This window comes from Oreochromis niloticus, linkage group LG14 (assembly GCF_001858045.2).
Source record: "Oreochromis niloticus isolate F11D_XX linkage group LG14, O_niloticus_UMD_NMBU, whole genome shotgun sequence".
NCBI lineage: Eukaryota > Metazoa > Chordata > Actinopteri > Cichliformes > Cichlidae > Oreochromis > Oreochromis niloticus.
In genome coordinates, this window is record NC_031979.2 from 25,044,625 (window position 1) to 25,155,858 (window position 111,234).

The 111,234-nt window shown below is 40.5% G+C and overlaps 7 protein-coding genes and 2 long non-coding RNA genes across 10 annotated transcripts; 1 reads left to right on the forward strand and 8 right to left on the reverse strand.

Moving 5' to 3' along the window:
* Positions 1-4,612: 4,612 nt before the first annotated feature.
* LOC102079509 (extracellular calcium-sensing receptor-like) lies at positions 4,613-11,775 on the reverse strand (the record flags this gene model as incomplete). The annotated part of the gene is made up of 10 exons (XM_025898276.1): positions 4,613-6,673; positions 8,474-8,554; positions 8,634-9,106; positions 9,295-9,418; positions 9,544-9,640; positions 9,812-9,942; positions 10,045-10,659; positions 10,741-10,941; positions 11,029-11,181; positions 11,272-11,775. Coding segments are annotated over 10 exons (2,736 nt in total), but the record flags the coding sequence as incomplete, so codon positions are not given.
* Positions 11,776-15,073: 3,298 nt separating this feature from the next.
* Positions 15,074-23,504, reverse strand: LOC100691424 (extracellular calcium-sensing receptor). The gene is made up of 8 exons (XM_019367123.2): positions 20,226-23,504; positions 19,498-19,792; positions 19,117-19,406; positions 18,608-18,903; positions 18,135-18,340; positions 17,779-18,000; positions 17,566-17,689; positions 15,074-16,608 (listed from the first exon to the last, which is right to left on the reverse strand). Exons 1-8 carry the CDS (start codon positions 20,516-20,518, stop codon positions 15,704-15,706), a joined length of 2,631 nt encoding a protein of 876 aa, XP_019222668.1. The 5' UTR covers positions 20,519-23,504; the 3' UTR covers positions 15,074-15,703.
* Positions 23,505-30,599: 7,095 nt separating this feature from the next.
* On the reverse strand, positions 30,600-34,258 carry LOC100691692 (extracellular calcium-sensing receptor-like). Its single transcript, XM_019367160.1, has 8 exons — positions 34,215-34,258; positions 33,533-33,827; positions 33,152-33,441; positions 32,678-32,973; positions 32,205-32,410; positions 31,842-32,063; positions 31,629-31,752; positions 30,600-31,504 (listed from the first exon to the last, which is right to left on the reverse strand). Exons 1-8 carry the CDS (start codon positions 34,241-34,243, stop codon positions 30,600-30,602), a joined length of 2,367 nt encoding a protein of 788 aa, XP_019222705.1. The 5' UTR covers positions 34,244-34,258.
* A 6,132-nt stretch (positions 34,259-40,390) lies between these two features.
* On the reverse strand, positions 40,391-44,491 carry LOC102079809 (extracellular calcium-sensing receptor-like). The gene is made up of 8 exons (XM_019367250.2): positions 44,074-44,491; positions 43,510-43,804; positions 43,086-43,375; positions 42,566-42,861; positions 42,194-42,399; positions 41,838-42,059; positions 41,616-41,739; positions 40,391-41,490 (listed from the first exon to the last, which is right to left on the reverse strand). Exons 1-8 carry the CDS (start codon positions 44,370-44,372, stop codon positions 40,586-40,588), a joined length of 2,637 nt encoding a protein of 878 aa, XP_019222795.2. The 5' UTR covers positions 44,373-44,491; the 3' UTR covers positions 40,391-40,585.
* Positions 44,492-50,101: 5,610 nt separating this feature from the next.
* LOC100691962 (extracellular calcium-sensing receptor-like) lies at positions 50,102-54,346 on the reverse strand. The gene is made up of 8 exons (XM_019367161.2): positions 53,855-54,346; positions 53,128-53,422; positions 52,736-53,025; positions 52,279-52,574; positions 51,746-51,954; positions 51,380-51,601; positions 51,165-51,288; positions 50,102-51,054 (listed from the first exon to the last, which is right to left on the reverse strand). Exons 1-8 carry the CDS (start codon positions 54,151-54,153, stop codon positions 50,150-50,152), a joined length of 2,640 nt encoding a protein of 879 aa, XP_019222706.2. The 5' UTR covers positions 54,154-54,346; the 3' UTR covers positions 50,102-50,149.
* An 11,593-nt stretch (positions 54,347-65,939) lies between these two features.
* On the reverse strand, positions 65,940-70,874 carry LOC100692230 (extracellular calcium-sensing receptor). 2 transcript variants are annotated; one of them, XM_025898274.1, is made up of 9 exons: positions 70,536-70,874; positions 69,849-70,454; positions 69,599-69,729; positions 69,322-69,418; positions 69,053-69,176; positions 68,821-68,873; positions 68,401-68,511; positions 68,240-68,320; positions 65,940-66,504 (listed from the first exon to the last, which is right to left on the reverse strand). In XM_025898274.1, the coding sequence occupies exons 1-9, from the start codon at positions 70,758-70,760 to the stop codon at positions 66,148-66,150; spliced, it is 1,785 nt and encodes a 594-aa protein (XP_025754059.1). In that variant the 5' UTR covers positions 70,761-70,874; the 3' UTR covers positions 65,940-66,147. The 2 variants fall into 2 exon arrangements, with proteins under 2 accessions (XP_025754059.1, XP_025754058.1); XM_025898273.1 differs by having other exon boundaries at positions 68,401-68,873.
* Positions 70,875-75,809: 4,935 nt separating this feature from the next.
* Positions 75,810-86,020, forward strand: LOC112842155 (uncharacterized). Its single transcript, XR_003213840.1, has 3 exons — positions 75,810-76,473; positions 83,517-83,605; positions 84,701-86,020. It is a non-coding gene; the product is annotated as an uncharacterized LOC112842155 (long non-coding RNA).
* LOC109194664 (uncharacterized) lies at positions 76,392-77,204 on the reverse strand. The gene is made up of 3 exons (XR_002056465.2): positions 77,167-77,204; positions 76,558-76,695; positions 76,392-76,480 (listed from the first exon to the last, which is right to left on the reverse strand). It is a non-coding gene; the product is annotated as an uncharacterized LOC109194664 (long non-coding RNA).
* A 13,464-nt stretch (positions 86,021-99,484) lies between the features above and the next one.
* LOC109194662 (extracellular calcium-sensing receptor-like) lies at positions 99,485-108,164 on the reverse strand. Its single transcript, XM_019345425.2, has 8 exons — positions 107,882-108,164; positions 107,379-107,673; positions 106,980-107,269; positions 106,566-106,861; positions 101,057-101,262; positions 100,694-100,915; positions 100,493-100,616; positions 99,485-100,401 (listed from the first exon to the last, which is right to left on the reverse strand). Exons 1-8 carry the CDS (start codon positions 108,085-108,087, stop codon positions 99,497-99,499), a joined length of 2,544 nt encoding a protein of 847 aa, XP_019200970.2. The 5' UTR covers positions 108,088-108,164; the 3' UTR covers positions 99,485-99,496.
* Between the last annotated feature and the right edge of the window lie 3,070 nt (positions 108,165-111,234).

Consider the following 111,234-nt stretch of genomic DNA (forward strand, 5'->3'; position numbering starts at 1 on the left):
TGTGTGGGGGAAAAAGTGTATAAAGTGCATGGCGAGGGGCTAGTTATTCTGACAACCCCTGCTGCAATAAATGAGGGACCACTGTATATCCTTTCTCTATGATTATTGTATTCAACCTGTTAACATTTAATATTGTCTTGATAGAACCAGCTGATTCTGCAGCAGAGCATCCCCTGTTGCTTCTCCTTGCTCCCCAGTCCATGAGCTCCCGCTGCTGCACCCACAGGTATGCAATTGTAGCATCAGATGTACAGCAAGCACTGATAGCTTTTTACTTGGTGGGATTCCCTTGTGATCACCTTTACTAAATATCTACAACCAATCTGATTACATCCTGTTTTTTTTTTTTTGTTTGTTTTTTCAATATTGAAATTAAAATCTAGTAGCAGCCTTCTCATTTCTTTGTGTTTTGTGCTGTTTTACAGGCCCAGAGAGGAGGACAGCTCCGAGGCAGATGAGGGATGGGTCCCAGGACGGTCCATCGGTGGTGGAGCTGGCCATCCTGGTGTCCCTGAAGAGGCCACACCAGTCTCCAATGGAGCATTTCCTCCTCAGCCTTGTTCCTGCTCTGGAGAGCAGCTGGGTCCTTTTTATTCCTGTCTCTCTGTAAATACTTATATTTTATATATTTATGTTTAATGTTTTTCTGTTTGAGAATTTTAATATTATTTCAAATAAATTTTTATAATGACTAATGTCTCAGTTCTACTACACAGCAAATGTTGGCACACGACTTGACACATGTAGAATTTATTTCATATCGTTAGCTTCATAGCATAAGTGCCTAAGTGCCTAACACAAAAACATGACTTAGGCAATTATGCTATGAAGCTAACGATATTATACTAATGACAGAATATACTAATACAGTGGGATGCAAAAGTTTGGGCAACCTTGTTAATAGCCATTATTTTCCTGTATAAATCGTTGGTTGTTACAATAAAAAATGTCAGTTAAATATATCATACAGGAGACACACACAGTGATATTTGTGTTAAATGTGATAAATCAAGCAGGTGCATAAATTTGGGCACCACAAAAAAAGAAATGGAATAAATATTTAGTGTATATCAATGTGTGTGTCTCCTATGTGATATATGGGGTGCCTTTGTCTGGACGTGCTTCCCATCCAGAGCTCCACAGCAGAGAGGGAAGTTCCAGCGCTCCTGGAATCCCTCTGTGATGGACCGCCAGCCTCCAGGTGAAGGCACAGCCATGAAGTCGCCCACTAGACAGTCCCAGATGGCCGTCGCTACCTGGGGGGTGATCTGACACACCGTGGACACACCGACTCTGAAACTGAACGCGATGGTCCTGAAGGAGTCCCCGGTGGCAAGGAACCTGGACAAAATTGTTCAAAATTAGTATTATGTGTACTGCAGTTACAAAATACATTATTCAAATTCCAAAATACTTTTGTGATGTCAGATTTAAATTACAAAACTTAAATCTTACATAAAACATTTTGTAATTTTAAGGATAATTACATAACATATATTAGATATAATATAAAACAGTCAGTTGTGTTTTGTTTTAACTTTACCATATCATAATTTGATTGGTAGCAACTTTTACCACTACAGTGTGCCAATCACTCATAATTCCTAGACACGTCAATCAGGTAGGAATGAAGTAAGACATTAATAGAAATAAAGAGTTGTATGTTGACATGTAGCCCTTTCCTTGCTTAAATCATTGTTAATATTTTTGAAAAATTAACCTGTGATAAGACAGCTTATCAAGATAGAATATGCTAGATAGAACCATATAACTAAAGATGAACCAAACTGTTCACAATTTTATCTAGCTCTCAGTTTAAAGAAAGGCTGGTGACCCCTGTTATAGAGTCTGACAGCTGCGGGGATTATATACAAATATTCAACTATACCAGAATTAAACCAGGTCTAAAGAAAAAAGGAGTATCACTACAAAGATTAACCCACAGTGGTCCTCATACCACAGTTTGATATCAGCAAACACTGAGAGCATACATTGATAGACACCACAGCCATGCTATCATTGCTAACACTGATAACAGCATAAATCGAATTAAATCGGGACTTGATGAGAACTGTCGAGTATCACTAGAAATATTATAAACAGTCATCTCCATACCACAATTTGCTATCAGTAAACACCGACAGCATTCACTGATAGCATACCACAGCCATGTTAGCAGTGTATAAACGATAGTTTAGCATATATTAGCACAGGTATCAATAAAGGACTACCGTATTAAACACTTTTACTAACCTCAGGCAGATGGACAGGCACTCTGCAGGTGGGATTGAGCACCTGTAGTTGGTGTCTAGGCGGGCGATTCTGGGACCGACGCGGGACAGCAGGTCCTCAAACTGGGCGAGTGAAAGACGGTGATATCGCTGAAATCGGCCGTCATCCAGGCGCTGCTCCTCGAGCATTGGTGAAACTCACCAAACTGCTCACGCCTCTGGAGGACCTGATGGACCCAGGTACGGCGAGGACGTCCTTAACGCCGCTGCTCTGCTCTCCACAGTAAATAGAGGAGGGAGACTCTCTCTTCAAACGCTAGCTCGACAGCTGCCATCTAGCAAAGATACCGTCTGGCACAACTTTCTCCCACATTTCCGGTTCACGCGCGTCAAAATTGCATATTTTGACGCGCGATGGATTTTTCTTGGACACGTGTTGAGGTGCGAATGTGCACGCGTCAAATTAGGGGCGTTTGAGCTCGCGTCTATCGCGTTTGGTGTGAACGCACCGTAAGACAGCATAAGGAGGTGTTCCAGTTTTCTTGTTCCTCTTCTCCTCATTGAAAGTACCTAGAATATCCATGTCCCTAAATTAATCAATTAAGGGATCAATTACATATGTATAAAATACCTTCCATAACGGGTGGACCATCTGATCCAAACTTTGCATAAACGTGGTTACACATAAAGCAGTTGTTAACATCTATAAGTTAAAAAAAAAATCTCATATTTTCATATATATAATGTTCATTTCATCATCATCATCCGCAAATGTGATTTTATATTCTCTGTTTGTTTTATTCACATCTCAGCTACAATGTACATTGCTCATCTGTAACTTAATTTGCATCTGGTAAGTTACCCACTTTGTTAGAGTCAACCATAAATATGGAATGAAGACTTTGAAAAAGCACTGCAGCACTGGCAAAAACTGCCGGTAGGCTGAGGTTTTGCTAGTTAATATAATGGTAGCAGTCATGGTAGCAGTCATAGTAAAGTTAAATAAAAATTTAGAAACTACATATTCACACAACAATAAACAATGCTGCCCACACATGTACTTTTATTCTATTTTCTTGGCAGCAGTGGAGTGAATCCGCAGAATCTCCGGCCATTAAAACAGGTTGGCTTAAAACAGGTTGACAGGGTGGCTGTCACCGGTCTGGTGGACCCTGCTGGGATTGCCCTGGTTAACGCTAGGTCGTTAGCAAATAAAACGTTCATACTGAAGGAATTCTTCACTTCTCATAATCTGTATTTCCTCTGTGTGACAGAAACCTGACTGGGTGACGTTGAGTTATGCTCTTTCTCAGAACTGTTACCGCCAGACTGTTCATATTTTAACTCACAGAGGACTACGGGCCAAGGTGGAAGAGTGGCCGCAGTTTATAAAAATACTTTTCTCACTCGTCAGCTGTCACCAGAGATGGGCAGTAACGTGTTACTTGTAATGTGTTACTGTAATCCGATTACTTTTTTCAAGTAACAAGTAAAGTAAGGGATTACTATTGCAAAAACGGTAATTAGATTACCATTACTTTCCTGTAAGCACGCTGCATTACTGCGTTACTAAAACCGTGATTTTTTTTTTTTTGCGAGAATGTCTCATGACAATGACGTGAGTGCAACGTTCGTGACAACAGCTGTGTGCAGATCAATAATGGATAATATATCTAGTGCGGGAGTATGAGAGCATGAGCGTGCAGTGTTTAAAGCGTGGAAGTACTGACCATATTTTGAGTTTGATTCCATAAAAAGTGACAAAAACATTAGTGTCCGTTGTGCGTGGGAAGAAAACTTCTTTTTGCAGCGAAAAAAACCCCCTAAACTTCCGAGTGCGCTACGGCGTAATGGGAAATTCACAGAGAAACTCGTGGATTCTTCAACTGACCGCTGCGGCACACCTGCACCAGGGCACACCTCCGCCTACCCCACTCCTGCTGTACAGGTGAAAATAGAGCAACAGGACCGCTAGTCTTTGATTTTATTTATTTTCTGCTGTGTTTTACTTGCATCTATTTGAAAGAGTGAGTGTAAGCACAAAAAAAAATATTTTATTTTATGTGATGGAATGTGCAGAAAATAGGTTTAAATGTTAAACAAATTTCTTCCAGTCAGAGAATGTTGCATATAATTTAATTTTTGCTTGATGCGTAAAGTTAAAAGATTAAAACTAATAAAACAAGTTTTAAAAAGAGACTTTTCCATTTGACTACATTTTGTATGATGGATTATGCAGAAAAAGTAGAATTGGGCTGAAAGATCTATTGCTTTATCACCTATTCAGGTTGTAAATCGTGTTTTTAAAAAGTAACTAAGTAATTAATTACTTTTGAAAATAAGTAATCAGTAAAGTAACGGGATTACTATTTTGGGGAAGTAATCAGTAATTAGTTACTGATTACTTTTTTCAAGTAACTTGACCAACATTGGCTGTCACCTGTCACTTTCTCCAGTTCTCAACTGAATATGTTTGAGCTTGGTAGCAGTCATCCTGTTCTTTGTGCAGTGATTTCCCGTCCACCTAAATATAACAGGAGTTCTTGGCTAAAATAATGCTGAAAATAAGTATGACAAGTTTTAATCCTTGGTCTTATGAATATTCATGTGTGTTGTCCTACTAAGCCATTGTCAAAGGACTTTTTAAACCTACATGATGCTTTTAATGTTTTGCAGTCTGTCGTTGGTCCCACACATAAACATGGACACACTCTGGATCTGGTTTTGTCATATGGTTTGCCTGGCTATAACCTTGTAACCTTGAATGTAAATGCAATAATCAGATTGATGTTCATCCCACACCTGAATTTTTATCAGGATAGTGTCCAAAATCATTATTGCCATCCCTCTGTTCTTGCCATTCTCACTTAGCTTAACTTGCTGTAGCTTGGCTTTCACTAGCGCGTGGTCGACAACGATCCAGCAACGAACAGCAGTCACCTCCCGGCTTAAATACTGATCATCTTGATGAGACCCAGGTGTCTCATTTCCTGAAGGCGTGGGCCGAGGGCGTGAACCCACAGTGAGTTTCGCCCCGGCGAGAGAGAAGGGGAGAGAGAGAGTGGAAGAGAGAGAGAAACAGATAGAAAGTGCCGATCAGCGTGCAGCTGACACTTTTTAAAACAAATCTTTATCTTGCATTCCAAATAAACTGACATGAGTGCAACTGTGATAGGGAGAAAAATCTCACTCTCAGGACAAGTTCTTAAATCCTTTCAGTGCTTCCTCTGTGCAGAAATACAGTAGCTGCCATCGTATTAAGTGTAAAAAAACCAGCATGCTTTATTTCACATTAAATATTGGCAAGATTAGGAGTAAATTGCATATGTCAAACGTTAGTAAATATTCCCCTCCCTATATTTTAGGTCTCGAGAAAGAAACTCCCAGAAATGTGTTTGTGAGATGGTCAGTTGCAAAAATCTCAGAGTTCCAACCACTTTTCAATGTGCTCTCTTTTTCAGTAGCCAGAGTAGCTTTTTTTTTTTTTACACCAAAACTCAGTTTGTATTGGTGCAAAACATCAGTGAATCTGTCTCTTAGTTTCCAACTTTACAATTCCCGAGGCCCTCAGAACCAGATCTGGTCTGGTCCATTGCTGACTCTATGGCTATTTCATTGCGGTGATGTTTTCTATACAGTCCGGTGTTCATATATATAATTGATATAGTTTTAGTCTTCCTGTCTCTGTTTTTAATTATTTCTCTTTTCATCATTTCCTGTTTGATTGTGATATTTGGTTTCATGTATCTTGGTTGTTGCTGTCTTTGTCTTCTCTTCTCTTTATATGATAGTACTCAGCTCTAATTGTATATTTATATTTGCCTTATCCTTGACCCATCACTGATATTCAATAACAGCAGTGTACTGTCATTTTATGATAACCTATTTCATGTTATTTTTCATCATTTCTAGACATGTCCTTTTTAATACTTGTACTGTAAATATTTCTTTTAAAAAAGGCCTAAAAGGAAAATACTATTCAGAATCACAAAAAAGACATCTCTCATATGGTATTTTATTTAGCTTCAAATTCAAATGTGAGTACTTTATTAATTACTCTGAAAAACACTGAAAATACAAAATGCTCATCTTGGATATTTCCCAGTCATGCCTTTCTTAATATTCCTCTCAGGGTGCAGTAAAATAATGTAACATTTGGGGACAAATATACACAGTAACAATCCAAAACTGGATGCTAAGATAGCAAATATTTCCACTGCCACAGAAAATTTCCCAGGAGAGCTGACATAAGCTGGAATGAAAGAAATCCACACAGCCCAGAAAATCAGCATGCTGAAGGAGATGAACTTTGCTTCATTGAATGTGTCCGGTAGCTTTCGTCCAAAGAATGCCAGGAGAAGACAGACAAAGGCCAGTAGGCCAATGTAACCAAGGAGCAGGTAGAATCCAGGAGGCCATGGCTCTTTACACTCCACAACAATCTAATAATGTTTAAAAGTATGAATACAGGGAGATTTTGTATGAATATTTTTCATTCCTCTCTTTACACATATATCCCTACATATAGATATATACAGTGGCTTGCAAAAATATTGGGCCCCCTTGAACTTTTCCACATTTTGTCACATTACAGGCACAAACATGAATCAATTTTATTGGAATTCCACGTGAAAGACCAATATAAAGTGGTGCACACGTGAGAAGTGGAATGAAAATCATACATGATTCCAAACATTTTTTACAAATAAATAACTGCAAAGTCGGGTGTGCATAATTATTCAGCCCCCTTTGGTCTGAGTGCAGTCAGTTGCCCATAGACATTGCCTGATGAGTGCTAATGACTAAATAGAGTGCACCTGTGTGTAATCTAATGTCAGTACAAATAAAGCTGCTCTGTGACGGCCTCAGAGGTTGTCTAAGAGAATATTGGGAGCAACAACACCATGAAGTCTAAAGAACACAACAGACAGGTCAGGGATAAAGTTATTGAGAAATTTAAAGCAGGCTTAGGCTACAAAAAGATTTCCCAAGCCTTGAACATCCCACGGAGCACTGTTCAAGCGATCATTCAGAAATGGATGGAGTATGGCACAACTGTAAACCTACCAAGACAAGGCCGTCCACCTAAACTCACAGGCCGAACAAGGAGAGCGCTGATCAGAAATGCAGCAAAGAGGCCCATGGTGACTCTGGACGAGCTGCAGAGATCTACAGCTCAGGTGGGGGAATCTGTCCATAGGACAACTATTAGTCTTGCATTGCACAAAGTTGGCCTTTATGGAAGAGTGGCAAGAAGAAAGCCATTGTTAACAGAAAACCATAAGAAGTCCCGTTTTCAGTTTGCCACAAGCCATGTGGGGGACACAGCAAACATGTGGAAGAAGGTGCTCTGGTCAGATGAGACCAAAATGGAACTTTTTGGCCAAAATGCAAAACGCTATGTGTGGCGGAAAACTAACACTGCACATCACTCTGAACACACCATCCCCACTGTCAAATATGGTGGTGGCAGCATCATGCTCTGGGGGTGCTTCTATTCAGCAGGGACAGGGAAGCTGGTCAGAGTTGATGGGAAGATGGATGGAGCCAAATACAGGGCAATCTTGGAAGAAAACCTCTTGGAGTCTGCAAAAGACTTGAGACTGGGGCGGAGGTTCACCTTCCAGCAGGACAACGACCCTAAACATAAAGCCAGGGCAACAATGGAATGGTTTAAAACAAAACATCTCCATGTGTTAGAATGGCCCAGTCAAAGTCCAGATCTAAATCCAATCGAGAATCTGTGGCAAGATCTGAAAACTGCTGTTCACAAACGCTGTCCATCTAATCTGACTGAGCTGGAGCTGTTTTGCAAAGAAGAATGGGCAAGAATTTCAGTCTGTAGATGTGCAAAGCTGGTAGAGACATACCCTAAAAGACTGGCAGCTGTAATTGCAGCAAAAGGTGGTTCTACAAAGTATTGACTCAGGGGACTGAATAATTACGCACACCCCACTTTTCAGTTATTTATTTGTAAAAAATGTTTGGAATCATGTATGAGTTTCGTTCCACTTCTCACGTGTACACCACTTTGTATTGGTCTTTCACGTGGAATTCCAATAAAATTGGTTCATGTTTGTGCCTGTAATGTGACAAAATGTGGAAAAGTTCAAGGGGGCCAAATACTTTTGCAAGCCACTGTAGATAAAGATATGGACATTTTCATCTTTCTTTGATGGTTTATGGCAACTAAATCAAGAAAATAAATTACAGAAGTCATATTTTCAGTATTTAATACTCACCTTTCCAGTTAAAGCTTGGTAGTTTGGGTTCCTGAATGGAAAGGGAGGTGCTCCCAACACCCAGCCAGAACAGAGACAAATCTGAGGGGAGGATAGGATGATAGAAGAATACCAGAAACACACAAACTGATCTTTAAATGACAGTGACTGTTCCTCCTACCTGAGGAGCTGTCGCACAGATGATCAGAATCCTCTGCTGAGATGTTCCAAACAACTTTCGACCCCTGGAACCAGGTACATTAGTCCGGAAAGCCAGGAGGACCACAATAGTCTTAACAAGGAGGCAGGACAAACACAGGACAAAGCTGATCCCAAATGCTGCCTGGCGGAGCCTGCATGTCCACCAAGACGGCTGACCAATAAACACCAGACAACACAGGAAACAGAGCTTGAGTGACAGGAGAAGCAAGAAACTTATTTCTGAATTGTTGGCCTTGACGATGGGTGTATAGCGGAAACTGTGAAACACAATAGTGATGATGGTGGTCAATAAGAATCCCAGCAGGGTGAGTGCAACCAGGATGATTCCCATGGTGTCATAGAAAGAGAGGAATTCTTCTTCCCCTGCAACACATTTCACTTTTTCTTTGTCTGACCAGAAGTACTCAGGACATTTTGTGCACTCAGTGGAACCTTTGGGAACACAAAACGTAAATATATGTGTGTAAAAATTATGGAAGTTTTCCTTGCATATCAACATGTTTTGATGGTTCTCCAAGTGTCCATCTTTAAATTCAATGACCTTCTTCATTGCACTACATAATAATTTATTTATTTATCTTCTTTAAAAAACAAAAAAAACCCAAACATATATTGGCTACCAGTCTGGTTGCTGATCTCTCCATCTGCACAGGGCAAACAATCAAAGCAGCATTTGGGCTCTCCTTGGCGTGTGGCCTGCCTGCTGCCAGGGGGACATGGAGCACTACACTGAGATATAGGAACCTGAACAAGGAACAGAGAAAAGTAAAATAATATCCATCAACATGTTGTTTCTGCTTTTTAAGATACTGTATCAAGTTAATTTGAACAGTTTCATAACAAATACGTGCAGGATAACTATGATCTACCTGTAACTGTCCTTTTGTCCATACAATGGTGTTCTTTCTTATTTGCAACTGCTCTCTCTGTGGTGCTGAAGCATCATATGTTCCAACTTTGAAAAATCTAGCATAAAGTAGCATAAAATATTTCAAAAGGCCAAAGAATTTATGTATTGTAGCGTTTTAGCAAAAATTGCAGGTATCCTCAAATAAGTAAAATAAATGTAACTATAGTTTATTGTTCATGATTACTTTAACATGCAGTTCATTTACACTTTAAAATATTATATTCCACCTGATTTTATCCTTGCTGTCCTTCTGCCAGTTAATAATGTCATAAAGGGGGACTGGCTCTCCATTGGAGTCAAAGTATACTTTCTCATCAAACTGGTTGGTGAAATTGACCATATTCAGATATTGAAGAAACTACATGAAAAGAGAATTAGAAAAACAAAAGAATGGCAAAAAAAACCCTACACATGAATCCCATGAATGTTGATTTAAAGGTTTTATAATAATTACAATTACCTGACCATTTGAAAATGAGCTGTGTTTCTCACACAATCCCCCGCTAGGTCCTGCTGAATCGCAGTTCAAAAAAGTGTGCAGAGCATGGGCAATGGCATACACAGCTTTATACACATTGTAGGATATTCGAACCTGAGATACATCAGTATAACTGCTGTCAGTGGTTCTCAAATCCTCTGACCCTGTGCATACAGGCTTTTCAAAAGCATGTTCACCATCTTTATAAGCTGACATGTTAATTAAACTTTTTTGTCCCACATTAAATCCGACCATATAAAGAGAATTGTTTTGGAAACCTGGGTTGTAACGAAAACTATCATTATCATTAAAATCATCTAAAGCACTTGCTTCATAGTCTTTGGCTCTTTGGCTTTCAAACTCTAGCTTACAACCAAAATGTTCTTCCCAGAACATATTGAAAAATTCCATTCCTGGTTTGGGAGAGGGTCGGACATTCAAAAGAAACTCTTTCAAGCCTGGGATGCTGACTCCAGGGAAAGTGAAGCCCAGTGTTCCCTGTAGAATGTGGTGAAACTGGGGTGAGGCCAGTCGGCTAGAGGTCACCCAGGCTTCACTGGCTATCCACTGTATCCCAATCACATTCCTTTGAGCTAGCTGGAAAAGCATAGATAAAAGAATGCAGCAATTTTCATGAAAACAATTATGAGCATAATGACACTATAACCAACTACTTACTTCTAAGAACAGATTTAGGAGCTGCCCTTCTGTAGCAAACACCACCACAACCCGAGCAGTTGAACTCTCCAGCTTATCTGCCATTTCTTGTATTTCAGCCATTGTGGGTGATGCTGGGATAGAGAGATGAAATGCCACACATCCACCTTGCCTTCCAAACTGATTAGAAAATGCCTGAATGCCATAAAGGCTGTAGTCATCCTGAAATGTATATACAGAAATCATTTATAAACCATGATGCTGTCTAAAGCTCTCTTATTGTAGCATTTAAAAAAGGTTTTATCTCACCTTAGTTCCTATTGTGCCCACCCAGAACCAGCCGAAGTATGTGACAAGTTTTACGAGACCTCTAACTTGAAAGAGATCACTTGGCACAGTTCTTAAGAATGATGGGTACAAATGCTTGTCAGTAAGACAGGTACAGGTGGCAAAATAACTCACCTAGAGAGGAATTGATTTCTTTCTATATTATTGAGATAAAACACAAACAAAATACACAACACTATTAAATAAAGTTGTACAGTTTATTACCAGTGGTATGTTGAAAGGGCCAAGTGTGTGAGCGACAGCTCTTGTAGGGGAAGAGGATGCAAGACCAATCACAGCAGGCACCGGAGAATAATACAGACATGTGGAAGACTCTTTCGTCTTTCTTTCTTCTGTTGTATTTTCATTTAGGTAATATCCAGTGTTTTTAAGACTATTTGAGATTTCATTTCTATTTTTCAATGAGGTCATTATTTCTTTTGTAGTTAGTCTTATAGTCTTTAACCCTTCCCTGTTGATACCATTGTATTCAGTATCTGCTGTTTTTTCAACCTTACTGTCGACAGTTTTAGAGTGTCTGAGTAACGAAAAAAGAGCCTGCAGGCCGGTGGGGATATGGTCACAGCAGTCCATGATATGGTAGCCTAGTTTAACACCTGGTAACAGACTTGAATTATGGTTAATTTCCTCCACTGCAAACACCATAGTCATCATCCAGCGAAAGGCTCTTTGATAAAAGCTGTAGATAAGAAAAACTCCATAACGTATTTATTCATTTAATAAAACAATATCATTTAAACAGTCTTGAAGAAACATGGCAATATGGTCAAAGCTTATGCCTTTTTGACTTTTCAGTGTTCTAAGGAAGAAGAAGAAAAAGCACTATACTACACTCACCTGCTGCATGATGCAATTTGAGGTTTACTGTTGTAGCTGTGCTGTGGCTCAGTGACAACATAATGCAGAGGGAAAAACCCTCCAATCACAACATCCCCATCAGAGTGCAGGGCTGGGAGCTCACTGCCTCCCAGTGTTACACACTGAGATAAACTAAAATCAACACTTCTCGTTCCCCTTATCTTTAAACCATGCATTGGCTCTTTCATCGCAGCTTCTTCTTTTTCTACAACACCTCCCGCCACACTTAGTGACTTAGTAGTGTTAACATCAAAGAACACAATACAAATCGTATTAAAGAAGACATTAAAGAACACCCAAAGAAAATAACCAACAAGAGTTGAATGCATTATCCACAGTAAACTCATAAAAACTTTGTGCTTAAACCAGTGGTCCTCTAGCATCGTCTATGACACCACAGTGAAGTGTTTTAATATATCTGGTGCTTGTGTCATTTTATTGTTTCTTATGAGTCATCATTAGATCACCCAATCACAGCAAAGTGCAACAGGAGAGAGGATAACACTGCTTGAACAAATCATTAATTTCTTAAGTTGAACCACTGCTTTAAATTCAAGTTTGTTAAGCTGTTTTCCTAGAGTCACACACTTTTCATTACAAAACACAGAATTAATAATATTTTTTTCATTTCCTCTGATATATTATTCTCCTATTTCTGGGGCTAAAAGCCACACAAAACAATGTTGTTGTTTTATAAGCATTAATATTAAAATGTAGTGCTCTGCTGTATGGATAATCATTTCATATTTTCCCTATGGTACGTATTTGTCCTACAGTATACCCTCACTAGTTCATGCACTGGGTGTGTTTAATTTCTTTTCGCAGCACAGGCCTCTGCTCACAAAATGTTAAATCCTTCATTATTATATATTTGTCAGAAAACTCATGTGTCATGTCATAGAAAAATATCAATTATTAATGCCTAAATACTACCCATGCATAGAGTTTTTTTTTCTTTCTTTCTAGCATTTAAAGCTTTGGTACAGCACTGACCAGTACTGTGTAGGCTCGACAGGAACCAACAGTCTTAAAGTAAGCCTGGCACAGACTGCTGCATGTTTTGTATAGGAGAAATTTGGCTCAAAGGTTTGAAAACACCTTGCATCTAAATCACATAAGGTTGGCCTGTGGGTGAGTTGAGGAGGTGTTGACTCAAACACTAAAACATTCAGTGATGGCCAAATGTGGAAATATGGAAAACTGATGTGGACCATTTCACTGTCTACATAATTTATACATGCCATGCAATAGCTTTCAGTTGTTGTATAGTTTGTATAATATCTTAAATGACGGTATTTGTTAATGTTTCTTTCAGTAGTGAAATTGTCAGATTCCATTCACAAGTGTCATTGTTTGGGCAACAAATTGAGAGAATATAAGATGACCTAAGGGTAACGGTCATTGAGAGAACCCAAAAGCAGCAAACAGATTCCAGAGAATGAATCAGATAGATTGAATGCTTTATTACTAACAATAAGAATCGGGCTTGGTGTCCAGGGGGGTTTGGGAAAAGGGAAAACTCTGTTGTTAAGCAGAGACTAACTAACAGTTAGTAATTATTTCCTGAACATTCGTGAAAAGAAAAAACAACATTGGTCCCAGCCATGTTTGCAGCATTGTTAGTAAGAAAGAGCTGAGGCCTGTGCTACAGAATTTTGTCTTATTCGGGTAACTTCAGGGTGAACCTTGGTGGAAGGTGGTTTACTTATTACCAGGGTACATGACCATGGTAACTCATGCTGCAAATGTGATCCAGATTAGAGATCAACTCTACTTACTGACAAACCAGTTCTCTGAAAAATAGTATCACAAACCTTGAAAGATCCCTCAGACCTCTCTCTAATGACAGTCTGAGAGATTTTCCAGTAGTGTTTAATGTCTTTGCATTTAGAAGCAGCTTTATTATTTGCTTTTTCTTCTATTGGCTGGGAACAATTTACAACAATGTTATTGTTATCTTAATCCATATATATATAGTCTTAATTCTTAATATATGAGCCTAAAACAGAGCATCTCTTTGCAGTTGATGATTTTAAATTCAATTTGCATGTAAACACATTTTGAAATCAGTTTTTGTATTTAGTTTTTAATTAATCTCAGAATGTTAAAGGCAGCAGCTGTAATAATAAAACTGTCTTTTCAATATTCATTTTTTAAATAGAAGCTTTTTTCCAGTCTTACGGGTCAACGAACATTCATTTAGCGCTGTTAATACTAAATTGGAAAACAGTGAATTCACACTTTGGACTTATTTGGAGCAGCTGTGTTGCTTTCATTCTGTATTTTGTGTATCCTTTTCATATTTTTCTAATATTAGAATTTTTTCAGTATTGCTCCATTACTACACCCTTTCATGTGAAGTGGTCATGAAGATCATGGCCATCCAGTACTGATTTAAAACAAACTTTATCTGAAACATTAGCAAGGAAAAGTGAAAACTGCAAAATTGTTACCTATCAATGGGCAGCAACAGCCCATATTCAATTAGAACTTCGTTATAAGGTGATGTAAACCAGTCATCTATCGGGCTGTAAATTCTGTTTCACTCTTACATTTACCTTTTGGTGTCAGCTGAAAGACTGAAAGAAGAGGATAGATAGGGAGAGAAATAGAGAGAGAGGATGAAGACAGCAAAAGGAGAGAGAGCAAGAAGAAACGGGTAAGAGTGGCCATGTAGTCAAAGTAAACCAAGCCAAGGTCGCTTCTGTTTTACCCACATTCTCTGATGATATCACATTCCAAATAGAAAATATTCATTGATGTGAATGGTAGCATTTAACAGGAATCTTATATCTAAACATGGCTGTATAGGATGTCTGCCACTACATTCAAGCAACAGATCAGACAGATGTCTACTATTTGATTTTTTTTTTTCTGCACAATACTTACTTTGGAAAATTCTGGTCAACATTATTGTACCTCTGCCTCTGGTTTGATATATATATATATATATATATATATATATATATATATATGTATATATATATATATATATATATATATATATATATATATATATGTATATATATATATATATATATATATGTATATATATATAAGAAATAGATATAAGAAATAGATAAATATAATACAAAATTTTAATATTAGATAAAGATATTTAGGAAAAAGAAAATGCAGTTTTTCAATAATGATTTTATTTATTAATGGAAAAAAGTTATGTTTTAATATCATCTGGGGCTCCTTTATGCATCAGGACCAGGACAGTTTCCTGTAATTGTTACTGTAGTTAATGGAACTGTGAATTCTGCTCTCTACCAGAAAATTGGTAGAATGTCTGGCCACGAGTTTATGACCTAAAGCTCAAGCTCACTTAGGTTATACCAAAGAACAATGATCATGAACACAACACCAAGTCTACCCCTGAGTGACTCAAAAAACCAAACAAAAGCAAAACATATCTAAAAATTTTAAGTGGCCTAGTCTTGATTCAAATTGGAATAAGATGCTTGACATGACATTAAACAGGTTTATGATTTTCATTAAATGAAATTAATCATTTACAAACTAAATTTTACATGTATTTGGATTATCTTTATCTTATATCAAAATGTATTTAATGATCTGAAACATTTAAGTGTGACAAATATAAAAAAAACTATGAATTGGAAAAGGGAGAAATATTTTTTCACCACCCTGTATATGTATAGGCATAGATTCAAAAACTGAGAAATAAATGAGTAAGTAATAAGGTAAAGTTATAAATAATTCATTGTGTCTAATATTTGATCTTCCTGTTATAATATTAAAAATTACAAACCTAAGTTGGATTTTTGTTCATTAAATATTTCTTGGTGTTTTTCTCAGGGTTAAACAAAATTATAAAACATTTTGGAGCAAATATACACATTATTAGCCCAAAGCTGGAGGACAGAATGGCAAAAATCTCAACAGCCACAGTGAATTTCCCAGGAGAGCTGACATATGCTGGGATAAAGGTGATCCACACGGTACAGAATATCAGCATGCTGAAGGTGATAAATTTAGCTTCATTGAATTTATCAGGTAATTTGCGGGCTAAGACAGCTAAAACAAAGCAAAAAGCAGCAAGTAGGCCTATGTAACCGAGCACAGCCCAGAAGCCTACAGCAGAGCCTAATGCACATTCCAGTATGATTTTCTCCTTGTATGTGGTTAGATTTTTAATTGGGAAGGGAGGGCTCACTACCAACCAAATAGTACATATTAAAACTTGAATAAAGGTGAAAGACATAACAGTCATTCTTTGTTGTGGAGGACCAAACCATTTCATCACATTACTACCTGGAAGTGTTGCTTTAAAAGCCATTAAAACCACTATAGTTTTCCCAAGTACACAGGAGATACAGAGCACAAAGGTGATGCCAAATGCAGTGTGACGCAGCATGCAAGACCACTCAGATGGTGCTCCAATGAAAGTTAATGAACATAAGAAACACAGAGTCAGTGAGATAAGCAGCAGGAAGCTTAGCTCAGAGTTGTTGGCTCTGACAATTGGAGATGTCCTGTGATGAAAAAATATAGCTACAGTCATAATGGCCAGACAAGCACCCAGAACAGAGAGTGTAGCCAAGATGATTCCAAGGATGTCTTCAAACGAAAGAAACTCTACAGGCTTAGGGATGCAAGTGTCTTTCTTTGCATTAGGCCAGAATTCCTTGTGGCAGGGCAAACAATGAGCCGAATCTGATTGAAATAAATACATAAATTAAAAACAAGAATTATAAGAATTGTAATATTTCAATCATTCATATTATTGTAGATATCCACCCTATCACATGTAAATAAAAAGAAGAGAGACAGAAAGAAGGCTTCTAAAGGTAATTTGTTAATTTTTTTGTTATGCACGTCCATCCATCCATCTTCTTCTACTATATCTGGGGCCGGGTCGCGGGGGCAGCAGCCTAAGCAGAGAAACCCAGACCTCCCTCTCCCCAGCCACCTCCTCTAGCTTATCCGGGGGAACAAAAAGGCGTTCCCAGGCCAGACGAGAGATATAATCTCACCAGCGTGTCCTGGGTCTGTCCCGGGGCCTCCTCCCGGTGGGACATGCCTGGAACACCTCACCCAGGAGGCACCCAGGAGGTATCCTTGTCAGATGCCCGAACCACCTCAACTGTCTCTTTTCAATGTGGAGGAGCAGCGGCTCTACTCTGAGCCCCTCCCCGATGGCTGAACTTCTCACCCTATCTCTAAGGGTGGGTCCAGCCACCCTTTGGAGGAAGCTCATTTATGCCGCTTGAATCCGCGATTTCGTTCTTTCGGTCACTACCCACAGCTCGTGGCCATAGGTGAGGGTAGGGACGTCGATCGACTAGTAAATTAAGAGTTTCGTTTTTTACTCTCAGCACGCTTTACGCTTCACTACGACGGACCGGTGCAGCGTCCGCATCACTGCGGCCGCAGCACCAATCCGTCTGTCGATCTCCGGCTCCCTTCTCCCGAACACTCGTGAACAAGACCCCAAGATACTTGAACTCCTCCACTTGGGGCAGGAACTCATCCCCAACCCGGAGTGGGCACTTCACCCTTTTCCGACTGAGAACCATGGCCTCAGATTTGCAGGTGCTGATCCTCATTCCCGCTGCTACTGTTATGCACACTAAAATAATTTTGAATATATGTAAAATCATTTTATTTTACCTGTTGTATTACTAGTCTCTCCTTCAGGACACAGTATACAGTCATAGCAGCAGATGGGTTTTCCTTTCTGCAGCACTTTACGAGTTCCTGGAGGACAACTGGCACTGCACACTGACACTGGCACCTGTGAGAGATAAAGCCAAAACAAAAGACATAAATACAAATCCTTAATCCTCCAAGGTGCAGTGTGGATCTTGTCCTTTGACTCATTACTTGGGTGCCATCCTCCATCCAGGTTATGCTCTGGTTAATCTGGAACTCTTGGCCCACTGGCAGTGATGCATCATAAAGCCCTACTGTTACCAACTCTGTTTTTCCAGTTTCACTCTTCTGCCAGTTAACCAACTCATAAATAGCCACAGGATCCCCATTAGCATTAAATGACACATCATAACCATTTCGGGAAAAATTTACCTTCTTCAGCTCAGCTAAAATCTGTATGTTAGAAAGGAATGGAAAGCAGGGAAAAGATATGCCAAAATATTAGGCCTTATACTAATATTTGATTTCATGAAGAATACATTAGTGGTAACAAAAGAAACTATATTAGCATATACATTTGAGCTGACCTGTTTGGACTCTAACTTGGTTAGTTTGTCACACTTAGCTATGCCATTGGTTCTCTGACACACTGTATTATGGATGGCATGTGCTATTGCATACACAGCCTTGTACACCATGTTAGTAATTCTGAGCTGAGATGTGTCAGTATACGGGATTTGAAGATTCTGTATGTCTTCAGTTCCATCACATATCTTCTTGTCTACAACAGGACCTAAACAATAGAGGACACAGGGAATGTTTCATCACTGCAAGATTTTAAATTTCATTAACACATTTTCATTTGTCATGTATTTACCAAATCATATTAGTATAAAATTCCTTAATAGACAACGAGTCACATTTTTAAAATGGGACAAAATCACTACATTAACTGAGTGCCTAAACCTCACCCCAGAGATCAGAACATAAAGTTTCAATATTATTTAACCTTATACTTGAGCAAAACAACAGTTGCTAAAGATCAGAAGGATTTTCTCACTTTTTTTCATTTTGCAGTTGAACGATTCCTCCCAGAACTCAGTAAGCATAGGGGATGTAGCTACTTGAGAGGGAGACAAATTAAGCAGGAAATCTCTGAAAGCGGGGATTACAGACTTCTGAATCCCAAATCCAATGGCCCCAGCACAGAAATTAAACCTTCTAAATTCTGAATCAGTTATCCATGACTCACTGCCTATCCACTGGCGAGGTGGGGAAGGCTCACGTGAAAGCTCCTCCAACAGAATTTTCATGTCACCAGAAGCAACAAATGCCACAATAACCACTGCTGTAGACCTTAAGAAAGAATGCAATACATTAAGAAATTTCTTGTAACTTTGTTACACATCCAGTATTAATCTAATTGTTTAATTTCTAATTTATTTCTAATTTTCTTAATCTAACAGACAGCAGTAAATAAAACACAAAACAATAAGCAGAATTAATTCGATGGATGGATGGATTTCTTTAAGCAAATCTCAATCTAAGCAAAATCTGTCATATACAGACCTGCGGATAACATCTGCTACTTCTTGGATCCTGCTATGTGGGTGAGTCCGATAGAAAGATACAGAATATTCCACACAGATCCCCTCTTTTTGTGCTGATTCTAGAAAAGATGCCATGCCACTATTTCCATAATCTGAATCTGAACGAACAGCACCTATCCAAGTCCAGCCAAAGTGCTTTACCAGCTTGGCTAGCGCTTCAGCTTGGAAACGATCACTGGGGATTGTTCTGAAAAAATTCGGGTACTGCTGCTTGTCAGACAAACATGCGCAAGTGGCATAATGGCTCACCTAAAGTAAAAGAGGAAACAAAACTCTTTTTAGGACGGCACAATCAAAACTTATTTGCATGCTTATTAGAAATACAAAGATTGCCATTTACTTGAGGAATATTAAAAGACCCAAGGATGCGTGACATGCTGATGGATGGTGTAGACCCAGACTCACCAACAATAGTCATCACCATACCAGATTGTGAGCAGTTGCCACCTGTGTAAAACACAGGGTCCAAGCTATTTAACAACTGAAATGCCACATGCACTGCCACGGGCACTGATGAACATGAGTCATAGATCTGATACCCGAGCCTTATCCCGGGCAGAAGCTCTGTGCTGTTGTTAATCTCTTCGATGGCAAAGACCATGGCTCGTGAGAAGCGCAGCTCACGGGTATTAATGCTGCAAAAAGAACATCAACTCAATATTCGATTTTAAACTACATAGATTTCAGATATTTTAAGCTTCAACAGAAAAAAAAAGACAGTAAGGAAAATTTTTAGTTGGGCCACAAACAACTAATAACCCTTATATCTGAGGATAAAATATAAGGGTTAAATTCAGCACACAAGATTAATAACTGATATCAAAGCAAAATGACATATTATTAATATATAATAACAGTGATAATAATATAGGCATTTATCTCATGTTAAACATTCATAAGAAAGTTTACACAGTATAATTTCACTTTTGAAGAAAATAAAGTATCAGTATCACTAATATGAAAAAATTACTGATTTTTTTACAAATCATTGGACAACATACAGGTCAGACTCTTACTATTCCAGCTCAATCAAACACGTTTTGTAAACCAATCCTTTTACTAACTGACCTCCCACTGCATCTCACTGGCTCAGGCATGGTAGTGTAGTCATGGTTTACTGTTTGCATGTAGTAGTGGATTGAGAAAACACCACCAATAATATAGTCCCCATCCATTGAGAATGCAGGGATACGAGTGCTACCCTGCAGTTTACATTTCACAGAAGAAGCCACAGATCTATCCTGAGCCTCTGTAGGCATTTGATCCAGACCTTCTAGAGATAGATCTAGGGCAAGAGCTGATTTCAGCTCAACCAAATACAGATACAATTTCAGACAAATAAACACAGCTGACAGCTCCATCCCTGCCTGATGTCAGGCATCTGTTATGGGTGTGTTTTCACTGATTTATATAGTTGTTCAAAGGCAGTGCTACGTCTTTATCATGACATGCTCTTATGCAGCAGTCTTTGAGAAAGTCATTATGTTCTATAATCTGTATTTTACATCTTGAAATGTGTTCAAAAATAATTTACAAGCAATACATTTTATTTTTTCTGATAGGCTAATAATAATCGGTAATAATGCTCAATAATTTGAGCAATGCCTATGAGGTTAAACAAAATAGTAAAAGCATAGTATTTTGCATAATACAGTATACTGGAAATGAAAGGCTGTTTTCAAATTTTTATATTTAAGCCAAGCCTGTAGACCTCTGTGAGTTCCTAAAGGGTATTCCTTGTCAGACCATCACTTACTCACCACCAAACTTGTCATGTTAAATGACATTACAGGCAGCAAAACATTCCCCATAGCACATGTGCTCATGGTGAACCGACCTCATCTGTGAAAACCACAGGCCACCAATGGTGGACATACCAATTCTGGTACTATATGAGAAATGCCCAACAGACTCCACGATGCTGGGCAGTGACCACACAGGCCAGTAAAGAACGTTGGGCCTTCAAGTAGTGATGTGGGATACCACTGATTTCCTTTCCGATTCGATACCAAGTAAAATTCAGGGTGGTATCGACGATACTGATCTGCTACCGATACTTTGTACAAAAACTTACAAAACACCTTGCCTGCCTGCAGCACTAAAGGACTCCGTGAGAGACATCGGTCTCGCCCTAGCAGCACCTGTCCCTTTCCACTCCTCCTCTTCAGTTCGCCTCAACATACGCTTGTCATATTCTGTGATATGATTTACTCTGAGGTGTTTGACCAGGTTAGTGGTGTTGCCACAACACCTCACTTTCTTGTCACATGTATCGCAAACCACGTCTCAGCTGTTTGTGGATGTAAAATACATCTGCACATGACTCCATTTACGCTCAGCCATTGTTGTGAGTGCACACGCCAAGGGGCTGCCATATATTTATACAGCCGTATTTTGCACGTGACTATCAAAGGTGGAAGAGGAAGTAGTCCCTTCCAATGTAGACAATCCAAATGATATAGTTTCTTTCCACTCTGTTTCTGTTAATGATAAACTACAAATTTACCCTAAATTACTAAAATATCGATATTTTAATGTGAGAATCGATTCTAGAACATAAATGACTGGTATTGGAGAACTCAATATTTCAGTATCAATTCACACATCACTACCCTCAAGCCACCCTCATAAAGTCCAATTGTTTTGGTCAGAGACATTCACACCAATGACCTGGAGGTCATTTGGTAGGGCTCTGGCAGTGGTCCTCCTTGCACAAAGGAGCAAATATCCAGAGCCAAATGGAAATACAAAAATGTCTTCAATGTTTCTTTTGTTCTCAAGGCAAATTAGATTGCAGTGTTCACCAAAAACTCTTTGCAATTTTGTGTGAAATCACAAATTTTGTCTCGAGTGCGCCAACCCTGAATGTTGGTCTTGGTAAGAAGACCTTGTTGCTTTTGCTGCTCTGCATGATTAATTTAATGGTGATTTGAACTGTGGTCCTTAAACACAGCAATCTCCAATCTCTAATATGAGCGTCTATCAGTGCTAGCACTCACACGTCTCATAAAGGTGTCAGTGACGCTGATATAGGACCCAAATGCTGGACTCTCTGAATGAAGACAGTGCGTTTATTTATAGCAAAAATGACAACAAGGTGCAGAATATTTTCGGTGCATGCTCCAAGTGAGTGTGAGAGTGTCCTCCGATTGCCGTGTATTGTCCCCTTCCCATGACAGTGGTCCGTGTTCCGCTCTTCTGTTCAATGTTCACGGTGCACCCACTCCGTTCCTCTGTTTCTGTAATCCAACAGGAAACCAGAGACGGATTAGCAGGATTAACACCCATGACAACCAACACTTTCAATAATTAGCTTCTGAGCAAAACTAAAGATTCTCTCACAACGAAGCTCCTGAGATGAGGCTAATCAGCTGCAGTTATGTGTTTGCGCTCCAGGTGCGGCGAGACCCCATGGCGGGTACACTATTATTCGGTCCCAGACTCACAGAGAAACCAGAACACCCAACAGACACACACACACAAACCGGGAAAATGGGGAACACGAGAACACAAAGCATAAACACTGCGGTCAATCTGCGAGGACCGCCAGCCCAAGACAGACCAGCAAATATACAAAAGTCCATGAAGCACATGAGCCCTGGGTCCCCAGACCCAAGCCCATGAAAAAAGGTCTGTTTCAATGCATTTACAATGAACCTGCATTCCCTTGTGTGCGATATTAAGTACCTGCTCCTTAAAAAAATATCATTAAATTTTTCTAATTCATTTAAATTATATGGGAAACGTGTTTGGAAGGTTTTGATTCCTGGGTCGATTTGACCGCAAACATAAAAGATACTAGAGGGTGTGTTCCAACTACAGGGGGATCACACTCCGGAGCCTTCCTGGGAAAGTCTATGCCAGGGTGCTGGAAAGGAGAGTTCATCCGCTAGTCGAACCTCAGATATAGGAGGCACAATGCGGTTTCCGTCCTGGTCGCGGAACACTGGACCAGCTCTTTATCCTCTCAAGGATACTTGAGGGCAAATGGGAGTTTGCCCAACCAGTCTACATGTGTTTTGTGGACTTGGAGAAGGCATTCGACCGTGACCCTCAGGGTGTCCTGTGGCAGGTGCTACGGGAGTATGGGGTGTCTGGCCCATTGCTACGGGCCATTCGATCCCTACACATTGCCATTCGCATTGCCGGCAATAAGTCGGACTCGTTCGCGGTAGGTGATGGGCTCTGCCAGGGCTGCCCTTTGTCACCGATTCTGTTCATAATTTTTATGGACAGGATTTCTAGGGGCAGCCAAGTGGCGGAGGGCTTTCACTTAGGTGGCCTCAGAATCCCATCTCTGCTCTTCGCGGATGATGTGGATCTGTTGGCTTCATCGGGTGATGGCCTCCAGCTCGCACTGGAATGGTTTGCAGCCGAGTGTGAAGCAGCGGGAATGAGGATCAGCACCTCCAAACCTGAGGCCATGGTTCTCAGCTGGAAAAGGGTGAAGTGCCCACTCAGGGTCAGGGATGAGTTCCTGCCCCAAGTGGAGGAGTTCAAGTATCTCGGGGTCTTGTTCGCGAGTGTTCGGAGAAGGGAGCCGGAGATCGACAGATGGATTGTTGCTGCAGCCACAGTGATGCGGACGCTGCACCAGTCCGTCGTGGTGAAGAGAGAGCTGAGCGTAAAAGCGAAGCTCTCAATTTACCGCTCGATCTACGTCCCTACCCTCACCTATGGCCACGAGCTGTGGGTAGTGACCGAAAGAACAAGATTGTGGATACAAGCGGCGTAAATGAGCTTCCTCCAAAGGGTGGCTGGCCTCTCCCTTAGAGATAGGGTGAGAAGTTCAGCCATCGGGGAGGGGCTCAGAGTAGAGCCGCTGCTCCTCCACATCGAAAGGAGCCAGCTGAGGTGGTTCGGGCATCTGACAAGGATGCCTCCTGGGCGCCTCCTGGGTGAGGTGTTCCAGGCATTTCCCACCAGGAGGAGGCCCCGGGACAGACCCAGGACACGCTGGTAAGATTGTATCTCTCGTCTGGCCTGGGAACGCCTTTTTGTTCCCCCGGATAAGCTAGAGGAGGTGGCTGGGGAGAGGGAGGTCTGGGCTTTCCTGCTTAGGCTGCTGCCCCCGCGACCCAGGCCCGGAAAAAGCGGAAGAAGATGGATGGATGGATGGATGGATGGATGGATGGGTCAATTTGACCGCAAACATAAAAGATATGTGTTTATTGTGATATAATAGGTTAAGAAGAGAGTGGAGTAGTTTTTGTTGTTGTTGTTGTTGTTGTTGCTAACGGCTTCAAAAAACTGAATCTACTGCAGTGAATTTATTGGGACATTTACAATATCTGCATCAACTGCAAGCTTTAAAAGCAGTCAACTGACCTTTTTATTTAGATTTCTTTTTTCTTCTAATGAAGAATTCACTGTATGGAGGTTTACCAACTTGTCTACAGTTGTTTGATTTTGAAATGGGAGCAGGTGCAATTCAGGACTCATTGAAAAGCCAGAAACACCAGCCATAATGTAGCTCTGTATTCTAGTGATGGGAATTATGATAAAGCATTCAGAAAGTTTATTCATGCAGTGAATCCTATATGTGCAATTCCAAGCAGGAAAACACTCTCCCAAAACATCATCCCAGGCTTTTTATGACAAAAAATGTGCGTCTTCTTTTTGTTTTGCATATTTTAATTTAGATTTTATTGTGTTGTGGTTTGCAGTGTTTTGTGTTGTTTCACTTTAAATTAGTTTAAAGGAAAAATCTGAAAATTTCAATAGTTAAATAGTTAAAAGTTGAAATGTAAATAGTTGGTTTTTGTATTTTATAATTTATTTATTACATTTCATGTGGAATGAATAAATAAAAGTATATTTATGGTAGCCCCTAGAGACAAAGCACGTACAAACTCCGAAGCACGTAAAACTCAGAAGGACGTACAAACTCCAAAACACGTACAAATTCCGAAGCACGTGAAACCTCCAAAACACGTACAAACGGAACACGAGCAGCATGGAATGGCTGCCACTAAAAACACACACCCACTAGGAGACTCCCACAACTATTACAATAGTAGGGCAACCCCATATCTTTTATAACCATAGGGGAGTTTACAATGGGTGTTTGTAAACTGTGTGTCACAGAAATAACAGGCTGCAGGGGAAGCCGGTTCTTCGAAGTGGTCTGACACCGAGGGCAGAAGGGCTGCTCTGAGATCCTCCCCTTGATAACATGTGAAAAACCGGTTGGATGTTTCTCTGTGCCCTCTGTTCTGTGTTTAGTCTTCTCTGCCCATATGTTCCCCCTGTGTTGTTGCCTTCTGTGTCTCCCTCTGTGTGACTGTCTATATAGTGATGTGAGTTATTGTGCTTTGCTCCCACTCCTTGTGTTCCGTGTTTTCCTCTTCCCTTCGTGTATTTCTTCATGTTCTCTCCCTCTCTCTCCAGGCTGTTTCTCTGTACTTCCTGTGTTACGTTTAAGAATAAGAATAAGAATAAGAACAACTTTATTTATCCCGAGGGAAATTCTTTTGTCATGTACATGCTCAAACAGCAGGAGAGATCGAGGAACAGATGAAATAGATATAAGATATACAATATATACAATAAGAATAGTGTACAGTAATATACAGTAGGATAGTGCAAGACATAATATCGGATAACTCTAACAAAGTAATATACATAACTATATCCTGGTGAATAAATAACTTAACTATCAGTGCAGGCGGTTCTAGAAAGTGACAAGTATTGTGCAATAGAATAAAGGGAGTAGCAGCATATGATGGGGGGATGAAAACAAATATTCAATAAGTACTCTTGGGTAATATTGCACGGTCTGGGAGGGAACAGAATAACATAGGTAATAGTCTCAGGAAAATCACCTACAGAGTGAGGAAGAGTTAAACAGTCTTATTGCCACCGGTACAAAGGATTTCCTGTGGCGGTCAGTTCTCCATTTCGGGGCAATGAGTCTTTTGTTGCGTTTGCTCCGATGGTCCATCATGGGGGCGTGCATGGGGTGGGAGGGGTTGTCCATGATAGAAAGAAGCTTTTTTAGTATTCTCCTCTCAGACACCTCCTCCAGGTTCTCAAGTCTGACACCCAGGACAGAACCAGCCTTTCTAATCAGTTTGTTCAGCCTGTTGGCATCAGCTGTCTTCACCCCACTTCCCCAGCACACAGCTGCAAAGAACACGACGCTCTCCAACACCGAGTGATAGAACATGGTCAGCATTTTCCTACCAACATTGAAGGACCTGAGCCGCCTCAGTAGGAAAAGCCGACTCTGCCCTTTTTTGAAGATAGCATTGGTGTTCTTGGTCCAGTCCAGTTTACAGTCCAAGTGTACCCCCAGGTACAATGATCTCCACATCAGCCCCACTGATGGTGACAGGGGTAGGAGGAGGAGCCTGCTTCCTAAAGTCCATAATCAGTTCCTTTGTCTTTGTGATGTTAAGTTGTAGGTGGTTTAGCTCACACCACTCGACAAAGCTGTCCACCACACTCCTGTACTCCTCCTCCTGTCCATCCCTGATACAGCCCACAATGGCAGAGTCATCAGAGAATTTCTGCAGATGGCATGACTGAGACTTGTACCTGAAGTCAGATGTGTAGAGAGTGAAGAGGAAGGGTGATAGGACCGTCCCCTGCGGCGCCCCTGTGCTGCTCAGGATGTTATCTGAGCGGCAGCTCTTCAGTCGGACATGCTGTGGTCGACTTGTTAAATAGTCCGTAATCCAACCTACCAGTGGGGCGTCCACCTGCATTTCCGTGAGCTTATTCCCCAGCAGTGATGGTCTGATCGTGTTAAAAGCACTGGAGAAGTCAAAGAACATGACCCTCACAGTGCTCCCAACAATGTCCAGATGAGAATAAGCCTGGTCCAGCAGGTAGATGAGGGCATCCTCCACGCCGATACGAGGTTGATAAGCAAACTGCAGGGGGTCCAGCCAGGGCTACACCAGCAGACGCAGATGTTTCAGGATGAGTCTCTCCAGCATCTTCATGACATGTGAGGTCAGAGCCATTGGCCTGTAGTCACTGGGGGTCGACGGGTTGATCTTTTTAGGGACAGGAACCAGGCAGGATTGCTTCCAGAGTGATGGGACTCTCCAGGCTCATGTTGAAGATCCGTTGTAGAACTCCAGACAGCTGGGAAGCACAGCACCTGAGGGCCCTGGGACTGACACCATCAGGGCCAGCAGCTTTGCCGGAGTGGAGTCTGCCCAATTCTTTTTTGATGTCATCTGCTGAGAGGGACAGAGTGAGACAGTCTGAGGGGGCAGGAGAGGGGGGAGGCGAAAGGAGAAGATGGGAAGAGCTGGGTGTGGAGACAGGAGATGCAGGGCAGTCGATTCAATTCAATTCAATTTTATTTATATAGCGCCAAATCACAACAAAAGTCGCCTCAAGGCGCTTTATATTGTACAGTAGATAGCACAATAATAAATACAGAGAAAAACCCAACAATCATATGACCCCCTATGAGCAAGCACTTTGGCGACAGTGGGAAGGAAAAACTCCCTTTTAACAGGAAGAAACCTCCGGCAGAACCAGGCTCAGGGAGGGGCGGCCATCTGCTGCGACCGGTTGGGGTGAAAGAAGGAAAACAGGATGAAAGACATGCAGTCGAACCTATTGAAGTGTAGATTAGGTTGTTAGCACTTTCGACGTCCCCATCCATCCCAACACCTCTCTTTTGTCTCAGGCCAGTGATAGCCCGCATTCCATTCCACACCTCCCTGGTGTTGTTTTCCTGCAGTTTGTTTTCCAGCCTCTGTCTGTAGGACTCTTTACCCTCTGCAATCTTGGCTTTCAGCTCCTTCTGCACCAGTTTCAGCTGATCTCTGTCACCGTTTCTGAAAGCTCTTTTTTTCTTGTTCAGGGTTGCTTTGATGTCTTTGGAAACCCAGGGCTTATTGTTGGGGAAGCACAGAATAGTTTTTTTGGTGACCACAGTGTCAACACAGAAGTTGATATAGTCTGTAACACAGCCTGTCAGATTGTCAATATTGTCCTGATTGGAATCACAAAGAACATCCCAGTCAGTTGACTCGAAGCATCCCTGCAGAGTCTCTTCCGACTCCCTTGTCCACATCTTGGTGTCAGGGTTTCCAGTTTCGTGTCCTCCCCGTCCTGTCAAGTGTAACTGTCCTCAGCTGTGTTCCCTGTGTGCTTCCACTTCCCTCATTACCTTCTGTGTATTTATGTCAGAGTCTCCCTCTGTTCCATGTCGCGTCATCCCTCATGGCTTTGTTTCCCTGTGTTTCTTCGCGTTTCAGTTGATCATTTCCCAGTTTAGTTTAGTTCTCTGTTTTCCCTGTACTCAGGCAATAAAGCAGTGCTTTTGAGTTTATTCCTCATGTTTCAGTGAGTTTGCGTTTGGGTCCAATCCCTGCCTGCACACAGCCGGATCATGACATTTATGCCAACTTATTCCCATGGGAATCATAAATGAAAACTTTTAGTTCTAGTTACTAATTTTTTTTAATTTAATTATTAAACATTTTAATTTTATTTTAGTCAACAGTTACATTTCAAATGGAATTAAATCATTGGAGTTCTCATAAGGTTCAACACTTAAGTTTATAAACTTAAAAAAATGAGGCAATCAGTTGCCTTAATTTTTAAGTTCTGCTAACTTCTTTGGGTTTACAGTGTAGAACCACTGAGGACATCATTTTGAACCCAAAGAAATCAATGTAAAACCACTACTGCATCATGTGGGGTTGCTTTGCAACATGAGTGTTTATACACATTTTGACATTTAAGCTGAGATAACATGAGTCTAACCTAGCTATATGTCATTGATAAAATAATATATAGAGTACTGTAGTTAAATAAAATGTGATTAATTAATGCAGAGCAGCTGGGGAACCTGGCGAGTTGCTGGCTGTTCTGACCAGTGGTGGACCTGTAGCTGAAATGAGCAGAGAGTCCATGATGTGGAGAACAAATCGAGCAGCTCCTCGGTCAGTCATGTCTCCATGTCTTAGTGTCAAGTATGTGTCTTTGTGAATGTCTTTTGGGTTCCTGTTGTACTTTGTCAGTCTCACGTCCCGTGTTCATTGGTTTCAGTTTCACTTCCTCCACATCTCGCTATGTGTGATTATTTCCAGCTGTGCGCTCCTCCTGTTTCTCATTCCCTTCTCCCTTGTGTATTTAAGCCCTGTGTTTTCCTCTGTCCATTGTTGCATTGTACCATCTCAGTACTGTGTGTTTCCTCTGTGCTCCTGGTTCCTATATTTATTTCTCATCAGCTCCAAGTTTCTACCTTCTTTGTTTCTAGTTTTCTGGTTTCCTGAGTTCCTAGTTTCCTAGCTTCTAGTTGTTATGTTTTGTTTCTTGTAACTAGTATTCAAGTTTTTACAGCACAATAAAAGCTGCCTCTTTTAGTTTATCCCTCTGTTTCTCTAGTCCTGCATTTGGGTCCTACATCCTGCGTATCAGTATGTTTCACATGAGCACTCTGTTTTTATACCTTTCTTAGCACAACTAATGCCACACAGTATCCAAAATTCATTTTAAATTTTTTTCACAATGTCACTCTTCAGTAATAATTACATTTAGACATGTTTGTTATTTTGTGTTATTTGTAATACCTTTTATTCGTTTATTGTAGTGTGCTTTCTAAGTTTGTGATTTATAATGATATCATGTAAATGATGTATAAAGCTAAGAACAACTGTACAAATTAACCTTGAATACTTGTTTTGTCAAATCTTAAAAAAACATTTGAAAAATTAAAAGTGGAAAAAAAGGAAGTGAAAAACATTTTTTCTTTCGTTATTTCGCCCAAATATAGATTCAGTGCTAATATTTCTGATATTGCTGCGGTTCATCACTCACTGAAAATATATTTTTGTGACTTGCGAGAATTACAGAATTAGAAACTGTGAATGTTGTGGGAATTCAGTTGATAGCATTATAATTCAATATTAACACACCTTTTCTGTTGCCATACCCCCTAACCAAGCAAATTAGAATGCTGGAATTATGGAGGATAGCTAAATATTTTTTATTCTGTTTTTCAAAACGCTTCTGAACAGTTTTCTGGTGGGATGGTTTCATTGTTCTGCAATGAGAAATCACTGCCGTGTGCTTACCTATGTAGCATTCATGTGTCTGGCACATTTCAGGGTAACATTCAGATGAATGCATGAATCCTAATATCATTTGGAATTTGTACTAGGCATATGCACACACAGGATATTAAATTTACATTTGGAACTTTTTCATTACCATTGGTTGTATTGAACAACTCAAAAACAGGACTCAGAATAAGATATTGTTATCATGAAATGTGAATTTTATTTTTGTGCCTTGAAAAAAATAAATCTCACACAAATACATTAAAAGATACTAAATCATACAAAAATTATTATTAAAAAAGCACAGATTAAGTATTTGATTTGAGTTGAAACTGAAAATCAAGAGCTTGTGTTGAAGAAGTATGTTTTGAAATTCTTATCGCCATCTTAAGTATGAAACCTCTAAATCTTATGATACATTTTTATTCATAACGTATTTCTTGGTGTTCTTCTCAGGCTTAAATATTATGATGAAACACTTTGGAGCAAATATACACATTATTAGTCCAAAGCTGGAGGCCAGAATGGCAAAAATCTCCACAACTACAGTGAATTTCCCAGGAGAGCTGACATATGCTGGGATAAAGGTGATCCACACTGCACAGAATATCAACATGCTGAAGGTGATAAGCTTGGCTTCATTAAAATTATCAGGTAATTTGCGGGCTAAGACAGCTAAAACAAAACAAAAGGCAGCAAGTAGGCCTATGTAACCGAGCACAGCCCAGAAGCCCACAGCAGAGCCTAAATCACATTCTAGTATGATTTTCTCCTTGTATGCGGTTAGATTTTTAATTGGGAATGGAGGCCTAAGTACCAACCAAATAGTACATATTAAAACTTGAATGAAGGTGAAAGACACAACAGTCATTCTTTGTTGTGGAGGACCAAACCATTTCATGACATTGCTTCCTGGAAGCGTAGCTTTAAAAGCCATTAAAACCACTATAGTTTTCCCAAGTACACAGGAAATACAGAGTACAAAGGTGATGCCAAATGCAGTGTGACGCAGCATGCAGGACCAATCAGATGGTGCTCCAATGAAAGTTAATGAACATAAGAAACATAGAGTCAGTGAGATGAGCAGCAGGAAGCTCAGCTCAGAGTTGTTGGCTCGGACAATTGGAGATGTCCTGTGATGAAAGAATACAGCCGCAGTCATAATGGCCAGACAAGCACCAAGAACTGAAAATGCAGCGAGGATGATTCCAAGGATGTCTTGAAATGAAAGAAATTCTACAGGCTTAGGGATACAAGTGTCTCTCTTTGCATTAGGCCAGAATTCCTTGTGGCAGGGTAAACATTCAGTTGAATCTGAATTAAAAAACATAAATAAATAAAGAGAGACGGAAAGATGACTTCTACCAATAATTCCTTCAATGTCTCTCTTATGCATAGTAAAATAATTTCAAATATATGTTAAATCATTTTATTTTACCTGTTGTATTACTAGTCTCTCCTTCAGGACACAGTATACAGTCATAGCAGCAGATGGGTTTTGCTTTCTGCAGCACTTTACGAGTTCCTGGAGGACAACTGGCACTGCACACTGACACTGGCACCTGTGAGAGATAAAGCCAAAACAAAAGACGGAAATATAAATGCGCAATCCTCCAAAGTGCAGTGTGGTTCTTGTCTTTTGATTCATTACTTGGGTGCAATCCTCCATCCAGGTTATGTTCCGGTTGATCTGAAACTCTTGGCCCATTGGCAGTGATGCATCATAAAGCCCTACTGTTACCAACTCTGTTTTTCCAGTTTCACTCTTCTGCCAGTTAACCAACTCGTAAATCGCCACAGGATCCCCATTAGCATTAAATGACACACCATAACCATTTCGGGAAAAATTTACTTTCTTCAGCTCCGCTAAAATCTTTAAGATAGAAAGCAAGAGAAGAGAAAGAAAAAAATGGAAATATTTTAGAACTACTAGTATTTGATTTCATGAAGAATACCTTAGTGGTAAAAAAAACAAGCAAAAAGAAACTGGCATTATTATTTAATTTGAGCTGACCTGTTTGGACTCTAACTTGGTTAGTTTGTCACACTTAGCTATGCCATTGGTTCTCTGACACACTGTATTATGGATGGCATGTGCTATTGCATACACAGCCTTGTACACCATGTTAGTAATTCTGAGCTGAGATGTGTCAGTATACGGGATTTGAAGATTCTGTATGTCTTCAGTTCCATCACATATCTTCTTGTCTACAACAGGACCTAAACAATAGAGGACACAGGGAATGTTTCATCACTGCAAGATTTTAAATTTCATTAACACATTTTCATTTGTCATGTATTTACTAAATCATATTAGTATGAAATTCCTTAATAGACAACGAGTCACATTTTTAAAATGGGACAAAATCACTACATTAACTGAGTGCCCAAACCTCACCCCAGAGATCAGAACATAAGGTTTCAATATTATTTAACCTTATACTTGTGCAAAACAACAGTTGCTAAAGATCAGAAGGATTTTCTCACTTTTTTTCATTTTGCAGTTGAACGATTCCTCCCAGAACTCAGTAAGCATAGGGGATGTAGCTACTTGAGAGGGAGACAAATTAAGCAGGAAATCTCTGAAACCAGGGATTACAGACTTCTGAATCCCAAATCCAATGGCCCCAGCACAGAAACTGTACCTCATTAATTCTGTGTTGGTTACCCATGCCTCACTGCCTATCCACTGGCGAGGTAGAAAAGGCTCATGTGAAAGCTCCTCCAGCAGGACCCTCATGTCCCCAGGAGCTGCAAATGCCACAATAACCACTGCTGTAGACCTTAAGAAAGAATGCAATACATTTAGAAATGTCTTCTTTTTTTACAAGAATTAATCTAATTGTTTCAGTTTGCTATATGACAGTAGTAAATAAATACACAAAACGATAAACAGAATTAATGGATGGATGGATTTCTTTAAGCAAATCTCAATCTAAGCAAAATCTGTCATATAGAGACCTGCGGATAACATCTGCTACTTCTTGGATCCTGCTATGTGGGTGAGTCCGATAGAAAGATACAGAATATTCCACACAGATCCCCTCTTTTTGTGCTGATTCTAGAAAAGATGCCATGCCACTATTTCCATAATCTGAATCTGAACGAACAGCACCTATCCAAGTCCAGCCAAAGTGCTTTACCAGCTTGGCTAGCGCTTCAGCTTGGAAACGATCACTGGGGATTGTTCTGAAAAAATTTGGGTACTGCTGCTTGTCAGACAAACATGCGCAAGTGGCATAATGGCTCACCTAAAGTAAAAGAGGAAACAAAACTCTTTTTAGGATGGCACAATCAAAACTTATTTGCATGCTTATTAGAAATACAAAGATTGCCATTTACTTGAGGAATATTAAAAGACCCAAGGATGCGTGACATGCTGATGGATGGTGTAGACCCAGACTCACCAACAATAGTCATCACCATACCAGATTGTGAGCAGTTGCCACCTGTGTAAAACACAGAGTCCAAGCTATTTAACAACTGAAATGCCACATGCACTGCCACGGGCACTGATGAACATGAGTCAAAGATCTGATACCCGAGCCTTATCCCGGGCAGAAGCTCTGTGCTGTTGTTAATCTCTTCAATGGCAAAAACCATTGCTCGTGAGAAGCGCAGCTCACGGGTATCAATGCTGTAAAAAGAACATCAACTCCCTGTTAGAATCTACACCACATAGATTTAGGATAGTTTAGCTTCAACATAAAAAAGACAGTAGGGAACTAATAACTGCAATTCATTTGAGGATAAAATATAAGGGTTAAATTCATCACAAGAGAGCAGTAACTGAATTCAAAACAAGGTAACAAGGCATTCATAAAAGAGTTAACACAGTATAATTTTTGTTTTGAAGAAAATAAAGTGTCAGTATCCGTATTTTTAAAACTGTGGATTTAGCATACATTGCAAAATGAATAAATACTACTACTATAAATACTACTAATACATGGCACTACACAAAAAGACCACAACACTATTGAACATCATACAGGTTTGTCACCCAGTTCTTCCACTTACTGACCTCCCACTGCATCTTACTGGCTCAGGCATGGTAGTGTAGTCATGGTTTACTGTTTGCATGAAGTAGTGAATGGAGAAAACACCACCAATAACATAGTCCCCGTCCACTGAAAATGCAGGGAGACGAGTGCTACCCTGCAGCTTACATTTCACAGAAGAAGCCACAGATCTATCCTGAGCCTCTGTAGGCATTTGATCCAGACCATCTAGATATAGATCTAAGGCAAGAGCTGATTTCAGCTCAAGCAAACACAGATATAATTTCAAACAAATAAATACAGCTGACAGCTCCATCCCGCCTGATGTCAGGCATCTGTTATGGGTGTGTTTTCACTCATTTATATAGTTATTCAAAGGCTGTGCTACGTGTCCATCATGGCATGGTGTTATAGTGGTCTTTGAGTCATAATATTCTATGATCTATATTTTACAACATCTAAGGTGTTGAAAATATCACGTAAATTTAAAGTATTGTGGAAAAAAGTATGAAATTACTATGTGAGAACAAGTAATGTCAATGTAATTACCAAAAGTAATAATAATAGACAACCAATCGATTTGGTTATTGTGCTTACATTACTAGCTATTACTATTACTGTTAGATTATAATTATGTGATAGTATTTTTACATTAAGTATTTAGTTTTTTTAGTATTTTTATCTTAAAGTATAACCTTAACTATTTTAAATAAACCTCAAGTATATTAAATGAATCTCAAATATAGAGAAGAAACTCTGAATATATTGAATGAAACTTGACTATATAGAATGAAAGTCTGAATACATTAATAAAAATATGAATTTATTGAACTACCTTGAATATTTCAGTTCAGTTTCAGTTTTATTTGCAAGTCATATGTTAGTTAGCACAGGGTCAGCATTGCAATTAAATCTGTTTGACGAGCAGAAGACTCAGATGTCACTCAGCAGTATAATACAGTAAAAAATATTACATATGTATTTATATATATATACATATGGCAGTTAGTACACTATCGCACAGAGTAAGGGTTTTTATTTTTATTTAAATACTAATCAAAATGGAGTGACCAGTGCAGAGTGTAGTATGAACTTGGGAAATTGTAGCACAGCTTCTGTGCGCATCCTGTGAAGTGTGATGTATGTGTGTTTAACTGTTGTAGTTGAGGTTTCGAATGGCTTGATGGTAAAAGCTGTTGTTGGGTCTTGTAGTCCAAGCAGACAAACTCCTGTAACGTCTGCCAGATGGTAACAAGGAGAACAGCTGGTGTGCTGGGTGGCTGTGGTCCTTGCTGATGCTGTGTGCTTTACCGAGGCACTGTTGAAGATAAATGTCCTGAATGGCAGGAAGCCTCATGCCAGTGATGTGCTCTGCTGCCTTCACCACCCTCTGTAGTGATTTACGGCTGCTGGTAGAGCAGCTTCCATACCAAACTGTAATGCAGCTCGTCAGCAAGCTTTCGATCGCACACCTGTAGAAATTTGAGGTGATGTTGGCATTCAGGCCAAACTTCTTCAGCCTCCTCAGAAAGTAGAATCGCTGGCAAGCTTTCCTGATTGCAGTGTCTGTGTGAAGGGTCCAGGAGAGATCCTCGGTGATGTTGACTCCAAGAAATTTGAAGTTGCTGATCCTTTCGACCTTGACACCGTTGATGTGGATGGGGCCGACTGATCGTTTCCGGTAGTCCACTATCATTTCTCTTGTTTTGCTGACTTCGAGAGACAGGTCATTGTCTGTGATGAGGCCTATGATGTTTGTGTCATCCGCACACTTAATAATGGTGTTGGACTTATGTTTAGCGACACAGTCATGCGTGAACAAGGAATATAGGAGGGGGCTAAGCACACAACCCTGTGGCGTACCTGTGTTTAGGATGCGTGATGAAGTGGTGTGCTTACCAACTCTCACAACCTGGGGCCTGTTTGTGAGGAAGTTCAGAATCCATCTGCAGATTGGTGTTCCCAGCCCAAGGTCGATGAGCTTCGAGGAAAGTTTTGAGGGGATGATGGCGTTAAATGCTGAGCTGTAGTCGATGAAGAGCATTATTGCATATGTATTAACTTTTTCCAGGTGAGTGAGGGCAGTGTGCATTGTCAGGGAGATGGCATCCTCAGTGGCTCTGTTTGTTCGATAGGCAGATTCCTGAAGAGGGTCCAGATGTCAGGGAGGGAGGAGCAGATGTGACCTTTGACTAGCCACTCAAGGCACTTCATGATGACGGATGTCAGTGCAATAGGACCGTGGTCATTCAGACAGGAGACCACTGACTGCCTCAGGGAGAGGTTGAAGATATTGGTGAACAGCTTGTTGGCGCACGCTCTGAGAACCCAGTCTGGGATGCCGTCTGCTCCCAGAGCTTTGTGAGGATTGACCTTTTTGAAAGACCATCTCACGTGTTCTGTTTTGAGTGTTAGAGCTATAGCCTCACTGTCTTCCTGAGGGTAGAGGATGTGCTCTTTGTTGCCTCATCAGCAAGAGACGGGGTGGGCTGAACACTGCCTGCTTTCCTTCTTGTAGTCAGTGATGCAGCTCAGTCCATTCCACAGTCACCTGGGGTCAAAGCTGTGGTAAATGGACTCAACTTTGTCCCTGTAGTCCTTTCTGGCCTTTTTTTATGGACTTTTGAAGGTCATACCTGGCTGCTTTATATGCATCAGCATCCCCTGAGTTAAAGGCAGAGGTCCGCACCTTGAGCTTAACACGAATGTCTTTATTTACCCAGGGTTTCTAATTTGGATATTTGCAGACGGTGGTTTTGGTGATGATATCGTCCATGCATTTTTCAATATATCCAGTGACAGAGTCTGTGAGTTCACTGATGTTGCCATCAGCTGCCATCAACTTTCTTTATGTTGGCTCTTTTGAAGTCTCCATGCACAATAAAGACAGCTTCAGAATTTTTGTTCTCAAGTCCAATAATGATCTCATACAGTTCATCCATAGCTCAGTTTCAGTTTTCAGTTTTATTTGTCATATGCAAGTTAGCACAGGTTTAACATCGCAATGAAATGTATTTGACGAGCAGAAGACAGGCACTCAGCAGAATGGTACAGTAGAAAATAAAATAAAATAATAAAAAATAATAGAAAAATAGTAAAGAGCAAAATATTAATAAGATGCAGTAAAAGAAAAAAGAGATTTTCAGTTAACTGACTAAATATATATATATATATGTATATATAAATATATGTACACACTAGTGATTAAATAAGAAAATCCTAAATCTTAAATAGGAATGTGAGGGGGGGACAATAGGGATATTGCACAGGAATGAGCACCAATACAAACTAAACAGTACAGAAGTTTTTTTTATTTTTTTGTGGCAGTTGTTACAGTATTGCACTTTTTTAAAATATAAATATCAATAAAGTGGAGTGACCAGTGCAGATTAAACAGAGTACTTGTGAAGCTGCAGGGTAGCTTCTGAGTGCGTCCTGTGGAGTGTGCTGTGTGTGTTTAACTGTTGTGGTTGAGATGTCGTATGGCTTGATGGTAGAAACTGTTTTTAAGTCTTGTAATCTGAGCAGACAAACTCCTGTAACGTCTGCCAGATGGTAACAAGGAGAACAGCTGATGTGCTGGGTGGCTGTGGTCCTTGATGATGCTGTGTGCTTTACCGAGGCATCGTTGAAGATAAATGTCCTGAATGGCAGGAAGCCTCATGCCAGTGATGTGCTCTGCCCTTCACCACCCTCTGTAGTGATTTACGGCTGCTGGCAGAGCAGCTTCCGTACCAAACTGTAATGCAGCTCGTCAGCAAGCTCTCGATTGCACACCTGTAGAAATTTGAGGTGATGTTGGTGTTCAGGCCAAACTTCCTCAGCCTCCTCAGGAAGTAAAGCCGCTGGCGAGCTTTCCTGATTGCAGTGTCTGTGTGAAGGGTCCAGGAGAAGTCCTCGGTGATGTTGACTCCAAGAAATTTGAAGCTGCTGACCCTTTTGACCTTGACACCGTTGATGTGGATGGGCTGGTGTTCCCTGACTGGTCGTTTCCGGTAGTCCACTATCATTTCTCTGGTTTTGCTGATGTTGAGAGTCAGGTTATTTTCCAGACACCACTAGTACAGTACCATCACCTCCTCTCTATAGGCCGTCTCATCATTGTCTGTGATGAGGCCTATGATGGTTGTGTCATCCGCAAACTTGATGATGATGTTGGACTCGTGTTTAGCAACACAGTCGTGTGTGAACAGGGAATATAGGAGGGGGCTAAGCACACAACCCTGTGGCGTACCTGTGTTTAGGATGAGTGATGAGGAGGTGTGCTTACCAACTCTCACCACCTGGGGCCTGTTTGTGAGGAAGTTTAGAATCCATCTGCAGATTGGTGTTCCCAGCCCAAGGTCGACGAGTTTCGTGGCAAGTTTTGAGGGGATGATGGTGTTAAATGCTGAGCTGTAGTTGATGAAAAGCATCCTTGCATATGTATTCCCTTTTTCCAGGTGAGTGAGGGTGGTGTGCGTTGCCAGGGTGATGGCATCCTCTGTGGCTCTGTTTGTCCGATAGGCAAACTGAAGAGGGTCCAGTGTGTCAGGGAGGGAGGAGCAGATGTGACCTTTGACCAGCCGCTCCAGGCACTGACGGATGTCAGTGCAACAGGACGGTAGTCATTCAGACAGGAGACCACTGATTTTTTGGGAACAGCTGTAGCTTTACCAGCATTTGGAGGGATGTAAACAACTGAAAGGAGAACTGAACTGAACTCCCTCGGAAGGTAAAAAGCTCTAACTTTGATGGTCAGCAGCTTGAGGGTCTGGTTCGGCTTCTCTGTCTGGTTCGGCTCAAAACTCTGGTGTTCCCCCCTTTTGTTTTATAGAATGTACCTCGAATATATTGAATGAAACTGAAATATATGAAATAAACCACTAATATACTGAATGAAAGTCTTAATATATAGAATGAAAATGTTACAGAGGCTCTTGCACCAGCTTGTGTTTCAGATGTGTAATATTATAAAATGTGACGTTGCTATAAGAAGTAGCACTATGAATAAGTGAGCAAGGGTGCAGCATTCCTAAGTAATGAATTCATAGTTGTAGGCTTGTACTGTATAAACTAATACTTGTAACCATGTTCAGTATTGTACTAAAGATACTTTTACATCACCTAAGTCTGTATGTACTGAACGTTTAGCTGACCTTTAGCAGTGCTAAAAGAGAAATATGTGTAATGAAATTCAAATTTCCTTTTCTTTCAGCAACATAGGGTTATCACAAGGGATTGATAATAAACTAGACTGGGTTAAAAATACCACTACATGCTACAGGAGGGCCAGAGTCATCTCTATTTTCAGAGGTGGCTAAGGTCTTTTAACATGTGTTGGCAATTCTCAGGATGTTTTATGAGTTTGTTGTGGCCAGTGCCATGCTGTTGCATGCTGGGGCAGCAGGTTGAGGAATCACAGATGCCAACAGACGCAATAAACTGATCCAGAAGGCCAGTACTGTTGTGGGGATAGAGCTGGACTCCCTTAACTTGATGTTAGAGAGGCAGATGTTACCGAAGATAAGGACTGTGACGTCAGTTTCTTGATCATTAATATGCAAATGGTAATGACAACTCCCCACTAATGACTTGGGGAATGGCTGCAATCACAGCATTGTAAGATGGTGAAAAATGTAACCTTGGGCCTCCTCCTCAATTCAGAGATGTTCTTTCCCTTTTTGCATAAATGGCCTCCTTGACTCCTCGCTCCAACAGCGTTCCTCCCTATCCAGGATGTGAAAATTCTCATCATTAAAAGAGCGGCCACTGGCATCTAGGTGTAAATAGACTGCAGAGTCATGGCCTGACAAAGTAGCTCTTCAATGTTGTGCCATCCACTTAACCAGAGGATGTCTGATTTCCCCGATGTATAAATCATGGTAAATCTCCTGGCACTTAGGGGTTTGCACTTAGGTAGCAGTTGTCCTTCTTCTCCCCTTTATTGCCTGGAGCATTCTTTAGGTGCCTTCCCAGACTTGACAAATGTACAGATGGGATAATCATATTTACTCAGGGCCTGCTTGATATGATGTTCACTTGACCCAGCTGTCATAGCTAATTATGGGCTAACCTCCCTTTTATCAAAAAAATTCTTAAAAGAGTAGTTGCAAAACAGCTAACTGATCATCTGCAGAGGGATGGTTCAAACAATATCAAACAACTCAAAAAAGGACTCAGAACAAGATACTGTTATCATGAAATGTGACTTTTATTTTTGTGCCTTGAAAAAAAAATTACCTTAATCAATTGCATTGAAAAATAGTAAATGATTCAGAAATTCAGAAATTGACATTTTGAAAATCTTAAGGTAAATATTTGATTTCACTTAAAACTGAAAATCAAGTGATTTGCTGATTGTGTTGAAGGTGTATATTTTGAAACTACTGTTGCCATTTTAAGTGCGAAACCTCTAAATCCTATCCTTATTCATGACGTATTTCTTGGTGTTCTTCTCAGGCTTAAATATTATGATGAAACACTTTGGAGCAAATATACACAGCATTAGTCCAAAGCTGGAGGCCAGAATGGCAAAAATCTCCACAACTACAGTGAATTTCCCAGGAGAGCTTACATATGCTGGGATAAAGGTGATCCACACTGCACAGAATATCAACATGCTGAAGGTGATAAGCTTGGCTTCATTAAAATTATCAGGTAATTTGCGGGCTAAGACAGCTAAAACAAAACAAAAGGCAGCAAGTAGGCCTATGTAACCAAGAACAGCCCAGAAGCCTACAGCAGAGCCTAATGCACATTCCAGTATGATTTTCTCCTTGTATGTGGTTAGATTTTTAATTGGGAATGGAGGGCTAAGCACCAACCATACAGTACATATTAAAACTTGAATGAAGGTGAAAGACACAACAGTCATTCTTTGTTGTGGAGGACCAAACCATTTCATCACATTGCTTCCTGGAAGTGTAGCTTTAAAAGCCATTAAAACCACTATAGTTTTCCCAAGTACACAGGAAATACAGAGCACAAAGGTGATGCCAAATGCAGTGTGACGCAGCATGCAGGACCACTCAGATGGTGCTCCAATGAAAGTTAATGAACATAAGAAACACAGAGTCAGCGAGATGAGCAGCAGGAAGCTCAGCTCAGAGTTGTTGGCTCGGACAATTGGAGATGTCCTGTGATGAAAGAATACAGCCGCAGTCATAATGGCCAGACAAGCACCCAGAACTGAGAGTGTAGCCAGGATAATTCCTAGGAGATCTTGAAATGAAAGAAACTCTACAGGCTTAGGGATACAAGTGTCTCTCTTTCTATTAGGCCAGAATTCCTTGTGACATGGTAAACAATCAGCCGAATCTGATTGAAATAAATACATAAATTAAAAACAAGAATTATAAGAATTGTAATATTTCAATCATTCATATTATTGTAGATATCTACCCTATCACATTTTACATGCGTGGGCAAAAATATTATTTTACCTGTAATATTACTTATCTCTCCCTCAGGACACGGTATACAGTCATAGCAGCAGATGGGTTTTCCTTTCTGCAGCACTTTACGAGTTCCTGGAGGACAACTGGCACTGCACACTGACACCGGCACCTGTGAAGACATAAAGGCTATGTAATAACTGCAAATATTTGCTATGATTATGTTTACCAAAGTTTTATTTGCCAGACTCTTGTCCTTTTACTCGTTACTTTTGTGCTACCCTCCATCCAGTTTATGCTTCTGTTAATCTGGAACTCCTGGCCTGCTGGCAGTGATGCATCATACAACCCTACAGTTACTATCTCAGTTATGCCAGTCTCAGTTTTCCACCAGTTAACCAACTCATAGATAGCCACAGGATCCCCATTAGCGTTAAATGACACATCATATCTGTTTTGGGAAAAATTTACTTTCTTCATCTGAGTCAAAACCTGTGAAATTATAAAAACAGAAAAAGGGAGGGGAAAGAAAGAAAAACAGCACAAATTAATTCATATTTGATTTCATTCAATGTACATTAGAGATAACAAAAAACATTAACACGGACTTGTTCATTTCAACTGACCTGTTTAGACTCTAACTTGGTTAGTTTTCTACACTGAGCTGTGACATTTTTTCCATGGCATACTGCATTATGAATGGCATGTGCTATTGCATACACAGCCTTGTACACCATGTTAGTAATTCTGAGCTGAGATGTGTCAGTATATTGGCTTTGGAGATTCTGTATATCTTCAGTTCCATTACACATATCCATGTCTCCAACAGCACCTAAAACATGAACAGATGTTTATACTATTAAAAGTCAAAACAAATTTCAGACCTCTCTTATTTGATGCATTTAACCAATCAAGTTAGCATTTATCACGGACAGTAAATCAGAACAGTTCCAATGGTGAAATTCTATGAGTAACCAAATTCGTTGAATTAAAGTTACTTTTTTTCATTTTGCAGTTGAATGCATCCTCCCAGAACTCAGTAAGCACTGCAGAGGCACCAACTTGAGAGGGTGAGAGATTGAGTAGAAACTCTCTGAGACCTGGGATTACAGATTTCTGAATCCCAAATCCAATGGCCCCAGCACAGAAACTGAATTTTGTTAATTCTGGACTGGTTACCCATGACTCACTGCCTATCCACTGGCGAGGTGGAAAAGGCTCACGTGATAGTTCCTCCAACAGGATCCTCATGTCTCCTAAAGCTGCAAATGCCACAATAACCATAGCTGTGGACCTTGAGAGACAACATAATATATTAGAAAGATTTTCAACTATATTTATTTAAGTAAGTTATTGATAAATGGTAAATGGATGGGTTCATATTTAGCACTTTTCTACTATACCTGACTAGTCAAAAAACTTTATACAACATATTATTGTGGTATTTGACAGCATAAAATATTTATCTTTAGGAGAATAAATTAATTGCCACACAAGTCATTTCTGTCATGTAGAAACCTGCGGATAACATCTGCTACTCTCTGGATCCTGCTCTGTGGGTGGGACCGATAGAAGGATACAGAGTATTCCACACAGATCCCCTCTTTCTGTGCTGCTTCTAGAAAAGATGCCATGCCCTTATTTCCATAATCTGAATCTGACCGGACAGCACCTATCCAAGTCCAGCCAAACTGTTTTACCAGCTTTGCTAGTGCACCAGCTTGAAACTGGTCACTGGGGATTGTTCTGAAAAAATTCGGGTACTGCTGCTTGTCAGACAAGCATGCACATGTGGCAAAGTAGCTCACCTAAAGTGATAAAACAAAACAAAAATCAAATAAATTAATTAATTAATATAGCAGTGTAACAATGTACTGCAGTGTTAAAGTCATGCACAGGCATATTTTAAAGTCAAACTTTATCCAGAAATTCAAATATTTACTTGAGGAATGTTAAAAGAACTGATGACTCGTGACAAGCTGATGGATGGTGTAGACCCAGACTCACCAACAACAGCCATCACCATACCAGATTGGGAGCAGTTATTGCCAATGTAAAACACAGGGTCCAAGCTATTTAAAAACTGAAATGCCACATGCACCGTCACAAGCACTGATGCACATGAATCATAGATCTGATACCCCAGTTTGATTCCAGGCAACAGCTCTGTGTTGTTGTTAATCTGTTCGATGGCAAAGACCATTGCACGTGAAAAGCGCAGCTCACGTGTATTAATGCTGGAGACAGATAATTATGTCACTGTTTTAATTTGAATCAGGTTAAATTACAACAGAACAGAACAGAATATACAGTCTAGGAAGATTTAGAGTTTGCAGCTATGAACATTTATTTATTGTATTTTTTTTTAATCAAAGGTTACATTAGAAATTAATTTCAGCACACAGTTATGGAAAATCAGTACAAAATAGGCAATAATGGATCTTGAGCATAATGTTAGAATATTTTTTTCCTCACACAGAACAACATACTTCTCTCTCTTACTAACCTCCCTTTGCATCTTACTGGCTCAGGCATGGTGGTGTAGTTACTGTCAACTGTGTGAATGTAGGAGTGAATGGAAAAAATACCACCAATAATGTAGTCTCCATCCATTGAGAATGCAGGTGGACGAGTGCTATTCTGCAGCTTGCATTTTACAGGTGAATCCACAGTATCAACCTGATCATCTATAAGTGTAATCTTTTGATTGAAAGGATCTAGGGACACACCCAAGGCAAGAGCTGTGGTCAGGTGAAACAAACAAAAAGTCAATATCAAACTAACAAAAAGAGCTGCTATCTCCATCCCTGCTTGATGTCAGGTGTCTGTATATGGGTGTAAGCGTGTTTACACTGGTTTTTATAGGTCTTAAGAAAAAAGTCTTTTGTTCTACCCCTAAAAAGAACATGCCCATTACCGAGATCTATGCATAAATAATTTCTACTGGTCATATCTTATCTCATACTGGTTCTCCTCCAGCAAACTATTTCTCTATTTAAATATGATTTTCTGGGTTCTAAATAGTTGTTTGTAACAATAATAAATTTCAAGATTCATTGCTTCACTTCAGTTATTTTAAAAATACAATACAGAAAATTTGTTATAATGCTATAAAAAAAAACTTACCTCTGCTTTACCTTTAAAATTAATTTCTCTGGAATTAGAATTAAAAACAGACAAATTTTAAGAGTAAATGTTTGCTGGCAAACACTGGTCAAGCAAAACATGATCCCCCACTCATTTCTTTGTTTGTAATATGCAAAACAAAACATGTTTTAAATTCTCGATGATACAATATACATTTAATATTAATTTAATGTGATCCTGGCTACAGTCTCAGTTCTGGTTATAGTAAAGTGAACAAAACCATGTCTCCCATCAAACCCCCAAATATGTTAGTATGTCTGTGAAGGTTCTCTGTCATCCAGGTCATTGTAGTCTAGGAGCTTGGAAAGAAAAGCATCTGGACTTCTTTAAGTTGCTTTAAGACATTTCACGTCTCATCCAAGAAGCTTCTTCAGGTCTAAGGTCAAATGGTGGAGTCCCACCATTTGACCAAAAGAGGGACATGAACCCCATGTTGATCCTCTACCTAATCACACGAGCCAAGGTATGAAAATGGGTGTGGATCACAATCAGCCAAGGTTTCGGGTGAACCCACTGTGAAACCTAGCCACACCCTAGCATGTGATTTCCTGATGTCCAAAGGACAGGATGTAAGTGGGCGTTAAGGCATCTGGGAGGGGATCTCGAAACTGGATTATAGATGGCAAACAGTGCGTGCCATAAACCACCGCCTCTGTTCAAACATAGTCGTTCACAGTAGACATAGATGGCTTCTTTCACTCCTCTTTCAAACCATCTGTCTTCTCTGTCCAAAATGTGAAGATTGGCATCCTCGAAAGAGTGACCTTTGTCCTTAAGATGCAGATGACAGAGTCTTGTCCGTTTGACGTGGCTCTTCTATGTTGTGCCATGCATTTAATGTAGAGGGCTGAGCATTCCTTGCTACACTGTACAACATATGCTACGTTGCTAAGTTTGTATTTAGGACTTCTGTCTCCTCAAGCTTCTCGTGCTCCTTCTTCCTGATGTTGCTGTCATTCAGAACCGCTACATCTATCAATACGACCGTTTTCTTCTGTTTGTATACCACCTCTATGTCCAGTTGCTTAGTCACTACCATTTTGTTCATCTGTATCTGGAAGTCCCACAGGACTTCCTACAGGACCCTTAGCATTGTCATTTTCCACCACCCTAGGGGGTGTCTCCCAGTTTGACCTTGGGACTTCCAGGCCATATTCGGCACAGATGTTTCTGTATACTATGCCGGCCACTTGGTTATGGCGTTTCATGTATGCCCTGCCTGCTAGCATCTTGCACCCTGCTGTTGTGTGCTGGATTGTCTCGGGGCATCTTTACACAGCCTGCACCTGGGGTCTTGCCTGGTGTGATAGACCCTAGTGTCTATGGATCTTGTGCTCAGAGCTTGTTTCTGTGCTGCCACGATTAGTGCTTCTGTGCTGTTTTTCAGTTCAGCTTTGTCCAGCCACTGGTAGGATTTCTGGATGTTGGCCACCTCCTCTATCTGCCGGTGGTACATACCGTGCAGGAACCTTTCTTGGGTTTCTGCTGCCTGAGGTATTCACTGAGCACGCGGTCAGTTGGGGCCATCTTCCTGATGTATTTGTGAATGTTCGTTGCCTCATCCTGGACTGTGATGCTGTCACTCACTAGTCCCGGCCTCCTTTCCACTTAGCATGCAGCTTCAGGGTGCTGGACTTAGGGTGAAACCCTCCATGCATGGTAAGCAGCTTCTTGGTCTTGATGTCAGTGGCTTCTATCTCCTCCTCCTGGGGGTCCTTGAGGATCAGGACTGTCCGTCCTTCGGTTAGCCATTCCGCGTGTCTCTTGTCAACTAGTAGCTCATTTGTGCTGCCAGGCGCTGATGGAGTGCAGTCAGCCTCTTCAGCCAGTAGACATGAACCATGTTGGGGCCTGGTGCTGTCCAACTCTTCAAACTAGAGAGCCTTTCTTGGATGTCTGTCACTGTGATGATTACAGGACCCTGTACAGGGAGGTTGCTGTGGTCTGCTCTCAGATCCACTAGCCACAGAGCATTGCTGTTATGGGTTGCATCCTTCTCCCCTATGCCCTTCCAATATTGCTCTGTCTCCAGCCTTGGAGGGGCTGTTCTCATGTTGTTCCCCTGCCACTGAGAGTACAACTTGGCTGGTTCTGTGGAGAACAGCTGGTTTATTCTCCTGCCTTCTATCTCTCTGGTGTACCTCTTCAAGCGGATGGCCAAGGCTGTGACTCGTTGCTTGGTAGTTTTCAAGGCCTCAGGTATGGACAGCTTGGTGTACTTCTTAGGCACCTTCTTTGTCACCTTTCTGCAGCTCCAATAGCTGGCTAACCTCTCTCCGTGCTACCTTGATCTTAGACTCTAATCTCCTTCTCCATGGAGGGCACTGCTCCTTGTAGCTGTTCAACTTATAGCCAAGGATCTCATTGATCACTGCTGCCGTGGCGTAATGGTAATGGTGACGGTAGGTATCGTCCGTAGTGCTGCATTCAAATGAGACACGCCCCTAAGATCTTGTGGGATTTCAAGATACAGACATTAATGCATGAAGAAGCATTTCCGCAGGTCCTTCCACCCTGCAGCTGTCAGACTGTACAATGAAAACTGCTCCCAACGAACATAGATGTTTACATCAGCGCTGTACTTTGCACTGATCAATCGAACAACTACAACTGTTATAACTTGCAAATTACTTTTCTCAGTTTATATATACTAACTTATTGGAAGTGACATGTCTACTTTTTAACACACAGGTACAATACACAATCTGTACTTTTCTAATTATTCTAAATATTCTTAACTATTTAAACATCTTTCAGTATCCTACTCTGTTTGCACACTACAACCTGGGTTTACCACTTACCTGTACTTTAATTTTAATAACTGTACAGTACTATTTTGGTAACTATTGTCCATGATGTAAATATTAGGGGTGCAACGACACACAAAATTCACGGTTCGGTTCGGTTCGATACTTTGGTGACACGGTTCGATATTTTTTCGATACAAAAAAATGTTCATGCCTTTTTAATTTATCATTTATTAAAATTATAAATATACATTTTAACTCAAAAGTACAGTTTTTAAATTTAATGTTGCTGAAACAACAAAATAAAAAAAATAAATCTATCTGATCGAGAAATCACTCATCTTTGGAAAAGAGAGTTTATTACAGAGAAATGGCTCTTTCCAAAATAAAAGCCATACTATACGCTTCTTCTGGGCTATATTCTCAGCAGCATATTAAACATATCAGGTCCCCATAAGGAGAATCATGTGCTAAGGCTGTCTAAATGACTCGGGTAAAGTTTGTAGCATGCGTGCTTGTTGTTTTTGTCTGCTTCCACTTGTCTTTGCACTAGGATGATGTCGGCGTAAATGTGCAGTCATATTCGTTGTGTTCCCACTAGTGCTGTCAGCGTTAATCTCGTTAAAATGACATTAACGCCATAACGCCCCAAATCTCCGTTAACGAGTTACCGCAGATCGCACCATGCGTGGGGTTGGACGGCGTCAACACGTTAACAAGCTAACTGCGCTAACGCACTAGTTCCCACAAATTGAGCATTGCGTGGCACATCCGACATACTGTTTTACTTTTGTCCATGACGCGCTTACCATCAGGGTCATGCTTCACATGAAAACCAAGATAGTTCCAAACGCCAGATCTGAATGAGGGTGGGGGAGGTTCAATTTCGGGTAGCGTTGAGGCAGTTGCCATGTTGCAACGAGCTTAGCTTCTGTCTTGCTAGCTTGCGCTGCGCTCACTGGATCTGCACTCGACAGTGCAGCCTAGGCGGAGTAGTCGTTCGCAGATCCACTGAGCGCTCACGACGATCTGACGATTGTCAGAAGAAAAGTTGATAAAATAAATAAAAAATGTTGTATTGTTTGATACATATACCTACCAAACCGAAAGCACTGTATCGAACGGTTCAATATCGATATGAGTATTGTTGCACCCCTAGTAAATATGTATATTTTGTGTGTTTTCATTCTATGTTCTGTGTCCTGTTCTGTTTCTATATGTGGTTTTTTGCCGATGTTACAACCAAACTTCCCCCTGTTGGACAATTAAAGGATTATTCTATTCTATTCTATTCTAATCTAATCTATTCTATTCTATTCTATAACAAACTGGCCATGGCTAACCAACTGGACATAGTAGTGGTGGACAAGCAGAGCTCTAGGTGGCTTTTACTTTGTAAAGAAAAAATGGAAGTGTCTTAGTTTTACAATACTAAATTATTAGTATAATAATTTATACTAATAAATAATTTCTTAATTATAAAATAATTAAGAAATCTAAAACAAGTATTATTTGACATAAAACAATTTCCCTGTTTTTGTTAAAAATGTCCCTTTTTTTGTTCACATTTCAATTAATTTCCTGTCGTATTTCATTGAATGCAAACAAAGAAACAAACCAAAAACAATGAAACAAAAAAACAAAAGCAAACAAACAGTGATGGGTCAGTATTTGCTATATAATGGTAATAGATAATGTTTCTGTTGTTTGACACACAGCACAGATAAACAGTAACAAAGATTTCATGTTTATATGCAATACTTTGTAATAAACCAACCCTTTTCTGTATCTATACACCAGAGGACTGAATTTGTCACTGTGGTAAGGTCAAAGTACAGTTCAAACTCAGTCTAACTTTCAATCACTTTTGCTCATTTATGTTTAAATGACATATGTACACCTACCACCGTGGTTAAGTAGCCTTAGAAACAAATAACTTCAACATATACATGCACTTTGGGCTTGTGCATGACCAGTGTACTCCAGCACTTAAACAAATAGAACTATACCTCTGCCTCTGGAACTCACTATACTTTAAACCCTGGTTAATACCCTAACTATATGCTGTGCTTGAGTGAACACTGATTTAGAGATTGGTTTAATGCCAGGGCAGTCTTTTGTTTTGTAAATGTTGCTGTGCTATTTTCTGGTAGGTGAATTTGTGGTAGGTACTGCTTTGCTTTGGGAAGCTACAGCCGTGTGCTTGCTTGTGCAACATTTAGATGTGTGGTAAATTTCAAAGTAGCATCCACATGCAAACACAGGGTTTCCCAGTGGAAAACAGTGAATTCATCATAATTAAATTCCAGGCATAAACATATACCGTGGCAAACTTTACTCATTTCACATTACATTTATGCTGGTAATTTTTCCCTTAGCTTTTGATACAGATGGAAATGCAATGGTATCTAACCACCGAGAAAAAACTCTGAACAAAATCATGTTTACATGGGAACATGAATTTATTTAGTTTCTTAACTTTGGAATAATTATTCTTACATTAAGAAATACAGGTCTAAATAATGTATAATTGAATAACATTGTATGTATATTAAGAAGTTTTTCACAGAAAGAATTATATTTATTTAATTTAAATAACAACTAAAACTAAAGAATTTTATTACGTACTATTATGTAAACTGTAAAATGTCTGCTTGCAATAGTAACCATTTTTGAACCAAGGATATACTATGATTGGTTTTTGTTCATCAAATTTTTCTTGGTGTTCTTCTCGGGCTTAAACAAAATGATAAAACACTTTGGAGCAAATATACACATTATTAGTCCAAAGCTGGAGGCCAGAATGGCAAAAATCTCCACAACTACAGTGAATTTCCCAGGAGAACTGACATATGCTGGGATAAAGGTGATCCACACTGCACAGAATATTAGCATGCTGAAAGTGATGAATTTGGCTTCATTGAAATTATCAGGTAATTTGCGGGCTAAGACAGCTAAAACAAAACAAAAGGCAGCAAGTAGGCCTATGTAACCGAGCACAGCCCAGAAGCCTACAGGAGAGCCTAAATCGCATTCCAGTATGATTTTCTCCTTGTATGTGGTTAGATTTTTAATTGGGAATGGAGGGCTAAGTACCAACCAAATAGTACATATTAAAACTTGAATGAAGGTGAAAGACACAACAGTCATTCTTTGTTGTGGAGGACCAAACCATTTCATCACATTGCTTCCTGGAAGTGTAGCTTTAAAAGCCATTAAAACCACTATAGTTTTCCCAAGTACACAGGAAATACAGAGCACAAAGGTGATGCCAAACGCAGTGTGACGCAGCATGCAGGACCAATCAGATGGTGCTCCAATGAAAGTTAATGAACATAAGAAACACAGAGTCAGTGAGATGAGCAGCAGGAAGCTCAGCTCAGAGTTGTTGGCCCTGACAATTGGAGATGTCCTGTGATAAAAGAATACAGCCCCAGTTATGATGGCCAGACAAGCACCAAGAACTGAAAATGTAGCCAGGATGATCCCTAGGATGTCTTGAAATGAAAGAAATTCTACAGGTTTAGGGATACAAGTGTCTCTCTTTGCATTAGGCCAGAACTCTTTGTGGCAGGGTAAACAATCAGCAGAATCTAAATGGAAAGAATAAAGAAAATCAGAGAGGGCTTCTTGTAAAATATTCAGTGTTACAGACATTTGCCATAAAGGCATTTTAGGAAATATAGAAATAATTCTTCTCTACCTGTAGTATTACTAATCTCGCCCTCAGGACATGGTATACAATCATAGCAGCAGATGGGTTTTCCTTTCTGCAGCACTTTACGAGTTCCTGGAGGACAACTGTCACTGCACACTGACACTGGCACCTGTAAAAGACATAAAAACAGCAGAATAGATGTAATTATTACACAGCTGTAACAATTCCATTCTTTAAAGTTTAATTCAGATTGTCATTACTTTTGTGGTACCCTCCATCCAGGTTATGTTTCTATTGATCCGGAACTCCTGGCCCACTGGCAGTGAAGCATCGTAAAGCCCTACAGATACCATTTTAACATCTCCACTTTTACCTTTTTGCCAGTTAACCAGCTCATAAATTGCTACAGGATCCCCATTATCATTAAATGACATGTCATAACCGTTTTGAGAAAAGTTCACTGTTTTCAGCTGATTTAAAACCTGAAAGGATCAGGCAAGATGAGAGGGGAGAGGAAAAAAAGAAAACAATACTCTGTAATAATTTTTACTTTTACTATTAATAATTAATTTACATTAGCATTTTAATATGGGTAATGAAGTCACCAGAACTGATTTTTGACTGACCTGTTTGGACTCTAACCTGGTCAGTTTGTCACACTGAGATGTGACGTTTTTTCTCTGACACACTGCATTATGAATGGCATGTGATATTGCATACACAGCCTTGTACACCATGTTAGTAATTCTAAGCTGAGATGTGTCAGTATATGGGCTTTGGAGATTCTGTATGTCTTCTTTTCCATCACACACGTTATTCTTTGTAGCAGCAGCACCTACAGATACAGAAAGACAGGGCAGATGATTTCACCATTGAATGAAAAATTTTAGATGCCTTCTCTCTGATACATGTAACCAATTATCTTAACACTCAAACTCAGATTTGACAAAGGGTTAAAAAAAAACACATTAGAACTAAAATACTTGAACTTGACCTAAAAGTCTTTATATCAAGTGAGATTATTTTCACTGATGCATCCTTTTTCAAATTCATATTTCATTATTTTGTGGAAATGGATTTGCTCATGAAGCAGCAGCAGACTTTATAACACCATGAGTTTGTCAGAGTAATTTTAAAACTAAGAAGAACACTTTATTACTTTTTTTCAGTGTGCAGTTGAATGCATCCTCCCAGAACTCCGTAAGCAATGCAGAGGCTGCTACTTGAGAGGGAGACAGATTTAGCAGGAAATCTCTGAGACCTGGGATTAAAGACTTCTGAATCCCAAATCCAATGGCCCCAGCACAGAAACTGAAACTTGTTAATTCTGGGCTGGTTACCCATGCCTCACTGCCTATCCACTGGCGAGGTGGGGAAGGCTCACGTGAAAGCTCCTCCAATAGGATTGCCATATCCCCTATAGCTGCAAATGCCACAATAACCATAGCTGTAGACCTTGAGAGACAACATAACACATTAGAAGCTTTTTTGTTTTTAACTGTGTAAAATGCAAAGTATCAATCTCAACAACTTACTGTGGAATATGTCACCACAAAACATTTATTTATAAGAATGTAAACTAATCTCCACACAGTTAATATTTGTAATGTGGAAACCTGCGGATAACATCTGCTACTCTCTGGATCCTGCTATGTGGGTTTGTCCGATAGAAAGATACAGAGTATTCCACACAGATCCCCTCTTTTTGTGCTGCTTCTAGAAAAGATGCCATGCCATTATTTCCATAATCCGAATCTGATCGAACAGCACCTATCCAAGTCCAGCCAAAGTGTTTTACCATCTTGGCTAGTGCACCAGCTTGGAACTTATCACTGGGAATTGTTCTGAAAAAATTCGGGTACTGCTGCTTGTCAGACAAGCATGCACATGTGGCAAAGTGGCTCACCTAAAGCAAAAGAGGAAACAAAACTCTTTCAATGACAGCACAATCAAAAATAATTCACATCCATATTTTCAATCTAAAGTTTCCAGAAATTCAAATATTTACCTGAGGAACGTTAAAGGAACTGATGACTCGTGACAAGCTGATGGATGGTGTAGACCCAGACTCACCAACAACAGCCATCACCATACCAGATTGGGAGCAGTTATTGCCAATGTAAAACACAGGGTCCAAGCTATTCAAAAACTGAAATGCCACATGCACCGCCACAAGCACAGATGCACACGAGTCATAGATCTGATACCCGAGTTTGATTCCAGGTAGCAGCTCTGTGCTGTTGTTAATCTGTTCAATGGCAAAGATCATTGCACGTGAGAATCGCAGCTCTCGAGATTCCATGCTGGAGACACACAATTATGTTACCGTTAGAATTTAGCCTACAAAGACTTAGGTCAGGTTAAATTTCAGGCATTTTTGGACTACGGTCAGATGATCACTGTAATTTATCTTTTGATTAAAGGCATGAAAGCGTAACCCTGAGCAATTTATTATGAGAAACTAATGTAAAATACAAACAGGAAGTCAAATTATTTTTATATAAAAATATAAAGTAACACATTTATAAAGCAATTGCTTAACACACTATATAATTTCAGTTTTGAAAACAATAAGCAGAATGTCTATGGATTACTCAGTATTTTTACATATACTAAAATAAAAACAAAGACTTTTCAGCCCAGTACAAAAGCAATGCAGCATCTTTGAACATCAGAATATTTAATTGCTACTCAGTCCAACATCCTTTTAGCACCAATTTCTCTCTCTTACTGACCTCCCACTGCATCTTACTGGCTCAGGCATGGTGGTGTAGTTATTGTTAACTGTGTGCACATAGTTGTGAATAGAAAAAATTCCACCAATAGTGAAATCTCCATCCATTGAGAATACAGGTAGACGAGTGCTACCCTGCGGCTTACAATTCACAGATGAAGCCACAGTACCAGCTACAGCCCCTGTAAGTGGAGTCCTCTGATACAAATCATTTAGAGAAACACCCAAGGCAGTAGCTGAGTTCAGGTGAAACAAACATACAGCCAATACCAGACCAATGAAAGCCACCGCTTTCTCCATCCCTGCTTGATGTCAGGTGTTTCTATATAGCAAGCTCGTGTTCTCACTCATTTTTATAGCTCTTCAGATCTACTAGTTTTGGTATGACTTTTCAAAAGATCACGCCCTTACCTAGTAGCCTTTAATTAAGTCTATATGTTCTATGAACTATGGATATAGCAATATGATCATATCTCTGTTTTCCTCTTGTGAACCATTACCCAATTTGAATATCTTTTCTAATTTAAATTTAGATACACATCTAATTGATTGATTTTAACAATAAGATATTCTATGATTTACTGTTTCACTACAAATATTTTAAAAAAAATATTCAGGAAATATATCATTCTAACACTTCAATTCAAAGTTCACTGCTATGTAATTTATATTCAGAATTGTCATTGGCTGGGTCTCTGACATGCAGTGCCAGCATTTTGAATTTTATTCTGTATTATTGAGTTTCTTATGTTAGGTTTGTGATTATTAGTTCATGTTTTATTCTTATTTAGGGCTAAGCTGAGCTTTAGGTTAGCCATCATTTATCATCTGTCTCCTTGATTTTTGTGTTTGGTTTCTTGTCTAGTCAAGTCTGTCAAACTTGTGTTGTCATGTCTATGTCTCCATGTTTCCTGGTTTATTTTGACGGAGTCTTGTCTTCTTTGTCATTGTGTTTAGTTTCACTTAACCTGTGACACCATTATGTTCATTCTAGTCAGCTGTTTTCCCATGTGTTTCCACTTCCCCGATCACCTATTGTGTGTATTTAAGTCCTCTGTCTTCCTTTGTTCATTGTCAGGTCGTCTGTTTTACCTTCATGCCTTGTGGATTCATAGCCTTCATAGTAATCATAGTGTCACAGTTTTCATAGATGTTTCTAGTACAGGGGTGGGCAATCTCAGTCCACGAGGGCCGGTGTCCCTGCAGGTTTTAGATGTGTCCTTGAACCAACACAGCTGATATAAATGGCTAAATTAGCTCCTCAACATGTCCTGAAGTTCTCCAGACGCCTGGTAACGAACTAATCATGTGATTCAGGTGTGTTGACCCAAGGTGAGATCTAAAACCTGCAGGGACACCGGCCCTCGTGGACTGAGATTGCCCACCCCTGTTCTAGTATCACAGTTAGCCCGCCCTGAAAAAAATCTAATAAGTAAATTTTAAGAGCGGACATTTATTGATATATAGTTGCATTTTTGAAACATGGGTTAAAAAATGGACACAGAGCATGTCCATGAGAATGGAGAGATCATGCATACCAGTATAGATGGGTTTGATTTGATTATACTGATGACAGTAAAGTAAAATCTAAAGCCAAAAAACCCTATGTCTGATACAGCTCCAGAGACGTGTCAAAATTTTCTAAATATTCTTCTATTGTGTTCTAGAGATTTAAAAAAAATTATTTTGTTTTCCTTGATTTGGTATTAAGTGTATATTTTCAGATTTTCATGCCATGATCTAATTGGCTACACATTTCCAAACACAGGGTCAGAAAAAAAGAGAAAAAAGAAAAGAAAAAAAGTCTTCGCTCCTAAAACTGGCAATAAACTGCCAATAAACACAAAAACATTATTTAATGTTTTCACTGTTTTTTATGTATAAAACTATATGATGATGACCAGTGTTGGGACTAACGCGTTATTAAGTAACGCGTTACAGTAACTACGTTATTATTGTGGTAACGAGCACGGTAACTAGTTATTATGCCAAAACCAGGAACGCGTTACTCGTTACTGGGATTTAGATAGGCTCGTTACTCGTTACTTCGTGTGGTGGATATCGCGGAGCTTCCACAGATTCAATAACATTAGCAAGTGGCGGAAGCCAGCAGGTGGATGAAGGAAAAGGGAGGCAAGAGGAGAGACCCGAAACGGCCGCCGGTCCGCGTGTCAGGTGAACTGAATTTCAGGTAAGAAGTTATGATCTGCAGTCTATCTGAGTCAGATATAAACCAAGTTTAGGTGGAGTTTATTTTCGGTATGCTGACATTTTCGTACTGCGTGCTAGCTAGCATGACGGAGTTTCTATACAGCTGTGTGGGTGCTATGTTACTGATGTTGAACTTTATTTTGTTCATACGGTTAATTATTAGAGTTGCCAACCGTCCCGTAAAAAACAGAATCGTCTCGTATTCAGAGAAAATATTACGCGTTTCGTACTGAGGTGAAAAGGAACACAGTTTGTCCCGGATTTCAGCTAGGATGAAAAAGACACAAAGCTGAAGCTGCACAGCTGCCTCTTCTTCTCTCATTCTCTCCCGTTTCTACTTCAATCATGAAACTGATCAATGATCAGCTGATCGGCTTTTCTCTCTTGTTTATTTATCGCCCACTTTGCGCCAGAAAGAGGAAACCAGCGGATGTCGCGTTAAACAACAAATTTATTTAATATTAATTTCTAGTATCAGCTGATGTTTGCTGGAGCCACAGCTGTAAAGCTGCTGGTCATGATATCGGTTTGGATATGTGGTGAGAGGGAAACATGAAGATGAAACCAGGAGATGTCCTTACTGAATCATCAGAGCTGAACAGGTGTTGGAGAAACAGGTTTACCTTTTAGGTGACATGAATGAGTTGAAGGGAAGTTATGAACTGTTTCTGAGAGACAAATAACACCAGGATCCTTTTCTAAGTAGCTGACAGCTGGTAACTGTGCAGGGGCGGGTCTAGCAAAGTGTTGCCAGGGGGCCAGGTAGGGCATTAACAGAGAAAGGGGGGCACAAGGAAATACTTTTCTTTATTATTCTCATTTAAAATGTCTCGCTTTTAAAAAAATAATTATCTGAGTCTTACAACAAACGATTGATAGATTGATACATATATACCATCAGAACAGTGTACATCACTGTCACAACAGTGTTTATTTTCATTCAAAGGCTTTATGATTTTTCCTATAATGGTGGGCCGGTCTCTAGTCAAAATGCCCGGGATGATTGTTTTGTCTCAGTCCAGCCCTGTATGCAGCTCATCTGCAGTCTGGTGTTACCTACATCTTCCTATTCAGAAGGCAGAATTTCCAAGTTCTGAGTACAATCGAAAGCACCACGACTGCAGTTTTTGTGTTGGATGTAAAAAGCAGGCTAGAATCATGGCGGCGGTCAACGACGGTCCAGGTGTGGGATTTCTCTCGTGGAAATGTGCACATTATTTTTTCCTTTCTGTTGGTAGGTGGCACAGTGCACTTGTGGCAAGTAAGCAAGCTAGAAGACTGGCAAACTTGCTGGGTATCCAGTTACGGAAGCAACATATTAACAAGAGAATTCTGAGTAAAAGCAAAGTTACTTTCCCTAGTAGCTAGTTACTCTGAAAGTAACGAGTAACTTGAAGTAACTGAGTTACTTTTTTAGAGAAGTAACTAGTAATGTAACTAAGTTACTAATTTAAAGTAACTTACCCAACACTGATGATGACCGATAGAACAAGAATTTATGAACATGGGATGGGATATGAGAATTCCAATTGAAAGCTGCTATAAATAGATTAGTGTATGTATGTTTGTTTCCCTTCTTGTGTTTCATTCAGTCTCCTCTGTTTGTCATGTGTAGTCTCCTTGTCCATTTAGGTTCCCCTTGTGTCTCTGCCCTTTGTCCCTCTCTGTGTTTATATGTATATTTCCCTTTTCCGTTCCCATGTTCCCCTCATGTTCATTCCATTTCTCCTGCCTATCATGTTTATCGATGTTCCCATGTTCCCCCGCTCCCTCTCTCTCCTGTCCAGCTTGCGTGTCCCAGGTTATTTCTCTCCATGTTTCCTGTTTTATTTTGAAGGTCTTGTGCTTGATGTTCAGTGTGTTTAGTTTTGCTTCCAGTGGCGTCATGTTCATTTGTGTCAGTCGTTTCCCCATGTCAGTCATTTCTCTTCAGATCCTGTCTGACGGTTAGACACACTGTGGTCCATGGTCTGATATGATGTCCTCCCAGATGCCATGTGAGTTGTGAGCAATGGCCTCGTTTCCAGGGCCAGTTTAGGGAAGTGTGAACTTTAGGGAGGGCCACGAAGTAAGCTGTCTTGGAGAACCAATTGACAATGGTGAGTATGTGGTTGTTACCTCCAGAGGTGGATAATCCGGTGACAAAGTCCCGGGCTATGTGTGACCAGGGTTGGGACAGCGTGGACAGAGGCTGCAACAACCCAGCGGTCAGCTGGAGGACTTGTTCTGGACGCAAACAGAGCAGGCCAGGACATATTCACATATGTTTTGAGACAGCGTTGGCCACCAGAAGTACTGCTGCAGGAAGGCAATGGTGCGGTGCACCCCAGGATGACAGGTAAATCAGGCCGTGTGTTCCCAATGCAGTACGTGAGCGCAAATGGAAACAGGCACAAAGAGCCGACCTGGGTGTCCATTCCCAGGATCTGGGTCGATCCGCTGGGCCTGGTGGACTCAATCTCCCAAGTGACCCAATAGCGAAAGAAGCTGGCAGAACTGGTGCTCGGTCAGCATTGCCTTCGGTGACTGCAAACTGTCGTGACAAGGCGTCCTGTTTGACATTATGGGACCCAGGTGATGGAAAAATGGAAACGAGTGAAAAACAGAGCCCACCTGGCTTGACGAGCATTTAAATGATTTGCTGACTGCAGGTATGCCAGGTTCTTGTGATAAGTCCAAACAATGAATGGTTGAGCTGTGCCCTCCAACCAGTGCCTCCACTCCTCCAATGCCAGCATGATTCCTGGTCCCCGACATCGTAGTTTCTCTCTGGTGGGGTTAGACGGCGAGAGAAAAAAGCACATAGATGAAGCTTACCATCCCTTTGTTGCAAGAGTACAGCCCCCACCGCAGAGTCAGAGGCATCCACCTCCACCACGAATTGCAGGCTGAGGTCCGGTTGGGACAGGTGCAGCAACAAACTGCTCCTTAAGGCAAGAGAAGATTGATTGGGCCTCAGGAGAGGTTTTACTTGGTTCAATTCAATTTTATTTATATAGCATCAAATCACAACAACAGTCACTTCAAAGTAGTATACAAAGTAATGAGACTGTATTGACATGAAACTGGCACTTTTCACCTTTCACAAAGAGTCTGTTTTCCAGGAGATGCTCAAGGACCTGTCTGACATGGTTCTCATGCTCTGAAACTTACTTAGAGAAGATTAAGATACCATCAAGGTAGGAGAATATGAATGTAATCCCTTAGCACGTTGTTCACCAGGGCCTGGAACATGGCCGGTGCATTGGTTAGGCCGAACGGTATCACCAGGTACTCAAAGTGTCCAAGGTACGTATTGAACGCCGTCTTCCACTCATCATCTTCACAGATCCTTACCAAGTGATAGGCGTTCAACAGGTCAAGCTTCCTGAAAACAGTGGCTCCCTGGAGGAGCTTGAAAGCAGAGGAGAGCAGAGGTAATGGATACTTGTTTTATTACTGTTATGATGTTTAATCCGCGATAGTCTATGCATGGTCTCAAGGATTTGTCCTTCTTCTCGAAAAAGAAGAAACCTGTGCCTACTGGAGATGACGAGCTCTGAATGATGCCTGCTGCAAGCGAATCTGTAATATTTCTTTCTATTGCTTTACGTTCCGGCTGCGATTCAGTCAGTGGGCAACTGAGCTCCAGGAAACGGGTCAATGGTGCAGTCGTAAGGCCAATCTGGGGGTAAAGATAATGCTGTATCTTCCTTTTTTTTTTCTTTTTTTTTTTTTTTACCTGTCCCGTTTGGTTCTTTTGCCATCAGAATTATTGTCTAAAGGCGAAGAAAGATGCCCAACGGATTTACTTTACCAAATGGACCATCCCAGCCTTGCCGTAATGGTCCATTTGATTCACCTTTTATTGTTTATTTTATTTTCACTTGCTGAATACGGGACAGACTTGACTGGGGGAAAGAAAGGGGAGAAAGAAAGGGGGAAAGAAAAACAGCGGGGAAGAGGGACAGGGAAAAAGGGCAAAAAACCAAAAACCAACAGAATAAGCAGACAAAAAATACATATATCGATCACCTGGATCACCTGTTGAGAAAGAAAGAAGAAAGCAAGCAGAAGAAAACGAGAGTAATAAACAACATCACAATGATCTATGGGAATATGACAGTAAATACTAAATATTAAACATTATTGTGCAGCACGTAAGATCGACAGCGCACAGTGTGCTTTGAGGTAAGAGCCAAAAAGGGTGTAGTTTGTGTGTGATCACCTGTGTGTACACCTGTGAGCATGGATGCGCTTGTTTTATTTTTTTAAAGGTTCCTTCATGTAATGATCTGCTAGAGGGTGTGGGGGGCCACTGCCCCGTCCTCCAGGGCATGAAGCAGGTATGGAGGAGATCAAAACTCCAGACGTCCAGAGGCCCCCAGAACACAAGAGACCAGGGAAGACCAACAGAGGGGCAGCCGCGCCACTATCCCAGAAAGAGCTGAGGAGAGTCCCAGATGAGGGGTCACTCAGCAGCCGCGGAGCAGAAGCCAGGGGGGGTTGTAGTGACGTGCCCGTGAGCTCCGCAGCCAGCTGTGCCTGAGTGACCGAGTCCCGGGCCTAGAGGCCGAGGGCACCCCACCTCCGAAGTGGCCCGAGCAAGCCCCAGGCTCCAGGCCCCGATAAGCAGCCGCCGAGGAGTGAGCCGGTGTGTACCTGGGCGCCCACCCCCGGACACAGAGAACCACCAACGCACCAATGTCTGAGGGCGTCCGCCACCGGCAGGGGAAGTGGTGGGGGGGAGATAGGCCTCCAAACCTTGGAGGGCCTGAGATGTCCCCAGAGAGGTGGCATCTGATACCCAACCTGACATATAGACACAGACATACAGGCACACACAGATACAAACATCCATTCCCACCCTCATGCTCTCATAAGCAATTATTCCACACTCAACCAACGCGGAGACAGACATAAAGAGACGCTGTACACACAATCACTCTCCCTAAGCATACTCTAAGAACCGGGTCTAGGTACCCTTGCCCCTGGAGGGGGAAACTGCACCCAGACCCAGGTGGTGTTACCCTTTTCCCTGCGGTGGGGAGAAGCAGACCGCCCCGACTCCACAGCAGCAGGGAGGCCCCACATGCTGACCCCAATGCTGTATCTTTCTGAAACACTTCTGCTAAATCGTGATAAATAGGTGGCACAGAAGTCAAATCAGGTGTTTCGGAATGCAAAGATGGTTTATTGGCAGATTTAGGTGGCGTGGTAGATTTCAAACAGGTCATGTGACACTCCTCCCCCGACCCAGACATGCATGCCTTCTTCCATTTGATCTAGGGGTTATGCTGCTGTAACCAGGGGTGACCGAGAACGAGTAGTGTCTGGGGTGCAGCAAAAGTAAAGAAGCTGATTCTTTCTGAATGGTTAGCGGAAGGAATGAGTGTGACGAGTTCGGTAGCATGCGTGATGTCAGGGAGACGCTGGCAGGATAAACCTCAGACACAGAGAGCATGAGGCAAGGCTTCTGTGGATATGTTGGTGTCCATAAAGCTTTGTTCAGCACCCAAATCGATTAGAACTGCCAGAGAATGGGTTTCGGTCCAAATAATCATTTTTACCGGTCAGCATTAGACGTGGAGGAGAATTCTTACTTAACAGGTCGACCACCAGTACTCCTACCATTACTGGTGGGGGCGCCCTTTTACTTGTAAAGTACAAGTAGTGACAATATGCCCTTTGCGGCCACAGTAGAGGCAGTCACCGGACATCAGGTAGTGATGTCGCTCTGCAGGTGTGAGGTGTAAGCGTCCTGTCTGCATAGGTTTTTCGCCTTCATCACTTCCTTCACGCTACCAGAAATGTCTTGGCTTGGCAGTGCTCCCACTGCAGCTCAGCCCATAATGGACTGAGGGCTCGTAGCCTGTCATCCACCTGAATACAGAAAGACATCAAGGCACCTAGGGAAGAGGGCAACTCACGCATGGTTAATTCATCCTTTAACTCATCGTTTACATTTTTCAATAAGGCTGAGGGCTTCTTGACACCAACCAGTATTTTCGGCCAGAATCCAAAAGTCTATAGAGTAATCCGCCATAATTCTCACAGGAGCACTTCTGCAGGCGTAAGATAAGTGAACACTGGGTGAGGAATCCTGCACATTTGTCAAACCCGCGAACAGCTCCGGTGTGGGTAAGTAACTTTGCATGGATGAAGGTGGAGTGAGAGGAAGAACGGGCCCGTGGCTGAAGCAGAATCTTCCTGTGGAGAAGGGAAATAAGGTGGTAATGTGCTTACCAGCGGCGTCTCCTGCGTGACTGCCTGAGTGAGAATGGCAATTTCGCTGCGCAGATGTGTGAACATTTGCTCGTGGCGGGACAGCAGCACTTCCTGTGCTGCGAGAGCCTGATGGACCAGATCCTGGTCCACTCAGTCCATGCTGGCTGGATCATTCTGTCATGGGACAGAACGGACTCAAGCACAGACTCTAAGCTCTAAGAATAAAAGTCAACAGTTTATTTACACAAAAACAGCAGGTGAAGCTATATACAAAGTGTGAGGGTTCCAGGGATCCAGGGAACAAGGGGAACAGGCTCGTTCACACAATCCAATCCAACACACTCCACACTCCGATCCAATGTTCATTCCATGCTCCTCTTCAGTCGGTCACGCTCTCACTCCATTCACACTACACCACACTGTCAGACTCGGAAACAGGAGAGGAAACTGGGACTGTTCCAGCGAATGGAGGTTACTCAACGAACTTCTGAGGATTTAAAGGACTGTTTTTCACCTGCTTCACTTCTGCTACAACCATCACTACAGTAAGCCGCTCAGGCTTCAGCTTAGGCAGCCGCTCAGGCTTCTACTCAGTCAGTCACTCAGGCTGTAGCGCAGCCTGTAGCTCTGTCGTTAGCTCAGTATGCTGCTCAGCCATTATCGCAGCCTGCAGCTCAGTCATCCATTTTGTTATCTGTTCAGTCATGAGCGCAGTTCAGTTTCCCGCTCAGTCATTAACTCAGTTACCTGCAAAGTCATTAACTCAACTACCTATTCAGCCACCACCTTCACCCGCTCTTTCTATACAACCTGTAAAACCCAAATTAGAATGTATAAGCACAGTCTGCTCAACAAAAAGCAACTCAGGAACAGAGCATCTGGTTTTGTGTTCCTGGACCCGGGCCTTTAGGAAACAGTAAAGTTAAATAGTGTAAAGAAGGGAGCCCACCTGGCTTGCCGTGTAAGGCAGAGGTGTGGTTTCTGGCTCCGTTGCTGGGGAGGGGTGGTGCAGCGAGCTCAAGGGGCTGTGCCCGGCAGGCAGGGCAGCTGTGGGACATCTCCTAATCTAGGGTCTTCCGTATTTCAGTGACGTCAGGACCAGAGAGGTGGGATGACTAGAGCGCGGTTGGTCTGGAGCTCAGAAGATTAGGTCTCTCTTCCAAGTCTCTGTTAGTACATGAGTTAATAGTTGATCAACAAATCAATTTTCTCTGCCTTACAGAAACCTGGTTCCAGCAGGATGATTATGTGCATGCCAAGGGCGCAGTGTGGCAGCATTTTCCCACACCAGCTTAATCAACCAAAGACCATGACAGAGTTTTAATTAATTTGAAAGCCTGATGCTTACCCTTGTCCAACCTAGCTGGAAAACTCAAAAACCAGTCTTTTTTGTTATCATCTATCGTCCACCTGGGCCTTACACAGAGTTTCTGTCTGATTTCTCAGAGTTGATCTGATTTAGTGGTCACCTCAGATAAGATAATTATTGTGGCTGATTTTAGCATCCATGTAGATGCTAAAAATGACAGCCTCAACACGGCATTTAATCTGTTATTAGAATCAATTGGCTTCTCTCAAATGTAAAAGAACCCACTCATCACTTTCATCGCGCTTTAGATCTTGTTTTAAAATATGGCATAGAAACTGATTCATTTCCTAATAACATTTAAATTTACAAAAAGTAATAACACAGGAATGAGGAATGGAATTAATCACAGTAGATGTCTTCCTAAAAGTGTGTAACTGAGTTTAAGAATGTAATTCACCGACTGTTATCATCTTCAATGTCCTTTATTAACACAGAGCCGGGCAGCTACCTGAACTCTGCTCCAAGAGAGGTCGATTATCTTGTTAATAATTTTACCTGCTCACTACGTATGACTCTGGATACTGTAATTCCTGTGAAAAGACAGCCTCTAATCAGAAGTACTTGACTCCCTGGTTTAACTCTTAAACGTGCACCTTACAGCAGATAACTCATAAGTTTGCTGCTTTATAAGAAAGCCCTCCAGAAAACTAGAACATCTTACTATTCATCACTGATTGAAGAAAATAAGAACACCCCTAGGTTTCTCTTCAGCACTGCAGCCAGGCTGACAAAAAGTCAGAGCGCTGTTGAGCCAACCATTCCTTTAACATTAGCTAGTAATGACTTCATGAATTTCTTCACAAATAAAATTTTAACCATTAGAGAAAAAATGACTCATAATCATCTCACAGATGTAACATTATCTACAGCTACTTTCAGTACCATTGATATTCATTTAGTCTTTTTCTCCAATTGATCTTTGAGTCAATTTTAGTAATTACTTCCTCCAAACCATCAATGTGTCTTCTAGACCCCATTGCTACAAGACTGCTCAAAGAAGTCCTGCCATTAATCAATGCTTCAGTCTTAAATATGATCAACCTATCTCTAATAATCGGCTATGTACCACAGGCCTTCAAGCTTGCAGCAGTTAAGCCGATGATCAAAAAGCCATCTCTTGACCCAGCAGACTTAGCTACTTATGGGCCAATTTCCAACCTTGTTTTTATATCAAAAATTCTTGAAAGAGTGGTTGTCAAACAGCTAATAGATCATCTGCAGAGGAATGGCTTATTTGAAGAGTTTCAGTCAGGTTTCAGAGCCCGTCACAATACAGAAACATCTTTAGTGAAGGTTACAAATGATCGTCTTATGGCCTCTGACAGTGGACTCATCTCTGTGCTTATCCTGCTAGACCTCCGTGCAGTGTTCAATACTGTTAACCATAATATCTTATTAGAGCGATTACAATATGCTGTAAGTATTACAGGTACTGCGGTGCAGTGGTTTGTATCATATCTATCTAATAGACTCCAATTTGTTCATGTAAATGGAGAGTCCTCTTCACACAGTAAGGTCAATTATGGAGTTCCACATGGTTCTGATTCCGTTTGCATTACACGTTTCCCTTAGGCAGTATCATCAGAAAGCATAGCTTATATTTTTACTGCTATGCTGATGACACTCAATTTTATCTATCCATGAAGCCAGATAACACACACCAATTAGTTAGACTGCAGGAATGTCTTAAAGACATAAAGACCTGGATGACCTCCAATTTTCTACTTCTAAATTCAGATCAATCTGAGGTTACTGCACTCGGCCTTGAAAACCAAGAAATATTGCATCCAACCAGATTATTAGTCTGGATGGCATAACCTTGGCATCCAGTAACACTGTGAGGAACCTTGGAGTCATTTTTGACCAGGATATGTCCCTCAATGCAAATATTAAACAAATATGTAGGACTGCTTTCTTCCATTTACTCAATATCTCTAAAATTTGAAATATCCTGTCTTGGAGTGACAGTGAAAAACTACTTCATGCATTCATTACTTCTAGACTGGACTAATGTAATTCATTATTATCAGGTTGTCCTAAAAACTCCCTGAAAAGCCTTCAGTTAATCCAAAATGCTGCAGCAAGAGTACTGACAAGGACTAGAAAGAGAGAGCATATTTCTCCTGTATTGGCTTCCCTTCATTGGCTCCCTGTTAAATTCAGAATTGAATTCAAAATCCTACTCCTCACATACAAGGTCTTGAATAATCAGGCCCATATCTTGATGACCTTATAGTACCATACCATCCCATTAGAGCACTTCGCTCTCCCACTGCAGGCTTACTTGTTGTTCCTAGAGTGTTTAAAAGTAGAATGGGAGGCAGAGCCTTCAGTTTTCAGGTCCCTCTTCTATGGAACCAGCTTCCAGCTGAACATATTTTAAAAACACTATCCAGAATCACAAAGACATCTCACAAAGACATCTCTCATATAGTATTTTATTTAGCTTCAAATTCAAATGTGAGCATTTTATTAATTACCCTGAAAAACACTGAAAATACAAATGTTCATCTTTGATATTTTCCAGTCATCCCTTTCTTAATATTCCTCTCAGGGTGCAGTAAAATAATGTAACATTTGGGAATAAAAATACACAGTAACAATCCAAAACTGGATGCTAAGATAGCAAATATTTCCACTGCCACAGAAAATTTCCCAGGAGAACTGACATAAGCTGGGATGAAAGAAATCCACACAGCCCAGAAAATCAGCATGCTGAAGGTGATGAACTTTGCTTCGTTGAACGTGTCCGGTAGCTTTCGTCCAAAGAATGCCAGGAGAAGACAGACAAAGGCCAATAGGCCAATGTAACCAAGGAGCAGGTAGAATCCAGGAGGCCATGGCTCTTTACACTCCACAACAATCTAATAATGTTAAACAAGTATGAATACAGGGAGATTTTATATGAATTCTCTTAGAGCCTCTCTCTCGCTTTTTCTATATATACATATATATATCTATGTACAGATATATATATATAGACAGATACATATATAGGTCGATAACTCAAAAACCTAAACACTGGATAACCAGACCCAGGACCGTGACAATATCTATCTATCTATCTATCTATTAGAGATGTGCAAAGCAGCCGGTAAAATTACACTTCTAACAAATGATATAGTGTAAGTTCTTTAATTATATCCATTATTTATAATGGATATAATTAATTATATCCAATTATATCCATTATAATAATTATGGATATGCAATATTAGTTGATGTTTTTCCTTAAATCCAGCAATGAACATGTAACAAGGTCATTGTCATTGAAAAGAAAATAACATAACAGCCATTTGCTGTTGTTATTTATGTTATTGCCAGATGGCTCAGCAGCAGCAACACTCTTCTATTTAGTTCCCCAAATCAATGTGGGGAGTTTCAGCTAAGTTAATAAGTGACAACTACACAAGCATTGATATAACCTTTTAAACTGAACATTAACGTTACTCTGTCAACAGCCTATTGTCTAAATTACCAAGCTAACAGAGCTACATAAACAGAACGAACATGAGAGCACCTGACTGCAGACGTCAATAATGCAGCGCAATGGAATAATCTCCTGATCTTCGTGAAAGTTATAAACTGCTTCCGGAACCAAGTTAAGGAACAAAAAAATCTATTCAACAAAAATAGTGATGCAGTTCAGCCCTTTTTCGCTCAGCCGAGCCTTCTCTGTTGCTGTGTGGAGCAGCCCGTGACAGTCACCTCTTTCACACGTCGCTCACTTATCCAGTCATGCACTACGGTCTCATAAGGAAACTCAGCTTTTTAATATAAAGTTTTCCCTTGTTCCCGAATACAAATATTTTTTAAAGTATTTGTTCTAAATAATTATTCGTAAAAAACACGTTATTTGTGCCTTTCCGAATACCGTATTCGGGTTTGGCTCCACCTCTGCTATCTATCTATCTATCTATCTATCTATCTATCTATCTATCGGGAGATACATATATAGATAGATAAATATTGTCACGGTCCTGGGTCTGGTGATCCAGTGTTTATGTTTTTGAGTTAAGTTATACTTTCTGGATTATGGATTTCTGTTTGTATTGTAATTATAGTTCTCAGTTCTATTACGGTGCTTTCCCTATGCTCTTTTGTCTCATGTCTTTGTTATGTTTTCTTCTGTTATTCTTGGTCTCATCGGTGTGTGTCTTCTCATCATTTCCTGTTTTACTTTCACAATCTGTGTCCTATGTTAATGTTTCTGGTTTTGCATCTGTTAATTAGTGACAGCTGTGTCCCCCATCTGGTCCTCATTCCCTCGTTTTCCTCTTGTATTTATTGTCTCTGTTTTCATCTGTTTTGCATTGTGTCGTACCCTCTCCAAGCTGTGTGTTCTGTCTTCCTTGCCTGCCTAGTTTATTGTACTCTTCAGTTTAGTTTGTTGTGCTTGGGTCCAGCAATAAAGCTGTGTTTAAGTTCAAGTTATTGTCTCTTTGAGTCTGCATTTGGGTCTTTTCCTGCCTGCCTGCACACAGTACATGACCGATATAGATGTAGATATATAGATATTGATTAGATATAAAGATAAAGATATGGACATTTTTTGATGGTTGATATGATATATCAAGTAAATAAAGAAAATATACTCACTTTTCCAGTTAAAGCTTGGTAGTTTGGGTTCCTGAATGGAAAGGGAGGTGCTCCCAACACCCAGCCAGAACAGAGACAAATCTGAGGGGAGGATAGGATGATAGAAGAATACCAAAACACACCCAAACTCATGTTTAAGTGACAGTGACTGTTCCTCCTACCTGAGGAGCTGTCGTACAGATGATCAGAATCCTCTGCTGAGATGTTCCAAACAGCTTCCAACCCCTGGAACCAGATACGCCAGTCCGGAAAGCCAGGAGGACCACAATGGTCTTAACAAGTAAGCAAGAGAGACACAGGACAAAGCTGATCCCAAATGCTGCTTGGCGGAGCCTACATGTCCACCAAGACGGCTGACCAATGAACACCAAAGAACACAGGAAACAGAGCTTGAGTGACAGAAGAAGCAAGAAACTTATTTCTGAGTTGTTGGCCTTGACAATGGGTGTATAGCGGAAACTGTGAAAAATAATTGTGATGATGGATGTCAGGATGAATCCAAGCAGGGTGAGTGCAACCAGGACGATACCCATGGTGTCATAGAAAGAGAGGAATTCTTCTTCCCCTGCAACACATTTCACCTTGTCTTTGTCTGACCAGAAGTACTCAGGACATTTTGTGCACTCAGTAGAACCTTTCGTAACACAAAACATAGATATATGTGTATAAACATTCAGTAACTTCTAATTGCATATCAGCATGTTTTGATGGTTCTGGTTTAAACTGTGCAACTTTAAATTCAATGACCTTCTTTATTGCACTACATAATAATTGATTTAAAAAAAATAAACATAATAAAGATATATAGACTACCAGTCTTGTTACTGATCTCTCCATCTGCACAGGGCAAACAGTCAAAGCAGCATTTGGGCTCTCCTTGGCGTGTGGCCTGCCTGCTGCCGGGAGGACATGGAGCACTACACTGAGATACAGGAACCTGAACATGGATCAGAGAAAAGTAAAATAATGGTCATAAATATGTTGTATCTGAGAATCTGAGATAGTATATCAAATTTACTTTAGTTTAAAACATATATATTTTAGGTGTCATATCAAATACTTGCAAGATAACTATGACCTACCTGTAACTGTCCTTTTGTCCATACAATACTGTTCTTTATTATCTGCAACTGCTCTCTCTGTGGTGCTGAACCATCATAGGATCCAACTTTGATAAATCTAGCATAAAGTAGCATAAAATATTTGAAAAAGCAATTAGGCCAAATGATTTATGTATTGTAGCATTGTGTCAAAAATTGCAGTTATCTATAGTTAAGTAAAATAAATGTTACTACAGTTTATTGTTCACAATTACTTTCAAATCCAGTTCATTTCCACCTTTATGTATATATAGCTCACCTGATTTCATCCTTGCTGTCCTTCTGCCAGTTAATAATGTCATAAAGAGGGACTGGCTCTCCATTGGAGTCAAAATACACTTTCTCATCAAACTGGTTGGTGAAATTTACCATTTTCAGATGATGAAGAAACTACAGGAAAAGAAAATTAGAAAAACAAAACAAAGAATGGCAAAAAACTACACATGAATCCCATGAATGTTGAATTACATGAATGTTGATTTTAAATATTTTATAATATTTTCTGTTACCTGACCATTTGAAAATGAGCTGTGTTTCTCACACAATCCCCCGCTAGGTCCTGCTGAATCGCAGTTCAAAAAATTGTGCAGAGCATGGGCAATGGCATACACAGCTTTATACACATTGTAGGATATTCGAACCTGAGATACATCACTATAACTGCTGTCAGTGTTTCTCAAATCCTCTGACCCTGTGCATACAGGCTTTTCAAAAGCATATTCACCATCTTTATAAGCTGACATGTTAAATAAACTTTTTTGTCCCACATTAAATCCGACCATATAAAGAGAATTGTTTTGGAAACCTGGGTTGTAACGAAAACTATCATTATCATTAAAATCATCTGCTTCATACTCTTTGGCTCTTTGGCTTTCAAACTCTAGCTTACAACCAAAATGTTCTTCCCAGAACATATTGAAAAATTCCATTCCTGGTTTGGGAGAGGGTCGGACATTCAAAAGAAACTCTTTCAAGCCTGGGATGTTGACTCCGGGGAAAGTGAAGCCCAGTGTTCCCTGTAGAAGGTGAAGTAACTGGGGTGAGGCCAGTCGGCTAGAGGTCACCCAGGCTTCACTGGCTATCCACTGTATCCCGGTCACATTCCTTTGAGCTAGCTGGAAAAGCATAGATAAAAGAATGCAGCAATTTTCATGAAAACAATTATGAGCATAATGACACTATAACCAACTACTTACTTCTAAGAACAGATTTAGGAGCTGCCCTTCTGTAGCAAACACCACCACAACCCGAGCAGTTGAACTCTCCAGCTTATCTGCCATTTCTTGTATTTCAGCCATTGTGGGTGATGCTGGGATAGAGAGATGAAATGCCACACATCCACCTTGCCTTCCAAACTGATTAGAAAATGCTTGGATGCCATAAAGGCTGTAGTCATCCTGAAATGTATATACAGAAATCATTTATAAACCATGTTGCTGTCTAAAAATGTCTCATTGTAGCATTTAAAAAAGTTTTTATCTCACCTTAGTTCCTAGTGTGCCCACCCAGAACCAGCCTAAAAATGTGACAAGCTTTACGAGACCTCTAACTTGAAAGAGATCACTTGGCACAGTTCTTAAGAATGATGGGTACAAATGCTTGTCAGTAAGACAGGTACAGGTGGCAAAATAACTCACCTAGAGAGAAAGTGATTTCTTTCTATATTATTGAGATAAAACACAAACAAAATACACAACATTATTCAACGAAGTTGTACAGTTTATTACCAGTGGTATGTTGAAAGGGCCAAGTGTGTGAGCTACAGCTCTTGTAGGGGAAGAGGGTGCAAGACCAATCACAGCAGGCACCGGAGAATAATACAGACATGTGGAAGACTCTTTCGTCTTTCTTTCTTCTGTTGTATTTTCATTTAGGTAATATCCAGTGTTTTTAAGACTGTTAGATATTGCATTTTTGTTTTTCAGTGTGGTCATTATATCTTTTGTAGTTAGTCTTATAGACTTGATCCCTTCCCTTTCAATACCATTGTATTCAGTATCTGCTGATTTTTTTACCTTACTGTCGACAGTTTTAGAGTGACTGAGTAATGAAAAAAGAGCCTGCAGGCCGGTGGGGATATGGTCACAGCAGTCCATGATATGGTAGCCTAGTTTAACACCTGGTAACAGACTTGAATTACGGTTAATTTCCTCCACTGCAAACACCATAGTCATCATCCAGCGAAAGGCTCTTTGATAAAAGCTGTAGATGAGAAAAACTTTATATCTTATTTATCCCAGTCAATAAAACAATATAATGTAAACAGTCTCATAACAACATGGGAATATCATCAAAGCTTATGCCTTTTTGATGTTTCAATATGCTGGGGAAAAAAAAAACAGCACTATCCAACACACACCTGCTGCATGATGTAATTTGAGGTTTGCTGTTGTAGCTGTGCTGTGGCTCAGTGACAACATAATGCAGAGGGAAAAACCCTCCAATCACAACATCCCCATCATATTGCAAGGCTGGGCGCTCATAGCCTCCCAGTTTTACACACTGAGATAAACTAGAATCAACACTTCTCGTTCCCCTTATCTTTAAACCATGCCTTGGCTCTGTCATAGCAGCTTCATCTTTTTCCACAACACCTCCCTCCACACTTAGTGACTGTCTGTTACCTGTAGTGTTAATATCAAAGAACACAATACAAACAGTATTAAAGGAGACATGTAAAAACACCCAAAGAAAATTACCCACAAAAGTTGATTGCATTATCCACGGTAAACTCATAAAAAACTGTGTGATGAAACCAGTGGTCCTTTAGCATGGTCTATGAAACAGCAATGAAGTGCTTTAATATCTCTGGTGCCTGTGTCATTTAATCATTTCGTATGAGTCATCGTAAGATCACCCAATCACAGCAAAATGCAACAGGAGAGAGGATAACACTGCTTCCACAAATTTTTGCTTTCTAAAATTGAACCACTGTTTTAAAGTGAAGTTTGCTAAGCTATTTTCCTAGAGATAACAAAATAAAAGAGAAACAGTCACACACTTTTCATTAGAAAACATAGAAACAAAAAATATTTATCATTTGGTCTGATATATTATTATTCTCCTGTGCCTGGTAGTGAAAAACAAAACAACAATGTTGTTGTTCCATAAGCATTAAGTGTCCTGCAGTGCTCTGCTGTGTGTTTAATTCTTTAAAAATTCCCTTTAATATGCATTTGTCCTACAGTATACCTCCACAAGTTCATTGCCTTAGTTGTTCACAGATTTTTCCTCTCACTCTAACAACTGTTTGCGAAAACCCTGCAATTTCGTGGAAACTGCAAATATTCTTCATAATTTTTTTTTAGAGGAAAACTAGCTTGGAATGGTGAAATTCCCCAGTACTTAGAAGCAGGAGGTTTGAAAGTAACCAATCCAAAAGCATTATTCATGTCTCCTTATTGCATCTCTGGCAGATGTAGTCCAGCATTCCCACATTATAACTGTTCATCATATGTAGCTATCTCCAGTGTTTCGCTGAGTGGTCTTCTGTTTTTCATGTTGGTCTTCTAAAAGCCCTAAAATACCACCCAAACACATGTTTGGGTTTTAACTATAAAAATAGGCATTTATAGGCTTTCTTTACACATCATAAATTTGTGGTTTTTCACAATTTGCGGGTGCTCTAGACTGTCAACTGTACTTTGTAAGATTGGTCACTCTGCTTCCAGCGTACTTACGTTTCTTGTTAGTCAGATGCAACAATCACCTTACCTTTCCTGTGAATGTAGAGGGGACATTCTGGGGTAATTAAGTAAAACCAGATAACTAAAGAGTCCTGGGTCTGTTGAATTTAAATTTGCTTTGCAGTACAGACCTCTGCTCACAAAATTTGAAATCCTTAATTATTTCATACAGGGAGTGCAGAATTATTAGGCAAGTTGTATTTTTGAGGAATAATTTTATTATTGAACAACAACCATGTTCTCAATGAACCCAAAAAACTCATTAATATCAAAGCTGAATGTTTTTGGAAGTAGTTTTTAGTTTGTTTTTAGTTTTAGCTATTTTAGGGGGATATCTGTGTGTGCAGGTGACTATTACTGTGCATAATTATTAGGCAACTTAACAAAAAACAAATATATACCCATTTCAATTATTTATTTTTACCAGTGAAATCAATATAACATCTCCACATTCACAAATATACATTTCTGACATTCAAAACCAAAACCAAAACAAATCAGCGACCAATATAGCCACCTTTCTTTGCAAGGACACTCAAAAGCCTGCCACGATGATGATCACGCTTCAGAAGCTTTGCATTTTTAAGACTGCTGCATCCCTCTGCAAGATATCTCACTATTTTTGACTTTTCTGAGCCTGTCAAGTCCTTCTTTTGACCCATTTTGCCAAAGGAAAGGAAGTTGCCTAATAATTATGCACACCTGATATAGGGTGTTGATGTCATTAGACCACACCCCTTCTCATTACAGAGATGCACATCACCTAATATGCTTAATTGGTAGTAGGCTTTCGAGCCTATACAGCTTGGAGTAAGACAACATGCATGAAGAGGATGATGTGGACAAAATACTCATTTGCCTAATAATTCTGCACTCCCTGTATTTTTCAGAAAATTCATGTGATGTCATAGTGAAATATGAATTATTTATGCCTCAATACTAGCCATGCATGTTTTTTTTTTCTGCATTTACAGCTTTGGTACATAGTGTTGGAGAGTAATGGAATACATGTACCAGCGTTACATATTTAAAATACAAAATATGAGTAATTGTATTCCATTACAGTTACCGTTTAAAAAGGTGATATTCAGAATACAGTTACTTTGTTGAAATAAATGGATTACACAGCAGTCTTTTCCTGTTTCATATGTTAGGCTATGCCCTCTCTGTTTTTGGTAATTCCACGCAGTTGAAACCCAAATAAAACATGCATTAAGAGGCTCTAATGTCTGTGTCTCAATCTCAGTGTCAGCTTATGTCACCCCTACTTGCGACCCGCATAATAAAGCGAAGAAATTTTTTTATTAATTATTGTTCAAAAAATTATTTAATATGAAGACAATAGGCAGAGTGTTACAGGCATAGCCCTAAAGAATGTAGCCTCATGGGCAGTGTATTATGTGCTGCAGGGAGAATAGACTGCCATACCTGTTATGTGTCTGTGAGTGTGAGGAAGGGAGAAAAAGGAGAGTCAAAAAGTACGAGTTGTCACCAACCATAAATGGGAGATGGAAGGATGTAAATATAATAATAACCACTGCAGCCAAAAGGAGTGCCCGGCGAGCCCAGTTGTAAGTAAGCTATTAAGACTCGACTGTACATTGTGTTCATGTTTTCCTCCGAAACAATAAGTTTTGTTGAAGCAGCCTTTCAACACCTCTCTCTGTCTCTCGCTAGCAAAGTTGACCCAGACAACAAAGTAAAGTTAGTTTTCGGCTATGAGCCCTACATGGAACCCGACGTATTAGCCAGAGGTCCCTTTACTACGGTTCGGAGCTGCGGACCTGTTTTGTACGCGTGGAATAGTTTTCTATACGAGATCGCTGCAAAAACTGCAGCCTTACCTAATGTCCAGCCTACTGTTACTCATTTTATATTAAGATTTAAAAATCTAGTTGGTATTGGTATGGCAAGTAGCCTTCAGTAATAGTAATAAACAGTGTTGGGTAAGTTACTTTAAATGATTAACTTAGTTGCATTACTAGTTACTTCTATCAAAAGTAACTCAGTTACTTCAAGTTACTCGTTACTTTCAAAGTCACTAGTTACTAGGGAAAGTAACTTTGGTTACTTTCCCAAAATTCTCTTATTAATGTGTTGCTTCCCTAACTGCATATCCAGCAAGGATGCCAGTCTTCTAGCTTGCTTACATGTTAGCACTATCCTGCCACAAGTGCACTGTGCCACCTAGCAACAGAAAGGAAAAAATAATGTGCATATTTCCACGAGAGAAATCCCACGCCTGGACCATCGTCGACTGCCGCCATGATTTTAGCCTATGTCACAGCATTATGTGCGTTTTTTAGGTCCAACACGGAAACTGCAGTCGTGGTTCTTTCAATTGTACTCGGAACTTGGAAATTCTGCCTTCTGAGTAGGAAGATGTAGGTAACTCCAGACTGCAGATGAGATGCATACAGGGCTGGACTGGGACAAAAAAATCGGCCTGGGCATTTTAACTAGAGACCAGCCCACCATTATAGGAAAAACCATAAAGCCTTTGAATGAAAACAAACACTGTTGTGACAGTGATGTACGCTGTCTTGTTGGTATACATGTATCAATCTAATAAACTTAAACCTACACAATCCTCCCTATTCTGGTATTCTAAACAGTACTTAGCCAAAACCCAAAGACTGCTTGGTCGAGTTAACCTCCTGAACTATCTACAACACATGGTGGAAACCTGAAATTAAGACAGAGAAGACTAGAGGTGAGACATGATCATTACTGAATATTAAAATAATAAATGACAGATTTAGTGATATTTTCATAAACTATTTATTTACCATATCAATAAACAGCATGGCAGAGCAAAATATTTTTTCTAACATAGCAACCTTTAAAAAGTGAAAGGAGACACAAAGACAGGTGAGAAAGTGTTACGGCCAAGAGGGCCAGGCGGTGAGTGCAGACACAGAGGGAGGCAAAGCTGGCGTGAATACAGTTCTTCATTTACAGTGCTTAGTTTAATTAGAGAGCAGGAAATAGTGTAAGCTCTGAACTGTGAAGGCTATGAACTGTGACGGCTATGAACTGTGAAGGCTAAGAAGCCAGACTATGGAACATGAAGCTCAGACTGTGCGCTATGACTAGATAATAGATTTCGTGACCGGATCCTGGGGAGGGAAAAGGAGCAGCAGCCTGGGTGGAGGTACACAGAGTCACTATAACGAGAAGAGACAGACAGTCAGTGGCAGTCTAGTGAATCTCAGTCGGTGGATTCAACTATGATGGTTATAGCAGGTGAAAGTGGCATGCGATGAGGGTGTCCAGGGGGTCCAGGTGAGGAGAGGTCCAAGGAGGGTCCGGAATATACTTGGAGCAACAGACCTGGCAGGGAGGCAGGCAGGTGAAGAGCCACGATGGAGGGGGTACAACCAGATATCAGGAAACCAGCGTCCAGACAGAGATGGGTGCAGTTCAGTTTGAGAAGCGTGACACCCAGGTGGGTACTATGACAAAGAAAACTCGGTGAGTAGGAATGTAGACATTCAGGGATCTCACCAAAGCTTGGCAGCCTAGCACTGACGTGATATAGCTGTAGATCTGGCAGAGGTCTGTTGTGAGCGCTGGTCTTATATGCTGGTGACTTGATCGGAATCAGGTGTGAAGGCTGATTGGAGTCTCCGGCTCAAGGTGGAGCCCAGCAGAGTGGAAAAACCCCGCACTCACCCGGACCATGACAGTAAGAATAAAACTTAATTGACTTTTTGATGGCATTTTACAACAATACTGGTACAGAATCTATGAAATGTGCGAAAATACTGGCATCATATACAGTACTTAATTCTGACGAAATTATGATGGGACCGTGAAAAAAATTACTATATACAATAATGGATTTCTATACATTTTACATCAGATGAAAATGTTTGTTGTAAGATTCAGATAATTATTTGTTAAAAGATAGACATTTTAAATGAGAATAAGAGAGAAAAGTATTTCTTTGTGCTCCCTTTTCCCTGTTAATGCCCTACCTGGCCCCCTGGCAAAACTTTGCTAGACCCGCCCCTGCACAGTTACCAGCTGTCAGCTACGTAAAAAAAGGATCCTGGTGTTATTTGTCTCTTAGAAACAGTTCATAACTTCCCTTCAACTCATTCATGTCACCTAAAAGGTAAACCTGTTTCTCCATCACCTGTTCAGCTCTGATGATTCAGTAAGGGCATCTCCTGGTTTCATCTTCATGTTTCCCTCTCACCACATATCCAAACTGACATCTGACCAGCAGCTTTTACGGCTGTGGCTACAAAAAAAAAAAAAAAACATCAGTAGATAATAGAAGGTATATTAAATAAATTCTAACAACAGCTCATCAAGCCTGTTGTTTAACGCGACCTCCGCTGGTTTCTCCTTCTGGCACAAAGTGGGCGAGAAACAAAGAGAAATGGGACTTGCGGCAGAAAAGCCGATCAGCTGATCATTAATCAGTTTCATGATTGAAGTAGCAACAGGAGAGGGAGGGGGGAGAATGAGAGAAGAAGAAACAGCTGTGCAGCGTAAAGACACAGAATAACTCCAGCTTTGTGTCTTTTTTTCATTCTAGCTGAAATACGGGACAAATCGCGTTCCTTCTTAACCTCAATATGAAACACGTAATATATTGTCTGAATACGAGACGGTTCAGTTTTTTAGAGGACGGTTGGCAACAATAATAACTAACTTATGAATAAAATAAAGTTCAACATCAGTAACATCATAGCAGCCGCCCACCTGCAGTATACAGACATGCTAGCTAGTACGCACGAGTTATGTCTGTATGACTGTAAAAAGTTAGCACAACGAAAATAAACTATACCTAAACTTGGTTTATATCTGACCCAGATAGACTGCAGTTCATAACTTCTTACCTGAAGTTCAGTTCACCTGACACTCGGACCGGCAGCCGCCTCGGGTCTCTCCTCCTCCTGCCTCCCCTTTCCCTCATCCACCTGCTGGCCGCCACCACTTGCTAATGTTACTGAATCTGTGGAAGCTCCGCCATAGCCACCACCAAACAATTGTACGGTGGCCCTGAGAGGCCAAACGGATTGCAACTTCAGAAAACACTTGCAAAAAGAAAAGGTGTTTTTCTTTTTGCAGCATTTTTCTTTTTGCAAGTGTTTTTCTTTTTGCAGCATTTTTCTTTTTGCAAGTGTTTTTCTTTTTGCAGGTGTTTTTCTTTTTGCAGCATTTTTCTTTTTGCAAGTGTTTTTCCTTTTTCAGGTGTTTTTCTTTTTGCAGCATTTTTCTTTTTGCAAGTGTTTTTCTTTTTGCAGCATTTTTCTTTTTGCAGCATTTTTCTTTTTGCAAGTGTTTTCTGAAGTTGCAGTCCGTTTGGCCTCTCAGGGCCACCGTACATTGAGTTATTTTTTACGATTTCCGAGATAAATCGAACGTAACACACGAAGTAACGAATAACGACCCTATCTAAAGCCCAGTAACGTTTAATGCGTTCCTGATTTTGGCATAATAACTAGTTACCATGCTCATTACCACAATAATAACGTAGTTACTGTAACCCGTTACTTAATAATGTGTTAGTCCCTACACTGGTAATAAATCACACAGCAATAGTACATTTATGTAGTTGTAAAAAGCATGACAATATATTAAGTAGAGATGGACCGATCCGATATTACGTATCGGTATCGGTCCGATACTGACCTAAATTACTGGATCGGATATCGGTGAGAAATTAAAAATGTAATCCGATCCATTAAATATAAAAAAAAACACCTCACAAAACTTGCGACACGGCGTAACTCGGCTCATAACCGTAGCACGTCGGAGCAGTGTGCGTCACATAGAGTGGCTGTGTGTATTTGTAGCCTCACTACCAAACCAGAATTTCATCTCCGAAGAAGTTATCCCAGAGAGAAGTAAAGCAAGTGTGTAAGTTCATCTCTGAATGTTTGTAAAGCATTCCCATGTTAAACTTAACAACCGATATATGGAGCGACTGCCTCTTCTCTCTCCCTCACCTTCCTGCTGCTACTTCAATCGTGAAACTGCTTAATGATCAGCTGATCGGCTTTTCTGTCGCGAGTCCGTCTCTCTTCTTTGTTTTTGGTCCACTTTGCACCAGAAAGAGGAAACCAGCGGCGGAACAACAGCAGCACGTTTAAGCTTGATAAGCTGTTGTTAGAATTTATTTAATATTACTTTCTACACCAGGATCCTTTTCTACGCAGCTGACGGCTGGTAACTGTGCAGGGGCGGATCTAGCAAAGTTTAGCCAGGGGGGCCGATAGGGCATTAACAGGGAAAAGGGGGCACAAAGACATACTTTTCTTTCTTATTCTCATTTAAAATGTCTAGCTTTTAATAAATAATTATCTGAATCTTACACCCAAAGTTTTAATCTGATGTAAAATGTATAGAAGTCCATTACTGTATATAGTAACTGTTAAGTCTAATATACCCTAGTAAGCTATAGTACTTTTTCCTTTGGGAAGGTACGATCTGTGCACTCTGCAATTCTGTTGAAGAAAGATGTTGAATCTATTTAATTATTCTTGAAAAATAATTTAATTCTGTGCATTTTTTTTCACCCTGCATCAAATTAAAGTTGATTACATCGATTAAGCATCATGAGGTGGAGGGTGGGGGGTGGTTCCCTATTTTTTTTTTGCTGGGAGTTTGCAACCCTATTAGTTAGGTTGCTTAATATTTCTGCTAAGTACTCTTTAAAATACCAGAATAGGGAGGATGGTGCAGGTTTAAATTTATTAGATTGATCAGTGTTGCTGAACTATAAACTATTTTGGGTGCAGTGTATTTTTTACATACAGGTATAACAGAATAGCTTTAGTGTTATTGTTTATTTAAACTTGAGTATGAACTTATACAAAATGCAGCAAGATATTAGAAAAACAGTTTTATTGATTAAAAAACACTATATCGGATTCATATCGGTATCGGCAGATATCCAAATTTATGATATCGGTATCAGTATCGGACATAAAAAAGTGGTATCGTGCCATCTCTAATATTAAGTAATCCAAAGTATTCAGAATACGGCAGTGTATAACGGTTAATAAGAGACCACAAAAGCAGCAAACAGATTCCAGAGAATGAATCAGATTGATTGAATGCTCTGTTCCTAACAATAAGAATCAGGCTGGATGTGCAGGTGGGTTTGGGAAAAGGGAAAAATCCAGTGCTAAGCAGAGACAGGAGACAGATTAAGGCTGAAATTAGGCCTGCTGAGCAGAAGAAAATATTACGCTGAGAGTGGCAGGGTGGCAAGTACTACAACAGTGATTCTCAAACGGTGGTACACGTACCACTAGTGGTACTTGGGCTCTCTCTGGTGGTACGCGGGAAATCACGAATTTATTTTAAGATTAAATAATATATCATTGTAGAGGTATGCAAAGACAATACAAGAGTTCCCGAGGCTCTTCTGGGAACCGGAGTCAACCAGAAAACGTCTCCCTGAGTGTAAGTCCTCTATGAAGAGCAGCTCTTCCTTATCGCCAGCGGTCGCGGCCACAACAGAGCACTGCCGGGCTCGTTATCCTGGCCCTTAAAACTGCAAAGGTGGCACGGCGCAATCACGCTGATGGTTAAAACACAGCCCTTTTCCACAGTGCTGTCGTGCCGCGGTCCCGGCCACCATTGATGAGTCGGAGGACCCCGGGAGAATCGGTGGGGGCGTGGGAGATGCCGTCGGTTAGTCGGGAACTATCGCCTGGATGCCGAAGCTCCTGGTAGCCAGGAGAATGCAATTAGCTTCTTCTGAGAGTGAGCGGTAATCCTTAGCGGCCAGCAGCGGGGAGTTGGTGAGGCCAGCTTGCACCAGCAACTGTCAGAGAAAGATGTGAGTAAAGAGGAATCTGCCATCATCGATTCCTAGCAAGGACAGCATGCTCTCCATGAGCTCGAGAGCGGTACCATCACCCTGGCCCGAGAGAGAGAGGAGTTTCTCGGCCCGCTCTGCATCGGAGAGGGAGTAGCACCGTTGCAGCAGCAGCAACTTGAAATTGGTATATTTCCCTTGGGTGGGGGGATCCCGGAGGAGGGTCATCACATGGCTGGTGGACAGCGGATCCAGCAAGGCCACCACATAATGGTATTTTGTGTATTTTGTGGCCAAAGGGTCATGAAGCTGAAAATCCAGCAGCTTAACTGCCACAGCAAAAATTAAAACATACAACTCTGCTATCACTTCTGACATAAATTAAGGCAGAAAACTAAACAGCAGTGGCATTTGTAGGGTTACTGAAGTTGGGCTAGCTGGTATATAAAGATGTGCTGCATAATGGCTAGCTACACAGCTATGGTTAGCATAATATAAACACAGTGACGCTGGAAGATGAATGCTAACTTTGTTCTACTTGATAAAAGTTAATATGAGGGTTCCCAATGTTTAGGGACAAATGGAATTGCATGGCAGGATGCTGTAAACGGATCAAACTTCAGTGAGGAAAACAACTGCAATATAAGGTTAATCATTAATATACTGCTGCATGGGCTGGGCTGTAGTTACAGCTTAAGGATTTAAAAACTGAGCTTTAAAAAGAATAGTGATGTTAAAAACAAAGACAGGCCGACAGTGAATACTGACTTTTTTAAGGGCTAGTTCAGATTAAATAGAACAAAATACAACACATTAAAACACGTTAAAAACACAACAGCCTTAATAAATGCAGAGTAGTTTGGACCCGGAAGCAGGTTTCATCAGGACATCACTTAAAGATTGGATATCCCACCTGCTGTGAATGTTTTAATGCAATACAGTTGTTATTATTATCACTCATCACATCCTCTTTATGACAGTTAAAATAAATAACATTCACATAAGAAATTAAATTGTCTCGTGTAAGCTGTATGTGGGGACTAGTGAGTGTCAGCACCACAGTCCAGAATGAGACAACAAACATCCACGAATACATCAGGAAGATAGCCCCAACTAACTGTGTGCTCAATGACTACTTCAGGCAGCAGAAACCCAAGAAAGAGGCCGAAGAGGAGGAACCATCATGGAAGGACAGTCTCCTGCACGTTATGTACCACCGGCAGATAGAGGAGGTGGCCGACATCCAGAAATCCTACCAGTGGCTGCACAAAGCTGGACTGAAAGACAGCACACAGGCACTAATCATGGCAGCACAGCTCTGAGGACAAGATCCATAGGGGCTGGGGTCTATCACACCAGGCAAGACCCCAGGTGCAGGCTGTGTAAAGATGCCCCTGAGACAATCCAGCACATAACAGCAGGTTGCAAGATGCTAGCAGGCAGGGCATACATGGAACGGCATAACCAAGTGGCCGGCATAGTATACAGAAACATCTGTGCCGAGTATGGCCTGGAAGTTCCGAGGTCAAAATGGGAGACGCCCTCAAGGGTGGTGGAGAATGACCGAGCTAAGATCCTGTGGGACTTCCAGATACAGACGGACAAAATGGTGGTGGCTAACCAACCGGACATAGTGGTGGTAGACAAACAGAAGAAGACGGCCGCAGTGATAGATGTAGCGGTTCCGAATGACAGCAACATCAGAAAGAAGGAACATGAGAAGCTGGAGAAATACCAAGGGCTCAGAGAAGAGCTCGAGAGGATGTGGAGGGTGAAGGTAACGGTGGTCCCAGTGGTAATCGGAGCACTAGGTGCGGTGACTCCCAAGCTAGGCGAGTGGCTCCAGCAGATACCAGGAACAACATCGGAGATCTCTGTCCAGAAGAGCGCAGTCCTGGGAACAGCTAAGATACTGCGCAGGACCCTCAAGCTCCCAGGCCTCTGGTAGAGGACCTGAACTTGAAGGATAAACCGCCCACAGGGGTGAGCTGGGTGTTTTTTCATATATATATACATATATATATATATATAAATTTTAAGGGGTTTTAAAATTGATGAAAGATACAAAATATATAAAACCTGAATCTGAACTGAAAAATCAATAATAATTGTTGCAGACAGCCACATTTGTTCACCTCATACTTGATCATCTTCAGTAACATTTTCAATTTGACAATTTTGTGTCAAAATTGATCGGGTCATCAAGAAGTAGTGGACATTATAAGTTTGACAGGATCATTTAAAAACAAAGAAAAATGTCTTCCTTTTTGTCAGTCTGCAATTGAATGTATCCTCACAGAACTTGAGAGGGAAACAGATTCAGCAGGAAGTCTCTGAGACCTGCAATTATAGACTTCTGAATCCCAAATCCAACGGCCCCAGCACATAAACTGAACCTTTTTAATTTTGTATTGGTTACCCATGATTCACTGCCTGTCCCCTGGCTAGGTGGGGAAGGCTCATATTGTCATGGTCTGGGTGAGTGGCTGTATTTTTCCGCTGTATGAAGGTGTCTCCTCCTCTGGGCGGAGTCCTTCCCCTTTTTCCCCCAGCGTAACACCTGAAGCCGATCATCTTGGCAGTATTTAAGACCAGCACACACGAGTCACCGCCAGAACATCAGCTAACCAGCATTAGTTCAAGGCTCTCTCATGTTGCTTGCAAACCTTATGCTTAATACTCATGTTGTTCTCCTGTGTCTACAGGATTTAGGGGATGTTAGGACCTGATGACTTGTGACATGCTGATGGATGGCATAGACCCAGAGTCACCAAAACAGCTATCACCTTACCAGGTTGTGAGAAGTTTTGACCAGTTGAAAACACAGAGTCAAAGATATTTAGCAATTGAAAAGCTACATGTACTGCCACAGGCACTGAGCCACATGAGTCATAGATCTGATACCTGAGCTTGATTCTGAGCAGGAGTTTTGTGCTGTTGTTAATCTCTTCGACAGCAAAGGAAAAAAAAAAAACCATCAGAATGTTAGTCATTTTTACAGCACTAGGCAAAAAGGCAATGTAACATCATAAATTTAAAATAATTTCTTGATATTTTGATCACCTTCTTCTTTCCATTACTAACCTTTCTTTGCATTTGCTGCAAAATGCATAACTGCTTGTTTCTATTTAATAGCATATTAATAACCATTTTCTAACCTTTTAAAACAAACTTAAAGAATAGTAATGACTACCAGGAAACACCTGTGGCAGTTTCTGTGTAATAAACAAGAACTTAATACCATGGTCATGATAGCTGAATAACGATAAGATAAGATAAGATAAGATAAGATAAGATAAAAATTTATTGATCCCACAGCGGGGAAATTTTTGCATTACCTCAGCTCAGATACAGATAGCAGAAGAAAAATACAAAAAATACAATAAATACTAACAAATAAAAAATAAGTAAGATAAAACACTATATACAACGGTAGCACACACAGTATGTAATTATGGATATGGCTGTGGAAATATGCAAGATATATATTTAACTATTCTACCACTACTATTCCTATGTAAGTAATAGATATCTATAAGTTTAGACATGTACCCGCACACACACGTACACACTAAATATACATATGTATACATATACATACACATATACCTGCACACGTACACATAGAAGATGCATTATGCATGAAGTGGTGACCGTGGATGTCCACAGTGTCCAGTGACGTATGACATTGTGATTGAGGAGTTATAGAGTCTAACTGCTGTTGGGATGAATGATCTGCGAAAGTGCTCCTTCCTGCAGTGAGGGTGATTCAGTCTCTGACTAAAGGAGCTGCTCAGCACACTCACAGACTCATGCAGAATGTGATGTGGGTTTATCATGATGGATGTCAGCTTTACTAACATCCTCCTCTCGCCCACTGCCTCCACAGACTCCAGAGGACATCCCAGCACAGAGCTACGCCTCCGCACCAGTTTGTCAATCCTGCTCCTGTCCCTGTCCGTGCATTCGCTCCCCCAGCAGGCCACTGCATAGAAAAAGGCAGATGCTCACTGCCAGTCACTGCCTTTGTTGACCAGCCAAAAAAGGCAGACTTTGTTGGCTGGTCTCACACCAGCCAACAAAGTCACTGATGAGACCCCTGTATTCCTGGTCATTCCCGTCTGATATGCATCTGATGATGGCTGTATCATCTGAGAACTTCTGTAGGTGGCAATCGTCCAAGTTATAACAGAAGTCTGAAGTGTACAGGGTGAACAGGAAGAGTGAGAGAACCGTGCCCTGTGGTGCCCTCGTGCTGCAGATTACCACCTCGGACACAGTCATAGTCCATGGAGTCATCTCTTTGCCTACTCCGGCTCCCTCCAGCTTCCCTCCAAGTAGTACAGGCAGAAAGCACTGGAGAAGTCAAAAAATGTGATCCTCACAGTGCTCCCAGCCTGCTCCAGGTGAGAGAGGGATCGGTGTAACAGGCAGATGACAGCGTCATCCACCCCAATTCCAGACCGGTAGGCGAACTGCAAGGGGTCCATTGCTGAGCTCACCAGTGGGCAAAGGTGGTACAGGATGAGCCTTTCCATGGTCTTCATCAGATGAGAAGTCAAGGCCAAAGGCCTGAAGGTTGGGCTCCTTGAGGTGTGGCACTGGAACCACACAGGAAGTCTTACACAGTTCACACCATCGTCCTGCACCACCTTCATCACTGATTGACCGCTAACCATCCAAAAATCCAGCCTCTCCTGCAGCAAGTAGCACCAAGCCGCCCACTACATACTGAAAAATTTGAAGTTTTAAAAGAAAAACAATGTTAAAACAAGCATGATGTAATTGGCAGTTCTTTGAGCAACAGATATAGACTGTCCTAATGAAAAAAATACACCAGTATAATTTGTGTATGTAAAAGTAAAATAATTAATTCATCTTTCCTTTTCTGCCCAAAACAACATATTAGAGTATTTAATGTCTATCATTAGAAATAAATCGCTACAAAATATACTGGGGGTAGAAAGCTGCATGCTGAGTATACCAAACCTCAAACCACCTCATCTAAACTGTTTAAAATTAGAGTGCTCAATTTTGGGGCGAATATATATATCTTATTTGAAAGTATAACTACCCACATCAGTTCTCTGTCCACATTTACAATAATAATGGTCAGGTAATTTCATGACAATCTTACTTTTATGCAACCTTATTTTTTAGAACTACTCTAAAATGTATTTGGTGAGCTTATGTTAGCTACTAACCTACTGTTAGCTACCCTGTTAGTAAGTTGACAGTATGTCACATAAGTTAATAACAACAAGAGACATGGCCCTAAATATAACTTCAGGAATAAAGAAAGAAATTTTTTAATTACCTTGCAGTCCTACAGCAGTAGCTATAATATTGGTTTGATTCCAAATGTATTGTTATAATCCATTGGTTTATGCAAGCATGGATCTATGAGGCAAGCCAAAAAGAAGCCAAACGGTGGCTAAAGCTAACAGTTGGCATGCCACTTCTTCTTTGTCTTTATCTAGGGATGAAATTGAAAGTGCAGACTTCCAGTAGGAAGCAGTCTGCCACCTACTGGCAGCCAGCTCTATGCAGGCTGTTTCTATTTATGTTTATTATATAGAACTTACCACAGGTGTTTCCAGGTAATAGTCACACACTTTTTAAGCTTTAATAGGTTATCAATATGCTATTAAAAAGAAACACAGTTTTACATTTTGCAGCTCTAGTTCCTGCTTATTACACAGAAGCTACCACAGATAATTTAGTGGTAATAACTTAGAAATTACTGCATTATTACGTTCTTGTTTCTTCCTTGTTACCCTACTATTACCACTTTATTAGCAAGCAATATGTCCACAGTGTTACCCCCAGTTTTGGGGTCCTTATTATCCTATTACATACATTTCAGGTTAATATTACTCAGCTGTAACCACTGTTGCTACCATGATATTACTTGGATTTTACATGGTTATTACCTTGGTAATTGCATAGTGATAACTTAGAAATTACTACATTATTACCTTCTTGTTTCCCCCTTGTTACCCTACTATTACCCCTTTATTACCGAGCTGTAGTAGAAAGTGCTAGCCTACAATTAAAACAACAGACAAATGTAAAATGTATTAATCAACACTTAATCAGTTTTCAATGTGATTAACTCATCTGGAACGCAGAATGGACAAACTTTGTACAAACTGCCCAAAATGTGTTGACAGTGACATTCCAGGGATTTTGAGTCATTCTGCGCTCCAGATGAAAATTTTAATCGAGTTAATCGTGACGATAGATTAAATAGTTCATAATTAGCTATACAGGATGAATGATGATCTAACTCTTCTAGTCAAAGTTTTCAAATGATGTATTCATGTGCAAAACAAAACAAATTAATGTCCTTTAACATCCTGAATGTATGGCAGTTCAGCTTACTTCAGCCTAGTTATTTTTTATCAAGGTTTAAAAAACAAGCAAACATCCTTCTAAAATCAATTTAACTTTACAACAATACAACTTTACAGTATTTATTTGATAGTTTTCATTAAGTCTACTCAACTTTAAAAAAAACAAAACAAAAAAACAACAAGAAGGGGGACAGAAGACTGTGTTCCATCTTCAGAAGGTTCATGACTCATTGAGATCACCTGACGCAAGATCTGAATGGGGTTTGAGGCTCCTGGAAAGAGATCTCAAAACTGCACTGTAGGTACCAGCAATGCAGTTCACATCTTCGGTCATATGCTCTCAGTGGGTCACATGATAGGGTGAGGCACGGTCTCACAATGACTTCACCTGAAACATCTGCTCATAATAGCCCATGCCTTTTTCACACATTGGTGCAAGTGGTGAGGTACATGATCAATAGTGGATCAACGACCTTGTTAAGGGACAACTCCCACTAGGAATTAAATACCTGGGACTCTACCATTTGGTTTAGAACTGAAGAAGCTTCTTGGATGAGAGATGAAACGCCTTCAAAAGACTAGTTACTTTCTAGTTACAAAAGTCTAGTTACTTTCTTTCCAAGCTCCTTATATTACCGCATATAGACAATCATTATACCTCATGGCATTGATCTATCTGTTATTACAACAAAATGAAAACGAAATGTGTAGTTTTGTTTATTATGCCTTCCTGATTTATGGTTTTTACATAGAAACTAAACATTGTTTCTGGGAAATAAGCCACAGCATCATTGAAAAAGACATTTAATAATCACATCATCACGTTCAAACAAAGGTCTAGGATTATTGTCAGCATAATAGTATAGAAAAAAGTATACTAAAATCTGAACTTATATTACCTTATTATCATCAGTTTAGTACCACATAAAGATCTTAATGTTAAATATGTTTTGTTGAAATGCCCCATAGAAACTTACATTTTATTACTCACAATACTATATGTTATTGCCTCTTCGGAATTGTTAAATTTGCTTCCACAGTATTATTCACAGTTCTTCTTCTTTTGTCGACGCCCTTTAGGGGTCTCCACAGTAGATCATCAGCTTCCAACTCACCCTATCCCTAACATCCTTCTGTGTCACACAACTCACTTGTCAGAACAGGAATTGATGAACATTAGCAAGTACTAGAAGCCCTGATATACTATAACTGATTTTTGTTGATTAAATATTTCTTAGTGTTCTTCTCAGGCTTAAACAATATGATAAAACACTTGGGAGCAAATATACACATTATTAGACCAAAGCTGGAGGCCAGAATTGCAAAAATCTCCACAACTACAGTGAATTTCCCAGGGGAGCTGACATATGCTGGGATAAAGGTGATCCAGACAGTACAAAATATCAACATGCTGAAGGTGATAAGCTTGGCTTCATTGAAATTATCAGGTAATTTGCGGGCTAAGACAGCTAAAACAAAGCAAAAGGCAGCAAGTATGCCTAAGTATCCAAGCACAGCCCAGAAGCCAGCAGCAGAGCCTAATGCACATTCCAATATGATTTTCTCCTTGTATGTGGTTAGATTTTTTATTGGAAAGGGAGGGTTCACTACCAACCAAATAGTACATATTAAAACTTGAATAAAGGTAAAGGACACAACAGTTATTCTTTGCTGTGGAGGACCAAACCATTTCATGACATTACTACCTGGAATTGTAGCTTTAAAAGCCATTAAAACCACTATAGTTTTCCCAAGTACACAGGAGATACAGAGTACAAAGGTGATCCCAAATGCAGTGTGACGCAGCATGCAGGACCACTCAGATGGTGCTCCAATGAAAGTTAATGAACATAAGAAACACAGAGCCAGTGAGATGAGCAGCAGGAAGCTCAGCTCAGAGTTGTTGGCCCTGACAATTGGAGTTTTCCTGTGACAAAAGAATACAGCCGCAGTTATGATGGTCAGACAGGCACCAAGAACTGAAAATGTAGCCAGGATAATTCCTAGGAGGTCCTGAAAGGAAAGATACTCCACAGGCTTAGGGATACAAGTGTCTCTCTTTGCGTTAGGCCAGAATTCCTTTTGACAAGGTAAACAATCAGTCGAATCTGGATAAAAAACAAATAAACACAAAATTTTCTTGATTTTCATATATACACAATGAAACATTTTAAATGCATGGCAATCATTTCTCTTTACCTGTGCTATTACTGATCTCCCCCTCAGGACATGCTGTACAGTCATAGCAGCAGATGGGTTTTCCTTTTTGCAACACTTTACGAGTTCCTGGAGGACAACTGTCCGTGCACACTGACACTGGCACCTGTCAAAGGTTGCAGAATAAATGTAAATATTTACTATGCAGCTGTAATTATTGTTTACTAAAGTTTGTCAAATTTTGACTGCTTACTTTCATGCTACCCTCCATCCAGGTAATGTTTTTGTTGATCTGGAATTCCTGGCCCACGGGCCGTGATGCATCATACAGCCCTACAGTCACTATGTCAGACGCGCCGTTTTCACTTTTCTGCCAGTTAACCAGTTCATAAATAGCCACAGGATCCCCATTAGCATCAAATGACACATAATAGCCATTTCGGGAAAAATTTGTTTTCTTCAGCTCAATTAAAATCTGATAAAATTAGATATAATGGGAGGGGAAAGGAAAAAAAAGATGCAATATTTCAATAACAAGTATTAATATTACATATCAACTTATATTGCAGTTGATGAAAGACACTGGCATCAACATATTTATTTCTTCTGACCTGTTTGGACTCTAACTTGGTTAACTTGTCACACTTTGCAGTGCCATTTATTTCCTGACACACTGCATTATGGATGGCATGTGCTACTGCATACACGGCCTTGTACACCATGTTAGTAATTCTGAGTTGTGATGTATCAGTGTACTGGTTTTGCAGGTTCTGTATGTCTTCATTTCCATCACATGCTTTCTTCTTTGCAGTGGCATCTAAAATCAGAAAAAGACAGAGCAGATGTGAATGTTAAACTAGATCTCAGATGTGTTCTCTTTATAAATGTTGGAAATTATGTTGGTACCATAAACATATTTATTTTATAAAAATAAAATAAAATAAAAAATGGAAAATAATTCTACCATGAATAATTAGCATAGGACATAACAGTAACAGTAATCTAGGTAACTGCATTTTCTATTGTACAATCACATTACCGTTACTGACAAGGAAATGCGGTGTGAATGCTTTCAACAACTTTATGACACTGAAAAGCAAGCAAATTTAGATGCCTTACAAGAAGCCCTGTTAATATGGAGGAACTACACAAGGAGCAAACAAGACTGGGGCAACAGAAAGAGCCACTCATACAGGATGTTTCATCTACTAAAGAATCAAGATGCTGTTTTGCTGCTTTAGACAAACAAAAGCTAGTCACTTTAACTGCATTAGAGCTGGTAAAACTCCAAAAGCTGGCGACTGTCCTTGAGCCATGCAAGTAAATCGAACTATTTTTTAAAAAAAACTTTTTGTTACTGTTTGTTCAAAATAGGGTTAAAATAAGATAATTACTGAGATTCTTGGAGGCGAGACATATGTCTCATGTTCAGGGGTTTATCTGTTTTCTGCCACCTGCATCACACTATGGAGGTCTCCGATGATGACTCAAACTACATGGTGAAATTTAAGACTACCTTCACAACATGTAGCTACCCTCAACCATCTGTGGCTCAAGATAGCTACTGTGCTTGGCCACACGTTAAGGATTTAAATTTTCTTGCAAGGAGGAGAGCAAGAAGAGGCTTGGACCAGCCTTGAGGCCCTGCTGCAGGAATATATTATATTATATTTGTATATTAATATCATATATTACTTTCACCCTTTAAGTTGAATTACTGAAATAAATGAACTTTTGCACGATATTCTAATTTTTGGAGTTTCACCTGTATTCTCACCTTGGTCACCATTCATAGCTTTTCAATGAAAATAGGTCAGCCCATGAAGTAGAATTAGATTTTGTAACATCAGGAGTTGATAAGATAATTTAAACCAAGAAAAATGTCTCTTACTTTTGGTCAGTGTGCAGTTAAAAGCATCCTCCCAGAACTCAGTAAGTATTTGAGAAGAAGCCACTTGTGAGAGAGACAGATTCAACAGGAAATCTCTGAGGCCTGGGATTATAGACTTCGGAATCCCAAATCCAATGGCCCCAGCACAGAAACTGAACCTCATTAATTCTGGGTTGGTTACCCATGATTCACTGCCAATCCACTGGCGAGATGGGGAAGGCTCATGTGATAGCTCCTCCAACAGTGCCCTCATGTCCCCTAAAGACAGAAGTGCCACAACAACCATGGCTGTAGACCTTGACAGACAATATTGTGCATTAGAAGCATTTTAAAGTGTAACTGCATGAAAAAATATAATTTTGAAGACAGTAAAACAAATATTTGCAGAAAAAATATCTGTGATGAGGACACCTGCGGATAACATCTGCTACTCTCTGAATTCTGCTCTGTGGGTATGTTCGATGGAAAGAAAGAGAGTATTCCACACAGATCCCCTCTTTCTGTGCTGCTTTTAGAAATGAAGCCATGCCGTTATTTCCATAATCCGAATCTGACCGAACAGCACCTATCCAAGTCCAGCCAAAGTGTTTTACCAGCTTGGCCATTGCTTCAGCTTGAAACTGGTCACTGGGAATTGTTCTGAAAAAATTTGGGTACTGCTGCTTGTCAGACAAGCATGCACATGTCGAAAAGTGGCTCACCTAAACCAAAAGAAATAAAACACCACACACAATAAAATCAAATATCATGCACATACATATTTTAAATACAAAAATTGACAGAAATTGAAAACATTTACTTGGGGAATGTTAAAGGACCTGATGACTTGTGACAAACTGATGGATGTCGTAGACCCAGAGCCACCAACAACAGCCATCACCATACCAGAATGTGAGCAAATGTTATCCGTGGAAAACACAGGGTCGAAGCTATTTAGAAACTGAAATGCCATATGCACTGCTACAGGCACTGATGCACATGAGTCATAGATCTGATACCCGAGCCTGATTCCAGGCAGCAGCTCTGTGCTGTTGTTAATCTCTTCTATGGCAAAAACCATTGCACGTGATGATTGCAGTTCACTGGTGATAATGCTGCAAATAGTTGTGTCACTGTTAGAATATAGACTGTAGATTTAGTTTAAGTTAAATGTCAAAAATTAAAATAAAAAAGAACCAACAACAGGATAATTTGCTGGTTGTATCTGTTGATTATGTTCATCAAAATGTTGCCTGACCAGTTAAATTGAGCACAATAGATTAGCATAAGAAATTAGTGGAAAATTATAGATTACTAATTAAAGTCTTTTCATTTCCTTTTATATATAATACATTTAAATGCATTTCCTTTATCATTTCCTTTAAATCATTTCCTTTATAAAGCTGTTATTTAACATATTGTATAATTTCTGTTTTTTAAAACACAACAAATTATTTTATAAAGAATAAATGACTATTTTTACATTGTTTTAACACTACACAGAATCAATGTAGTTCCATAGAACATAACACACATGAAAACATTTCTCTCCTTACACAGTCCAAAATGTTTTTAGCACCTTCTTCTTCCCATTACTGACTTTCTTACTTACTAACCTTCCTTTGCATTTTGCAGGCTCAGGCATGCTGGTGTAGTCACTGTAAACTGTGTTCATGTAGACGTGAAGGGAAAAATCACCACCAATAACAAAGTCCCCATCCTTTGAAAATGCAGGTAGACGAGTGCTTCCCTGCAGCTTGCAGTTAAGAGAGGATGTCGTCGTACCAGCTCGAGCTCCTATATGCCTAGTCATTTGTCTCATACCATCTAGACACACTGCAAAGGCAACAGCTGAGTTGAGGTGAAACAAACACACAGCCAATACCAGACCAATTACAAGAGCTGCTATCTCCATTTCCATCTAAAATTGTTGGTATATGTGCACACATTGTTTCCATTGGTTTATATAGGTCTTCAGACAAAGGGGGTTTGTCATCTTCTTAAGAACATGTGGTCGTAGATTAACCCTTACATAGTGTTGACATTCTAAGTCTACATGTATGGTTTTGATTGGGCCCACGATTTCCCTCATAATAATTGGCTACGACAAATGATACAATACAGCTGTATTTAATTTAGATGGGAACATCATCAGATTTTTAATCCTTAATTATTGTTTCATAGAGCAGAAAGAGTGTATATTTTTGGTTTTGCACCAATTGTTTTTGGAAAAAAACATATATTATCACACAAAATCTTATGTTGGTATACCTAAGACAGAAAAATATCATAGTATTAATAATTTAAATATATTTTTTGGAAAGTGTAAATGGCAAGAAAAGTCTGGAATTGTCGGGATTTATTATATGAGTGTACTGCATAACCATTACTACTTCTATCATTGTCTTTACTCTGTAACTACTATCTGTAGTAATACAAAGGAATTAAAATTTAGAGCACAAAAGTCATAATAGTATAAAAACAAGTATCATAAAATGTGAACTTATATTACCTTAATATCATGAGTTTAGTACCACATAAAGATCTTAATGTTAAATACAGTGGTATGCAAAAGTTTGGGCATCCTTGATAATTTTCATGATTTTCCTTTATAAATCATTGGTTGTTTGGATCAGCAATTTCATTTAAATATATCATATGGCAGATGAACGCAATGATATTTGAGAAGTGAAATGAAGTTTATAGGATTTACAGAAAGTGTGCAAAAGTTACTTAAACTAAATTAGGCAGGTGCATAAATTTGGGAACCCCAACAGAAAAATTACATCAATATTTAGTAGAGCCTCCTTTTGCAGAAATAACACCTCCAAACACTTCTTATAGCTTCCAATGAGAGTCTGGATTCTGGTTGAAAATATTTTGGACCTTTCATCTTTACAAAACATCTCCAGTTCAGTAAGGTTTGATGGTTTCTGAGCATGGACAGTCCATTTAATTCACACCATAAATTTTCAATAATATTCAGGTCTGCAGAGTGAGATGGCCATTCCAGAACGTTGTACTTGATCCTCTGCCTGAACGCCTTAGTAGATTTTGAACAGTGTTTAGGGTCGTTGTCTTGTTGAAATATCCAGCCCTGGTGCAACTCCAACTTTGTCACTGATTCTTGAAAATTGTTTTCAAGAATCTGGTGATATGCACTGGCCACACAGCCCCACAGCATGATGGAACTGCGACCACATTTTACTGTGGGTGGCAAGTGTTTGTTTTGAAATGCTGTGTTCTGTTTCCGCCTCCTGTTATGCCCAAATAACTCAATTTTAGTTTCATCAGTCCACAGCACCTTATTCCAAAATGAAGCTGGCTTGTCCAAATGTGCTTAAGCATACCTCAAGCGAACCTGTTTGTGGCATGCGCGCAGAAAAGGCTTCTTCTGCATTACTCTCCCATACAGCATCTCCTTGTGCAAAGTACGCTGAATAGTTGAACGATGCACAAGATGCAAAATGATGTTGCAGGTGGGTGTGGGTTGACTATGACTGTTCTCACCATCCTTTGCCTCTGCTTATCTAAGATTTTTCTTGACCTGTAACTTCTGGCCTTTACTAGAACTGTCCCTGTGGTCTTCCATTTCCTCACTATGTTCCTCACAGTGGAAACTGACACCTGAAATCTCTGAGATAGCTTTTTGTATACATCCCCTAAACCATGATGTTGCACAATTTTTGTTTTCAGGTCATTTGAGAGTTGTTTTGAGGCTCCCATGTAGCCACTCTCGAGAGAAGATGCAAATAAGAGAAAAACTTGCAATTGGCCACCCTAAATACCCTTTCTCACGACTGGATTCACCTGTGTATGTGTAGGTCAAGGGTCAATGAGCTTACCAAACAAATTTTATGTTCCAATAATTAGTGCTAAAGGTATTCAAATCAATAAAACGACAAAGATGCCCAAATTTATGCACCTGCCTAATTTAGTTTAAGCAACTTTTGCGCACTTTCTGTAAATCCTATGAACTTCATTTCACTTCTCAAATATCATTGTGTTCGTCTGCTATATAATATATATTTAAATGAAATTGCTGATCCAAACAACCAATGATTTATGAAGGAAAAACATGAAAATTATCAGGGGTGCCCAAACTTTTGCATACCACTGTATGTTTTGTTTGAAATGCCCCATAGATTTTACATTTTATTATTCATAATACTATATGTTATTACCTCTTGGGAATTGTTAAATTGTTAAATTCCTAGTTCTTCTTTCGTCTACGCCTTTTAGGGGTCTCCGCAGTAGATAATCAGCTTCCAACTCACCCTATTCCTAATATCCTCCTGTGTCACACCACTATCACTTGTCAGAACAGGAAGTGGTGAACATTGTTGTAATACAGCTGAAAGCAGCTTTAAATTCTGATGATCCGCAGTAGATCATCAGCTTCCAACTCACCCTATCCCTAACATTATCGTGTGTCACACACCGATCACTTGTCAGAACAGGAAGTGGGGAACATTGTTGTAATACAGTTGGAAGCAACTGTCCCCTCCGCGAACCACTACCTTATCGTGGAGGGGTTTGTATGTCCCAGGGATCTCAGGGGCTATGTTGTTCAGGGGCTTTTGCCCCGTGGTAGGGTCTCCCATGGGAAATTGGTCCTGGGTGAGGGACCAGACAAAGAGCAATTCAGAAGACCCTTAAGTGAATATCACAGAGGGAACAGTTTACCCTTCCCGGGATAGGGTTACCGGGGCCCCGCCCTGGAGCCAGGCCCAGGGAGGGTGCCCGAGGGCAAACGTCTGGTGGCGGGACCTTAGTCCATGGGGCCCGGCTGGACACAGCCCAAAAAGGGGACATGGGCCCATCCTCCTGCAGGCCCACCACCCGTAGGAGGCGCCATAGGAGTCGTGGCCAGGCGCGGAGGCCCTGGCAGACCGAACCCCGGCTACCAAGACTGGCAATTGGGCAATTGTCAAATCTCTGGTGGGGAAGGAGCCTGAGGTAGTGCGTGAGGTTGAGAGGTACCAGCTCAACCCATGGCTTGGCCTCTGGAACCAGTCTCTGCTAGGCCGGGAATGCCTAGCAAAGGCCCCAGTCCGCGAGATCTTCAACGCACACCGGCAGACCTTCAACAGCATTCCAAGGGAAACTGGAGACATTTAGTCTGAATGGACCATGTTCAGCATCTCCATTGCCGAAGCTGCTGCAATGAGCTGTGGCCGCAAGGTGGTTGGTGCCTGTCGTGGTGGTAACCTTCGAACCAAATGGTGGACACCAGAGGAGAAGGGAGCCACCAGGCTGAAGAAGGAGTCTTATCGACCTTGGTTAGCCTGTGGGACTTCGGAGGCAGCTGATAGGTACCGACCGGCCAAGTGGAATGCGGCTCTGGCTGAAGCAAAAACTGGGGTGTGGGAGGAGTTCGGAGAGCCCATGAAAAAAGACTTTCGGACTGCCTCAAAGAGATTCTGGCAAACCATCAGGCGACTCAGGAGGGGAAAGCGGTACTCTACCTGTACTGTGTATAGTGCTGGTGGAGTGCTGCAGACTTCGACTGAGAAAATTGTTAGGCGGTGGAAGGAATACTTCGAGGACCTCCTTAATCCCACTGGCACATCTTCCGAGGAGAAAGCAGAGTCTGGGAATGAGGGGGATGACCCGCCAATTTCCAGGGGTGAGGTCACTGAGGCAGTTAAATAACTCCTTGGTGGCAGAGCTCCTGGTGTGGATGAGGTCCGCCCCGAGTTCCTGAAGGCTGTGAATGTTGCAGGGCTGTCCTGGCTGACACACCTCTGCAATGTTGCGTGGAGATCAGGGGTGGTACCCCTGGACTGGCAGACCAGGGTGGTGGTCCCCATTTTTAAGAAGAGAGAGTGGAGGGTGTGTTCCAACTACAGGGGGATCACACTCCTAAAACTCCCTGGGAAAGTCTATGCTGGGGTGCTAGAAAGGAAAGTTCGTCCATTAGTCGAACCTCAGATACAGGAGGAACAATGCAGTTTTCGTTCTGGTCGCGGAAGACTGGACCAGCTCTTTATCCTCTCAAGGATACTTGAGGGCAAATGGGAGTTTGCCCAACCAGTCTACATGTGTTTTGTGGACTTGGAGAAAGCATTTGGCTGTGTCCCTCGGGGGGTCCTGTGGGTGGTGCTCCGGGAGTATGGGGTGTCTGGCCCATTGCTATGGGCCATTCGATCCCTACACAACCGTTGCAAGAGCTTGGTTCGCATAGCCGGCAATAAATCGTACACATTCCCGGTGGGTGATGGGCTCCACCAGGGCTGCCCTTTGTCACCGATTCTGTTCATAACTTTTATGGACAGGATTTCTAGGTGCAGCCAAGTGGCGGAGAGGTTTCACTTAGGTGGCCTCAGAATGTCATCTCACCTTTTCGTGGATGATGTGGTTCTGTTGGCTTCATCGGGTGATGGGCTCCAGCTCGCACTGAAACAGTTCGCAACCGAGTATGAAGCAGCAGGAATGAGGATCAGCACCTCCAAATCTGAGGCCATGGCTCTCAGCCGGAAAAGGGTGGAGTGCCCACTCTAGGTCGGGGACGAGTTCCTGCCCCAAGTGGAGGAGTTTAAGTATCTTGGGCAAGGCAAGGCAAGGCAAGTTTATTTATATAGCACAATTCAACAACAAGGTGATTCAAAGTGCTTTACAGAGACATTAAAAACAAAAACAAATAAAAAGCATGATTTAAATTTGATTAAAACAAGCAAACAAACAAACAAACAAACAAAACAGTATATAAAATCAAATATAAAAACAGTAGATAAAATCAGAACAGTAGATAAAATCAGTAGTTAAAAAGTAGGTTTTGAAATTTAAACTTAAGTGTGGATTTGGTGCTTTATTCAAATGCAGCTGAGAATAGGTGAGTCTTCAACCTGGATTTAAATAAACTGAGTGTTTCAGCTGATCTGACGCTTCCTGGGAGTTTGTTCCAGATATAAGGAGCATAAAAGCTGAATGCAGCTTCTCCGTGTCTGGTTCTGACTCTGGGGACTGATAACAGACCGGATCCAGATGACCTGAGGGATCTGGAAGGTTCATACTGGGTCAGGAGGTCACTGATGTATTTTGGTCCTAAACCATTCAGAGCTTTATGGACCAGCATCAGAACTTTAAAGTCTATCCTCTGACGGACAGGCAGCCAGTGTAAAGACCTCAGAGCTGGACTGATGTGGTCCACTTTTTTGGTCTTAGTGAGGACTCTAGCAGCAGAGTTCTGAATGAGCTGTAGTTGTCTGACTGATTTTTTAGGTAGACCTGTAAAGATGCTGTTACAGTAATCAAGCCTACTAAAGATGAATGCATGGACTAGTTTTTCCAGGTCCTGTTGAGACATCAGATCTTTTATCCTTGAAATATTCTTGAGGTGATAGTAAGCTGATTTTGTTATTATCTTGGGGTCTTGTTCACGAGTGATTGGAGAAGGGAACTGGAGATCGACAGATGGATTGGTGCTGCGGCTGTTGTGATGCAGACGCTGCACCAGTCCATCATGGTGAAGAGAGAGCTGAGCGTAAAAGCGGTTTACCGGTCGATCTACGTCCCTACCCTCACCTATGGTCACGAACTGTGGGTAGTGACCGAAAGAACGAGATGGCGGATACAAGCGGCAGAAATGAGCTTTCTCCGAAGGGTGGCTGGCCTCTCCCTTAGAGATAGGGTGAGAAGTTCAGCCATCCAGGAGGGGCGCAAAGAAGAGCCGCTGCTCCTTCACATCGACAGGAGCCAGTTGAGGTGGTTCGGGCATCTGACAAGGATGCGTCTTTGGCGTCTCCTGGGTGAGGTTTTCCGGGTATGTCCCACCGGGAGGAGGTCCCTGGGCAGACCCAGGACATACTGAAGACATTATGTCTCTCGGCTGGCCTGGGAACGCCTTGGTGTTCCCCCGGACAAGCTGGAGGAGGTGGCTGGGGAGACGGAGGTCTGGGCTTCTCTGCAAGATGGATGGATGGCAGCTGAAATGCTGAAATTTTGAAGGCCGGTTCTTTTTGTTGAGTTCCAGTTTTCTGGTGGGGGGTGGGGGGAATTGAAAACTATTGAAAAATAACTCGGAATCATGTAGTGTTATTGTGAAAGGTGATTTTCTGTTTATTTACTTTACTCCAAATTAAATATTATTGGATTGAATACACCAAAAGACAAATGAAAAAAATTTTTTTTAAATAGCTTATCTTTAAAATTAAAATTTGAAGCTATTTAACAGAAAAAAGTTGTAAATAAAGAGATTTTTGAAATGTAAAAAAAAATTGAAAACTTTTCTTTTTGCATTGAATTTGTACAATTCCAGCTTAATGTTGCAATAATTGCAAGCACTAGAAGCTCTGATATACTATAACTGATTTTTGTTGATTAAATATTTCTTGGTGTTCTTCTCAGGCTTAAACAATATGATAAAACACTTGGGAGCAAATATACACATTATTAGACCAAAGCTGGAGGCCAGAATTGCAAAAATCTCCACAACCACTGTAAATTTCCCAGGGGAGCTGACATATGCTGGGATAAATGTGATCCAGACAGCACAGAATATCAACATGCTGAAGGTGATAAGCTTGGCTTCATTGAAATTATCAGGTAATTTGCGGGCTAAGACTGCTAAAACAAAGCAAAAGGCAGCAAGTATGCCTACGTATCCAAGCACAGCCCAGAAGCCAGCAGCAGAGCCTGATGCACATTCCAATATGATTTTCTCCTTGTATGTGGTTAGATTTTTTATTGGAAAGGGAGGGCTCACTACTATCCAAACAGTACATATTAAAACTTGAATAAAGGTGAAAGACACAACAGTCATTCTTTGCTGTGGAGGACCAAACCATTTCATCACATTACTACCTGGAAGTGTCGCTTTAAAAGCCATTATAACCACTATAGTTTTCCCAAGTACACAGGAGATACAGAGTACAAAGGTGATCCCAAACGCAATGTGACGCAGCATGCAGGACCACTCAGATGGTGCTCCAATGAAAGTTAACGAACATAAGAAACACAGAGTCAGTGAGATGAGCAGCAGGAAGCTCAGCTCAGAGTTGTTGGCCCTGACAATTGGAGTTTTCCTGTGACAAAAGAATACAGCCGCAGTTACGATGGTCAGACAGGCACCAAGAACTGAGAATGTAGCCAGGATAATTCCTAGGAGGTCTTGAAAGGAAAGATACTCTACAGGCTTAGGGATACAAGTGTCTCTCTTTGCGTTAGGCCAGAATTCTTTCTGACAAGGTAAACAATCAGTTGAATCTGGATAAAAAACAAATAAACACAAAATTTTCTTGATTTTCATATATACACAATGAAACATTTTAAATGCATGGCAATCATTTCTCTTTACCTGTGCTATTACTGATCTCCCCCTCAGGACACAGTATACAGTCATAGCAGCAGATAGGTTTTCCTTTCTGTAGTACTTTATGAGTTCCTGGAGGACAACTGTCTGTGCACACTGACACTGGCACCTGTCAAAGGTTGCAGAATAAATGCAAATATTTACTATGCAGCTGTAATCATTGTTTTCTAAAGTTTGACTGCTTACTTTCATGCTATCCTCCATCCAGGTAATGTTTTTGTCGATCTGGAATTCCTGGCCCACGGGCCGTGATGCATCATACAGCCCTACAGTCACTATCTGAGTCATGCCGTTTTCACTTTCCTGCCAGTTAACCAGTTCATAAATAGCCACAGGATCCCCATTAGCATCAAATGACACATCATAGCCATTTCGGGAAAAATTTACTTTCTTCAGCTCAATTAAAATCTGAAAAGATGAAATTAGGTATAATGGGAGGGGAAAGGAAAAAAATGATACAATATTTCAATAACAAATATTAATATTACATATCAACTTATATTGCAGTTGATGAAAGACACTGGCATCAGCATATTTATTTCTTCTGACCTGTTTGGACTCTAATTTGGTTAACTTGTCACACTTTGCAGTGCCATTTATTTCCTGACACACTGCATTATGGATGGCATGTGCTACTGCATACACGGCCTTGTACACCATGTTAGTAACTCTGAGCTGTGATGTGTCAGTGTACTGGTTTTGCAGATTCTGTATGTCTTCATTTCCATCACATATTTTCTTCTTTGCAGTGGCATCTAAAAATCACAAAAAGGGCAAACAATTACACGAGTGCTGCTGATTGGCTGAGGAAGAATAAAGTAGTTTACCATGGCCCTTTCTCGATTCTCAAGTACACGAGTCCGTACTCGCTTTCTCTGTGAGTCCGAACTTTCCGAGAATGTACGGAAGTACGGACTTGCCGAGAACGCGAGAATGTGAGCGCGGACTCGCGATTTGTACAATTGGAACACCAGCGTACTTGATGATGTCACAGGTCCGGAGTTTTTACTGCCATCCCCTCTTAATTTAACTGTGATTAACTCTCTGGGTTCGATGGATGCGCCCGCGCGTCAGAATCACATGACCAATTTAAGACGACACAGCAACAAGATGCAGCGACCCAGAGTCTCCATTTCAACTTGGGTCTAAAGTGGGTCTAAACTATATACCAGTTTTTATATACCAGTGTCGATAGGCCATGTAAAAACAGAGTTATGATAACAAATACGCACAATGTTTTTTTCTGAACAAAACAGTGGTGTTTACAGCGGGAAGAAACGGTAAAAACTGCGTTTTCTACAGACAGCGCTGGCAAACACTCTCCACTTGCAAGTGAAAAAAGAAAAAACACCTATTCCCTATTGGTGTTAAATTGTGCCATGTCAATCAATCAAAAAATGATATGGCAACATGTGGCATTTGGTTGTTTAGGAAGAGGGGGAAGTTTTAGGAGTGACACTGGTGAGAGAAAGCGGGCGAGTGAAAAGAAAGCGGTAAGATATAGAGGTAAAATCAAAAGTAGTCAAAAACGACCAATTATACCCTGAAGCTCAACTTTAATGTCAGCCAAACCGATTTACTCAGGAATAAATAAAACACTGAAATAAACCAAACATTAACATTTCGAAGTTATCTAAGAGACTTATATATCATATTTAACCTGAGTAGCGAAAGACCGCGGGGGGGGGTTCAAAATGATGTGCCAGGAATCCACTGTTCTCACCGGATCTAGTGATCTTTGACCTCCCGGTCTGCTATGGAGCTGGTGGGTAACAGGCGTCTCCGAAAACGTTGGAGCACGTTTGGAAATATTTGATATCTTAATAAGTCGAGCAGATATTTGAAGCTTACACAGCTACATTCTCTCTTGAAAATAACTTTAAAGGTTATTTTGTGACCCAGAAAGAGTAATATTTAAAAGTTTTTAGCCACGCTCCTCCGCCATTGCCGTGTTTGGGATTTGGACGAAATGCATTCTGGGATATTTAGCTGTACCAAGTACACACAAGTCACCACTAATACATGCTCGGTAAAAAAGGCGGAGCGAGGACACATCCGGGAATTTTCGCGATCTTGGCTTGATGCGTACTTTGAATTGGAACAGTACTTGGTCTCCCACTGATAACGTATCATGAGTACACGAGAACGCAAGTACGCATGTTGAGACAGGCCCCATGACTACTTTATTCAAAAAGCTCTATATCGTCATGAAGGTGTCCGATGATGACTCAAACTACACATGACCAATTTAAGATGACACAGCAACAAGATGCTATGTCCAATTTTTGTTTTAAAAGTGTGAACTTCAAAGTATGTACCAGTTTTTAAATTGGTTGATAGGCCACGTAAAACCAGAGTTATGATAACAAATACACACAATGTTTTTTCCTGAATATTGCTGTTATGTTTACTGCAGAAAGAAACGGTAAAAACAGTGTTTTCTGAGTCTCTTCTTGTGATCAAAAAAGGAAAGAAAAGAAAAGAAAAAAAACCTCTTTCCTATTGGTAGAAAAATGTGCCATGTCGACCACTCAGAAGATGATATGGCGAAATGGCTTTGGCTGTTTAGGAAGAGGGGGAAAACGCCAGCGAGAAAGCGAAAGAGAGAGAGAGAGAGAGAGCGAGTTTTGAGATGCGAGAGATTAGCATGTTAGGAGTGTGTGGTAAGTGTGTCGTGCAGTCAATCATTTTGTTTTGTGTGTCAGAACAATGAGGCAATGTTGAAGTTGCTGCCGAAATGCCACCAAAGGCAGCTTGCAATGTAAACGCTGCCTCTAGGTCGAAAACCCGAGGGGTGATACACCTCCTGCTTTCAGGCCTGCAGGTATCAGGCTTGTGATGTTCTCCTTTATGTTAGAGTGGACAGAAATAATTTTTAGGAGTAGCAAAAATAATTTGCGTGTTATCTTATTTAATACAAAACACCTGATTGTTCTGTAAGTACTTTGAATTGGTTATATAAAAACTAGAAAACTAGAAAAAACTAAATTCTGGAAAACTAGAATTTACACGTTAATTGCGATTAATTAATTTGAAAAAAAAAACAACGTACTAAGAAAATTACACATTTAAGGCTAACTTTTGTCAATGTCAATCAAAAGACTACCCAACGGAAGCCTTGATGAAAGTGTGGTTTTGTGCAAACTGTGAAAAAAGGAGTTTGCATATGTTGAGAATAGATTCCTTAATATACATCAGAGTTAAAGAGAATATAGTTTGGGATTTCTTGTAATATTACATTATGGCGGTTAATGGGTATACAAAATAGAAAATAGGCCTGGAATGGGAACAAAGAACTGGGGTGCAGGGCAGGAGGACAATCAACACCCACCCCTAGGGCAGGAAGCAAGAGTTGCTGAGGGTGAGGGGCAGACAAAGGGCAAATGGACACTACCTTAAAAGGAGATGGGCATTGTCTCAACACATACCACCGAAGCACTTCAACCTTATGTTACCATCTAAATGCAAAACATGTTGCTAGCAGTCTGAGTACCAACAAAAGGTGTCTGCAGCTCAAACTTGATGAAATGACTAACTTAAGGACCAAAATTAATAAGTCAACATTGGACAAACTTACAAATTCTCTCGCAAAATTGATTGCTCTGGACTGTAAACCACTATCAGCGGTAGAAGATAGGGTGTTAGAAAATGTACTACACTTAGCGTCAGGTGATCCAACTTTCCATCTGCCGTGCCAAAAGACTATTTCAAGTAAAATTCAACAGTTTTATGACACTGAAAAGCAAGCAAAATTAGACGCCTTACAGACAGCCCTGCTAATATGGAGGAACTACACCAGGAGCAAACAAGACTGGGGCAACAGCTAAACAAAAGCACAAGTTAGTCATTTTAACTCCATCAGAGCTGGTAAAACTCCAAAAGCTGGTGACTATCCTTGAGCCATGCAAGTGAATCAAACTATTTTTTAACTTTTTGTTATTGTTTCTTCAAAAAGCTCTATCCGGTCTTTAAGTCATGTCCGGACCAAACTCCGCTGCAGGTCCATAAGCCAAATGATTACTGCGGCATCACTGAGAGTTAAAAACTGTCTAAATTCTTTCATCTGTAATAAAATGATCAGTGTGGCTGCTCTACCAGGTGTAACAATTAAGTTAAACATCCAGGCATACATGAAAACGGAATTTATTAAACTTAATGGAGTTAAAAGTTAGCAAGGAGTTAGCTCGCTAGTTTCCATCTAAATATAATATAGCCTATCCTGACTGAGAGATTTCTGAAACAAATTAAGACGTACAGCTCTGCTATCACTTCCAACATAAATGAAGACAGGAAAGTAAACACCAGTGGTGTTTGTAGGGTTACTTTACTTTGGCTAGCTGATATATAACTGATATATAACGATGGGCTACGTGATCGCTAGCGACAAAGCTATGTTAGCATAATATAAACAGTGAAGGTGGAGGATGAACTTCTTTTCACTTGATAAAAGTTGCCGTGAGGATTCTCGATGGTTAGAAATAAAATGCAATCGCATGGCAGGATGCTGGAAACGGACCAAACTTAAATCAAGAGAACAACTGACATAATTCATCCACAATCCAAGGTTAGTCATTAATATACTGCTGCATGGGCTGGGCTGTAGTTGCATCGTAAGGTTTTAAAAACTGAGCTTTAAAATGAATAGCAGTAATAAAAACCAAGAGAGGGCGACAGTGATCACTGACTGTTTTTAGGGGCTTTTTTAGAATAAATAGAACCAGATACAAAGCATTAAAACATGTTAAAAACAGAAAAGCCTTATTAAACACAGGGTAGTTTGGGCCTGGAAGCAGGATTCATCACGTCATCACCTAAAGACCGAATATTTGACAGTTATTGTGTAGATTAATAATTAGTTTCTTGAACTGTCTACTACAGGCTTGTGACTGAGATTCTTGGAGGCGAGACATATGTCTCATGTTCAGGGGTTTATCTGTTTTCTGCCACCTGCATCACACCATGGAGGTCTCCGATGATGACTCAAACTACATGGTGAAATTTAAGACTACCTTCACAATGTGTAGCTACCCTCAACCATCTGTGGCCCAAGATAGCTACTGTGCTTGGCCACACTTTAAGGATTTAAAGGAGAGCGAGAAGAGGTTTGGACCAGCCTTGAGGCTCTGCTGCAGGAACAGTGTAAAGGTAAAAGTCTCAGCACAACCTCAGATGCAAAATTTCCTCTCATCAGAAAAGAGGACTTGGGACCACTGAGAAACAGACCAGTTTTTTTTTTCTTTAGCCCAGGTAAGATGCTTCTGACGTCTGTTGTTCAGGAGCAGCTTGACAAGAGGAATACGCCATTTGAAGCCCATGTCCAAGATCTGTCTTTGTATGGTGGCTTTTGATGCACTAACTCTAACTAACTAATACTTTTGAATGACCTTTTTCCGGACAATCCTCTCCAGGCTGTGGTCATCCCTCCTGTTTGTGCACTGTTTTCTTCCACGCTTTTCCCTTCCATATAACTTTCTATTAATGTGCTTTGATACAGCACTTTAGGAACATCCAACTTCTTTTGCAATGACTTTTTGAGGCTTTCGCCTCCTTATGAAGGATGTCGATGATGATTTTCTGCACAACTGTTAGGTCAGCAGTCTTCCCCCATGATTGGGATTCCTACTGAACCAGACTGAGAGATTAAGGCTCAGGAACCCTTTGCAGGTGTTTTGAATTAATTAGCTGATTAGAGATTAACACTTTAAGCCTACAATATTGAACCTTTTCACAATATCCTAATTTTCTGAGCTTTTGAATTTCGGGTTTTCATAAGGTGTAAGCCATAATAATCAAACTTAAAACCAATAAAGGTTTGAACTTTCTCGCTTTGCATGTAGTAAGTCTATATCTTATATTACTTTCACCTTTTAAGTTGAATTACTGAAATAAATGAACTTTTGCACGATATTCTAGTTTTTCGAGTTACACCTGTATTTTCACCTCACACTTGGTCACCATTAATAACTTTTCAATTAAAATAGGTCAACCAATGAAGCAACATCCGACTTTGTAACATCAGCAGTTGATAACATAATTTTAACCAAGAAAAATGTCTTACTTTTGGTCAGTGTGCAGTTAAATGCATCCTCCCAGAACTCAGTAAGTATTTGAGAAGAACCCACTTGTGAGGGAGACAGATTCAACAGGAAGTCTCTGAGACCTGGGATTATAGACTTCGGAATCCCAAATCCAATGGCCCCAGCACAGAAACTGAACCTCATTAATTCTGGGTTGGTTACCCATGATTCACTGCCTATCCACTGGCGGGGTGGGGAAGGCTCATGTGATAGCTCCTCCAACAGGATCTTCATGTCTCCAAAAGATGCAAATGCCACAACAACTACAGCTGTAGACCTTGAGAGACAATGTAATGCATTAGAAAAAAGTTTTTAAATGTCTTCACATCATCAAACATTTATTTTAAAGATAATTAAACAAGTCAATGCACAATAATTATCTCTGATGAAGAAACCTGCGGATAACATCTGCTACTCTCTGAATTCTGCTCTGTGGGTTTGTCCGATAGAAAGATACAGAGTATTCCACACAGATCCCCTCTTTCTGTGCTGCTTCTAGAAAAGATGCCATGCCATTATTTCCATAATCCGAATCTGACCGAACAGCACCTATCCAAGTCCAGCCAAAGTGTTTCACTAGCTTGGCTAGTGCTTCAGCTTGAAACTGGTCACTGGGGACTGTTCTGAAGAAACTTGGGTACTGCTGCTTGTCAGACAAGCATGCACATGTGGCAAAGTGGCTCACCTAAACCAAAAGAAATAAAACAGTGTAACTCGGAAAAAAACACAAACACAAATATCACATGGCATATTTTAAATACAAACATTGACAGAAATTGGAAATTGGCATTTACTTGGGGAATGTTAAAGGACCTGATGACGTGTGACAAACTGATGGATGTCGTAGACCCAGAGCCACCAACAACAGCCATCACCATACCAGAATGTGAGCAATTGTTACCAATGGAAAACACACTGTCCAAGCCATTTAGAAACTGAAATGCCATGTGCACTGCTACAGGCACTGATGCACATGAGTCATAGATCTGATACCCGAGCCTGATTCCAGGCAGCAGCTCTGTGCTGTTGTTAATCTCTTCTATGGCAAAAACCATTGCACGTGATGATTGCAGTTCACTGGTGAAAAGGCTGCAGATAGTTGTGTCACTGTTAGAATATAGACTACAGATTTAGTTTAAGTTTGATGTCAAAAAATTAAAATAAAGAAAAAATCAACAACAGGATAATTTAAACAAATTAAATCAATGTAGTTCCATAGAATATAACGCACATGAAATCATTTCTCTCCTTATACAGTTCAACATATTTTTAGCATCTTCTTCTTCCCACTACTAACCTTCCTTTGCATTTTGCAGGCTCAGGCATGCTGGTGTAATCACTGTAAACTGTGTTCATGTAGACGTGAAGGGAAAAATCACCACCAATAACAAAGTCCCCATCCTTTGAAAATGCAGGTAGACGAGTGCTTCCCTGCAGCTTGCAGTTAAGACAGGATGTCGTCGTACCAGCTCGAGCTCCTATATGCCTAGTCATTTGTCTCATACCATCTAGACACACTGCAAAGGCAACAGCTGAGTTGAGGTGAAACAAACACACAGCCAATACCAGACCAATTACAAGAGCTGCTATCTCCATTTCCATCTAAAATTGTTGGTATATGTGCACACATTGTTTCCATTGGTTTATATAGGTCTTCAGACAAAGGGGGTTTGTCATCTTCTTAAGAACATGTGGTCGTGAATTAACCCTTACATAGTGTTGACATTCTAAGTCTACACAGTATGGTTGTGATTGGGCCCAAGATTTCCCTCATAATAATTGGCTACGACAAATGATACAATACAGCTTTATTTAATTTAGATGGGAACATCAACAGATTTTTAATCCTTAACTAATGTTTCATAGAGCAAAAAGAGTGTATATTTTTGATTTTGCACCAACTTTTGGGGGAGAAAAAAATATATTATCACACAAGATCTTCTGCTGGTATACCTAAGACAGAAAAATATCATAGTATTAATAATTTAAATATATTTTTTGGAAAGTGTAAATGGCAAGAAAAGTCTGGAATTGTCAGGATTTATTATATGACTGTACAGCATAACCATTACTACTTCTATCATTGTCTTTACTCTGTAACTACTATCTGTAGTAATACAAAGGAATTAAAATTTAGAGCACAAAAGTCATTCATTAGTCTGCATTCAAAGCAGTGGGAGGAAATGTTTCATATTTGGGATTTTTATGTGTTTCTTAACCTCACTAAAATGGCAGCTCAGGTGCTTCTCTGTTCTCATGACATTCCACTCCTTCTTTGATAGCTGTTTTAATCTTAGTTAGCTCATAATAAACGGATTCCACTTTACTTAATGTTGCATTCTTTTCTTACACTGTGCATGCTTGTGCTTGCAGTACTAGCAGTACTAGCAGATAGACGCGTTAGATAATTGCACTTTTCTAGTCGTGATCACTACTTGACCAAGTTATATTTTAAACATATGTTCGTCCAGCACTTGGAGGACTTTGAGGAAACCCTCAAGGTATTCTAGAGCAGTGGTCCCCAACCTTTTTTGTGCCACGGACTGGTTTATGTCCGACAATATTTTTAAGGTGTTGCAGATAAATAGCAAAATAAAACCAGTACTGGTGCCAAAATGAAGAAGATTTATTCATAACACACGCGAAAAGACCCAGGGAGACAGAGTGAACAATAAAAACAATACAAAAATAATGATAAAAACCCTGAAAACCATAAATTTCACAACCAAGCCTCAAATCTCATGGCCCGGTAACCAAACGACTCACGGACCGGCCCGGGGGCTGGGGACCGCTGTTCTAGAGTAATGTTTTAAAACACATCTAAACAACGGGGAAGACTGAGATTTTTTTGATGATTTTTCAGTGACATATTATTTATTTTGTGCTTTTTGTTTTTGAGAGCTTAAGTTAATGTTTTAAAACAATTTATTGTATTTAATTATTGTAGTCTTAATGAAGCTGCAGGCACAGCTCCTTTCAGCATGTCCGGAGGAGAGGTGTCCTCACAGGCGCGAGACACACACAGATCAGATCCGTATTTCTGTGTTGCAGATGTACAGTAAAGGGCCAAAGACCCAGTGCTGTCTCCAGCCTCTTACTTTCACGCCAGAACACAACGCAACGACAGGCGTAACACATGAACGGGTTACATATGTCATTATTTTCTATAATGTCATTGGTATGTACTACAGCTCCAGCCAACGCTTAAGTAGTCTCGGGTAGAGGGGGTTGGAGTAACTGGGGAGCCAACTGCACACTGCAGGAAGAGAGAGAGAAGAGATGAGTAACAGTGTCGTGTGGACGCAGAGTTCATAGAAAGGCGACAAACTTATTTTTTTAGGTAGACAGTCAATTGACTGGAGTGGAAAACTGCTGTACCCTACCTACCATGAGGTAAATGTGAATTTTGTTTAACACTTGTGCCCCAGGGGATGCAATACCCTATATTTACAGACTTCCTAAGATCCACAAAGAAGGGGTCCCACTCAGACCCATTGTTATCAGCATAAACTCAGCCACTTACAACATTTTGAAACACCTTGCTGCCATCCTAGCACCCCTGGTGGGGAACACCCCACATTACATCAAAAACTCCACCAACTTCATCGACAAGGTCCAGAAACTTTCACTTGAGCCAGATGAAACTATGGTGTCCTTTGATGTAGTCTCTCTCTTCACTTGTATACCTAAAACAGAGGCAGTGGAGACAGTCAGAAAACGACTACAGGAAGACAGCGCCTTGGAAGACAGAACCAACTTCACCCCCGATCAGATTTGCACACTGTTAGACCTCTGCCTTAACACCACATATTTCATATACAACGAGGGTTTTTACAGACAAAAACATGGATGTACCATGGGCTCCCCGGTGTCACCTATTGTAGCCAACCTTTATGGAGGAAGTAGAAAGGAAGGCTCTTGGCTCTTTTAAAGGGGAGTACCTAGTTGAGGTTACTGGTACAGATATATGGACGACACCTGGGTCAAAATCAAAACCCAAGAAGTGAAATCCTTCACTGCTCACATTAAAGCTGTGGATAAAAACATCAAGTTCACCAGGGAAGACACAAAGGTTAACTGTTTGCCATTCCTGGACTGTGCCATGCGCATTGAAGGGAATGGAAACCTCAACTTTGAAGTTTACCGAAAGCCCACACACACAGACCAGTACCTCCTCTTTGACTCCCATCACCCTCTGGAACACAAACTTGGAGTAATCAGGACCCTACAACACTGGGCAGAAAATGTTCCCTCTAAAACTGAAGGGAAAAAGAGGGAACACACACATGTAAAGGATGGTCTTAAAACGTGGTTATCCTAATTGGGCTCTCATCAAGTCAGTGAAGATGCACAGAAAAGAAGATCAGACACCAACTAGGGAGGATCAGAAAGACAAATGTAATGGCATTGTCATCCCCTATGAAACCAGTGTATCGAAAGAAACTCAGGAGAGTCTTCTCCAAGCACGACATCTCAGTTTGTGTCAAACCCAGCAACACACTCAGAAAAATACTGGTTCATCCCAAAGATAAAACTCCTAAACACAAATGTAACAGTGAAGTGTATGCTGTACAGTGTAGCAAGGAATGCTACATTGGAGAGACCAAACAGCAACTTCTTAAATGCATGGCACAACATAGAAGAGCCACC

Excerpts from the sequence above, each read along its gene's own strand:
- LOC100692230 (XM_025898273.1), bottom strand. The coding sequence starts at position 70,760 with ATGATTTCTGTATATACATTTCAGGATGACTACAGCCTTTATGGCATC. Across the intron at positions 69,730-69,848 it reads GCTCATTTTCAAATGGTCAG|TTTCTTCATCATCTGAAAAT; the intron begins GTAACAGAAAAT and ends CTTTTCCTGTAG. Across the intron at positions 69,419-69,598 it reads GACAGCAAGGATGAAATCAG|ATTTATCAAAGTTGGATCCT; the intron begins GTGAGCTATATA and ends ACTTTATGCTAG.
- LOC100691424 (XM_019367123.2), bottom strand. The coding sequence starts at position 20,518 with ATGGAGCTGTCAGCTGTGTTTATTTGTCTGAAATTGTATCTGTATTTG. Across the intron at positions 18,904-19,116 it reads GTAGCAGATGTTATCCGCAG|GTCTACAGCAGTGGTTATTG; the intron begins GTCTGTATATGA and ends TTCTTTCTTAAG. Across the intron at positions 18,001-18,134 it reads CCAAGTTAGAGTCCAAACAG|ATTTTAGCTGAGCTGAAGAA; the intron begins GTCAGCTCAAAT and ends TCTAACATACAG.
- LOC109194662 (XM_019345425.2), bottom strand. The coding sequence starts at position 108,087 with ATGAGACAAATGACTAGGCATATAGGAGCTCGAGCTGGTACGACGACA. Across the intron at positions 107,674-107,881 it reads CCTGCAAAATGCAAAGGAAG|CCTTTTCACCAGTGAACTGC; the intron begins GTTAGTAGTGGG and ends AACTATCTGCAG. Across the intron at positions 100,916-101,056 it reads CCAAATTAGAGTCCAAACAG|ATTTTAATTGAGCTGAAGAA; the intron begins GTCAGAAGAAAT and ends TCATCTTTTCAG.
- LOC100691692 (XM_019367160.1), bottom strand. The coding sequence starts at position 34,243 with ATGCCTGAGCCAGTAAGATGCAGTGGGAG. Across the intron at positions 33,442-33,532 it reads GGTCTTTTAATATTCCTCAA|GTGAGCCATTATGCCACTTG; the intron begins GTAAATGGCAAT and ends CTTTTACTTTAG. Across the intron at positions 31,753-31,841 it reads GGATGGAGGATTGCACCCAA|GTGCCAGTGTCAGTGTGCAG; the intron begins GTAATGAATCAA and ends TATCTCTCACAG.
- LOC100691962 (XM_019367161.2), bottom strand. The coding sequence starts at position 54,153 with ATGGAGAAAGCGGTGGCTTTCATTGGTCTGGTATTGGCTGTATGTTTG. Across the intron at positions 51,955-52,278 it reads CAACTGCACACTGAAAAAAA|GTGCTGCTGCTACAAAGAAT; the intron begins GTAATAAAGTGT and ends CTGTATCTGTAG. Across the intron at positions 51,289-51,379 it reads GGATGGAGGGTACCACAAAA|GTGCCAGTGTCAGTGTGCAG; the intron begins GTAATGACAATC and ends TGTCTTTTACAG.
- LOC102079809 (XM_019367250.2), bottom strand. The coding sequence starts at position 44,372 with ATGGAGATAGCAGCTCTTTTTGTTAGTTTGATATTGACTTTTTGTTTG. Across the intron at positions 43,805-44,073 it reads CCAGTAAGATGCAAAGGGAG|CATTAATACACGTGAGCTGC; the intron begins GTTAGTAAGAGA and ends ATCTGTCTCCAG. Across the intron at positions 41,491-41,615 it reads AGAGATAAGTAATATTACAG|ATTCGGCTGATTGTTTACCA; the intron begins GTAAAATAATAT and ends TATTTCAATCAG.